This window comes from Dysidea avara, chromosome 9 (genome assembly GCF_963678975.1).
Source record: "Dysidea avara chromosome 9, odDysAvar1.4, whole genome shotgun sequence".
NCBI classification, from domain to species: Eukaryota; Metazoa; Porifera; class Demospongiae; order Dictyoceratida; family Dysideidae; genus Dysidea; species Dysidea avara.
The window spans coordinates 16438708-16564584 of NC_089280.1; the positions used below are offsets into that span (position 1 = coordinate 16438708).

General features: G+C 37.7%; 7 protein-coding genes across 10 annotated transcripts; 5 read left to right on the top strand and 2 right to left on the bottom strand.

Moving 5' to 3' along the window:
* The first annotated feature begins 15364 nt into the window (after positions 1–15364).
* LOC136267523 (RING finger protein 151-like) lies at positions 15365–16608 on the top strand. The gene is made up of 4 exons (XM_066062689.1): positions 15365–15661; positions 15705–15833; positions 16219–16362; positions 16405–16608. The coding sequence occupies exons 1-4, from the start codon at positions 15365–15367 to the stop codon at positions 16606–16608; spliced, it is 774 nt and encodes a 257-aa protein (XP_065918761.1).
* Positions 16609–16948: 340 nt separating this feature from the next.
* On the bottom strand, positions 16949–26579 carry LOC136265703 (bifunctional peptidase and arginyl-hydroxylase JMJD5-like). Its single transcript, XM_066060605.1, has 10 exons — positions 26299–26579; positions 26105–26201; positions 25932–26056; positions 24964–25128; positions 24812–24914; positions 18868–18920; positions 18653–18809; positions 18568–18600; positions 17685–17972; positions 16949–17332 (listed from the first exon to the last, which is right to left on the bottom strand). The coding sequence occupies exons 1-10, from the start codon at positions 26547–26549 to the stop codon at positions 17252–17254; spliced, it is 1353 nt and encodes a 450-aa protein (XP_065916677.1). The 5' UTR covers positions 26550–26579; the 3' UTR covers positions 16949–17251.
* LOC136265710 (uncharacterized) lies at positions 21248–23654 on the top strand. Of its 3 annotated transcripts, none has more exons than XM_066060614.1 (9): positions 21250–21639; positions 21694–21878; positions 21927–22089; positions 22216–22342; positions 22596–22660; positions 22721–22749; positions 22840–22932; positions 23378–23442; positions 23502–23654. In XM_066060614.1, the coding sequence occupies exons 4-9, from the start codon at positions 22299–22301 to the stop codon at positions 23575–23577; spliced, it is 372 nt and encodes a 123-aa protein (XP_065916686.1). In that variant the 5' UTR covers positions 21250–21639; positions 21694–21878; positions 21927–22089; positions 22216–22298; the 3' UTR covers positions 23578–23654. The 3 variants fall into 3 exon arrangements, with proteins under 3 accessions (XP_065916684.1, XP_065916686.1, XP_065916687.1); XM_066060615.1 differs by having other exon boundaries at positions 21252–21639; positions 22800–22932; XM_066060612.1 differs by having other exon boundaries at positions 21248–21639; positions 22596–22749.
* Positions 26572–29121, top strand: LOC136265711 (protein yippee-like 5). Its single transcript, XM_066060616.1, has 6 exons — positions 26572–26727; positions 27958–28001; positions 28505–28544; positions 28596–28664; positions 28823–28855; positions 28909–29121. The coding sequence occupies exons 1-6, from the start codon at positions 26629–26631 to the stop codon at positions 28969–28971; spliced, it is 348 nt and encodes a 115-aa protein (XP_065916688.1). The 5' UTR covers positions 26572–26628; the 3' UTR covers positions 28972–29121.
* A 12-nt stretch (positions 29122–29133) lies between these two features.
* Positions 29134–47954, bottom strand: LOC136265699 (E3 ubiquitin-protein ligase HACE1-like). Of its 2 annotated transcripts, XM_066060597.1 has the most exons (25): positions 47815–47954; positions 46268–46412; positions 45413–45517; positions 45226–45301; positions 45095–45172; positions 44755–44808; positions 44301–44383; positions 44134–44230; positions 42426–42527; positions 41547–41653; positions 40643–41136; positions 39844–40317; positions 39539–39659; positions 39135–39215; positions 38419–38506; positions 37827–37935; positions 37673–37770; positions 37020–37257; positions 36906–36967; positions 36280–36414; positions 35841–35972; positions 35421–35528; positions 29813–29883; positions 29648–29758; positions 29134–29347 (listed from the first exon to the last, which is right to left on the bottom strand). In XM_066060597.1, the coding sequence occupies exons 1-25, from the start codon at positions 47876–47878 to the stop codon at positions 29245–29247; spliced, it is 3336 nt and encodes a 1111-aa protein (XP_065916669.1). In that variant the 5' UTR covers positions 47879–47954; the 3' UTR covers positions 29134–29244. The 2 variants fall into 2 exon arrangements, with proteins under 2 accessions (XP_065916669.1, XP_065916670.1); XM_066060598.1 differs by lacking the exon at positions 45413–45517.
* Positions 47955–47958: 4 nt separating this feature from the next.
* Positions 47959–50453, top strand: LOC136265706 (LHFPL tetraspan subfamily member 1 protein-like). Its single transcript, XM_066060608.1, has 2 exons — positions 47959–48466; positions 50015–50453. The coding sequence occupies exons 1-2, from the start codon at positions 48097–48099 to the stop codon at positions 50230–50232; spliced, it is 588 nt and encodes a 195-aa protein (XP_065916680.1). The 5' UTR covers positions 47959–48096; the 3' UTR covers positions 50233–50453.
* A 374-nt stretch (positions 50454–50827) lies between these two features.
* On the top strand, positions 50828–70919 carry LOC136265701 (uncharacterized). Its single transcript, XM_066060599.1, has 7 exons — positions 50828–50967; positions 56135–56191; positions 58447–58719; positions 59475–59735; positions 60775–61020; positions 64745–64778; positions 69470–70919. The coding sequence occupies exons 1-7, from the start codon at positions 50913–50915 to the stop codon at positions 70773–70775; spliced, it is 2232 nt and encodes a 743-aa protein (XP_065916671.1). The 5' UTR covers positions 50828–50912; the 3' UTR covers positions 70776–70919.
* Positions 70920–125877: the final 54958 nt, after the last annotated feature.

Genomic DNA, 125877 nt, shown 5'->3' on the forward strand with positions numbered 1-125877 from the left:
ATTAACTGCATTACATATGTAGCTACCTGCAATTCTCCGGCCTCAGTTTGTTGCCGTAGATCTAGAGGTATAATTACTATAGGTCTATAAAGGCTATTGGAATTACTCATTTTAATAGCTAACCTCAAAGTATGCATTAAAAACTACCTCGTGTCATTTTTGTAGTCAGTGTTAACTTGGTCCCACCAATCAGTTCAAAAATCTTCATTAGTATGGAAAATACAGATTATGTAGCTATTTACATATATACAAAGTGCACCATAATTTTCAAACCATGCATAAAAACAAAGCCCTTGAATTTCTCGGGAGTATGGAAAACCCGGAACGCCGGAACAACCAGAATCAGCCTGAACAGCATTATTTTTGCGATTGTAGTCACATGTAAGCACTAGCACAAAAGATTATAAATACTACACAGAGGAATGAACAAAATTTGTCTACTAATATGTTCTATAGCATTTATATAAAGCTGCAGGGTATAAAGATAAATCAACAGAAAAGCAAGCGTTAATAGGATTAGTGCACATAACCGTGCATCCTAAACAAACCCAGCTATCTCAGCTACACTCTAATAACCAAATGATTTGAAAGATAATGCAACTTCTAGCTAGTACTGTGCTAAATTGCTACGGTCCATTTTTGTACTGAAGAATGCCTCTAATAAATTTGGTCACTGACCACCAGTAGGCTAGCTAGCTTGTGTTAAGTGTAGCAAAACTATGTCTTGGGATTGTGGCAATTAGGTAGTTAGGAATACTTAGATGAAGTTTTGGCTGAGAAAGATGGTTTTCAGATAAACGATTTAAAGCATATTCCAATTAACGATCACTCTCATGTTAATTCGTGGTGTACCCTGCAGATTTGTTACAAGTAAGAATAATAGCAATGTTGTAGAGCATATTAGCAGACAAACTTTGTTCATTCCACTGTGGAGTCTTTATAATCTGGCATGCTAGTGCTTGCACATGATTCCAATTGCAAAAATAACACTGTTCCAGCTGATCCGGGTTGTTCCGGCATTCCGAGTTTTCCATACTCCCGAATTTCTCTATAGAATAATGGCATCCGAACTTTTGTTGTAATGTTTTTATAGTGGTAGTTAATCGTAGTTGACTCCACCATAATGCGAGCTCCATACAATTTTCTGTTGGAGAAATCAGTTACCTCAGTACACTACCTCAGCAAAAGTACGGTTGCCCTTATCCAGGCTGGTCTTATTCTGAGTTGGAGTATGCTGATTAAGAATCCACCCAAACTAAGGGTTTAACTGACCATTTTATAAAGATATACCACAAATATAATGGAAAACAAGACTTTTTTTTGTACCTGGATGTGTAAATTTGCCACTGTACAAGGGTAAATTCCTCTCTTAGAGTCCTCTCTTCTCCCTTGGTCGCTACTGACCTAAAAATTGTATATCACATGACTCACATTTTATCAAGGATCTGATGAACTAAACTCCAATATCGTAAATTAAAGTATGCAGAAGCTTTGGTGCCATGTTTGAAAGTATTATTTATGAAAAAAAATTTATTTGTGAAAAAATAGTGTACGGTTGATATGTGAAAGTTTTAAATATGATTTGACTGTATAGCTACACCAAGTCCAGCACCATTTTGCAAACTAAACTGAACTGGCTGAAAAAGTATGGACTCGAAGTGTCACATTTGATTTCCTTCTCCCTGGCATCATTTGCTTGCCTGCCATCCAGGGCTGGAGGTGCTGAATTACTGAAACCATCAATAGATGAATGCAGTGCATGTTGGTAAATAGCTAATTTTAACAGCATGTACCTATGGCTTTGTTCTATTGCACCTTTCCATGAGCATTGATAAGCAACAAGCCAATAACTATAAGTCTGCATGCCATGTATCAAATGAATATGTAGCTATCTAAATATCTAAATAGCTGTCAATTGCCATTGTAGCTATATCTAGTATATTGTGTGGCATATATTTGAAGCAAATGTTGCTCAGTAGATGCAATGATTGAATGATGCATTATTTGAGGCTTTAAGATCGCTTTGCTTACATAAAATGTGTTACTTTGAGGTATATAGTTGCATCCAATATTATATATTGTGGTTATTGTGTGTGACTACAGTGGCTATAGTAATCAACACACTGAAGGTACTAACAAAATGTATTCATGTGCAACAATTAGTAGTATCATACACAATAGTCTGTCTACATCTCCTCTCCTAGGATCAAAGGTTTAATAATATGCTATTGACAGGTTTATCACAGTTCCTATATTGGATGGATGGATGAATTTTGATGTGGTTAGAATTTTGATCTGCAGGCTATTACAGTTTCAGAATACAAGCACAATCTAGTGCAAATTTAACTCCAGTTCCTGTGAGCTTTGCCATAAGTGTGCCAGTAATATAGGATGGTGTATTCTTTCAGGAACATTATTATTGGCAGCAACTCATACAGGTATTTCTTCCGGCAGTGGCCTTGCTTTATGACACTTGTTGTAGTTTCTGTTTTTGCTTTGTCCTGAACCTGAGAGGACAAGGTAATTTAGAGTTTTCGGCTGAAGTGCATTGGTACAGATACACCATGGACAGTTTTTCAAGGTAGACTGCGACTGCAAAGTTATTAATTTTGTACCCCCAATGATCATCCTGAGGATTATGGGCTTATCCATTTTGAGAATTGCTGCTGTAGGTTCCACGCTCATTCAATATAGCCAATAAAAGACAGTCATTTCTGTTAAATCTGTTAAATTCACTTTTCAGGGCAATGCACCAAGGTGTCGGAGCCTAAATTCTGTATTTCGTTTCAGTGACTCCGTTCCTGCCATATAGCTCCTTTTATGTAGAGGGAGTGGACAGTTCTTGGGGTGAGTAGGCGAGTTAATGGAAAATCTGCTCGAGGTGTTTGCCCACTGGCTGCAGCAAATGGGAAGTTGTCCAGCGTTGAATGCAGAATAGAATAATATATATGATAGCAGCTGATAGTGGCTGCAATTCCTACTTGGTGAAAGTGAGTTCATACCATGGTCAACAATTAAGCAGTTTAATTATTTAACATAATTTGACAAAGCCATAATATTATTAATCCCACACATGTGTGTGGGATGACAAAAAACTAGGCTTCCATACCACATCCAGTTCTTTGACTTTAACCAACTGTACCACTCAGTATATACTATTGATTACCCAATCCTTCCATAGTATTATGAAATAACAGGTCAAAGTTTTGAATTGGTGTCATAAGTCATAACACTGGATGTGTGTGGAAGCCTGCAAAGCAGGTCTATAACAGTAACAATTCATAGTACAAAGAAAACATCAATTATTATCACTAGACTTGCAAGACTTTATGGTTAGAGTGAAAAGTAGGCTTAATGAATATGGTGAGTTAATACAGCACTTGTTAATATCTGCATTTAAGGCCAGAAATCATTTTAAAACTTCACCTGTGACCACTAAACTCCTCAAGACACAACTTTAGTGATGTCATAATTAACAAATCATCAATATTTTTTTCCCTTCATTTGTGGTTCCAGCGCTATCCAATTATTAGAGTGATCCCAGAAGCTTCTGAAATTCTGTATCACTACTGCTACACCTATACAATACAGCAATGTCACAATGCATTGGAGACAGGCTATGATGGTCAACATGAGGTTCCAGTAAAACCATACTAGAAGCAAATAAGAGTGCACTGCTTTTAATCTTATAGCTATTTGGAAGTTTATAGTCACTTAATTTTTTGCATTTAAATTTTAGTGTTAAGTTTTTGACTTTCTGCTGCACAATAACTTTCTAGGAGAGCACTGCTGTTCTGCTTCCGCTGTACATAGTATGAACTTGCAGTGGCATTCTCAACTATACGTACTTAATAAACAGGTGTCTATATAGTGCAAGTATACTATACGTATATTCAGACCAGGCACTTTGTACATTGATGCTCACATTCTGCAGTTTATACCAGGGTGCAAGTGAGTAACCAGAACCTATTTGACTAAGTTTGACAATCAATAGTACTGTTTAAAGGCTAAAAAATCTAGATACTCTAATAAAGCATTTAAATATTCTGAAAACATCATCAACTAAACAGGTTGGATAAATACAACAGTGAGATCAAAGTGTTAAACGTATTGAGTGAGTATATCATTGTATGCAATACAACACATTTCTTTTTAAGTAAAAATGGTTTTTATATGTATGGGAACATCAAACCCTAACCCTGAATTGTCAACTCTGAATTTGGAAGAGAGGTCGAACTAGCAGATAAGTTGAAACCAGACATGTGTAAGTTGACAAGAATAACTATCAGACTTAAAATACAGTTCTGTTCTGTGCATGGTACTGCTAAAGCATGTCTATACAACAGGCTTGAGGCTCACTATGATGACAGAGCTAAGCTGTAGATATGTAAGTGGAACCTTTGAAATGAGAAAATCAAGGTTGGAAACTGAAAAGATGTTTTGTTGAAGTTGTATATAGCCATTGCTTCATTTGCAAATTGCAGCCAATTCTTTCCTGTTGCTACCAATCATACGGGGTCGTATACTGTGTATTATAGCAGCGATCATGAAGATTTACACTTTCCCATAAAATTTTATAAAAATGTTAATAAATTATTACACAGAAACTAGCTTCACAATACTCTCACAATGCCTTGAGAGTATTGGTTAAGTACAAACCCAAATGCGCCTGAAGTGTGACTCGGATCTGAAACAGCTCTGAAAAGTTCTACAAAATTTTAAAATTTATTTTCTCCTGAATAACATTCAGACCACCGTAACTCAATAATGATAAAGGCTATGGGCTTGATGTTTTCACTGTTAGACATCACTTTAGCGCAACTTGTTCCTTTTGGAATACATCATGAAGTTCAGTACCTTGTGTTCCATTTCTTTTCACTTGCATAAGAAAGTGTCAATTTGTGGATAGCATTGATGCCTATCGAGAATACAATAAAATTTGTAATTTTGCATCATTCCTCCAACAGTTAATTCTATATTTCTCCATGTGTATGACTGTATAGCAGGCTGAAAAGTATGAAAAATGGCTACTCAATGTAACGGTAGTGCTGTTGTCATTTATAATGTGGTGATATAGAATTTCACAGATGATAAGATAACAAAGCATGACACAAAAACATTGATAAACAAACAATTAAGAATTTTACAAGCTTACTTAGTAGGGATCACTACAATAAAAAGTGCTTAAACTAGGAGGAACGTCACTTGAAGTGTGAATTTAATCCCTACTGTAGCAATGCTGGTTTACTGCCATATATGTGAGAAAGTAGGAGCACTTAACAATCCCTACTATGTAGTTGTCTATATTTTCTGATCTATGAAGTTCATTACCTCAATTACGTATAATATTGTTTGACTGTTTATTTAATTTATACCAAAGTTGTTACCAAAATTCTTCTTAATTGTGCCCGAAATCGAAGTGATTGGATTTCGTTTTATACAAGTATAAGGAAAAATTAGGAATTTTAAACTAGAGTAGGGATCAACTAGAATATAGTGCACCAATAAAAAGTACTGAAACAAGCTTGAGTTGGTATATTATGACAGCAAATTACTGTAACACAAAAAGAAGTGAATATCCTTACTGTACTGTGGGGTTTCCGTAATTGAAATGCACAGTAGGGATATTCACTTCTTTTTGTGTTACAATAATTTGCTGTCATAATATACCAACTCAAACTTGTTTCAGTACTTTTTATTGGTGCACTATATTCTAGTTGATCCCTACTCTAGTTGTTTCTGTTCTTTTTATAGAAATGTTGATTAATCTATGTAACTAGTTGTTTAATAAAGATGATTTGATGTAGCTATGGAAAGTCAATCAAAGAATATGCCATCAATTTTTTTGTTGAAATTTTGCACATAGATTGGTATACTGATATTCTACTACAACTGATTTAATTGAATTATATGTCTTATATGGATGGTTTAAGACAAGTGTACAGGAAATAAATAAGCAACCTAGACACAGGGGTACCAAGCTTTAAAGCAGCTGGAGCCCTGGCAAGGCAAACAAACACACACACACACAAAAGAAACAAAACACACACATACATCAATTATTAATATTTATTATTATGTTAAATTAATTAGATCTGACAGATCCCACAGATATGAGGAGCGAGCACTGAAAATTCTGTCAATATGAACAGGATATTGCAATTCTGACAGCTTGATCAAACAATGGCTTAATGGTAACTTGCATGCATGAGATAGGTTGGTCAACGTTGCAGGTGTATGCCCTGAGCAACCAATCTCAATTGTAACTAGCTGGGCATACAGGCCAGTACATCAGTGTTCATAGAATGAAATAGCTTACTACAAAGAACTTACAGTAAAGTAGTGCGAAATGGTGCCAACTAATCAGCATGTCTCTGTTCTACTTTGCTAAGAAAGAGTTTTATCCACCCCGGCGTCATCTGGAACAGTTAGTTGAACTCAGACACATGAGACTAATCAGCACATGCCTGTTCTACTTTGCTAAGAATGAGTTGTTATCCATCCGTCGTCTGGAACAGTCAGTTGAACTCAAACACACGAGAAACAAACAATTACAGGGACATAGCTAGAAATTTTAAATAGATGAGGCAGACCTTGCAATGCTTACGAATGATGCATGCACTCTAGTGTGTAAGTTAGTACACTCGGCATGTGTAGCATGTTCCAGATAGGGGGTCTGGTGCAGGAAATGTTTTAAAATCAAGAGATCTGGAGGTCATAGGGTAATTGTAAAGAATGTATTTTATGTATGTAGCTGTAGTTCAGACCTTGGCTCAGAAGTATAAGCATGGTATAATATAGGATGTGAAACATGTCAATCCAGGGAGTCTGGGGGTATGCTTCCCTTGGAAATTTAGACTATCTGTTGATTGTGAAAGCAATTTAAGTGGTTTATCAAAACTATTATATTAAAGTTTTGCTTGACTGTTGTATTAGGGTGGCTGCTCTATTAGGGTATCTCGATCATCTTGCTTGACCAATTTTTGTAAACCTTAATAACCCACCTGGAGCTGTCTCTTGGATGGACTCTTACTGATGTATACAGTAAGTTAAACTAAATAGCATATAAACTTTCTTAATGCAAGCTTTCAATGCATATGTGACTGGGCCTGTGAAAACAGGGCATGTGGGCACACAAAATTAGCCTTTTTTTTTACACTTTTGCCACTCATAACTTTTTACTCCATCAAGCTATGGCCACAACATTTTAAGCCCTACTCAAACAAATAACTGGCTTCATTGTGCAAGTTACAGAATGCAAAGAGTTTATTCCTGTACCGAGATATGACCTGTTATGTGACGGGATATAGTTTGTGCCCACATACCCTGTTTTCGCAGGCCCAGTCACATATGTAGTTCACCAGTAAATCTGGTGAGGCAACTGCCTCACCTGCCTACATTGTAGCTATGTCTCTGAATTAACAGTGTTCATAGAATGAACACCTTAGTGCAACTTACACAGGCAGCAAAGGAATTCATTAATGAGAAATACAAGTGATCACTGTACCAACTAATCAGCACATGCCTGTTCTACTTTGGTAGAAACGAGTTCTTATCCTCCACCCATTGTCTGTAGCAGTCTTTTGAACACAAACACATGAGAAACAAACAATTAACAGTGTTCATAGAATGAAATACCTTAGTACAAAGAACTTACACAGCAAAGCAGTGCGTTAAGACATAGATTATATATTCCCTAATATATAATCTATGGTTAAGGAATGCAAGCGATGAAACTGTGCCAACAAATCAGCACTTGCCTGTTCTACTTTGCTAAGAACGAGTTCTTATCCTCCACTCGTCGTCTGCAGCTGTCAGTTAAACACAAACACACAAGAAACAAACAATTAACAGTGTTCATAGAATGAAACACCTTAGCACAAAGAACTTACACAGCAAAGCAGTACGTTAAGAAATGCAAGCGATCAAACCATGCCAACTAATCAGCACGTGCCTGTTCTACTTTGTTAAGAGTGAGTTCTTATCCTCCTGTCGTCTGGAACAATCAATTCAACTCAAACACACGAGAAACAAACATACCGGCAGGCACAGAAAGTCCAGCAGTGCGTACTAAATAAATTATTAGCACTAATGCGCTATCACGAATAAATGAACACCTTGCATTGTCAGTGAAAAGAACTGGGTACAAAGGAAAGTCCATTGTACATACTGCGGTTGGTGAAAAGGCACATCCCGGGACAAAGTGATGTCGAACAGTGAAGAAATCAAGCCTGTAGCTATATCCATTGTCAAGTTATGCTTGGCTGAAGACATCAGTTAGTCAGAATAAAATTCTGTTAAATAGAAAAAAATTTAAATTCCATAGAAACTTTTTGGAAGGATTTGGGGTTAATCTGAAAATATTTTTGGGCTTGGCTGTGCCTAACCAATACCACCAAGTTGTCGTGAAGGGAAGTTCAGGCTGGTTTTAGGGTGATATTTTGGGCTGGAAAAGCCCAGTTCTGCACGATCCCTACTGCGTCCCTGTGAAGTGTACAATACACAAATCTGGTAGATATGTATCTCAAACAAACTTACAAATTTAGTCTCATCACTCTCATTGAAGATGTCCAGCCCTCAGGAATATCTATGTAAATCATACTGCCAGAGCATGATTGAGTCGTGGGTATATATGAAAATAGAAGTATTTGGATGCTGTTTATCTGCTGCATACCCAATCCAACTTCCCTTAGCCCACAATGCACCTATATCATGTATGTGTCCCTATTTATAGCTGTAGTTATATTGTGGTGCATTTGTTTAGGTGTAGCCGGTCCATCACATTGTTTTATTCAATGGCAATAGCCAGTAATGGAGGAGGTGGATATGAATATCAGTTTGTGGATACTCCATCAGATACACTGGTGTGTAAAATATGTCAGTATGTCAGTAGAGAGCCTTATCTTAGTCTTTGTTGTGGTCATACATTTTGTAAATCTTGTCTTGAGGGTGCAAAGAGAGCTACTACAATTATTGATGCTTGTCCAATTTGTCGTGATGAAGACTTTGTTACTGTTTTTAACAAACAAGCCAATCGAATTGTGAGAAATCTTAGTGTGTTCTGTACAAACAAGAAGAAAGGGTGTGAGTGGCAGGGTGAAGTGAACAAAATTGCAAATCACCTTAAAAACAGTGATGCTTGTCAATTTGAAAATATGACATGTCCTAATGATTGTGGAATGTGTCTACAACGACAATATCTGTCCAGTCATATTGAGGATGAGTGCATGTGTCGTAAGGTTGACTGTCAGTATTGCCACATTACAGGAGAACATCAATTTGTTGTGAGTGGTCATAAGGAACAGTGTCCCAAATTTCCTGTACCCTGTCCTAACAAATGTGGAGCTGATAACACACCTCGTGAGTATATTGGTGAACACAGGAAGGTGTGTCCACTTGAGGAAGTTACCTGCCCTAACGATTGTGGAACAACTCTCCAACGACAGTACCTAACCACTCACATCAAAGTGGAGTGTCCACATCTGGAGATTGACTGTCAGTATTGCCACATTACAGGAGAGCAACAGTTTATTGAAGGTGAACACAAGGAACAGTGTCCAAAGTTTCCCATAACCTGTCCCAACAAGTGTGAGGCTGGTAGTGTCCCAAGAGATGATGTAGTGGAACACTTAAAGAAGTGCCCACTGGAGCTAATTCAGTGTGAATATCATGTGGTAGGTTGTGAGGAGAGAATGGCTCGTAAAGATCATAAGAAACACAACAAGGAGAAGATGGAGGAACACTTGTCCCTTACAGCACATCAGCTTGCTAACACTCAACATGATTTAGCCAGTAATCAGCTTGAGGTAGTGAATAGTAGAGGGGAACTAACAGCAAAGATTACACGGACAGGAAAAGACCTTGCATCTACTAAACAACAATTGACTAGTACTCAAATAGATACTGTGAAGACAATTGATAGACTCATACAGAGACTACAGCAAACAGAAAAAGATCTAAAAGCTAAAGAAGAATTAACTACATCACAATTAGAGAAATGCAGAGTTGATTTTACTGTAAAAGTTGAGGAGGTGAAAAAAGCAACTAAGGAACAACTAGCACTTAGTAGAGGTGATTTCTCGCTAAAGCTTCAACAAACAGAGGATGATCTCAGAACTAAAGCAAAGAAGACTAAACAACAACTTGAGGAAATGATGAAACTTCTTACTGCTGAAGTAACTGCCATCAAAAACAATTTATCCATCACCAAGCAGGACCAAGCTGAACTTGCTAAAAGACTTACAGCTACACAGTTAGAAGCAAAGACACTCACTCAGAAAATTGAAAACACAGAAAGAGAACTAAACACTACAAAACAACAGCTAGCCACAGCTTGTCAAAGTCTTATTAAAGCTGAAAAAGAACACACCATATTAGCTGCCAATACTAATGTACTGGAGGCCAAATTTCAATCAAAGATCACTGAGATTGAGACTGCTGCTCAGAAGAGGATCACTGAACTGGAAACTAAACTGGAACAGACTAATGAATTGCTAGAATCACTTCATAGTAAATGGACCATTCAGCTTGTCGGTGATGCAGCAACACTATCATCAGCTGTTCCAGTGATTGTGAAGATGTCAGAGTATACTAAGAAGAAGAGTGATGAATTTAGCTGGTACAGTGACTCATTCTACACTCATTACAAGGGATACAAAATGTGCTTATGTGTTGAAGCTGGTGGGATCAGCTATGCTAAAGGGACTCACTTGTCAGTAGGGCTTGTTCTGTTGAAAGGTCCATATGATGATCAGTTAAGGTGGCCACTTAAGGGACGTTGTGAGGTGAAGTTGTTGAACCAGATCAGTAACAATGAACATCATTTAGGGAATGGACAATATTATTATGGTGGTAGTCATAATCAAGTGATCATTGGGAGTCATGACATGTGGTGCAGTTACCACTTCATCAACAATCAAGAGCTCCACAAAATCACCACCACATGTCAGTACCTCAAAGATGATAGTATCTTCTTTCAAGTAGAATATAAACTAAATTAATAAATACATACAATATAACAGATATACACATAAGGATTACTTTTTATATCAATGAAGTGAATGAACTGGACAGAAAGTTAATTTAATGCACAGTATAATTGCAAATATTGTTTGTATACACTGTATCTAGCCATTTTTCTTCCTAGCAATATGTACATAGTATCTGGGTCCTATTGAATGGATAACATACACATAGGCATAGCTGTGGAGGCTAAAGTCCCATCACTTTTGCGATCAAGACACTCTAATAGAGCAATCATATACTCAAAACATTTTCAAAATTCACCTGGGCTAATTTTTCCTGTGTGGGGGATTCCCCCAGACTCCCTACACAAAGTACACTTTGCAGGTTGAGTGTGTATGTAAGCTGAGCTAAGCAAATTGTTACCATACTTCCAGGCCCCTCACTTCATAATTGCTGCTACATCCCTGGTCATGTATATGGTATAGATACAGTAAACCAGGATCATCAAACCATCTGCTACTGTTGATGCATACAAATTTAGTTTTTACCCAAGATCAATTACCCTATGGAATCAGCTACCAATCAATGATATTTTTCCCTAAATGATTTTGATAGTATTCTTCAATCAACACTGACACATTCAATGAAAAATAGTAATTAATAATCTAAAGACATTGTTTTTATACTCACATTTGTGAGTTTTACAATCATATATATATATATATATAGATAATGTTTTGCAGTGATGTAGACAAACAAATACACAAATAGTCCAAAACCATTGATACAAATGTCATACACTTAAGGTTGGTTGTAATATTCTTTGTGCTCTGTAGATGTTGCTTTTCCAGACTATTAGCCATGAAATTTAACAATTATATTGGCTGCAAGGATTTTAATTATGATAATCTTTGAATTTATTGTGTGTCAAGAGAACCAGAGTGCATAATAATATCAGTTTAGTGCATGAACACTGCAGCATAGCATAATAATACGTAGAAGCTGGTTGAGAAACTGTTTAATGGTATGTATAGTTTCCTGTTGAAAATGATCAATGTGATTGCTTTTGTGAAGTGTCTCAATAATAAAACAATCAAGTCAAACAGTTACTTGGCTGCTGTTATATTATAGCAGTTACTCATGTATTGTCTATTAGAGTATGTTGATCTTGCAGTAACATATATATCAGGGGAGGATCTAGGATTGCCCAAGGGGGTACTAAACTACAGTGGTTGATGCAACTATATATAGTTAGTACAGTGTGCAAAAAACACTCAGCATGTAGAGCATACTTTATCTATGTCTGGGGGCATGCCCCCACAGGACATGTACAATTTTGCAAATTTAGCCTACTGAGATTGAAATTTAGTAATAATTTTGACTGAAGAAGTGTAATTATTGTAAGCCAAGTAAAATTAATAATATATATTATATTTCAAACTGGCTGCGATAGATTGGAATTGTTATTTTTAGCATTTTTCATGTTTTAGCATAAATGTTAGGCTGTTTTGAAGCCTTCAAATTGAAAAAATCTGCAGGTTCTGGTGGTTGTGCCCCCAGATCCCCTGAAATTCTACTTTATATTACAGTCATACAACAATAGTCATGCTGTCCCCCACTCCCCCCCCCCCTCCCCGTAGGTGAGGTCTAGAATCACCACTGTATAATACTAGCTGTCATGCTAGCTGTTGTATAAAGGGCCATGCAGCATAAATGCAGCGGCACAGTTTGAGTTCAAAGTTGAATCACTTCAAGGAGACTAGCAGTGCAACCTCCAGAAGCTACAGCCTAAATATAACCAATAATATACTAAAAGATGAAACCACAACCAACAACAATTTTGCAGCCACTTCTCATATTCAAATGTAACATACAGTGGTCACACTTTGTTTGTTCTAAAGCCTAGGAAATATGGAGCCCCAGATATTGCAGTTCTGTTAACTTTATAGATGCTTAAATTTCACAAGAATAGCTACATCTGAAACTACCTACTATACATATTCAACTAAAAGATGTTATTCTCAGAATAGTCCTTCAAGAAGAGTTCTTGTCACGTGATTCATGGTACATAAATGGTATAGAATTTTAACTTTTAAACAATTGGTAATTTGATATGGCAGGATGTTGATGAGAATCATGAGATAGTAGTACACATGCAGGACAAGAAGAAGAGGTTCAATTTCAGTATACGTACTGGCCTTTGTTCCTTATAGCTTAGAAGAGTTTTATAATAATAAATGTTCTATTAGAGTAGAATTGATTGTTCTATTAAAGTATTAAAATTTTTAGCAGGTTTTATGCCTCTGAAATTTAATTTTTACTCCCTCTCGTTGATTCCTAGAAGGTATTATTAGCCTTCCCTTCTTTCATCTTTTCAATGCTTAAGATGCAACTGCACCTTTACTGTAGCTTCCACTAGCTCTCTAGCTATAGCACATAGTAAAAATTTAATTTTAGAGGTGGAGGGGGAGAGAGAAAAATCCACCCTTGCATATATCACAAGCATAGTGCAATTACTAGCCTGCAATGCTAGCATATTATCATTTTGCTTAATGCTTAAAACCACTCCAGCTGACTATTAGTATAGATAGCATGCAATGTCATTTTGGATGCCCCAGAATTTTAGCTAGCTCCTTTGTTACGATCAGTGTTCTTGTACTGGATTTACTGGAAAACATTTGACCAGCAAGACTGAAACTTGGCCTAGCATATGAATCAGGACTGAGGTACAGGTATAAAAGCTCAGTATAGTAGCTATCAGGCAGACTAATAACCAAACGTATACCGTTTATTGTAGTGGACTATGTAATATGCCCCTTTGCAATTGCATATGTACTGATATCATAAATTCTTGGATAAAGTTTATAAAGTGGGATCCTACTCAGCCCCCATCCCTGATGTCACCAATTTGCTTGCATGCCGTGAGTGCCAGCAAAGGTACGTCACACTAAGGGACCGCATGTTTGTTTTAAGCAAGGAATATCATTGATCAATAGGCACTGTACTATGATCTGTGACCACGGTCAAAGTTGGGTTGACTTTTGCCAAAAATTTGTCTTGTCCATTGACCTGTTTCTTATTTTTGTGCACTACTTATTCGCGTAGCATTGGGAAAACAGCTTAACCATTGTCCATCATATAAAATTGACCTTTTGCTTTGACTGCAGTCGCACATTGTAGCACATTGGCTATTGGGGTGACACCCTTTATTTAAACATTATACTGTGACACACATAGCTAGCTATACCACATCACAGTGGGAAAGGAGTAAGCTAATTGATTCAGTGTGGAAGGCTGAAACAAATATATACTGCAACCAAAATTTGAAAGTCATACCTTGACAAAAAACAGTCTGCGTTTACAGCAGAAATTTATTCCCTCAGGATTGGACATCTTCCATGCCAAATCAGAGCTAAATTTGTTTACCATGCACATCTGTGATACCGTATGTATGGCTGGAAATTTAACTTTTATATATAATACGATTTTATGTTTTTTTTAGTCTAAAAATGTTTTACAATAAAGGTAATAGCTATAAACATTTCACAATTATAATATTATTTTCACAAAGCTATTATTACTTGTAAACTTCGCAAAAGCTTGTCCCTCTGGCTGTACGGTATGTCTTCAACTTCTGTGTTAGATAGACATAAGTGACCAAAATCGCAAAAAAAAAAAAAAAGACATACAGCATTGATTACAATGGGTTATAAATTTTAAAATGCTTTGTTCTTAGTGAAGAAAGGGTCTAACAATACAAACTGAATATCATAATTTGCCTAGTTCAAAGTGTGGATTGCAGAGACAAAAGGATGCTTAAGTTATGGAAATTTGTTTACATCAAGTTGAAGCAATAATACACAATCAATCTTTCTTAAAGAAAAACTTACCCAGCAATTGATTTCCCTACTCACGGTGAACACTTTCAACCGTTTTAGTAATTTATTTTCCCTATACTTGCTGTACAAATCGATTTTCTGTTGTTGCTACTTTGTATGGCTGTAACTCTGAAAGTTATTGGCATATATATGAGGCTGAAACTTTGCCAGAGCATACACTTTAATCAAGAATTTGAAAAAAGCATGACTTTGTGAGATTTTCGCAGATCCAGTCACATCTATTGCTTTTGTACACAAGTGTAACTTTATGATCCAATTGCAGTACACTTTACACCCTGTGCTATCTTGTTTAAGTAAATATTAAATTTCAAAGTTGCTCTTCACTTTTATGAAGGACCCAAAGACGAAACTCTTAAACTGTAAATCAAATAAGTTGTAAAAATGCCTATGGGATAGTGGAACAAGAGACATGGTGACATCGACACTCTTACATGTCTTGCTATAGTACTTACCATGTAGTGCTTTTGTTTAATAGTATAGGCCACTACCTATAGTAGAGAATGGCAATAGCCAGTAATGGAGGAGGTGGATATGAATACCAGTTTGTGGATACTCCATCAGATACTCTGGTGTGTAAAATATGTCAGTATGTTAATAGAGAACCTCATCTTAGCGTTTGCTGTGGCCATACATTTTGTAAGTCTTGTCTTGAGGGTGCAAAGAAAACTAGTGATGCTTGTCCAGTTTGTCATGAAGAAGAGTTTGTTACTGTTCCGAACAGACAAGCAAATCGAGTTGTCAGCAGTCTTCATGTGTTCTGTACTAACAAGGAGAAAGGATGTGAGTGGCAGGGTGAAGTGAACAACATTACAAATCATGTTAAATATTGCAACATTACAGAAGAGCAGCAATGAAGGAGAACACAAGCAACAGTGTCCCAAATTCCTCATAGCCTGTCCCAACAAGTGTGAGGTTGGTAGTGTCCCAAGAGACGATGTAGAAGAACACATGAAGATGTGCCCAATGGAGGTAATTTAGTGTGAGTATCACATGGTGGGTTGTGAGGAGAGGATGGCTCGTAAGGATCAGAAGAAACACAATAAGGAGAAGATGGAAGAACACTTTTCCCTCACAACACATCAGCTTACAGAGAAACTTGCTAATACGAAAAGAGAACTAAACAGTACAAAACAACAGTTAGCCACAACATGTCAAAATCTTACAAAAGCTGAAAAGGAGCACACCACATTAGCTACCAATACTGACAAGGCTCTAGCTAAACTGGAGACCAAATTTCAAAAAAAAAATCACTGAGATTGAAACTACTGCTCAGAAGAGCATCACTGAACTGGAATCTAAACTGGATTAAAAGAATAAACTATTTGACTCACTTCATAGTAAATGGACTATTCAGCTTGTCACTGATGCAGCAACGTTATCATCAGGTGATCAAGTTGTTCCAGTGATTGTGAAGATGTCAGAGTATACCAAGATGAAGAGTAACGAAGTCAGCCGGTATAGTGATTCGTTCTACACTCATCACAAGGGATACAAGCATGTGTTTACGTGTTGACCCTCATGGATACATACTTAACGCTAGTGGGACCTACTTGTCAGTATTCATTGCCTATTGAAAGGCCCATATGATGATCAGTTAAGGTGGTCACTTAAGGGACGTTGTGAGGTGAAGTTGTTGAACCAGATCAGTAACAATGAACATCGATCATTAAGGAATGGAGACTATTATGATGATGGAATAGTAGCCATGGTAAAGTCACCAATAGAGAGATTACATGTGGCATAGCTACTATTTGATTACTAATCAAGAGCTCCATAAAATCACCACCACTTGTCAGTACCTCAAAGATGATAGTATCTTCCTTCAAGTAGACTATAAACAACACTAAAAATGAGACTAGTAACATACATGTTATATAACTCTAGGTACATAAAGATTTATTTTGTTGTTATATCAGTCAGCACATTACATTTTTTCTACCACTGCCATAAATAATACTCTAATAGAGCAGTCAAAGGATAGCTAGTGCTGCTGCTTGACTTGCAGCTCAGTGACTATCTATAACTTTAATAAATTCTGTGTAGAGTAAATCATATGAAAATATCCTTACATGAAATATTTTATCATTACATGCAAACTACGGTATACAATTGCCAAGTACAAATATTTTGTAGCATTGTCACATGGCTTGCCATTCTAATTGTTTTCTTTATTCGCATAGCAATGTGTAATGCATACCATTTGGGTCCCTAAATCTATTGGAATGTATAGGTGGTTACAAAAAGTTCTGAAATGTTGTAAAAAGACAAACAGTACAAAACTATGTCTACAAAACAATGTATTACATACAATATAAAAACAACTGCTGCAGATACACATGCTAATACAACTTTGCTGGATATAAAAATGTACATGTCAGGCTAGACCATCACAATTCATTGTGCTCTGTAGATGTTTTCTTTCCAGAATATTGTCTATGAAATTTAACAATGTCTTCCTCTGATGGGACCTGCAAAGATGAACTCTTACAATCATGACTTTCACACACAGACAGACAAACACACAACTTATGTAATTTACAGTATAAAAGTAATCAGTGGATCAACACCAATAACACCAGAAAATTAAACTAACAGTAAAGCTAAATTTCACAACCACAAGCTAGACCACAGTAATGCTTGGCTGAAAGCACCAATTAGTTTGTAATTAGAAAATAAAAAAATTCTAGTAAAACTCATCAGGTCACATTATGGGCTTGAATACAACTACCATGAACTAGGCTAATTTTTTTTGGAAGGAAATTACAAACCTACATTCTATGATACGGAATACTGTATGTTACACCTTCAATCCATTCCTACCTGAATATCATCATCATCTTCACCAATATCAACTTGGTGACCAATACTAAACTTCTCTCTCCCGTTACTCCAGTCAAACTCTCCACCTTTGTCTTCTGGCCACTCTTCCATGGGACCATCGTATAATTCTTCTGGTCCCTCTGGTGCTTCTTCACCATCCTTGTTACTTGATTCAAGACTATCAACGAACTCCTTTAATTTATTATAGTTTTCTTGTGGTATCTCATCTCTGGTCAGTTTGGACACTAACATTTTACCATCACACCCTGGGTCGAGTCTCTCTAGAATCTTTGAAGCAGTACACACATATGTAATTATGTGTCAACTAATTCCACAAATAAGTTTGCATACAATACACTTTACAAACACACACACAGAACTCACACCAGGGTTGAAACTGGGTGGGGTCATGGGTCTCAGATTCTGCACATTTGACAATGTGTGTTCATTATGTATCTTCTCAAGATATACATTATGAAACGGAGTATATTGGCAAGTATATTCTAGAACATGAGAGCAGTATCAAATCTCAATTTGTGTAGTTGCTCTATCAGAGAATGGACCTTTTCAATTTTAGGTGTTTGATCATTCAGTGCTTGGATTGGAGTTGGATAGTATACAACTATGTAGGAAGTATAGACCAGATAACTGCTTAAATATTAATTCTTATCACTCTTCAGTGATCAAATGAAAAGTTTCAGTTGGAGCTATGCCCTGTTTGTTTTGCATTGAGAGTACCTACGAATAAAACTTCTTCCCTGTGTTTATGTTCAGTTAGCCTGTCTCTAATTCATTCACCATTTTGGTCTTTGATACGTACTGCAGTACCAATTAATAGTGGCCATGCACAGTTTCAACCCAGCTGATTCACACACAAACTTACTTGATGCAAGATAGAATAATTATACATTGAAAGCTAAAAGAAAATATATAATTTCATTCTGTCACTTGTAACAAATCAGCCATACCACTGTAGCAAGATCCTCAGCATACACATATCCATCTTCACGTGCAATATCTACAAACACTGAAACAATTTGTTTCTCTGGTCGTAGCTGGAACTGAGCCAGTGGTAGAAAATCAGGTACCTCACTCATGTCCTCAGGACACTTGTCTCTAATAAAACTGCAATGGACGCTTGTGATTTGTTTTAATGGAAAAGTTAAAATGTACATGTACTTACTCAAACCAACTCCACCAAATATTCACTCCCAAGTTACGACCATGTGATGACACCTACAAGGCAAAGGCATGCATATATACACTTGAATTGAATATGTATCTCGGTAATTTAGTTGTTATATTTTGCTTGCTACACATATGTTCTATTAGAGTACATTATTATGTTGGACTGTGATATCTACATGTTACAAATCGTTTCTACTATATATATTTCTAGCATGCCCAAACTTGCCAATCCTACATCCACCACCAAACAGATTTGGTGCTGCGGCTGGACAATTTAATTTGTTGTATAATTTCAATAAGTAACTCTATAATAACATATTAAAGTATCTAATATGGTATTCAACTGTTGGTACATTACTGTCTTTTTTTAACTGGAAGAGAAAATAAATGGGGCACAATGAAGGACAAAGATATGTGCATAATCATGTACTACATTTCCAGCTATGTATATACAACCACCCCAAAAACACCTTCGCTGTAAAAAAGGCGCGCCCAAGAAACTACAAGTACCTGGAACCCAATGTAAAAAAACAAAAAGAAAAATCAGCTTAGCTGAAGTGAAAAGTAACTGGTAACTTAAAGAGCTGATATCTGAAGCGGCCAAGAATACAATTACTAAAGTTTAATCCATGCAAGAACACCTTGGCTATAAAACAGGTGTATACATGAAAGTAACTGGCAACTGAAATGGCTGATATCTGAAGCGGCCAAGAATGAATGGTCATATACAACTAATTCAAAAATTTAACACTGAACCTTTATAATTCAGCTGTGTTCTATATTCACTCTTGCTGCATCGTAAAGTAATTTCTTTTAACTCTAATTGGCTGGTAATTTGGCCGCCTTTTTTAATAGTCAGTATAATAGAGCAAAAAAAGGCGGCCAAATTACCAGCCAATTAGAGTTAAAAGAAATTACTTTACGATGCAGCAAGAGTGAATATAGAACACAGCTGAATTATAAAGGTTCAGTGTTAAATTTTTGAATTAGTTGTATATGACCATTCATTCTTGGCCGCTTCAGATATCAGCCATTTCAGTTGCCAGTTACTTTCATGTATACACCTGTTTTATAGCCAAGGTGTTCTTGCATGGATTAAACTTTAGTAATTGTATTCTTGGCCGCTTCAGATATCAGCTCTTTAAGTTACCAGTTACTTTTCACTTCAGCTAAGCTGATTTTTCTTTTTGTTTTTTACATTGGGTTCCAGGTACTTGTAGTTTCTTGGGCGCGCCTTTTTTACAGCGAAGGTGTTTTTGGGGTGGATATCACTCATTTTTGTCAGTGATAGACTCTATATTTGGTTTAAAAGGTAATTTTTTTGGAAATGAGCAATTAACATTAATGCAGAATATTATCTTGGAGAGTCAGTAAAATCCAAACATAATAATGATTGTTTCATAACACCGTAAATTCGGAAGTATGAATTTACGGTGTAGTATGACTGTTCTATTAGAGTAAATTTATCTTTACTGCCTGCACGTGATGAATATATCTCATATCTGTGCATGTTAAATGCTTCAGACACCTAATTAAACTTGCAAGTGCCTAATTAGTTCACAGTTGCTACACAGCTATAAATACATTTGTAATTGTTATCATCATAATCATTTAACCATTTTTTAATATTTTGGTCGCAACTTCAGGATTAGAGCAGCAAAGAAAGGAATAGAGGACTCAACCATCAAGACTTGTATATGGGAGATGGAACAGTATTGCGATGGACAATGCCGGCACTAACCCCTCAAGGGTGTTGCAGTACAGTATAGATGCAAGACCAGAGCCTCGATCGTCACCTTTTGACTGTGGTCACAACTTCAGGATTGGAGCAGCAGAGAAAGGAATGAAGGACTCAATCATCAAGACTCGGGGAGATGGAATAGTATTGCCATGGACAATGCCAGCACTAACCCCTCAAGGATGTCACAGTGCAGTATCGATACAACCACTCCAACCAGTGCATAAGACCAGAGCTCGATCATCACCTTTTGACTGAAATTTTTATACTTGATGAAGCAATTAAAACAAAAAAGTTGTAGTACTTATACTTTCCTGAGGGAACATGTCCCCAGAGTCCCAGACTCCCTTGCCTGTTCAGCAGAATAATAGGATTGAGCCTTACTACCACTTTCACCTTTATTCTTGGCCTGAATGTACATATCAGCAACATAATACAGTAGCTGTAGACAGCAACATAATACAGTAGCTGTAGATAATGCTAGTTAATGCCCCTAGGCAGAGCTATAGGGGTGGGAATTTTTCCCTACTATCATACTATCATAGTAGTTCTTCTCGCAGTTCTTTGCCTGGCCATCATCAACTGCTGTCCATCAACTGCTGTCAAAACATTAGTCTTGTCCCCCAGACCCTTCCTCAAGCATGCTTATCACACAAAAATAACTTAGTTTAGTAGTGTACAAACAATTATTCATTGACAGCTTATACTACACTTACCGCATTGTTGAACCATGTATACCACCAGAATCCACCAGATTGACAACTAACACGTGATCTATTTAGGGGAAATCTCGTGGAAAGTCCCTAATTACCTTAAGCGGACACTCATGATACGTGGTTTTAAATTGAATGGTTTAAGAATGTAACTGGATGGTGAGGCGTACTTTAATCGGCTCGACTTTACTGAGAAACTCGAGCCCCTCGTGAGAAACTACATCGCTTGAGCAACGCTTGAAAAAGTAAGAGTCAAGAATACTGAGGGACTCTATGATATATGCCGGTCTTGAATGCTAACGAAACGAGGAGTGAAGTTTGTGCAACGTGTCACATCGCCACACACTGATTCACCGTGTTTGTGTGATAGGGTTTTTGGACCTGTCCACCAGATGTTGAAAGGAAATTCATTCCAACTTGTCAGTGAAGTTGTTGGTATACTCATTGTTGGGGTCCATGGGGACATCGATGATCATTTACCAGTCAGCTGTAAGTAATGTCACAACAGAAGGAAAGGAACCATTTCCATACCCCTATGGCATACTGATTTTCCAGGTCAGTTTATGTACACCCAACCACAGAAATGTAGAACTTTGGTTGCAGGTGGAAAATAAACACCTTTTTACTCAGTTACAAGAGATTCACCCAGCTGGGATAAAATGTTGAAGTGAATGTCATTAGTACCTACTTGCGGTTCATCAGGTATTGGACAATTCCAAGTGTCCAGATTATGCGGTTGTCCTCATGTTCAAGTTTACACGTTTAGGCAAGTTCCACAACATCCTATAATCTATTACTATATCAGTGTGGAATAATGCTTATATAATATTTTTCATATTCCAGGCTTTAGGTATGTGTATTGTATTTAACACCTGCTTGTTGGTTTTTGCAGGCCATCTGGTCATACTGGTTTATCCACTAGCAGTTGAATGTGATCATGGTACATATGTAAGTTGAGACCATGCAGGAACAAAGATGAGACCATGCAGGAACAAAGATACAGGTGTCATGAATTTCAGGTCAGTTGACATTCAGAGGAATTGTATTATTGCAATTGTTCTTTTTGTAGTTATCAATTATCAGTGACCAGTTTGTGATAGCGTACTTTTGTTTGACTAATGACCAAATGTTCTGGTTTACATGCTTACCCAACAGTTATGTTACTCACTTAACCTGCATATGGGATATATATTTTTAGTTCATTTTGATTATTCATCCTTTATTGGTACAGCCCGGCATATTGATTTTTTGCACATTCTCTTTTTAATTCAGTGCCTGCTGGATTGTTTTTTCAGATATCGAAACAGATGTCTTTGGTGTTGCGACCGATGTTCCAGGTCAGTTTGCATGTGTGTTTAATTTAAGGTTGACTTCAGTGCCTGCTTATTCTTTTACAGGTCTCGGTATTGAGTGTCATGAATTTCAGGTCAGTTGACGTGCAGAAGAATTGTATTATTGCAATTGTTGTTTTTGCAGTTATCAATTATCACTGTATACTAGTGATGTGAATTTGCAGGTCAATCTACTCAGATGTATCAGGCATAGTGTTGATGGGTTCGAACAAGTATCCAGTGTAGACTGTAGTGGCATCAAGGGTGTTAATTTCCAGGTCAGTTTACATGTTGTGATGTTAGTGATTTTTTCCTAGTACCCAGATATTAAGTGTATTGTATTTAATGCCCACCTGTTATGTTTTTAAATTATGGTATATCAGTGTAGACAGTGCAACAGTAAGCCTTCTGTGTTGTAGTAACTATTTGTTTCATAATATTATGCTGTTGTCCCAGAATGGCACAATTTTTGGGCAACCAGTGTGAAGTCCAGTGGTACAAACATTGTATTATGACCAAGTTGTGATAGCGTACTTTTGTTTGACTAATGTCCTAATGTTCTGGTTTGACTAATGTCCTAATGTTCTGGTTTAACATGCTTACCCAACAGTTATGTTATTCATTCACTTAGCCTGGGATATAATTTTTGTTCATTTTGATTATCCATGCTATTATTGACACAGCCCGGCATATTGATTTTTTGTACATTCTCTTTTAATTCAGTGCCTGCTAGATTGTGTCATCAGATATCGAAACAAGTGTTTTTGGTGTTGCGACCGATGTTCCAGGTCAGTTGCATGAGTGTTTAATTTAAGGTTAACTTCAGTGCCTGCTTATTCTTTTACAGGTCTCAGTATCGTCATGCTGACATACAAGAAATCATCACTATTGTTGGAACTATTTTTAGTCAAGTCTTGATGTGATGTTAATTAACGTTGTTACACATTGTTGTATGTTTACCATATGGCAAGAAATTATCATGGCCATCATGAAATTTGAATATTGTGTAAGTTGTGTGGACCAACCCCAACTCATACATGGTCACTGGCAAACCACGAACCACATTCGAGCCACAACACCAACCACATTCGAGCAATCCATTACAAAATTTTGTTGCACCATTTGTGTGTGCATAATACTTAATAAAAGCCACAACACAAGCTACATGGTACATACTACATAGAGGTGGTAACCCCTAAAAGCTTGTTACCTTTTGTATTCACCTTACCGGCCTTTGTGGTTAATCTATTAAAAATTACATGTAAATAGAGAATTGAAGAGTATGCTTAAAGCACCTTTGCTAGTGATTTTGTTCTTCAAACCATAAGACAACTGGCGATTTATAAACGCTCGCATGGGGTGTGGTACTAAATGGAATTTAAAAGATTTCTGCTTAAAACGCCATCCCTAGGGAACTTACAGTTCAGCACGCTGTCACAACTTGTTTATCAGGCATTAGAGTTTGTGTCCACGTTGTGTCTTTAAAAGTTATTGTAGGGATTAGAGATTGATTGAAGAAAATACGCGTATAGGCAAACCAGGATTGGATAATGTCAGTGCTAGATGGACTATACAAACACGACTATGTTGACTGGTATAACGTGACAGTAGTTGTAACATAAGGTAGAGAAATAAAGTGAAATACGCCTATTTTTTTATTTTGCGATGGTTACTTTTTTATTTTAGCGAGGTCGCAAGAAAACTATAACGACTCCTAAAGATTTTTTAACACGTAACGCAATACAAATCTATTGAGAGATGTTGCATAATTTAGGACTAATATTGCGAAACTGGCCCTACACGTAAATAACTCACAGTAGTGGCCGCGCGTCTTTTAATTGGGCGTGCGCTTTGTAGTTTCTTGGCCGCGCGACTCACTACCGTGAGTCTTGATAGGCAAATCTCACGACCAAACAAGGCCATATACTGTATTGCAACAAATGTACACTAAATGCATTAGCTGACCAAATAACAGAAAGTATGATGATTTCTTTTTTACAAAAAAAAACAACAACATAGAAGTGGAGGCATGTCTGGGCTTGACCCAAACATAATGCTTAGGTGTAATTGTCATGGAGGTATGAAGCTGGTTCCTAATTAGCTGTTTGGTAAACCTTTTAGTTCCTAATTAACAGTAATATTTAACTAAGCTCTTACATGATGTATCCAGTTATAAGGGAGATATAGACAGTCTCCTGGTTCCACTCTCACATAGTACCATGGTACCTCCATCATTCCTGGATGTGATGTCATGTTGACCCTACCAACAACTATCATCACATCATGTAACCATAACAATGACCACATACCTTTCCACATCAATATGGTAGTAACCTAACCCTGCATGTTCTGGTCCAATAATCTCAGAGTACTCTGCAGGGATCAGTACAAACTCTTTTATACCACTAGCAAGGCAATGGAGGTTCTCGTATGAGTCAGTATGAAGAACTGACATTGTTCCACCATTGCTGAACCTAAAAAACACAGCAGCACAATTTTGTTTTAGTGGATTAACATCTCATCCAACTAATATCACTAAATAAGCTCCAAGATATTGTTTGATGTCAAAACACAGTGTGTCGTGTGTCCAGGGAAAGCCAGTGTAGGTGCATGGCAGACAAGTGCCAAAAAAATGTAGTTATGCAATTCTTCCTTTTTACATAAAGCTTTCTATGATTCGCATCAAATATAGTATGATCATTTACATTCTGATTATTATGTAGACTGAATAAAGTATCGGAGAGCTTCGCATATTTTATTTTAAAATCAGAGGTACGATTTGTTGTCTCACTTACCATCCAAACCACCTATGAGAACACGTAGCTGGTTTTCTCAGTAAACTATATCAAGACCCAGCGTAAATCCAACAGTGAGTAACAAGTGCACAACCAAGATACTCTAATAGAGCAGTCACATACTCTAATAGAACATTCAACCAATTATACAAGTATCTTAACAGTGACACACGAAACATCAACTATTTGCAATTTTAATAAAATTAACAAATGAAAGCAAACTGGCTTTGAGGCTTACACATGAAATCACAAGAAAACAACTAATCTAACAGCTGTGCTGATTATTGGCACATGTAACAATACTGCAATCATTGTTTTGCTAATACCAAACAGATTACATCTTCTCATGCACTAGCAATTTTTTGAAGGTCTCAAGCTTGGATTAGAAACTCTATATCACATATTTTATACCACATACTATATTACACGCCAGCAACACACACACTATGCATACACCACACAACATAACACACTCATCTTACCACATAAAGCAAAAGTTAAGATACTCAATATATCCACCACACAATAGACAACGTGGCACCATCCACTCTTGTTGCATACCATCGGGCATGTCATCTACTAAGTAGATGTCTTCTGTTTTGTAACGCTAAGTATAATTTAAGGTAAGTACAAGTGCCACTTGATATTTGATTACCTTTAAAAATTCTCCAAAAGTGCTGGAGCTGCCATTTCCCATCCTGTCTTCTTTCTTACCAATTTCATATCCAATTTTTAAATTGCCGAATGTTTTACTAGAAAATACATACACCAAACAAAGCTACTTTGAAATTCATCAAGTCCTGCACTGGTAGCCGTAGGATACCTTCTTACAGTTCAAATACTTCTTACCTCAAATACTCATCATCATTCCATGAAGTAACTGCTGGGGTCCCAGCTATTGCTCCTTTGAACAACACTGGGGTGTGTTTAGCCATGTATTTGTCATAGAACTCCAGTGGGTCTGGTACACTGGTAAGAACCTCTATACCTTCCTCTGGCGGTCTGTGCGATCCTATAGGTTGCATGTGTCCTGGCAGATTATCTTCATTCCTTACAAAAACTGCCAACGTAGTTAGTAACACGAAAGCGATTCGCAACATTGCACCAAAGTGTTAGAGTCAAACCAAATCTTTATGGTGATCTTTAATTGAAAATACTAACAGAAGTCTAGCGATTTCAATGGGTCGAACGTTTATCGAACACCCCGGCGGAGCCAGAGTGTACACCTGTTCTAATTGTGAAACACCGCTAACCAACCGTGGAGAACTTATTTCTACCGTAAGTGTGTTAACTCGTCTATAGGCAAACCCCATTTAATATGGTCCAGTTATCAGTTGTGAATATTGGTGTACTCATAAACATTATAGTCATTGTGTAATATATACTGAACTGTTAATATCTGGTAGAGAATTATGAACTGAAGCAAAATTCCCAACTTCAGTAGAATTACTGCTATTCCACTTTATACACCAACCTGCTAAACAAAATGAACATGCATGTTATCCACGGTATTTTGTAGTCTGGCATGGCCGCCCCTTCGCAAACGGGAAGGATCTGGGGACTCTAGCATTGTGTACTTGTGCGAACTTACCAAAAACTAGTGCGTCCAATCAAATCACCTGCCTGCTCATTTAGTGGATATTTGTTTTGGCTTACTTGATAGGTGGCAAACAATGGTTTCTGTTTTGCTTGCCTCGAGTCTTGTCCAATTAGAACAACTTATCCTGAAGGAATAAGGATGGCATATTAAAAAGCACAAAGAGTACGTTAAGTAGCCTTGTAAGTTAGAAGCGTAGAGTTTTTTTTTAGCGTTCCACTGGATATGAATATCACAATGACTAACGATAATGGTGCAATTTAATTACGGAAAACCACGCCTCTCCCACTTTTTACATTCCATTTGCACAAGTACACTATGCTAGAGTCTCCAGACCCTTCCTGTTTGCGAAGGGGCGGCCACGCCAGACTAGGTATTTTGATGGAAGATTTATACTCGGTGGAAACTTTGGTTGTAATTTGTTTTTTAGGCAGCAGGCAAGGAAGCAATTTGAGACCACCACATGAGCTCGAGACCCATATCCAAATTGATAATTCAGTGGTAATGTAGCATGTTCGAAATTGCTATAAAAATTTTCACGAATGATGCAGTCTATCAATCTTGTGCTGATATCGTTAATTGTGAATAGGGCCTGTTATAAGTTATTACTTTGTAGATGTTAAAACATCTGTGGTGAATTTCTGAATATTCATTGCTGCTACATATTTTTTTTATTGCCATCTGTTTAGACAGTTTGTTGTTTATCACCAGCTGTCTTCCTACATAAACAATCAGAATTCAATCTCTAAAATCAAATCACCATTCCATGAGTTCTCCCCACACCAGCTGACTGGTACTCAATGACTCAATGTCTGATTAGCAAAAAATATCCATCTTAGACCTGCCATGTTGGTTATAACAACTAGGGTATAGTGGTTGACGTACTGATCGCAATTGTTTTGTTGCTGTAGAGGTTCACTGGAGCTACTGGTAGAGCATTCCTCTTCAACAAAGTGTAAGTGAAATGTATCATAAATATCTCTTAGTATGAGGAAATAAGGACATCTTGATAAATCAGCTCCCAAGATGTCCATTGACGCACATTTGGTCACCCGTAACACTCGGTGTAAGGCCTATTTTGCTAACATCACTTACCATCATCTGGCTAGAACACAGCAACATTTTCAACATAGTGCCACTTGCTGGTGGAACAAGTTACCATTTGAAGTGCCCCGCAAGCATGAAGAATTTGTAAGACTCACTATATGACTAATAATAGCTAATTTGTGTATTATTTATTTGTTTTGCTTTGTATTTGTCATGTCTTGTATGTTTTTCAGTTTTGTACTTGTGTATTTGTATGTGTCTCAGTGTACTCTGACGTGGAAGAACGTCTATGCCAAATGTCATGAGTTTAAACAAAAAATCAATCAGATGTATGTACAAGTTCCACTCGTACATTTTTTTAAACCTAGTAACCAATTACAAACCTTTACAAGTCAATTTCTATTGTTACAGTGTAAACCTAGTTTACAGTGACGTTCAGGACAGAATTATGGTGAGGTGTAGTTGTAGTGTTGAATTGTGGCTATCATGTACTTGTTGTTAGTTGACTGGTAGACATATTGTGAGGGACTGTTCATGTAAAGAGTGCAACACCAGATTGGGATGGATATATGTATGTTATCTGTTACTATTAATAGTACAGTGGTTCTATTTATAGTATCATTTTTGTGTGCTAAAAAGGAATTGTGTATGTTAAATTAGATACAAAGTTTTACACATGCACAAATTTTTTGACTGATTTTTGTTAATGTGCTGCTTTCCTTCCATTAGGAATTTGCTACAGAAGAATCTCAGCGTTACAAGGTTTGCATAATGTGTGGTAGTGTCATGTACCATTTCAGTACAACATCTTGTAGGAAGGCAAAGTGATCCTGGAACGTGCTCTGATTACAGAAACTGAAGGAATTGCTGAAGTCTAATACATCACAACTCAAATATTTAACACATGCAAATTGCATAATACAATCAATTCACAATCGCTAATGAAATCCCATGTAGTATACTATGACATACTGCAAGTATGTGCTTATCATGTAATGTTTACTTCAAATCAAAATTCACCCTTGAAATACAGATTATCCTTATGGTTTAAATCACAATTAAAATTATTAAATAAATATACAATGTTATACATACAAATAATCTCAAAATTAATTTATATAAGATTTCTGTCGTAAAATTGATAAATGAGATCATGCAAATTCAAATCCTTGACTACCACAGTGGATAGCAACACTCAGTCTGTCAGCGATCATCTGTTTGCTCCTGTACTCGGGCAATTTGAGAAGATTAAAACTATAGGATAAAAAATAGAATTTATATCGAGTGAAATACGCATTCATGGGGAGTTAGCCAGTGATTTATTTACTTAAAAGTTGCAAAAGAAAACCCCACATCCCACTTTAAAGGAAGCGAGGGACATTTTCCCTACACCTAGTTGTAAGCTTACCACCTAGATTAAAGAAAAAAACTAAAAGAAAGCTTATACGGGCACAGGAGTCAGGAGAAGATTCCAGATAGTACTGTATAGTATGTAGCTCTATGCGAGCTATGTGTTTTCCACAGTAAAGCTTGGTATGGGTTTCCAGTGCTTACCATGTACTAGCTGTAGGAAGGCGATCAGGGTTTTGCTCTCTGGTGATAGTGAACTTCTGTTGACCACTTGCACCCACCAAATTAGTGAAGCCTCCCATTGGTACTCTAGAGCTGTTTGAAGCAACCAATCAGATTTTAGTATTGCAGAAAGTGGGTGGGGCTCACCTTCCAGTTACAAACTGCAATAGCAGGGCACGGTCTTTTTGACTGTACTCATGTACCAACTCCCAAAACCACTAAAACAAACAAACACTCTAATAGAACATACACATTACACTAACTTGTCACACAATGAAAAACTGATCAACAACACCACTTTAAATGGCCATTTTAAGTAGGCCGATAACTTCATGACAATACTATTTTATTAGTGACATATACCATTGACTCTGATTATTAGGCATGTGCACTTATTATTTTTGGAGAAATTATTTATGATTATACTTATTTAGTACATATGTGACTGAATTTGACAAAACAAGGCTTCGACGCACAAAGCTTTGTTAGGAGATATGGCGATTTTAAGGAATCATTGTGTAATAACTTCCCAGTGCCTACAGCTGTGCAAACAAAATTTGCACCAATTGTTCATCTGTTCACTAGCTATCACTGAGTGGGTGTATACATTTCTGATACCCAAAATTTGCCCTGTTTTGAGCAGCTTTTTTCGAGCGGGTAATAATATCACAGGCGGTACTAATAGGGTGGGAGGGTGGGGGTGGACGGTGGTCTTAATATACGGGTATAAAATGAAGTAAGAAGACGATTGGAATCCAGAGGCCAAGTTTGGGCTCTCCATGGCCCTCCATGGCACTCAGATTACTCCAAATTGACTGAGAACACTATTGGCGAGCTCTCTGTGAAGTCCCAGCTCACTACACACCATTATCACAGAGCCATGGCCATTTAATGGTGCCAATCTCACACTCGTGGCTTTGACAGGGTCGGAAGAAAGCTGCTACAGAAACCAGACTTGTCAGTGCTGAAGGAAATACAGTGTGAAATATGATAGTGTATTAGACCAGCAATCCATTTCTGGTAAAATCGTAAGTTTGATTTTGTGTGTGTGGAAGCCTTGTTATGTGAAATCCGGTCACATTTAATATTATGAGAGGCATCACGTGAGATCACGTGATCTAACAACAGTGCAGATTGCTTGTTAGGCTGCCTCTTGCTATTCCCTGTGTTCCATGGGTTGGTATTAAAGTGTGGCCCTGTTTTCAAGCGTCAATTGGTAAGTTACACTTTATATGGGCTATAATGCATTCATGTGTGACTGAATTTGACAAAACAAGGCTTCGACGCACAAAGCTTTGTTAGGAGATATGGCGATTTTAAGGAATCATTGTGTAATAACTTCCCAGTGCCTACAGCTGTGCAAACAAAATTTGCACCAATTGTTCATCTGTTCACTAGCTATCACTGAGTGGGTGTATACATTTCTGATACCCAAAATTTGCCCTGTTTTGAGCAGCTTTTTTCGAGCGGGTAATAATATCACAGGCGGTACTAATAGGGTGGGAGGGTGGGGGTGGACGGTGGTCTTAATATACGGGTATAAAATGAAGTAAGAAGACGATTGGAATCCAGAGGCCAAGTTTGGGCTCTCCATGGCCCTCCATGGCACTCAGATTACTCCAAATTGACTGAGAACACTATTGGCGAGCTCTCTGTGAAGTCCCAGCTCACTACACACCATTATCACAGAGCCATGGCCATTTAATGGTGCCAATCTCACACTCGTGGCTTTGACAGGGTCGGAAGAAAGCTGCTACAGAAACCAGACTTGTCAGTGCTGAAGGAAATACAGTGTGAAATATGATAGTGTATTAGACCAGCAATCCATTTCTGGTAAAATCGTAAGTTTGATTTTGTGTGTGTGGAAGCCTTGTTATGTGAAATCCGGTCACATATGCTTATATATAAATAACAGCTAGGAACTGAAACTGAGATTGTTACTCATGGCCATTGGCCACCACGCTTTTCGAATGACTTGGATACTACAAAACAGTAAGTAAAACCTTTTGCTTCACACGAGAAAATGTTGAGTTATGTGCAGCTATCATTATTACAGGTGGCAGTATTTGTTACGTGCTGATGAGGCATGGATTGTACTGCAACAGTTCTGGTATGTTTTGGAGCTTGTAATTCCATTCTATGTAGCATGAGTGATCTCAACTAGATGCGCTCAACAAACAGGTGTCTAGCACAAGTGTACAATGTCCATTTATGTACCATGTATGATTAAAGTTTATGGTACAGTGTACAGTTGACTTACTGAATATTATATACGGGTCATTCCATACCAAGTCAACAAAAAAAAAATTTGGACCCCTTTTGATTTTCATGAAATTTGGCACAAACATGAACCCTTTCAAGAAACTTTCTCGCACCAAAATTTGGCTCATTTCATTGGTCTCCCTTTAAGTTAGGACTGCTCAAAGTTTCTGCTGAAATTTTATTTTGCTTACATGTCTTCAATACAATGTCCATAACTTTGCTTGTGATTCACGTAGAAACTTCTGGTGTAGATTTTTGAACTCCTTATTAAATTCTCTTTCAGGTAATATATAATGTTTTATAATTGCTCAAAGGAAAAAGTCAAACCACAAAAATGTAGCTTTTCCCTTTGATCTTAATTTTCAAAAATACATATTCTTTAATTAAATTTAATTTTGGTTTACATGTTGCTCTAATACCTATCATTCATCACTGTGAGTTTATAGTTGGGACCAATAGTAGATCATGAGTTATAAGTGTTAATGTGTAGCCTTGTAATTACTGCTGTTTGTATGGTTCAAGTATGCAAAGATGCGATACCAATTGCAAGTAACTTTATATAATACTATGTCACAATCATTTTATACATTGTTGGTTTGTTAATTTGTTTATGTTGTGTAAGAAAACCCAATAAAAGCTATAGTAGTGAAATATTGAACTTGATGACATTTTCACTAGCTACAGTAACTGCTACTGTTAGTATTTAATGCTGATTGTTGATATGCAAGTACTGTGACATATTTTGATAAACAAATGTATATCTATAGTGGAAACTGTCTAAGCCAGTCAGGGCAAATTTTTTTGGCCTTAATATTCGGGTGGCTATTTATATAGTTTGATGTGTATAAATGTCTTACTAGAACAATTTAAAGTTGGCTCTTAATAGAAAGGTGGCCTGTCATTACAGGTGATCACTAAGAAAGTTCCAAAATTTGAAACACTTACAAACAAAACATAATATTATGTAGCTGCATTCTTTGTTCTTAACACAGGTATGAAAGTCTGTTCAATGTACACCTTCAAAAATTCAATTGTGTACTGATATCAATGTATCAGATTTCATTGCATGTCAAAGTTACATGTGAATGATTGTAGAGACCGTCATGCAATATGCACCACTTTCAGTCTCAACCTTTACTATAATGCTCTGGTTTAATTCTGAAGTTACTTGCCTTGACCCTTTCTTTAATCGATTGTTGATGTATTTCACTTAAAGCTATAGATATGTATCAGTGTGCAATTGCTGTAGTGAACCTTTGTACAATGTAAATTCTATGGAACATTTATATGATTCTATGATTCTCAATTATAGAATCAAATTATGAGCTACATTGCGATTTTTATCATGATACAGTTGATGTATGGAGTTTAAGCCAGTTACCCTAGTGCCAAAATTTCTGGGCCTTAATATGCAGGTAGCTGCTTAATACATTTGCATAACTGTATAACAACAATAATTTAAAATTGGCCCTTATGGAGTGGTGGCCTTTCTATACAGGTGGCTACTTTCCACTCAATTCCATCAAATTTTGACGAGTAAGACAACATATAGTGGTTTTAGAAGTGTACATTTTTCCAGCAAAGGCATTGTTTATAGGTACAAACATATAAAGGTGGCCTTTAAGTGGTCAGTAGTAGACTTTCCCTTTCAAAGTATGATTCAAAAGTGATATACAGTGTAACATACCGTATTTTATTGGTTAATAGCCGTGGGTACTATAACTTTCAGCAAGGAAAATGATGCAGGTACTATGCGAAGGTGGCTACTATGTGCTTGTGTGGCAGTAGCTGTGGAATTTATATGGATTTTCAAATGGCTGGCCTTGTGTAACCATCCTTTAACACTGTTAATCCACTTGGCTCCTCTCGGAAATGCTATTTCCAGGCTTAAAACAACCCTTTGCTTAGTTTCTCATTCAAATGTGTGTCATCAACACTTGTATCGGCATATTCAGATACAAACCATGGTTCTTATCCGAGGGCGGCTCTTATGACAGTAATTCAAGGTTGTGCTGCAGCTACTATCCGGGGGCAACTATTATGTGAGCTGCGGCTGTTAACAGGTCAAATACGGTATCTTAGTAGCTACCTTAAAGGCCACCTTTTTATAACGGCCAACTTAAAATAGAATATTTCTACTATAATGCAACTATATGAAGCAGCTGTCTAGGTATTAAGGCCAAGAAGCTTTGGATATCACTAAGACATGGCATTTCGATTCCACTTTACATGTACATAAGTATGAATAACTGTGTCGTTTGCATCCACTATACACACGTATAAGATTGGAAACTACAGTATTATCATAATCTGTGGACGAATATTATTATTATATAGTAAGTAAAATTGAAAGAATAGATTGGAATATCATTAGTTGTACAGTAAATCCTTTATAAATATAGCTACCTCTATAATAAGACCACCTTGTTATAGTGGCCACCTCTATTTTATAGGGCACTGAACTTACAGCAAAAACATAATCAGTGATTCCTTTATTAGGCAGCCTTATTATTGCTCCGACCTTCTTAGCTTTAAAAGTGGCTCTGTTAGTATGGTTTCAGTGTAGTGAGCCCTTGTCAATACAAACCCTAACTATTTTATTTTAATGCATAAAATGATTTTGACATACTAATATAAGGTTACTTGCAACTGGTATTGGAAATTACACTAAAAATACCATACAAACAGCAGTGATTACAAGGCTACACATTAACACTTATAACTCATGATCTACTGTCCCAACTTTAAACTCACAGTGGTGAATGATAGGTATTAGAGCAACATGTAAACCAAAAATAAATTTAATTAAATAATATATATTTTGGAAATTAAGATCAAAGGAAAAAGCTACATGTTTGTGGTATGACCTTTTCCTTTGAGCAATTATAAAACATTATATATCACCTGAAAGAGAATTTAATAAGGATTTCAAAAATCTAAACCAGAAGTTTCTATGTCAATCACACACAAAGTTATGGCCATTTTATTGAAGACATGTAAGCAAAATAAAATTTTCAGCAGAAACTTTGAGTGGTCATAACTTAAAGGGAGATCAATGAAATGAGCCTAATTTTTGTGTAAGAAAGTTTCTTGATAGGGTCCACATTTGTGCCAAATTTCATGAAAATCAAAAGGGGTCCGGATTTTTTTTGTTGATTTGGTATGGAATGACCCATACTGTATATCAGGGATTTTTCTAGAAAATAAATTCAGGGGGGGGGGGCAATCCGAGTTTTTCAGAAATTGAGGGGGGGCAGAACTTAAATTAGGCTAAATCACCTGTTTACTCAGGCTGGTTGAAGCAGAGTTCGGGGGGGGGGCAAAATCATTTTCAGGAGGGGCAAAATGCCCCTTTGCCCCCCCCCCCCCCCCCCCTAGAAAAATCCCTGCTGTATATAATGGAAGTTGTATGGTATAAGTACATAGTGGTGATGTAGCAACTATATAATCTTCAAACACAATGTATTTTTAATCAGACTAAAAGTCAACATACCTTAATGACAGGATGGTCTTCAGTATAGCCGCCATCACCTCCACTGTACTCAGCGTTAGCTTCCCAATCATCAGGATCAATCTCTGGTAGACCAGACATCAACAGCTCCTGAAGAAAACATACAGATTTCATAATAATATACAAATATGAGGGGAAAGGCACTTAACTGACTGCTCTATTAGAGTAGGGGACTGATCTAGAATTTCTGACTGCTTTATTAGAGTATCTTACTATATATGTACAGGAGCACATCAAATCCTATGGACAAGTGCATAGGATTCGATGTGCTCCTGATACATACATGTATACGTTATGTATTAAACCCTCTTCATTTAAACTCAGTTTCCAAATACAGCTACCTCAATGGTAGGTATGCCACAGCACAACACTTGACACATTCGCAGCACATATAGTACTAACCAGTTCATACTCATTGAACAGTGCAATAAGGGAGTGAGGAATGATGCCATAGAACCCTTCCAAGAAGTGTTGGATCTGTGCCTGAATGGCTGCTGTTAACTTCATCTCTGCCACTAACTGAACATATTGGAACTACAGTGTAGAACAAACATAGCAACTCAGCAAGCTCTTCAACACACATTACACAGTATTTCCCATCCCAGTTGTTTCATATTTTCACACAGACTTAAGAGGTGGCCAATTTGCATAAACTATAAGTACAAACTAATCGGCAACTACAGCAAATGCACATATGTAACACTTCTTTTATCATATAGCGCACTTAGGCACATTACAAATCGTAAATCAAACAATGCCTTTTTGGGTGTAAGTGGTTTGACAGCTTTATATGTGTTGTGGTGTAGTGTGCACTAGTAATATCACATTTACAGTACTTCACCTTATTATTGTCAGACACAGTGATGCTCTTCCCTCCTTCAAGCAATTCCATCTCTGTTGCAGCACCAAATACGTCCGTTTCCACAGCAAATGTCAAGTCCAAATCAAGATCATCAATTTCATGATCCAAAGTCCACTATGAATTAGACCAGTAACAACTCTGCATATGTTACTACACACCGTATTGCCTCAAATTACGGCTGGTCTCGTATAAATGCCTGGTCCCGTTTAGTCGCCAGGGTATACAGCATCATAACAAAAATAAACGCTGGGTCTCAATTAAACGTCTAGTGCAGTCATTATTTTTAATAATTCTGGGTGGTGTTATAAACGATGAAGTGAAGAATGTTTTATAGAGTTCCTTTTAAGCTTGAATCTGTAAAATATGCTGAGGGAACATCAAGGAGAGTCCAGGAGAGTACAACACCAAGGTATGAAGTTGATTTGTGAATGCTGATCAGGTATATAAATGCCGGTCTCGTATAGTCACCGGTCTCGTTTAGTAGCCAGGGTAAAAAGTTGCTTGAAAGAAATAAATGCCCAGGCCGTAATTCGAGACAATACGGTACACATTTACTACACATTTGCAAAATAAAAACTGTATACTGTACACATACCACAATTCACCTGTAGATTCTTGGCAAATTCTGGATCAATACTTTCCACGTCTCTATAACTCACAGGAATACCTACACAAATGTACGTACACACAAAATTCATACATGTACAAAACCTACTGACCCAGAATGTGCTTGTAGAATGACCTAGTGAAGTATACACTCAGAAGGTGTTGGTGGTATATAGCTAATGCCATCATTCGACCACTGAAATTGAAGTAGCTGAGGTGGTCAGGATTGATGTCCGAGTTGCTGTTGGGCTGAAAAGTAGCTCCATCAGCCGACTGGATGAATAGTGCATAGTTGGGGTTGAGCACTTCAGCTGATAACTGGTCAAACCATTCTCTGAGTACACCGGTGCCCTAAAAGAAGCATTAATGTGCAGTGACAAACAAGACAATACACTGGAGTACACAGATACCATACATATACACAGTACAGTATATACACACTGTAAAGCAGGTCGCTGCCTGCATCAGAAACTACTCTAGTCACAGCCGTCTTCAAAATATGTATTGGACATTCAAGCCAACATTGTCAGATTACCAAGGAGTTGCTACTGTAAGTTTCTGTACAAAACATGTTAGAAATGTCACCCACATAACACACACACACACACACACACACACACACACACACACACACACACACACACACACACACACACACACACACACACACACACACACACACACACACACACACACACACACAGCCTGTAGTGTACATGGGCTGTACTGTATGTGCACACAAACAAACGTATATTTATGTACATACCACGCCAGCTTCTCCTAGAAACCGTACAGGTAAATTTTCCTTCAGATTATTGGGATCAGCTTCCATAATTTTGGAACAAGATGACGAAAATATATTTCCTGACAACAAAAACCCACCACAATCACACACAGATTACCTAGCAAAACACACCTACCTCTATCAACCATCATGACCTGTGCATCCTGAAACATGTTAATCTCATTGCTTGGTCTCTTATCCTTGTAAAGGTTATCATAAAACCATTTCTTGCGCAGATCAAAAGGCTACAGAATAAAACCATATACCCGACAGGCAAATATGTGAATTCTTATGTGATTAAGTGACAATAGTAGAGGAAATTGATACCACGAGTATTTCATAATCAACACACCCTACCAGATTGAAAACCAGTTCGTGGAAACCACATATTTAGTCTATATAAGTATCAGTAAAGGACAGTATATGGTAGTGATGTGTGGATGCCTAGTTCATGTTAATTATCTAGACACAACAGTAGTAAGTGTAAAGCAGTCTTCAGTACATGTACGTATGATAAACAATTCTAGCTGTGCATGAGTGCACATGTACGGTTGTGTTCATGTCTGTCTGCTTGGTGTGTGTGTGTGTGTGTGTGCGTGTGCGTGTGTGTGTGTGTGTGTGTGTGTGTACACAATGAAGCAGCAAAGCACATAGCATACACATCAACACATACTGTACGCAGCTATGTATGCAAAAATATACGTACATACCATGATAAAATCTCTTACCTGCTCACGGACAATGTGCATGAACCTTTTTAGTAGTGATGGATACTCAAGAAGGAAGTGAAAGTGCTCAAAAATCAGTAGTGGGTTTCTGTAGTAAAAACAATGAGATATGTATGTACTGTAGGTTTAATATTGAAAAAAACTATTTTAACCGCTAGCAGAGGCACACATGCGACGCATTATTTTGAAATGAGAAGAGCACGCAAGTGCAAACTACATGTATATGTGATACATAAAATAACAAATCTAAAATCGGTACTCTGCATGTCATGCAATCGATCTTTCTGTCACCTTTCAGCCCAAACATAGGTACACATACAGTGTTCTGTACTAAGCAACTACTTGCCACAGTATACAACTACAACATGAGGTGTGCAGTAGTAGCAAGCCAATATGTATACCTTTTAGGGTTACTGGGTAGGACAGGGTTGGGTGGGTGACTAACCATGATGTAAGATAGATGACAAGGAAACTGAAATATATGTAAAACCTCAATTCCCACACATGTAACTACTGTACACACCATAACCAGAACACAGATAACATTTTTAACACACAGAAACTATTCAAGGTCACTGTACAAGCCCAAACCAAAGTTCCCACACAACTTTTTAGGAATTAAAAATTAATCAAACATGCCTGTATGTACTATACACACAACTTATATGGGGGGTTGCTCAGTCACACATGTGTACCTGACACTGTTACACTCTTACCTGGCAAGAAGCACCCTCAACACTTTCTCATACTTGTCAATGAAGTCCTCAAATGGTGGATACACCTCAAGTGTGGTCTCACTATAACATATGTCACATCACATTAAGTTGTAAATGTTTTCAATTTTAATTGCATGGTTATGATTGGTAATAAGGGCTTTCTGTTTTGTTGTGTTCTACATTCCAACTGGAATACTTTCTGGCACTACAGCCATTCAACCACGGGCACACCTACATTGATCAATTAAAACTACCTGGATTGGATTACAATTAGTAATAAGAGAACAGTAGGAAACCTGTTGAACTAAATTGTTGTGTTATGGGATTTTGTCATATCACTTCGCTATGAGCACTACTGTGTACACTGTATGTACTACGTACAGTGCACACACGCACGTACATACCTCTTCCTGTGCAAGGCTTTACAACACAGAGCGTAACCATGAGTGATCGCACACAACCGATCAGCAAAGTCAGACACAAAGTCACCACGAGAAGTCAACAACAGTTCACTACTTTCACTAGCTGAAACAACAATACACACCATTATAGTACACAAGATACAGTAGCTTCATTTAATACATACAAACTACGTATCAGTTGCTATGGTGTTGATTAAAATTTATCTGGACATAACTCTTATGTATAACTTCCTGAAGCTTACAAAACTTTAGTGTTTTTATTGCAACAAAAAAATGGTGAAATATACCATTAGTTGAAGATGCTGCATCCAAAGATGGCAATGCCATGTCTAAAGAGGTTGTAGTCATGTTTATTGAGGCTGTGGCTGCCTCCAAAGTGGGTGTAGACATGTCCACATGATCCATTGGAGGGGTCAATTCATGTCCGTCCTCATTTCCCTCCTCAATCGGACTATTACATGATAACTGTTGATCTCCAACTAGAGTCCTGCCCCCTGTCTGCTGCAAATCAGCCCCTCCTCCTGATGACTGCAAAGAAATCTGCTCAGTTCCAGGGGAAACAGCTATGTTGGCATTTTCTAAATTAAGGCTGTGACGCTTTCTTGAGTCTTTTGGTACAGGGAGCTCCTCAAGGCTGAAAGCCCTCTGTGGCGTTCCACGCAGAAATGCTGTTCTTCTTGACACAGGGGCACCTTGTATTATTGCTGCTGCAATGTCAGAACTTCCCTCACTGGACTCAACACTTAGACTCCTCAGTGGACCTAAACCACACATCGATATTCATCATTAATGATTAAATCCCACAAACTTAATGAATGTATGTGATTACTGGTAAATCAGTTTAAATCGATTTTGCAACTTGACACCATGACATGAATATAGTTTACATCAACAAACGAACACCAACCAAAACACATGAATATCTGTAAGTGCGTCTACATGTGTGTGTGTGTGTGTGTGTGTGTGTGTGTGTGTGTGTGTGTGTGTGTGTGTGTGTGTGTGTGTGTGTGTGTGTGCGTGTGTGTGTACACGTACGTGCATGAGTGTGTGTCACAGGCAATTACACAGGCTAACATTTCAACCCACCTGGAGGTGCAGTCGGCGTAACATCTTGTGGTGGCTCTGTACTCACATCTTTCACAGACAAATCAGGCACTTGATGATTAGTCCCTGCTGTAGCAGCAGTGTTACTACCAGCCTCAGGCAGTCTCTGCACTTCTACTTCTAACAAGTCATACCATGAATACAGTGAGTTCCACACTGCTTCAAGCAAGAAGAAAGGAGAGCTAGAAATGTCACCAGGCTTTGGGGATTCTTTCCCTGCTAATTCAAAGTCTGTTGATAGCTCATCAAAGCTGTGTCGGCGGGGAGGCTGAGATTCAGTTGATGCTGATGGGGCTACAATAGCAGTGTCTCTTGTACCTGAGCTTAGGAATGAGTTCCATCTGCGTCTCCGTGGTGATGTTGGTCTGTGTTGCTCCCGAGGTGACACTGGTGTCACAGGGACTTGATCGAGGGCACACAATATACGCACCATCCTCAGAAACTGTGTACTCCAATTATCGTAATCACTAGAAGAACTGTATAAAAATAAAAGCCCATATATCTACATGACCCCCGTAGGTACATATGCTTGGTATAGCTAAACAGTTACGTACATTATACAATACCATATACATCAGCTGATACATTATATACTCACACCACAAAAGGTATAGTGATTGAGGTTTTAAATTTCACACCAGTGATCAACTTATAAGGAAGTGACACATTATAGCACAATCACTTTAATTCCCAAGTACAAATTGCAATAACATTGTTTCAACAAATAAAATATTATCAGATTTATCAACATCTTAACTGCTAAATAACTGTCTTCAAAACACATCCTAAACAAATTACTATTAACAACTTTATAGGGACTACATGTACCGTAAATAAGTACAAAGCACGCCAGAAATCTAGAAACAAGCCTGTACCCTGTACATACCTTAACAATTCCAATCCGGTGGTGCTGGCCTGCTTGGCCAGTCTACTCAATATAGTACTGTGTAATAGTTGGTCATTAGCACATAAGTGTTGTAGTGTCATGATGATCTGTAGTGGTCAGATGAATAAGTTATTGCTTTAAACTATGTACAGTGAAAGTTAACATAACAGCTACCTCTGCCATTATATTAAAGTGGCTAGGTCCCAACACACAGATAAGTAAAACATACTTCATGACACCAGGCCGTGATATTTTGGTCCTGATAAACATCTGTGGTGGTACACATGTGTACGTACGTATGTACGTATACGCGTAGCTCCTCACAGGTCCAACAAGTCATAAAGCGCAAAGTGTGCATGCTCAAATATGTACCATAGGGCTTACACATGCTTGGACGTGGAAGGAAGCCATCCAATGATGCCTTATCCTGAAGAATTTAACAATCAATCATCGTCATCCATGTTGAAAGCAGGTACGTGGTTACATACTTGTGTCTACCGTAGTACTCTCATAAAAGGCCGTTGGCAAGTTACACCCACACATGCACACCCACACAACATACATATGCAAACTGTACACGCAGAGATATGCATCAAATGATACACATACATATAACTGATAAAGGGGTACAATGTTTGTGATTGCCATCCATTCAATGGGATGCTGAAGTTAACCACACTAAATTGCTCAGTTATAAACACAGGAAAACATTGCCATGGGCTTCTTTTAAAACCAAACAAATCAAGCATGTAAGCTAAGTGCCCATAACTAAGTCACCCAACAGCAGTGATCAATGTAGTCAACAGAGGCTCCCATAATGCATGTAGGTATGTACTGTACATAGCACTTGTAATGGCTGCACTAGTGTGAGATACTTACTATGTCTTCACTAATCTTCTGACCACAAGATAGATTTATCAAACAGTCCAGCTCTGTAGGGAACTGTCTCAGGATTAGCTCAGCACACTCTTGATAACTATTCTGAAATGTAGAATTCTAAATGATGTGTGTAGTGTGTGTAGTATGTATTTACGTGTAGTGTACATCCTATGTAAAACAGTACATAGTGCCATTGCCAAGATTCTGTTACCCTCTATAATGATGCAAGGGCGTAGCCAGGGGGATTCGGATGAACCCTCTTTCAGAAGCAGAATTTTTAAAAATTGAAAATCACACCAAATATTACATCCCTGAGCTCTCACGCAGCTACTTGCACACTGGCGCATACTTTTGAGTGTCACATGGCATTATTTTAAATGGCAATAAATGCTAAAATAATTTAATTATCAATGAGCTCCATCATGTGATCAATTGCACACGTGAGTCACAGTGAAAATGGTGAAGGACTGTTGGTTCAGTTGGTTGAGACATATTACAAGGTAGCAGCTGCGATAAACTTAAGTGGTCGTGTTATATGTGTGTAGGTTAGCACAATATTTGTATGATGAATGTTTCATTTATTTGTCACACGTTGTGGGCACATGATGTGTCGAATATATTGGAGTACAAGCCAAGTCAACAGGAGGACTGATGTACACCCGGAAGAAAGTATTGCCAACTATAAGAAATTCAAATGTGGAGGGCTCCCATCCACTAAGAAGTTCATTGAAGTTGGCTATCAGTAAATTATAGATTTAATAGTTAGTATTACAATAGGTTTATAGTTTCTATAAGCTGCATAAACAGCAGTGTGTAGGTTTTAGCTAGTTAGATGCACAAACAGCACCTTTCCAAGGGCACATTTTCTGTATGCATTATTTTTGTTCAAACGTGGTTCAGGGGAAGTACCCAGGCTCCCCCTAAAGATATTTGTGCACTTTAAATCCGAACCCCCTTCCAGAAAATCCTGGCTATGCCCCTGTGATGGTATGTACATGGGGAATACATGTACTAATGATCATGGGACGTTGCATAGTATGGGAGTAACACACATGCTGCTGTAAGAGACATGTGGGGAATATTGCAGTATATATCTAAGCACATGCATATTGCCCCAAAAATAAACAATAAACTCTGTATATAAAAGTTTGAATATAAAAAAATGATAGTTTAATGTCTTGCAGAATTCCAAACATTACAGCTTAAGTTGCATATTCCCAGAATATACATACAACATGTGAGTATACCTGAAGCAATGTATAAGCCATACAGGATGTATATATTACCCATTTAACAAACAGGAATATCACATGAATCAGGTACTTATTCTATTATGGATGCAACGTTCCTAAAATTTACAGGTATAAAGTCTCTTGTGTGGTACATAGTTTAGAAGCTGAATGTATTCTACAAGTAACTTGAACATGTCTTGCTATCCTACACTACCGGTATGTACGTATGTGAAGCAGTCATTCATGCCTACAGCAAAGAATACCAGGACAATCTACACAACCATACAGTGACAAAAATGGTATTCAATTCAAAGTAGAGCATTTGTAGTCTCACATAGCCAGACTCTATTTCTCTGCACAGAGCTCGAGGCAGGCGTTTAGAATGTCCAATCAATAAGCGCTGTAAATAGGGTCTGGATATATACACAAGAGTGTGTGTGCGTGCTTGCATGCGTGTGTGTGTGTGTGACTCTCACCATTACACACTGTTCAATAGGAGATATGCCACTGTGATCTGCCTCACATTTTGATCCTCTCCTTATCAACATCTTTATACAGTCAACCTGACCATTCCTATGCGTAAGGACGAACAGAAAATTGACACAAGATCAACTTATTTAGAAGAAAGATAACAAAAACTTACTGACAAGCAAAATTCAATGCCCGCCTCCCCTGCCTATCAGGTTTATTGATATCAGCATTGCGTTCCAATAGCTCAACAGCAGTCTATGAATGGATGTACACATGTAATATAAAATGAACCTGTGTACTCCTCAAAAAGGATACAGTACACTGAAATGAAGACAATAAATCAACCATGATCCCACTTGTATTAGAATAGTAAAACTTGTCACTAGGGTCACCTTTCTAAACTAACCATCATTGTAATAATGTGTCATTTGTGTAGACCTGCCTAATACAGCCACCTGCTTAATACAGTTGGAATAAAGGAAAACAAGAATAGACAGGTTTCACTGCATATATAGGTACATTTCAACTCCAGAAATCAGGGCATGTTCACACTTCATCATGATCCCAGGGTGTTGGAAGAGAAATACATGTATATGGGAGTCCATTGTATTGTGCATGTCCCCTACCTGGCCATGTCCATTTCTACATGACACATGTAGTGCTGTTTGTCCATGAACATCCTGTGGAATAAAGACAGCCATAAACTGAAGGTACATGATGTACAACACTGAGAAGACTGATGAAGATGAATTATTGTGATTCATGTAACAAGAGATCAATAGGTTATCAACATTCCTATTAGTAAAATTATCACTCTATGTTGTTTGAGGGTATGATTAAATCTTCAAATTTGTGCGTATGTGTGTGAACACGCGCGTGTGTGTAGTGTGTATGTACGTGTGTGTGTGTACATAATAATAGTCTACTTTGTATACGAAGGTACTGTAAAATGCACATCAAACACACCTCTACATCAACAAATTCTCCTCGGTGTAACAAAGTCACCATCAGTTCTGTACGGCCATTATAAGCCAACCAATGTAGCTACAGGATATGGATGTGGTACACTATGTGATAGAAAGGATAAAATGCTTTACAGCTGTTTGTCCGTCGTAGTCATGAAGTCTGATATCAGCGCCTGCCTCTAACAGCTTCTGTACACATTTCTTGTGTCTGTAGAGTACAGAACAAGTACCTTATTGCATACACATACTACAAACACACACACACACACACACACACACACACACACACACACACACACACACACACACACACACACACCCATTTCTTGCAGCTAAGTGCAGGGCACTCATGCCATTTCTGTCTTGAGAATCAACATTAGCTCCCTTCTTCAGCAGCAACACTACTGTCTCAAATGCCCCCACACTAAGTAAATTACAGTACAATACTTCAACATTGGACACACTTCTACAGTAAGTAAACTACTAATAGGTACCTGTTAATACAGACCAAACCACTATCTAATAAGACCATCACAATGTTTATACTAAAATCATCCACTTTAATTATTGAACTGATTTTCATAATTGGCCACTAACTCACCAAAGTGGAAGGAATCACCGAAACTGGATAGTGATGTAGGTCACTGGAAAGTCGGTCACCCATTACTGTATGACCAACTCTCTCTGATGCATAGAATTCAACAATAAAAAATTGATAATGCATCAATACTATCTAAGGAGCCCATCAGCACTGCACCGTACGTTTGAAATTTTGATAGGAATTAATTTTGTACACAGAGAGTGGCATTATTAGAGCTTGACAAGATGTAGTCATTAAGTTAATAAATTGGACAACTTATCACAAAAGCCTAATTCATTTACATCTTCTGCTTGGAATGTACTAGCCCTATAGTACCCAACCCTACATGTACTGTGTAGATGGGACGATGTGTGAGACTTAAGACAGAGAGCATATTTTACCACACACAACTCAAGTACAGACTGGTGTATGCAGTTCTTTACAACGTCCACCAAATACATGAGGGAATATATCACCTTTGGACACATGCTAGAATGAGGCCACAGAGACAGGTGCCCAGATTATCAAGTGTTCACATTTTCAGGGAACCCTATTAAGGTGCTCTACCAACCCATGGACCACCTGTCAGCTCACCTGGCGCAATGATGGAGAAGTGTCCTCTGGTCCCTACTACCACAATAATTGACATCATAATTAGAGCCATTCAACAGGTCGGCTATAACTCGATGTTGGTTCTGTAAGCAATACGGTAGTAGGACGAATGCTGCCTCCCTGTTATCTGTAAGTAAATATGTGTACATAAGAATTTATTCCCAGTAACAATATGCATGTATACACACGATGCATTGCATGCACAGGTGCATGTTTGCACGTGTATGTACATGTGCGCATGCATATAGTGTATGTACGTATGTACGTGTATAGTGTATGTGTATACTGTATGTACATTATGATTGCACACACACACACACGCACGCACGCACGCACGCACGCACACTACTGTACGTACATAAACATGCGTGAATAATTACTACGATTACATTGAACTTATAATAGCAACTTCACATAAATTCTTTGTGCAAGACAATACTGGACATTAAGGTTCCATAGAAGCCCACACTATACACTATTATATAACACAAATTCTCACAATGTATTTATCACATACACTACACAGCCAATAAAATGGGGGAGTTGTAGGTAAAATTATTGTATTCATTACTACAATTTGATCAGGTTATGTAGTCACACTTAATGGGATGACCACCAATTATTTTAATTGCTAAATTCTATAATTCTGTGGTTTAATATCAGGGGTGACCACGAAATGTATGTTTCATATGGATTCTGTATGTTGATGTAGTCTTCCAAAATAGTAAAGTGTAAGCATTTTTTAAAATTTGTAGTTGCCAAGAATGACGGTATATATAGAGCCCTACATATGGTAGAAATCCAAGCCATTGCTTGCTGCACACCTCCCCAGTATCACTACATGTAACAGTTCTGGCATTGTGATGGGATAACAGTTTGGCTTTATTTATTTGCAAACTAGAACAGTGAGTTTATCACACATTACATAGTCGGTCAAGAATAATAATATATGGGCAACACTTAACAGTATGTATACAGTGGCTCCTCTTAGAGGAAGCACATGTTACATCCATTTGGATAACAAGTCTATATTAAGGGCCAACATAACACTAGTGATTACCATTAAATTCTAAACAGTTGCATATATTTTTTATATCCAAAGAGTCAATTGCCCAGATCCTTCCATGGCATTACTTAGATATACATGACTGTAATAGTAAACTGTTACATGCATGGATACACAAGGATCTGTACTGAGTAATTATAAATTACAACGGAAAATGGTTGTGTTAGTGTCCTGTGCAAAGTGGGTACATATATTGCAGTGACACATATTAAGCCTCAATTTTCAGACAATCATTAGTCACAGTTTTAGTCATGTTGCAGTCACGTTGAAACATGTAGGCCAACAAGATCTTCAAACAAATATTTACAATGCAGATTCTTCCCATAATGTGTGGTATATTAGCAAGCAGATTACATCATGAAATAATACATTATTAGATTGATGAGGTACTTAGCTACGGTGTACATTAATTAGAATATAACAAACATACGTCATGGCTGCTTGCTTGTGTGTACACACTTACCAGGAGGCAACTCGACTGATCTACCCCTTCTCAGGGCCTTTCTCATCCTCTGTACCACGTCCATTGTCCTCTATCACTATGTATCGTATTTTCAGACCATATCGCTCCGCCTCCTACGGGGGCTTCCCTGCATTAATCACGTGATTAAATAACAAGCGCGGATATAAAGTATTCTTCAACCAAATTTAAGAAGATTCCACGGCTTCGTGTTAATATTTGTTGACATCTGGCAAGCGTTCTCTATTGAAACGAAGTGTAAATAGAGTCTACATAGGTTGGAAAATGTGTCGTTTCACTTCATACAATTTGCCGTCGTTCGTGTGGACATTTCTCTCAGTGATCGCGGCGATAACCTGTTCCATTGGCATATACTTTTCAAACTGGATTGAAAGAGATGCAGTGAACGGCAACGTTAATGCTATGTCCTCGTATCGAGTGTGCATTGGACACGGCAAGATATCACTTGGATGCGACAGTTATTTGAGCTTTGGTGACATCTTTTCACCAGAATGGCAAGCGTGTACGATCATGCTGGGATGTGGCGCGTGTTTATTGATTCTAGTGGCACTCACATCGTTGTTTGGACTGTGTGTTAGAAAACTGTTTAATCTTGTTATCTGTATCATCATTGTCAGCTCTCAAGTTTTGGCGGGTAAGCGACGTTTTGTTTTTGTGTTCGTCTTGTGTTGTAGAGATGCAAAACACTGTAATGATTATTAACCCAAACTGCTTGTGTTTTATCTAATTTTCTAAGTAGATTACTTTCTCATGCACGCAGCAAAACACAGCCACTGGGTACAAATTGGCTTCCTTCCATAGGAGTTTCAACTGTCCAGCAGTTCTATGTTTTTGTTAATTGATATAAACTGGTTGAGCTGTGGGTGTACTTCCTTACTTGCCTATAAGGAATTGTGTTGTATGGCATGCGAAACACTGCACCATTTCTATCACACATTGTGTGAAATTAGAATGGTAACTTGGTACCAAATATTTCAATGGACATGTATCACGTTAGTGTAAAAATTAAAATAGTTGGACAATCCCCTAACTCTTCTGCTCAAATGTTAAGTTATAAGTATGTGTGTACATATCGATACCCTGCCCACCTTACAGATTCCAGAACCCTCCCTTTTTCTTGTTTCTCCATTTGATCAAATTCAGGGTGTTGCGGAAGCGCTATCTTTCCTGGCTCTTACCTCTTCCTACATCTCTGTATGCCTTCTGTGCTATGTCCAAACAGATTAAGGATAGAAATCAAGCCTCAAGAATTTGTTTACAGACAAACATACGAAATTCATTGGCTGTTTGTAAAAAAGTTTTGCAAGTGTAATGACAAACATATCTTTGATTCAATGTGAACAATTTCCCATTTAAATGGCTTCTAGAAAGGTTTTTACCACTTGTCACTGTTGTGTATAATTTTTATATTCGAGCTAATATTTTGTGGATTCATGAATGGTGAAAGCATTACAAACTATAATTGGTATAGATCAACCTGACCAGACAGTCTTTTGACTAGACTTGATACACTAGTGCTAGAAATAACTTGTAAAATGGTGGTCTGCTTTGATCACACATGTAGCTTGTGGTACTGAATAGGTGAGAAAACATGTAATGTTAGTTAAAGATTCTACCAGACAGAATTAACCAGATTAGTTCAGACCATTCATGCTGTGTGAAGCCCTACTTGTATTACAAAAATGTCTATTTTAAATTGTGTTCTTTCAGTGACTAAGTCTCACTTTAACACCCACTTGTAGTGTTCTTAAATTATTCCATGTTGAAAACTGTGTCCTCTTGTTCTCTGTCTGTGAGTCTATCTTCTACATTAAATGTTATCTGTGTCTATCGAAACATCTAAAGCTATATGCGCACACTAACATGCAGGTTACACTGTATATGGGAAAAGAAAGTGAACTGGTTATTATTTACTTGTTTAATGTTGTCATGATTGTGGTTATTAATGTCAACCATTGATGCCCTGTTTTGGTAACAGACCAATTAATGGATGGATAGGATATGCTAATCTCACCACACACATGTGGTAACATGACATGTGTCGTATCATACTGTCCTAAATTAGGATGATCATGATAGCATGTGGTCTATTGACTTGATGGTTAACTAGGTAACCTAGTTAGGCTCTGATATGACATGTGCTTGTTTAATTTAAATTAACATGATTTTCTTTTTCTTGTAGTGTTGCTGTTTGTGGTATCGCTTGTAATATTCCCTGCTGGATGGGACGAGCCAGAAGTTCAGGAGTTTTGTGGAACAGATTCAGGCTCTTATAATTTGGGAGACTGTCGTATTGGCTGGGCGTACATTCTTACTATCGGAGGAACAGTCATCGCAGCTGTTGCTGCATCAATATCATGGTGTACTAAGAAACACAAAGACGAGTATGAATTGCCATAGGTCATGTAGTCATCGTGATCAGGAGGGAAAAGAGAAAAAACTTATAAAATTTTTTTAGTGCAGCTAATTGAATGTATGTCAGATTGTATTTGTATACTCACTCAATCATTATAAAACATAATACACAATGAATGACTGATTCTTATAGACACACCTTAAGGTAACAAGTTTTGTATGTACTGTATAAACTTATGTGATTATAGTAATTTCAAGAAGTTGTACATATGATAAGATATATTGATTATGATTAAAAACGGGTAAAGGCACAGCCTGTATACCCGATGACCTATCCTGTAAGGGCAATGACATTTTAGTGTTGAATTTTCACCACCTTTTGTTGATCCAGAACAAAGTGGGGACCCCAAATGGCATTGGTCACATCAAGAGTTCATAATATTTGTACAAATATAATATGAACTCTTGGTCGCATAGTTGGCAGTTGTGTTGAAATTTAAACTAAAGCTTTTAGCATAATTGTGATGGTCAGGTCATATTAGAAAAGATATCTTTCACACATTGACCCTCACCATAGTGTTTATTTAGCACCTATGCCTATAAGCAAATCCGGTTACACGTGGTTTAGCTATACGAATATCCGGTTAATTTGAGTTGCGGAATCGCACAGGTGAAAACCATCGAACTATAATAGAAGATTATAGCTCCTTTCTCACGATCTGTGAATGGCTGATTCGACTGAAGAAGATCCAAATTCCCGTCCGACTTGCTCTGCCCCTGGTTAGTTATGTATTAAATACTGGGGGGTGTTATGCCGTCAGCCCCTGTACTACGATCTGCGACTCAGACTACAATACGAGTAGTGCTAATCTTACAGTACAGTGCCAGTGGCTATTGGAGTGGCACCCGTTGAATTAATAATGCATATATATAGTTAATGACAACGAAGTTACCAAGTTGGGCTCGGGTTTGGGAAGTGTACTGAGTCTGGACGAGAAGAACGCGGTAAAGGCTGCCTGTAACTAGCAGCTAAACTTATATATATATATATATATTTATGATTGTAAAACTCACAAATTTGAGTATAAAAACAATGTCTTTAGATTATTAATTACTGTTTTTCATTGAATGTGTCAGTGTTGATTGAAGAATACTATCAAAATCATTTAGGGAAAAAATATCATTGATTGGTAGTTGATTCCATAGGGTAATTGATCTTGGGTAAAAACTAAATTTGTATGCATCAACAGTAGCAGATGGTTTGATGAATTTATCCTGGTTTCCTCGTAAACATCTTGTAGAATGTACAATATAACTGGGGATAGGAAGCTCTACTAGGTGATTGACAATCTTGTAGAACATCAAGAGACGAAGCCTTGTATGGTGGTACACTATGGATTACGAGGAAACTTAGGGGACACCCTTCGAGATAACTAGCAGCTAAACTTAGGGGACACCCTTCTTGTACTCAAAAGCATTTTAGATCTCAAGCTGCCCACTGGTGGAATGCAGTTCCTAACGACACGTTAACATCTCCAACTTTTCAGGACGATTTATTTTCTTATTTGTGTAAAATTTGTTGATGATTTTTGTGTTTGTAAATTGTTTGCTTAATTGTTTTGTATGTGCTATGTGTGTGTTATAATTTTTTGTTCAGTTATTGTGTGTGTGCTGTTGTAATTTATATGTGTATATGTATGCTATTTTTGTGTTTCCTCCTCAGTCAGGGAAGAACGGCTTTGCCGACTGACTTGAGGCTAATTTAAAAATCAAATCAAATCAAATCACAAATTGACTAACAGTTTGTTGGCCATGCAATTTATGAAAGGTTAAGAGGTCACTATGAAGTACCACACAGCAGATTTGCAAATCTATTCATAGTAACACCTGCAAATCATTGTAAATTCTTCCTGGGCAGCTGATCATGAGCTGCCTGCCTAATAAATAGACTAAATAACCAACCTGTGTTGCATGTACATTGCAGGCCAAGGTGCTTTCCATTTCCAATGCTCACCTCTTAATTTATTATGTCCATTGTATTGTGGGTAAGGCCATCATTATTATATTGCTTGTTCCCCACAATGGAACAAAAATGATGTGGGCAGGAGGTGATTGTTGATTATTAATTATATACTTATTTCCTCTGACTGCTCTATTAGAGTATCTTGATCTTGAAGGCTGCCAGGACTATGTACCCATGCATCCTGCTGGAGGGGCTTCCACCTAACTGCTATGTTTATATATGCATAGCTAATGCATTTACCTTAAAATTTGATCACTCTGTGCCTCCTATCATGAAATAGTGCATTCACATGATCCACAATCAAGTAATTAAAATTTAGTGTAGCTACCTAAAAATTGATGCGGGCAGTGACGGGAAACAAGGAATTTAATAATGATGGCCTGAAGTAGAAATCTAGGAAAAGGGAATGGAAAACTGATGACGAAAGGAAATGAATGAGCAGTTATACAGTGGATAAGGGGCCCTTAGTCCCTGCACTAAACATTTATAAAAGACAGACCTCCAACATTAAATACACTTCTCTGAAAATAAGAAAACGTTCTTATATCAGTGAATTTCATAGTCAGTTGGTCCTAAATTGGGCCATTATAGGTTCTGCTGTACTAAACTATGGAACTGTTCATCATAATTTGTGACCAGATTTTACAGAACCGAACCAAATCGCACATCAGGCAAAATCAAACTAACACCACCAGTGGATAGCTACACTATCGTACTACAAGTTTTGACCCTCAGCACTACTCAAACTACACGAGGCTGGTTTTAATAGACGTCTTTTCTGGGTGGTGTGGAGTGCCCAAATGGCGGTTTCAGGCCTTGTGAAGGACCTGGCTTGGCAAGAATCAGTGGTTTACTGGTGGACAGCCTTATAATGTTGGCCAGACGTGTTCTCTGTAGATTTTGCTACATATTAGACACTAAGGAGCCAGCACAGGCCTGTAATCTTGTGTCTGGACTCCAATCGTGGTCTGCCTCCATTTTGAGGCCTATCTTTTGCCCTCCCCGCCACCCCCCAGCCTCCACCCCTTTGTGAGCACTCGTGATACTACTTCGCTCGTCCAACTGCTCAGATTTTCTATCTTATTTGGCGGGAAACTGTACAAGCAGCTACAAGTACTGGAAGTGGCTTGAAAGGTAACAGATTGATGCATCTTTTGTGTAAATTTCATACGCGTGCTTGCTATCCTTGGAGAGTTATGCTGGCTTCAATTCTTTAAAACCGTTTATCTCGAAACTTCTAATGTGCGATTTAGATCGTTTTTCCAAAATCCAGCCACAATTTATTAATACACAGGTTGGATTTTAGCTATACCAATCTGAATGCTTCTTTGTTATATCCTTATGCTAAAACAATCAAGTATTCTAAATGAGCATACTAATTAAGTAGTCAAGACCTGAATTTTTGGCTGCTGCTGCCGCCACTGCAGCTGAGAAGGTTAATTATCTGTGAACAGTCATGGGCAGGATTTCTATGATTCATTCCTCTATAGTTTGTGAGATATTTGGAGTCAAGTCACGTAGGGGTATAGGGAATCAGGCTATTTTGTCCTACCTATTTTATCTCACTGCCTAGAGTAAGATGTGGACTGATGAGCAGTTTACCACAATATCCATAAGTACAGTGTAGCTTACACAAAGCTAATCTGTGAAATTCACCACTGGTTTTCATTCCAGCCAGCTGCAGCTAGCAAAGAAATCCTTCAATTTTTTTGCACTGATTCTTTTCCTATTGGTACCTTGACTGTGATACCCACCTTGTGTACCACAAATGGAAGAGATGAGATCATGTGATAATAAACTGCAACATCACAATCATAACAGACATAGTATGATGATCATAATAGATACTTCCTTGTCCAGCTGTTGTAAAATAGTATACCACACAGAAGGTTATTATTTTGAGCACACATCATCAAAAAGTCTGTGCATGTGAACTCATGCACTTGAGCGTGTGTGCCTGTTAAGGAGATTTTTCACAACCGGTCATTATAATAGGCCAACATTTTAATTAAATGCTGGTTACAAAAGGATTTAACAATTATTTTGCTGTATAATCAAGGAACTGTGAGTAAGCGTTTAGTAGCTTAGTAGAGTAAGCCACCAATGTTTGGCCACTAGGAATTTTCGGACGTTCACATGCAGAAACTATAAAACATGTTGTCTTTAGTTTTGCATTGTTGTTAGCTTAGATTATCACCATCTAGCACACCAAGTTTTGTAGGATTTTTTCAAGGACTGTATGTTTGGTGAGGCATTAAGCCTATTTCCGAATCACATACATGCCAAAAGTACCAATTTTTGGACCACACCTTGCAAAACACAGGAAATGCAAATATTTAAATGCAATTATGCATGTATCTAGGGTAGTCACTCAACCAAGTATCGGCTTATAAATCAACACTATAGCTCAGTAGTTATTAGAGCAATTTCGGTCATTCATTGGCACACATAACTACAATTGTTGATGGAATTTAATTTATGAGCAGATTTAGATTATTTCAGCTGTTTGACACCATAAATACCAAAGCAAATTTTGAGCACTTAGTATGTCTTATGACAATCTACACACAAAGAGTCAGAACTCCTGTTACAAAACCACAAGCAATCCTTTTTCAGTAAAATCTTCACCTCACATGAAGAATGATACAGTACGGAAGCATATTTCAGTGACTCTTCTATTAGAGTAGTTGAAATGTCCTGACCACTTTTCTTAGAGTATCTCATTTTATTCACTCAAATTATAGTCCTAATAAGCTAAATTGCTGCGAGAAACCAAGATTTAAGTGAATAAATTGAAATACTCTATAATAAAGCAGTCAAGATATATCAACTACTCTAATAGAACAGTCACTTAAAACTGCAGTGGAAATTCCATTCAAAATGTTCCATACTGTATGTGAGAATATTCCAAGTAAAGATTTTACTGAAATGGGGTTTGCTTATGGCTTTGTAGCAGGTGTTCAGACTCTGGGTGTATAGCTAGTTTGGTAGCAGCCCAGCTATAGATTGTCATAACACATACTAAACACTCAAAATGAATTGCTTTGTTGTTTATAGTGTCAAACAGCTGAATTTGCTCATAAATTCCTTCAGTAGTTGTAGTTATATGCATTAATAATGACTGAAATTTTGATTGGCCTACATGTGCTCATACATTTGAGGTGTAGCATTGATTTATAAGCTGACACTTGGTGGACTAGACCTTGAGTGACTACCCTAGCTACATGCATGATTGCATCTAAATCTTTGCATTTCCTGTACTTTGCAAGGTGTGGTCTGAAAATTGGTACTTTTGGCCAAAACGTTATATAGGCTTAACAAGAATGTGCCCTTTGCTAGTATGGCTTGGCAAGCTGAGAATTAATTATAAGTGCTCTGATAATTACTATAAAATTTGCTGCCTTCCTGAAGGTGACTCCGTAAGAAACAACTTACTTTTGACTTATCAATTTGTAATATTCAACACCATAGCAAATTGGAGATTGAGTGCATTAGCTGCTGAATTGCGCTCCAGCTGTCTGTGAAATTGCATCATGTACACTTTTCTTTGACCAGTTACAATGTAGTTATTTTCTAAATCTGTTACATCTTCTTGCAAAGAGCTAGATCACATCTGGGCTATTCACATTCACTAGGAGCACTTGACCTTACACTAGCTGAGAGTTAAGTGGCTCCTGTTCATTGATTTTATAAACTGATTTCAGTATTTGTCTAACACTTTAACACCTCAGTGCAGGGGTGTTGGTAACCCCGGGAACAATTTATTAAAAAGAAATTTCTCATAAAACCAGGCCTGCATCTCACACTTGGTATTCCACTAACTGCTAAACATGTATCTGGCTAGAATTTCTTGATCTACCATGCCAATTAGTTTTATGTATTTGAGGTTACTTCATATTAGTGTTGCTGTCTCATTCTCTGTAGTTTACCCATCGTTTAAACCAGTAAAGTGTGCAGTGGTGATTAATCAAATTGAGAATAGTAAGTGATTTGTATTGTGTATAGTTTTTGTTTGTATGTACTGGGTCTTGGAAACTTCACTGTGAGTTTAAGTGATTGTGTACTTGGACTGTAGATTTTATATTATAGTTTGAACATGCTGAAAAGGTTTTTACACATTGAAGATGATGTGAACAAGTCTACCCACAAGTTAATTACCATAGCCACATGCAGGCAGAGGAAATTAATTATAGGTTGCCAAGGTAACATCATCTGAAGGGCTCTTGGCACATTCTATCTTTGTTTAAAAAATCCAAACAAAATAGAAATGCATCGCTTAAGGGAAACAGACAAACTTTAGCTGCCAGTTTCAAGCTTTGCCTGCTCAAGCTTAGTGACAGCATTGTATGATTGTTCCCATACATCCTACTGACACTGATGACATCTGTCTTGTACCAGAGGGGAATGCTTCGTTTTCAGTTTTGCCAATTTTTGTTTGATCATTAGTAAACAACCACAGGCAAGACCACGGGTTACTAACTAGTTATTGTACTTTGCTGTATAAAAGCTGCTTTGAATAAATTCTGATCTTGATTATAAACTGGATGGCTTGCAGGATACAATGAAAATAAACGCCTTGATCTCAAATGTAGGTCTGGGGTGTTATTAAACTCTTACTCATAGTTGTTTTTATCCTTTCCCTTGCTGCTACTATATTTTCAAACTCATTAAATTTAGAACCACCTGAGTGATGACCTGAAGTGCTATGAGTAACCATGTGAGTATTATAGTCCATGGAAGTCTGTATGCGTGCAGATGTGTATCATCAAACTCTCTTTGTCTAGACCTTATTTGTATAGTAAAAACACATTGTACATTGGTTACCATTACATTACAATGACCACGATTCAAATTCCATTAAATTCTGGGCATCAATCTCAGACTGACTTATTTAAATATATGTGTGTAGTCTCAACTGAACAAGCAATAGAAGCTTTATATTTGAGTAGGGATCATAGAAATAAAAATTAAGCAATGAAACAAGGGAGGTCATCTACATCCGTGATTATACTAGTGGACATTTACGTAATTCTTACTTTGATCACTACAGCACTTATGAGTGAATGTATATACGCCCAAACTAAAATGTGAAATGGGTTAACTGCTTCAGTTTCAGCTATGTCCCACCCTTGACCCATTACACAGCTTTATAAATGAAGAACAGTACAAGAAATGCCTCTGCAAGTACTGAAGCCATCACACATTACTGCCAATCAACACCTGTGCAAAAAAAATTGGATGCAAGAAGTAAGTCCTTATGCATGCATTGTAACTGCTGCAGTACATAGGTTAAAAGGCATGTCTTGGGCCAAAGCAACATCAAGCAGTGAAGAAATTAAGCTCATAGCCTTATCCATAATCAAGTTATGCTTGGGTGAAGGAATTGATTACTTAGTCAGGTAGTCAACTACTGTACATACGTGATAGAAACATGTTGAAAGGGTTTGGGGTTGCTCTGAAGACATTTGTTATGCCTAGCCAATACTGCCAAGCTGTCATTAAGGAAAAGTGAGGCTGGTTTTTGGGTGATATTTTTGGCTGGGAAAGCTCAACCCCCTACTTTACAGTACTACCATACTTTATGATAAAGGCCCTATTCTTTTAAAGGCTGGGACTAAATGCTAGCAAGGAAATAAAAGACCTAGCTGTCATACAAGGGAATACAGTAATAATTAACCCCACCACAGATTTCTGCAGTATAGTGGGCACAGTTACTGGAGTGATTGCAGAGACACTTCTCATACTGTTCTTCATTTGAAACACTGTGTAATGGACTAAACATAACAGAAAACAGAGCATAATGGCTTCTTCGCTTCTCAGTATTTGACATTTGGGACACGCGTTCAGATGCAAAATTAATTTTATGGCATGCCTACCACCATTTTTTCTTTTGATGCAGTATGCATGAGTTCAACAGTCATAATTACGTTACAAAAAAGTAAACAAGCAAGTATGTACATGCATGGAAAATTAGAATTAGGGATAACAATGGACACCTGCAGATATATCAATGGACATTTAATCCCTGCTTCAGTTGCTATAGACTAAAATATAGGGAATAAATGTCCACTAGTATATCTTCAGGTGTAGGCAACCTCCCTTGTTTCACTACTTTTTATTTCTATGATCCCAAATCAAATGTAAAATTCCTATATTTTTCCTTATACTTAAGTACTTGAGCACTTGATCAGATAGTGTTTGTATGTTGCCATCATAGTATCATGTGTAATCTGTAGGGGATGATGCTCCAAGTTTAAGAGACCTCAACAGATATGTGGTTAAAAGATATGCTGTTATTTGGAAGGATGTTGGCATAGAGCTAGGATTGGAACTTCCAGCGCTTGAAAGTATTGAAGAGAACTATCCTAAAAATGTGGCGACTTGCTTTCAAAAGACACTTATTAAGTGGTTGAATTTGGTTCCTGGTGCTACATGGAAAATGCTGGAGGTTGCTATTACTAATGTAAAAAGGCAGGATCTTCTTCTTAATCCAGTTGAGAATTTGTATGGTGAGGATTTGTGAATATAGTATGTTCCAACTCTACATACGTACACATATTTATGGTCCTCTTAACTAAGTACCCTCTACGATAGTTGGAACTACCATAACCATGTTTTTACAGTCAATTATGGCCATATCAAATTAATCTCATGATTCACTCATGCAGTGGGTCACTGTTCCTGCAAACATGAAACAAATCTACACATATTAAAAGAGTGGTAGTGTCAGTGCTGATATGACTGTGAACTCCTGAATGTTGTGCAAGCACTCAAAGGTTTAATGAGAAAATGGGTAGCTTTTTCATTAGGAATTTAGTTATTGCACTTGTAAAGACCAAGATACTCTAATAGAGTAGTCATATATAGTGTAATGTAGCAGTCAGGTGTAGCTGATTTTTCCCAACCTGAGTCATTAATTTGGTATGGCCTAACTGAACTGTAATGCTTTTAACTTATGTATGGAGTTTTCCAACTGTGCACTAATAATAGAGAGGTTTGCTGGTATCAATATTTCAAATTTCATATTGTTTTAGAAAATGAGGTTTAAAATGTTTGTATGACGCACATATTCATTTTGTGTTTCTCCCAAGGTCATAAGACTGCCATCTAAGACTATCGGTCATATTTGACTGGGCATTTGAGGATTGCCAAAGCTAATAGTTGCTAGTATTAGTTGGGTTTAAATGCTTTATGTGCAATTAATGCATTCACCGTTCTATTATAGAGTTTAATATCTGACATTGATATCCTTACTGTTATGTAGGAGAAGATGAGGATGATTCAGGCTTAGTGGTTATGAATGAATCAACTACAGTACCACCATCTGTGTCTGGCATGCAAATGACTGGCCCACAGCAACCAAGCGATGATTGCTATGATTTTAATGAACCCATGCAACCACTGCCAACAGCAACGACAAATGTTTTACCTGTAAATGTAGCACCCACTACTGAGGCATCAACACAAACCAGTGCTATAACTGCTGCTGTTCCTGCTGCTGTTTCTGCTGCTGTTCCTGCTGCTGGTAAGGTGATGCACGCAGAAGTATTTGGACAAAAAACAGATGGCATTTCAACTAAATAAGTTAACTATAGCAACAATTTGTAAGCAAATTGATTAGCACAAGCAAAGTACATAACCAATTAAACTTTGTGTAGTGAAAGTAATCATACCACAATATTTGTTTTGTCCATATGTAAGAATATTTGTCTTTTGGTATCTATGATTCAGAGATGATTACAAAGGTTAGCCATTAGCCATTTACCAATTAACTAATTAACAAGATTGCTGCCATTTTCCTTGTTTGGTATGACATTTGTCTAATTGAAGGGGTCAGTGGAAAAGGGGGAAATGTGCCATTTTAGATTTTCCCTTACCTTAAATTAGAATGGCTTGTTTTAGCCATGTGAATAATGTTGTCACTAAGTAAACAACAGAATTTACAAGTTCATGGCAGTCTCAAATTATTTTTGAGCAAATATTACAATAATTCAATTATATTACAAAATTCTGTTTTATGCCTGCTATGTGGTCACCTAAATTTTCAAATGGCACTTGTCCCCTTTTGCCGCTGGTCCCTTCAATTGGAGAAGTTTTGATGAAGGTGATGGCTCTCACCTGCATTGTGACAATGTCTGTTGCTAGGAGATTAAGGTTAATTGTTAGTTTGTTAATGGCAAAGAACAGGACTGTATTCAAAAGCTGTATATAGCAGTATTGCTTCTTTTGTGATTAATTTCTCTCAATTCTAATCTGTCAAGAACGATGATGCATAGATTTTGAGTATAGGAACAAAAAGTTTTAGCACAGACTCTATCGTCGTAGAATGTTTATTATTCATTTACTTGCAACATGTACAGGTATGATTGTATTTCAGCCTTGGCTTGATACATACATACATACATACTAATTGGTAATGTTTAGTAAACAATTGATGCATTGCAGTAGGTCATGCCAATAGTTCATAATATATAGAGGGATGAACTCTTGGTCATGCTCAATGCACTTTAAGCTTATAATTCCACTGCTATTGTTAACTATGGTATGCCATACTTTTAATGCAGAACATAAAATCAAAGTCAAATTTAAAAATGACCATGAGGGAACTACAGAAGTGGATCTATTATCTAAAGAGATAAAAACAATACACCAAGTAAAAAATGAAGTTGCTGAAAAAGAGCGTGTGTCAAAGGACCATTTAATATTTACTGTACATGATGAAGAGTTTGGTTCTTCAGTGATATTAGAAGATGAAGATCTTTTAGAAAAGTGGAAACTTGACAAAGGAGGATTCATTACATGTAGTAAAGGTACTACGATTTTTTAACATAGTTAATTACAGAGGCTATTGCTCTGAGTACGTATGTATGTATGTGTGTGTGATAGTACTGTGTGTGATAGTACTGTGTGTGTGATAGTACTGTGTGTGATAGTACTGTGTGTGATAGTACTGTGTGTGATAGTACTGTGTGTGTGATAGTACTGTGTGTGATAGTACTGTGTGTGATAGTACTGTGTGTGATAGTACTGTGTGTGTGATAGTACTGTGTGTGATAGTACTGTGTGTGTGATAGTACTGTGTGTGATAGTACTGTGTGTGATAGTACTGTGTGTGATAGTACTGTGTGTGATAGTACTGTGTGTGTGATAGTACTGTGTGTGTGATAGTACTGTGTGTGATAGTACTGTGTGTGATAGTACTGTGTGTGTGATAGTACTGTGTGTGTGATAGTACTGTGTGTGATAGTACTGTGTGTGTGATAGTACTGTGTGTGATAGTACTGTGTGTGTGATAGTACTGTGTGTGATAGTACTGTGTGTGATAGTACTGTGTGTGTGATAGTACTGTGTGTGTGATAGTACTGTGTGTGATAGTACTGTGTGTGTGATAGTACTGTGTGTGATAGTACTGTGTGTGATAGTACTGTGTGTGTGATAGTACTGTGTGTGTGATAGTACTGTGTGTGTGATAGTACTGTGTGTGTGATAGTACTGTGTGTGATAGTACTGTGTGTGTGATAGTACTGTGTGTGATAGTACTGTGTGTGATAGTACTGTGTGTGATAGTACTGTGTGTGTGATAGTACTGTGTGTGATAGTACTGTGTGTGATAGTACTGTGTGTGATAGTACTGTGTGTGTGATAGTACTGTGTGTGATAGTACTGTGTGTGATAGTACTGTGTGTGATAGTACTGTGTGTGATAGTACTGTGTGTGTGATAGTACTGTGTGTGATAGTACTGTGTGTGTGATAGTACTGTGTGTGATAGTACTGTGTGTGATAGTACTGTGTGTGATAGTACTGTGTGTGATAGTACTGTGTGTGATAGTACTGTGTGTGATAGTACTGTGTGTGTGATAGTACTGTGTGTGATAGTACTGTGTGTGATAGTACTGTGTGTGTGATAGTACTGTGTGTGATAGTACTGTGTGTGATAGTACTGTGTGTGATAGTACTGTGTGTGATAGTACTGTGTGTGTGATAGTACTGTGTGTGATAGTACTGTGTGTGATAGTACTGTGTGTGATAGTACTGTGTGTGTGATAGTACTGTGTGTGTGATAGTACTGTGTGTGTGATAGTACTGTGTGTGATAGTACTGTGTGTGATAGTACTGTGTGTGTGATAGTACTGTGTGTGATAGTACTGTGTGTGTGATAGTACTGTGTGTGTGATAGTACTGTGTGTGATAGTACTGTGTGTGATAGTACTGTGTGTGATAGTACTGTGTGTGTGATAGTACTGTGTGTGATAGTACTGTGTGTGTGATAGTACTGTGTGTGATAGTACTGTGTGTGTGATAGTACTGTGTGTGATAGTACTGTGTGTGATAGTACTGTGTGTGATAGTACTGTGTGTGATAGTACTGTGTGTGATAGTACTGTGTGTGATAGTACTGTGTGTGTGATAGTACTGTGTGTGATAGTACTGTGTGTGATAGTACTGTGTGTGTGATAGTACTGTGTGTGATAGTACTGTGTGTGATAGTACTGTGTGTGATAGTACTGTGTGTGATAGTACTGTGTGTGTGATAGTACTGTGTGTGATAGTACTGTGTGTGATAGTACTGTGTGTGATAGTACTGTGTGTGTGATAGTACTGTGTGTGTGATAGTACTGTGTGTGTGATAGTACTGTGTGTGATAGTACTGTGTGTGTGATAGTACTGTGTGTGTGATAGTACTGTGTGTGTGATAGTACTGTGTGTGATAGTACTGTGTGTGTGATAGTACTGTGTGTGATAGTACTGTGTGTGTGATAGTACTGTGTGTGTGATAGTACTGTGTGTGTGATAGTACTGTGTGTGATAGTACTGTGTGTGTGATAGTACTGTGTGTGTGATAGTACTGTGTGTGTGATAGTACTGTGTGTGATAGTACTGTGTGTGTGATAGTACTGTGTGTGATAGTACTGTGTGTGATAGTACTGTGTGTGATAGTACTGTGTATGATAGTACTGTGTGTGTGATAGTACTGTGTGTGATAGTACTGTGTGTGTGATAGTACTGTGTGTGTGATAGTACTGTGTGTGTGATAGTACTGTGTGTGTGATAGTACTGTGTGTGTGATAGTACTGTGTGTGATAGTACTGTGTGTGATAGTACTGTGTGTGATAGTACTGTGTGTGTGATAGTACTGTGTGTGATAGTACTGTGTGTGATAGTACTGTGTGTGATAGTACTGTGTGTGATAGTACTGTGTGTGTGATAGTACTGTGTGTGATAGTACTGTGTGTGTGATAGTACTGTGTGTGATAGTACTGTGTGTGATAGTACTGTGTGTGATAGTACTGTGTGTGATAGTACTGTGTGTGTGATAGTACTGTGTGTGATAGTACTGTGTGTGATAGTACTGTGTGTGTGATAGTACTGTGTGTGATAGTACTGTGTGTGTGATAGTACTGTGTGTGATAGTACTGTGTGTGTGATAGTACTGTGTGTGATAGTACTGTGTGTGATAGTACTGTGTGTGATAGTACTGTGTGTGATAGTACTGTGTGTGTGATAGTACTGTGTGTGATAGTACTGTGTGTGTGATAGTACTGTGTGTGTGATAGTACTGTGTGTGTGATAGTACTGTGTGTGATAGTACTGTGTGTGATAGTACTGTGTGTGTGATAGTACTGTGTGTGTGATAGTACTGTGTGTGATAGTACTGTGTGTGATAGTACTGTGTGTGTGTGATAGTACTGTGTGTGTGATAGTACTGTGTGTGATAGTACTGTGTGTGATAGTACTGTGTGTGTGATAGTACTGTGTGTGATAGTACTGTGTGTGTGATAGTACTGTGTGTGATAGTACTGTGTGTGTGATAGTACTGTGTGTGTGATAGTACTGTGTGTGTGATAGTACTGTGTGTGTGATAGTACTGTGTGTGTGATAGTACTGTGTGTGTGATAGTACTGTGTGTGTGATAGTACTGTGTGTGATAGTACTGTGTGTGATAGTACTGTGTGTGATAGTACTGTGTGTGATAGTACTGTGTGTGATAGTACTGTGTGTGATAGTACTGTGTGTGATAGTACTGTGTGTGATAGTACTGTGTGTGATAGTACTGTGTACATGCATAAGAGTGCAAACACATGGCAAGAACATTGATGTAATACTTCTACAAGTAGAAGGAAAATTAGGAATTTTAAACTGGATTAGGGATCAAAGAACAAAAAGCAGGGAAACAAGGGAACAGCTGAAAGTTGTGAAACAAGGGAGGTTGCCTATACCTGCAGATATACTATTGGACATCTAATCCCTACTCTTCAGTCTATAACCATGACTGAATTAGGGATTACATGTCCACTAGTATATCTGCAGGTATAGGCAACCTCCCTTGTTTCACAACTTTTCAGCTGTTCCCTTGTTTCCCTGCTTTTTTGTTCTTTGATCCCTAATCCAGCTTAGAATTCCTAATTTTAGTGATTATTCTAATGCAATTTTAATAGCATAATGTCTTTCTAAAATGTTTTATTTGGGCTGTTATAAAGTAAATAAACTACATTTTTGTTTACATAAATAGTTACATGTGGTACGTTTTTGCAGTCATAGAATTAAAGGAAGCTACAAGAGAAAAACAGTACGTGAGTTATGGATTTTTGTGTTAAATGCTGGTGTTTAAACTGACTACCTTCATCAAAGTTTAATACATAGCAGTAGCTTCCATATGGCAGCATGGCATTACAGTGCATGCAATAAAGTATATAATACAGTACGGTGGTACTGTATAGTAGGGTTCTCCTCCAAAATATAAAGGGCGCCTGCTGCCACTAAAAGTCATCATAGAAACTTTCTCCATGGACATCAAATATAACATAAGAAAACAAGAAAACATCAAACTGTAAACTACCAAAACCCGAGTTTGGTCTGTGTATTGCCAAACTACAGTCAAAACACTAGAAACTAAATAGAGCATGTAGTACAACCTCTGTTGTAGACCAGAATGGCAACACATGTGTGGCATGTGCCTTTAGGGTTCGACGAGTGTTTGCCCTCTGCACCTTGCCTTTACCTTTCATCTCCAATCTTTATGGTTGTCATCTTCTTCATGCAATTTTGAAGCATTAATTTTTTGTATCAATGTGTTTCTTATAAGCGTGTACAATTCATAGTCGACACAAATTATTTGGAGTACTTACATTAACTGTAAAAGGGAATAGATATCTTCACTTATAAGATTGTATTTGCTATAGAAAACAAAGCACCGTAAATATGTAACCATGCCCCTAATTGATCACATAGGATATTTCTCACCTGAGACTAGCATTAGAGTGAATACCTGGTTAAACATCAATTACCTTAGTTCCAAAAATTGATGAGACAACTATTCAAACTCGACCACCACTCAATGTTTGAAAATGATGTGTAAGCCCTTATATTTGAAATCGATTGTGGCACCACTCAATTACAGCTACTACTGAAGGTGTGGTGTTTAACCAAGGAAATACGGTACTGTAGTAGTAAAGCTGTCACCCTAATACAACAACCATGTATGATATTATAATAGAACAGTCACGCATGCTGCTATACGTCCGGATATTTGCTGTGATGCATCAACGTATAGAGCAAATTTATGCGGGAAAGAATTGGTTAAACTTGTGTAGTCAAAATTGTTAATTTTAAAATGAAGTAGGGATCCAAATGATAAAAAGCAGCAGCAGCAGCAGCAAAAAAAAAAGGGTTTTTGGTGATATATTTGGGCAGGAAATATCAAAGCTTCATGATCCCTCAAGGAGCAGAGCCCAGTAATTTTGAGGCCATCCATGGACTACAATGGAGGACATAGTCATACATACTTTTTATTAATCTGATGTGATATATAAATCAGAGCTGTTTTCATGCAATACATTAGTACTATATCATATATTAAGGATCATGAAGGTATAGGCTTTTCTGGCCAAAATATCATCCCAACCAACCTCACAATACCTGTAGTATATATTGGTGAGGTACGAGCAAGTTCAAAAGTGTCTACAGAGCAGCCAAAAATGCTTCCAATATGTTGTTACAGAATTTAGTATTTTATATTTAGCAGAATTTTCTTCTGACTGACTAGCTAACTGCAGCATGCATAATCATGCAAAACTAGGGGGTCTGAGCTAGTTTGAAATAGCTAAAATGGCTTAGACCAAGCAATGTATTTAGAACAGTGGCTGTATTCTACTATGGTTTCATTAGAGTGTAATGGCGAGTGCTCTATTAAAGTATCTCAACCTTTAGCAAACTTCATGGAGCTAGCTTAAGAATGGTCCAGCCAATACTGGACTATACTGGACTAGCTAGACTGCAGGCTCTGGTCCTGTTATATCCCTACTATACAGTATATGATTCATGGCTGTTAAAGTAGCGTACTTAAAACATTGTTACAAGCTTGCACTTTGGTTTTCTGTGCATCATTAAGCACCCACAATTAAAGCTTTCTGCATGCTGGTGTGTTACACTTATGTTTGGCCTCAATTTACACCTTGTCATTATTCTTATGTACGTATAGGTTATCCATGATTGAAATTCACATGGCCCTATATAAATTTCAGCCAGTATTGACCTGCTCATCTTTATGAACCAGTTTTGATTAGGGCAATGGCGGATCCAGGATCCCCCTCCTCACCTTTTGGAGGAACCTTACTTCTGATTAAAGTACTAAACTTTATGTCAGGGCTAGATCCATTAACTCATGAAAATGATATGCAAATTTTAGTAGCATTTATTACAAATTCATCTGAAATCAAAGCAAGTCAAAGTCAAATTAGCTGTGAAATTTCCCCCAGCACATTCATGCGTACTAAGCGCCTCTAAAAATAATTATCGTATTGCTGTTGTTTAAGCGATTCATAGCCATCTGCAAAAGCCAAAATGTCAAACATCAACAGTGAGACACTACTAAGTGGTGATTATTTGCTGCTTCAAAAATGCAGCAACTAACAAGAGAATCTGGCTTTCCCCAACGACCTACAACTTAGCCTGTTTGTGCCCCTCCCCTTGCCAGCTCCTGGATCTGCCCCTGTAGGGTATATGCATGCACGCACAAATACACAAAAGATGCGTGATAATGATAAATTTAGCATATACTACTGGTATCACTCCAGCAGAGAATTTTGCCTTACAATCTGCATGGAGATTAAACCACAACACAAGGATTAACTTGATTATTATACCATCAACAGTACTGATTAAAGCATTAAATCGTGTAACCAAAATTCTCCATGGATTTCTCTGTTCATCATACGTAGCCAAAAAGTATCAGCTGCTGACCCATAATTGAATCTTTCAGGCATGTACAGGGCATACATAATACGTTTATCCAGTGGTTGCACTCGTATTGGCTTGGATGATTGATCAAACAGCACGGATTTGAAGTGTTACATAATAGCTGTAACACAGGGCACTTGGGCTTTTTCCTGATATGTATGCCCTAGCCCTTGGGATGTCGGGTACACATATCAAGCAAAGCCCTCATGCCCACATTGCAACTATTGATTTTAGACTACAACAAGTTTGGTACTGAAATTTGATTGTTGGCTGAAAATGTGGTCTCTAAATCCTGTAGTGCCACGCTCATGTCCAATAGAGACCACGCTCTGAGGTGATACGAAACACGATAATTATGCATCTGTAACATTAGCAACCCACAGGTGTTTGTAGTAGTACAATACTGAATTAGAGGGAGGTGTAATGGATTTGTTTGTACTAATCAACACTACATTTCTTGTTTACAAGCAGCTGTCAAGGCACAACAACAGCTACAATGAGTTGTAGCCCAGTACTTCTCGAAACATTGGCAACACACGAGCATTTAAATGGCCACACTGAGGTCCAGCAGTGTAGAGGGCTTGTTTCTAGTAATTAACGATACATTTCTTGTTTACAAGCAGCTGTCAACTCAAGGAACAATAACAAGTTGTAGTCTAAATAAGTTAGACGTCAAGAACCACTGGGTTCTACGAGATGTAGAAATCCCTCAGGCCCAGGGCCTTCAAGTTTTCTAAATCCTGTAGAAACCTGGTTCTTGACATCTAACTATTATATATTGATATCATGATTAAGATTAACGATTAACCAACAGGCCTAATATCACAGTGCATGTGGTCATAACCATGCGGATTTATAGCGTAAGTGACCGATTATCAAACAAGGTTTATACTTTACTTCATAAATATTTCCAGGAAAGCAGTATCAACCTTGAATTTTCATCAGGAGGTAGCACCTTTCTCGTAGAATACCTCACGTAAGTTTGAGCAATAGTATCCGATTAGTGTCCGTGTTATGAGTGAATTTCTGCATTCTGAATAATATGAATTATCGAACACTGGTACCTATTATTGAATGCCCACTAATTTCCGTTGATCAATTATTGAATGTTTTGCACTTTTTCTACTCTGGTGACCTTAGTACAACCTACGTACACACTCTTACTTATTATATCAATATATCATCTTATTGCTAATGATGGTTCTCTCTCTCATGTGTTAACTGAAGTACCATGATACTGTAACTGAAGTATAGTTTTGATACAAGCATGCACTTGTGAGTTACAACGGCGAATCATTTAGTGATAAATGCGTATATAATAAAAAATCAGCACATTATGAACAATAACACAGCAGTATCATCCTTGTTTACAACAACCCTTTCTGTACAGTCTTCGTGGATACATTTTTCACGCTGGAAAACAATAAACAGTTGGCAAATTCTGCTGCAAAAGTTATGCTCGAGTTGTAGTTCTTTCACGGCAATTCCTGTGTTCTTTTTCTTCATTTCTTTGCCGGTGGTGATGAGTATCAAGACTGCTGTGATGTCCACACATAAACTCTAAAGGATGGAAAACTCATTAAGAATAGGCTACACTATTGGAATTCTCCATTTAAACACCTTAAAAGTATGTGGAATAATATTGTAAACTTCCGAATATGTTACATGATTTTAATGTTCGATAATAGGTACCATTTGATAATAGGTCACTTACGCTAAACTATAAACAAAAGAAGAAAAAATGACCTTGAACTAATTATTCTGTTCCTTTCTGGAAAGAGTAAGTGTGGCAATATTTTGATTTTAGAAGTGATAGAGGAAGTGTAATGTTTAACAGCTAGGTCTGAGGGAAATAGTGTGCGTAATTATCATACTCAGTACATAATGCTGTACATGTAAATTGACTATGAGGTCATAAACTTAGGCATGCAATTATCACAATATGCACTATACATTAAAAGCTATATTCCACATCACTAGTGTTAATCTGCAATTCTTGTACTTTATTTTTTCTGGTTATAGGCTCTGTGATGTGCTGCAAAAGTCATATGAGGAGTGGTTTCTACAAAAACATGGTGCATTTAATGCAGACGATAATGGAGACCAACGTATCAAAGTTATTTCAGCCATGATAAGAGAGAAAATAACAGCCGAAAAAGAAGAAAGATTTAAGGTTATACTAATGGGTGCTGGTACAAAATATAATGTCAAGTGCTCAAGTAAGGATTTCAATGGTACCTGTGACGGCCATGCAGAAGCTCTCTGTTATGAAACAATAGTTCACTACTTCTTAAAGCTTATACGAAAAAGAAACTTCAATGTTTTGTTGCTGTCTAGAGAAGGGTTTCAGCTTAATCCAGAATACAAGTTTCACCTATTTATTTCACACCCTCCTTGTGGTTTCATGACAAATGAAAGTGAGCCATTGATATCATGGAAAACACCTTTTGTGGAGGAACCTCATGTCCTCACATGTAGCTCAAAGATTATAGTCAACTCATACTTAGGAATTCAAGGCCCACTTATTTGTTTGTTTGCTAAACCTTTATACATTAGTGAAGTTATCGTGCTAAATACTGATGATACAATCACTGAAAAAGCACACAAAAAATTTGAAGAAGCTGCAAGCAAGTTGGCACAACAGTCTTTATTTTCATTTCATCCACCAGACGTTAAGGTACTAAAAGCTCCACAACTTTTTGGTATCGAATACATAGGTGCTAAAAATCATAAAGCTCAAGAGGGATCATTGACATGTATTGCTGTGTTACGAAATCCAGATGATGATTGCAATCCTGTATTTTCTGTACGTGTTTTAAAAAAGAACAATGAAAAGACGCAAGGGAGTAAAGGAACTGAGAAAGTGCATGATAATGAAAAGTTATTTGACATTAATGACCTGGTTTGGTCTAAACATCCAATAAAACTGCATTTTAAAGAATTTGATGAAATACACAAAGCAATAATCAAGAATCTCATGATATTTCAAGAACTTACCAACCTAAGCAAAAAACTAGAAGAAGATTGTGGACATACCGCATCAAATCTAAAGGAGAAAATAGGCAAAACTTCAGCAGAAGTCACCAGACTTGTTGAAGAAATGGATTATAAATGCTACAAAAAAGTCAATTTAGCAGCAACAAATTTTATTCATGATGTAATCAACCTTAAGGATAAAAAAGAAGATGAATTAAGAATGATAGAAGATATTCAGGTATTGATAAAACAGCTTAGCAAAAACGGGACAGGCTACATTCCAATGTGTTGCTGCTGGAAGAGGTATCACACCTTTTTACAGCGAATAGAAAAAAAGCAAAGCAGTTATTAAAGCAATGAAACTTCCATATGATGCTATAGCTATAAGTTTTTTGGTGATTAATTTTGGTAGCTTATACTAGTTTAGTGAGACAGATGTTTAGTGTTTTTCTTTAAATAGTTTATGCTTTTGATAATAATTATGTTTTGAAAAATATGTACTATGCTCATGGGTAGAAGTATCAGTGACTGAGCTAGTTTCTAACTTCCCAGTATTTGGAGGGTACATAACATTACATAACATGTATACACATTATTCTATATGGAATTACCCAGAGCATAACTGTAAAATCAGAAAGTATGCAAAAGTACTGTTGACGCCACATTTGTAAAGTAGAGAGGAAGTGCTATATAAATTATTGTAGTGAGTTCCTTGAACAACATGAAATAGCAGCTAGGAGTCTGAGGGATGAAGATTAAGTTATTGAATTTTGTGATTTTCACATTAAATTTTAATATCAACACTATCAAATGCTGCTTTACAGTCCAACTAATAGTCAGTGGCTAGCCAGTTATACATAAGTGTTAGTGTCACACCAACACTTGCCTAGTAGGTGTTGCACAAGCATTGTTTTGAGTGGTGTCAGTGTCACACTGACACGCAGCTTTGACCTGACCCCACCCCCTGTATCTTGGTTTAACTTTACCCAAGACACAGATGGGAGACTGGAAACAGCTGAAATTGAAAACTGAAACTGAAAAGCTAAAATTGGTCAAAACTTCAGGTACCTCTTGACAAAGACCACCTCATTATAGTAGCAATGTCAAGTAGAATCTCAGGCTGGGGTGGCTGCTGCTGCCGGTGAGGAAGCTAGGACAATCACTATTTAGATTCTGTTACCAATGATGGAGGTGACTCATTTATCCCTCTAGTGTGTGAATCATTCAGTGTTTGGTCTCCTTTAATTTGCTTTGTCCACCTTTTTTACACTGATTGCTGACCGCACTACGGTTAAAAATGGTTTGTCTCGGAAGTTGGCTATTAGGAAATTGTTGCAAAGGTTAACAGTGACTTTATGGAAATACAATGTCAAAATGGTCCTCAGACACTATATGCTCTTTGCTCGGAGAACACTATAGATTTTGTTTAGGTTTTATAATGTAGTTAAGTAGGTGTAGCTTATAAGTAGTTTAGTTTATTGTAATTAGCTAGTGTGTTATTTATTTATTGTTACTGGGCAGACGGCAATTGCCGATGCGCCCAGGGGGCGATCAACACCCCAAAGAAATCACACATACACATAAGATATACAGCAAACAATTAGATAGACAATAAGTAATTAGTAAATGTATCTATGTTTTCTGATTCTATAAGTTTGTAATTAGCTAGTCTTTGCACACCTGAAGCAATCAGCCAAACTTTCATACATTCTGGCTATTGAACGGTCAGTTGATCCACTGATTATAGAGCTGCGACATTCTATTTTAGCTAACAGATCCGATATCTCTTCCACTGTCCTTGACTGTTTATCTGCTGCTAAGGCTTCAGTTGCCAACATTCACTCTGCAACTTTCAAGAACCATGCTCGCCACAACTTACGCTCTGCTCACATTGAATATTGGAAGTCAAAACTGGAACCATTAACTGTTCAAAATAAATTTTTAGATATTGTAACTCTGGAGCAAGCTTGCCCTCTGTGGAAGAGACTGATGTATGGCCTCCCTGAAAAACAGCTGTCCTTCCTGCTACGTGCTGGTTGTGACACTCTACCAACCCCTATGAACCTGGCCAGATGGAACATCATTACTGACCCTAGATGTGCTCTTTGTCAAGCTCCTCAACCCACAACAAACCATATTTTGACTGGCTGTCCTGCTGCTCTAGATCAAGGCAGGTATACCTGGAGACATGATTCAGTTTTACAGGTCCTTGTTCATGGGCTCCAACAGCATTTACCTGAAACATTCAAACTTTACGCTGACCTTCCTGGTTATCTAGCTAGTTCCAGCCCCCCTAGTACCATCCCAACCAATCTTTCCTCCACCCTCAGCAGGCCTGACTTGGTATTGGTTTCTAATGATTCCATTTGTTTGTTCGAATTGACAGTACCAACTAATACCCAGCAACATCTTCTTGCTGCTAGAGCTAGAAAGGAAGATCGATATAGCTCCTTGCAATATGACCTCCAGCTTTCTGGGTTAACTGTCAATCTTGTTCCAATTGAAATTGGTTGTTTAGGCCACTTTTTGCCAGAAACAATTGCTCAAATGGCTACTGCTTGTGAAGTGCCAAAGAAAACCATAAGATCCTTGTTTGAGCAGGCAGCTCGCATTGCTGTGTCCTGTTCTTACAGAATTTTTAATTCTAGAGCCTCCCCGGGCTGGGATCTTTTAGACCACCTTAGGTAAACTTTAAGTATTACATATATGTAGATATAGTTTTTTGTTTTTTTTTGTGTATTGTAATTTAATTTACCTTTAGTTAATGTAAGTCTTGCCAGGGCTCCTGTACTGATCCATCAGCACATGGTACCCCTGTGTCTAGGCCCCTGTATGCTTGTAATGTATATTTTGTCTTAATCATTAAGACGTTTATTCTCTCTCTGGTATGGAAGCCGTCCTACTCGAAGCGATAGGCTATTCCTGGTAGTGTACGAGGCCTGCGCCGTTGTTTTTCAGTTGTTAAACGCCTGAAAACTTCAAAGGGAAGGTTACAAAGTCTGAAGAAAGTAGCTACACCTACGCCCGTATTTCAGTCCACCGAAAAAAAAACTACCTCAGAGCAAAGTTCACCTGTGCAGAAGTTTAATACAGACTTCATTTCGCTTTTACTTCTTACGTAAAAGCTGCTTTTACCATTGTTAATTAAACCAGGCGCACTCCCACAGCCAGTGGGCGCGCGCCTGGTTAAATAAATGCTTACAAATATAAATCCGGTTACGTGTGGTTTAAGAATATCCGGTTAATTCAAGTCGGAATTTGAGGCGGAGTCACATCCTCGAGTTAGAATACCCTAGAAGATTTAGCTCCTTTATCACGATCTGTAAATGGCTGAAGAAGAAAATCCGAATTCCCGTCAGACTTCTTCCCCTGGTTAGTTTAACAAGGGGGTGTTACACCGCCTATCAATGTCATGCCCCACCCCACCCACTAGGAATTTTACAAAGTCTAGTGTCAAATTCCCCAGTACTGGGCTAAGAAGCTTGTCAAAATTCCACTATGTCCCCACCTGGGGTTTCTATAGGGGGTTTGATTTACCTATATATTGAAATAATTTTTCTTTCCAAACTGCCGTCGTCAAAAGCCCCAGGGGTGGGGCAAGTGTAGACGTCAAATCCCCAGTAGGTGTATGGGACCCCCGGGGGTTGACATCGATAGGTGCATGTTGTCAGCCACTGTACTGGAGGAGAATGAGTGTGGCGCTCGACTAGACATTGGGTGGCCTGCAGTTCGAATCCTGGGGTAGGAGGGATTTATTTTCCTTTCTTTGGCCCTTTTCTGTTTCACCTTATTGTTAGCTAGTTCAAGTAATCACTTAAAATCTCCAGTTCTTGTTAGGTTAGGTAATCCAAAGGCTGCAGTACATGTTGCTGTCAGACCTTCAGTGCTGGTCATTATAAAGTACTACTAATAATAATAATAGTCGCAGATCATAGTACAGTGATGAGTATATATATAGCCTACTAGTATATTAAAAATTATGAATTTAAAAATGAAGTAGGGTTTCAAGCTATAAAAAGTAGTGAAACAAGAGATGAACAATGGTAGCTAGCTATTACAGCATAGCTCAGTGTCGAATCCCTACTTTTTGGCATGGTATAACAATTATTTTGTGTTCAATGCCAAAGTAGGGATTTCCCACTGAGCTATGCTGTAATAGCTACCATTGTTCTAGTCTCGTGTGGCCAAACCGCTTTTTCTATGTCACGGCGCTTATCGATTAGAGATTATAAGCGCCTACTCCGAAAAAGGGTCTGGTCCAGAATCAATACGTAAACTTGTTTTCACACCCCAAGCAAGAGCTCGGGGTGTTTAATCAGCTTTCGTCATAAAACGTATACTTCCTTTTAAATTTCAAGCCACGTACGAACTGGAAATACCATGAACGATAGCCGGTAGCTAGAGTTGATGAGAGACACTGAGGCTGTTTTTCTACAGTTAAAAAGGTCACGGATCGATTCCTTGTGAAAACGAAAAGGCTAAAGGCGAACTGAGCAAGGAATCAACCCGTGTCCTTTTTAGCTTTAGAAAACCAGCCTCAGTGTTTCTCATCAACTCTACCAGCTATCGTTCATAGCATTTCCAGTGCGTACGTGGCTTGAAATTTAAAAGGAAGTTACGTTTTATGACGAAAGCTGATTAAACATCCCGAGCTCTTGCTTGGGGTGTGAAAACGAGTTTACGTATTGATTCATGAGCCTTATCCGAAATTACGTCACAGACATAAAAATGGCCGCTGTAGTGTGGGGACGTTCGTAAAATTTGTATGGACGACTATTGGGAGAAATTTTTTGAACGGCAATATCTCAGCCAAGGCGGAAGATATCGAGTTCTAACCAACAGGTATGGTGATAAATTTGCTGAAAGAATAGGAATCTAGCGTTGTTTTGAAAATCAACCGAAAATCGCTTTTACGTACTTATTGTAATGTCTTATAGCCATACCTGCTAGTTACAGTTCGATATTTTCCTTCTTGGCTGAGATATTGCCGTTTAAAATTTTTCGTCCCATAGTCGCCCATACAAATTTTACGAATGTCCCCACACTACAGCGGCCATTTTTATGTCTGTGACGTAATTTCGGATAAGGCTCATTGATTCTGGACCAGACCCTTTTTCGGAGTAGGCGCTTATAATCTCTAATCGATAAGCGCTGTGACGGAGAAAAAGCGGTCTGGCCACGCGAGACTACCATTGTTCATCTCTTGTTTCACTACTTTTTATAGTTTGAAACCCTACTTCATTTTTAAATTCATAATTTTTAATATACTAGTTTGTTTAGTTTTTTTGTTAAAGCATACAGCTAGCTATAAACATGTTACTGTTTTATTAGGGTGACTGCTGTATTAGAGTATCTCTAGTTGTAGAGTAATTTGTATTTTATAGCAAAATCAATTCAAATTGTTTAAGGAACGCTCAAGACTATTATGTAGATCTAATTACTTTATCAATAGAATCACCAACAATTGGAATAGTTTGCCTAATTATGTTGTAAATAGTTCTTCGATTAACACTTTTAAATCATTATTAGATAGTCATTTAATTGATTCAAGATTTATTTTTGTATAAGTTATTTAATTGATTCAAGAGTTATTTTTGTATAATTACTGCATTGATCGGGTATGCAGGCTGTGCCTTTACCCGTATTTAATCATAATCATAATCATAATAATAATAATAAAAAAAAGAGTATCTCTAGTCAGCTTGCGAAGTTGTGCTTGCCCCAAAAAGGGGTGTGGTCATCGTGGTTTCGATCGATTATTAGACTAGAGTATCTCAAATCAGCCAACTTGAGGGTGTGTGGTCACAAACTCATCACCACTCACTCACGACTACACACTTCACAGTCACATACTAGATATATCTGATCAACATATGTACCTAGGAATCTTAATTCATAAATCACTGTCTTGGTCACCTCACATATCAAATGTTGTCAATAAAGCATCTAGAACACTCAATTTCTTAAAACGCAATCTAAACAAATGTTCAAAACAAGTTAAAGAATCAACTTACCTAACAATGGTGAGACCACAACTAGAGTATGCATCTACTGTCTGGGATCCCTACCACGTTGTAGATATTTCAGAGTTAGAGAAAGTACAACGAAGAGCAGCGCGCTGGGTGTTGAATGACTATGGTAGATTCAGTTCAGTTTCTCTAATGTTGGATCAGCTGAAATGGCCTACATTACAAATTCATCGGAAATTATCTAGGTTACAAATATTGCATAAGATACACTACCAACAGTTATCACTCCAAATTCCTCATTATTACTTACCAAAAACACGACCAACAAGACAATACCACCATCTTCACTATATTTTACCTACCTCATCCACCACGGCATACCAAAACAGCTATTTCTCAAGAACAATAAACGACTGGAACATACTACCAACTGATACAATTGAAATTGCAGATACTGATCTATTTACAGCTAGACTCCAATCATATTATTGTACCTAATGTATTTTTTTATGTGATTCCTGAGCACACCAGCAGGGCTGACTGCTCAGTAAACAATAATAATAATAATAATAATAATAAACAACACGTAAAAGGGGCGTGGTCATCGTGGTCTCGATCGATAGATCGATAATACGTAGAATAAACAACTCAAGGTGACCCGTTTGCAATGCCATTTTATGCTCTAGCCACTGTACCTTTAATTCAGAAACTCACTGCACCTGTCACTCAGGTGTGGTATGCAGATGATGCTGCTGCCTGTGGTAAAATTTCTGCTCTTCGTATGTGGTGGGACCAAGTTTCCTCACTGGGTCCTAGCTTTGGTTACTTCCCCAATGCAAAGAAGACATGGCTTGTTACTAAGACTCAGTTTTGCTCTATTGGTAAGGAACTGTTTCATGACTCAGCTGTAAATGTTACATCTGATGGCAGACCTCACCTTGGTGCTCCAGTTGGCACCTCTGAGTATGTGGAAAGATTTACTTTTGATAAGATTAGCCAGTGGGTTTCTGAAGTTAATACACTGTCCTCCATCGCTATCTCCCAACCTCATGCTGCTTATACATGTTTTACTCATAGACTATTTAGCCGTTGGCTGTATGTAACACGTACAGTCCCTGATACATCTTCTAGTTTCCAGTCACTCGAGAAAGCCATATTGACAAAGTTTATTCCAGCCTTGACTGCCCTTGACCCTCCTGGTGCTCTTCAACGTTCACTCTTTGCCCTTCCAACTAGATTTGGTGGTCTAGGCATTGTTGCACCTGATTCTTTATCATCTATTGAGTTTTCTGCTTCTTTATTTTTTTTCTTTATTATTAATTACTAGGCAGGCAGCACAGCTGGTTTGCCTAGGATGTAAATCACAAAACGCGTTACAATCAATAAGTTAAAGTATGTATGCTACAATGTGTATGTTACAATTACTAATAATAAACAGTGCATGTGTTGATTACAACTTCAATGTATGTCACAGCACCCTTACGATCACTCGTTTTATCACAGAATTTTGGCTATACTGCCGATACTCGTTGTAGCCTGTACTCCCGTAAGCTTGAAATTAAACAATCCAAGACTATCAATTTGTCCACTCTTTCTAAGGAACTGTTCTCTAAGCTTATACTCCCACTCTTCAAGGGCTGTTACTTTAGCACAGGAAAAGGGTGCTTCTAGCTGGCTTACTGCCCTACCTGTGCAGGAACATGGTTTCTCCCTACACAAGACTGCCTTTCAAGATGCCCTTGCTTTGAGGTATGGCTGGATGCCCTCTCGTGCACCTTCCCACTGTGCGTGTGGTACCAACTTTTCTGTTGATCATGCCCTATCTTGTCCAAAGGGTGGATTCCCTTCAATACGCCACAACGAAGTGAGGGATATCACAGCTGAATTATTATCTGAAGTGTGCCATGATGTGGAGGTTGAGCCTCATCTGCAGCCTCTAAGTGATGAAAGGTTTCAACAGAAGACTGCCAACACTCAGGATGGCGCACGCTTGGACATTGCCATGAATGGATTTTGGGGTGGTCATTATGAAAAATGTTATACGGACGTCAGAGTTTTTAACCCACTTGCACCATCCAACAGTGGAACCACCCTTCAGTCATGTTACAGGAAACACGAAATAACAAAGAAGAGAGCTTATGAGTTACGAATCCGTGAAGTGGAACACAGTTCTTTTACTCCTCTAGTGTTCTCTGCTTCCAGAGGAATGGGCCATGAAGCCAGTGTATTTTACAAGAGATTGGCGAGTTTATTGTCTGACAAATGGAATGACCCTTATGCCACAGTACTAGGATGGATTAGATGTAAATTGTCATTTTGTTTGCTGCGTTCAGCAATCCAGTGCATTAGAGGAGCGCGATCTTCACAAGGTCATTACATCAATACCACCATCTTCACTATATTTTACCTACCTCATCCACCACGGCATACCAAAACAGCTATTTCTCAAGAACAATAAATGAGTGGAACATACTACCAACTGATACAATTGAAATTGCAGATACTGATCTATTTACAGCTAGACTCCAATCATATTATTGTACCTAATGTATTTGTTTATGTGATTCCTGAGCACACCAGCAGGGCTGACTGCTCAGTAAACAATAATAATAATAATAACATCAAAAGTGCTCCTGTGGCCTTGGTGCAATCAGAGACTCAGTTTTTTGATTTAATTTTTAACTGTTTATTTGTATGTTCTAATCTTATATCTTCTTTATATTATATGGACTAGCACTATTCCGTAAAAAAAAAAGAAAAAAAAAAAAGAATAAAGAATGGGCGTGACCTTGTTACCGATCGTGGAGTAGCTACTGGTACCTCCGTACAGTCGGAGGCCGTACAGTAGCGTAGTCTAAGCGTCTTAAATAATTTCGTGGCGTCTATTATGCTGCTTAAAGAAAGTGTTGATATGGAAAATTAACGCCTCGGTATGGTTTCGTTGGATGAAGAAGACAAGCAGCCTGATTGAAAATAAAAGAAAAGACAAGGCGCACACTTGTCGGAACCCCAAAAGGCACACCCCACTGGTGAGTTTGTTGTTGTGGCGTAAAATGGTGACCGTGCGCTGCTTCGTTTGGGCTCTAGGATTGCGACTGTGGTCAGTGAGTGAGTGAGTGAGTGAGTGAGTGAGTGAGTGAGTGAGTGAGTGAGTGAGTGAGACGAAATTTCGACTGAGTTTTGACGGCTTTTTAAAAATTCTATATCCGGCCGCCAGTAAGTGTTTTCTTGTTTTTAACGCTACATTTGATGTTAGATAGACTAATATTATTCCGTAAAGGTGATTTTCGTCACGTAAGAAGTTTCTAAGCTGGTTTTTAAGGACGGTATTTTGGGCGGCGCGCGTCAGATTTGATGTAAACCCTACTTAAACAGTACTACCGTATTGTTTGATATTATATTATTATCAATTTAGGGTTGGGTGATATTGAAAATTTCCTCCCACGGTTATTGTGGAGCATATATTATCACGATTATTGCAAATATCACGGTACTGAAATGAACTATAGCAAGTAGCTACACTCAAAACTGTATACACAGTACAATGCATGGGTGAACTTTGTTTATCAGCTAGCTAGGAGTCTGGAAAAACTTAGAGTATGGAGTGCATATAAATTTTGAAGGAGAGATAGCTAGTTTCTATCTATGTATATAACTAGTAGATAATTTGCTAAGGCTTACTAATGTGAAGCCAGAATTTTTATCCCACAATCACAGAAGTGCTGTATCCAGTACACGTGCCTCGCCTTGCCTGTATTCTAATAATTAGTGCGTCGTTTCGTGTAGTAGTGCATGGGTTAGGCTTGTTTGCTAGTCAGTACAAGGAGGCTGTAATACTGATTGACAAGTACAATATGGTGTTGTTAACACGTGTAAGTGTGTAGTTGCAGCTGTATTCCCGCTAACCGCTTAAACCGGTATGGCGGTTTTTCAAAAACAAGGCGGTATTGGTTATTGCCAGCTGTAATATCGCCTTGTTACCGTCATGCCGGTATATCGCCCAACCCTAGTGATGAGAGGCGTCTTATTTTGACTATGGCTAGGCAAACTTGCCGGATTACTTGTTTCTCATTCACAAAAATTTGAATAGGCGGGAGGTCAGTCATTTTTCATTATTCATTATTGAACCTGAGAAAATGCTCCAAATCAGGCAGTCTGTTACTATGAAGGTTAACTAAAGCCTTTTAAAGCTACTATAATACTCACCTTTTCTGAGGTGCAAGAGACATTTGCTGTGCTATAAAATGATAGCAGCCTTCTTAGCATCAAAATACGTGTTCATGATCATGTAATTGATACTGGAAATAATGAAATTTGAGGCGGTGGGGTGAAAGGGGATGCGGGCGGGGATGAGAAACAATTAATCAAGTTTGCCTGGCCTATATATACTCAGGGGTGCCATGTGTCCCGAAGATATGAATATTAACCACATAGTAACTCTTATTGTTTTGTGTATGCTCACGTGTATGCATATATGTTGGGCATTATTAAGAACTGTAGTGAACACGTGTTATACGCTCCTTCTCGCTCCGGCTCTCTGATGCGAATTCGATGCTGTAACCAGGATTGTACACCTTACAGGTAACCGCTATATCCGTCACCATGCACTGATACCCAAAAGGTGGACATGCAGTACAGGAGCCCTGGCAAGACTTCAGTTCACTCTCGTTTACACCATTAAATTACAATACGAAAATAATTATAATAAATTATAGCATGCAGAAGACTAGAGTTCAGTTTAGCCAAACCGATAAATCCAGATCCCAGTCTGTGGAGGCTCTAGAATTAAAAATCCTGTATGAGCAATGTGAGCAGGCTGCTCAAACAGGGATCTTAAAGTCTTCTTTGCCACTTCACAAGCATTGGTCACTTGTGCGGCATATAAATAATAGCCTAAACAACCAACCTCGATGGAAATGAGATTATCAGATAAGCCAGAAAGCTGAAGGTCATATTGTAAACAGCTATATTGATCTTCCTTCCAAGCTCTAACAGTCAAAAGATGTTATTGAGTATCAGTGGGGATGGTTAGTTTGAACAAACAGATAGAATTAATAGAAACCAACACCAAGTCAGACCTGCTAAGGGTGGAGGAAAGAATGGTTGGAATGGTGCTAGGAGGGCAGACACTAGCAAGATATTCTGGAAGGTCAGTGTAGAGTTTAAAAATGTCAGGTAAATGCTGTTGGAGTCCATGAACGGGAACCTGTAAGACTGAATCATGTCCCCATGTATACCTTCCTTGATCAGGAGCAGTAGGACATCCAGACAAGATATGGTTTGTTGTGGGTTGGGGAGCTTGACAAAGGGCACATTTAGTAATGATGTTCCACCTAGCTAGGTTAATAGGAGTTGGTAGAGTATCACAACCAGCACGTAGCAAAAAGGACAACTGTTTCTCAGGGAGGCCGTACATTAATCTCTTTTACAAAGGACAAGATTGCTCAAGATTGCTCAAAAGTTTGAGTCATTAACTGTTTAAAATTTTATTTTGAACAGTTAATGACTCGAATTTTGATTCCTAATAATCAACGCGAGTACAATGTAAATTATGATCTTGAATGTAGCAGAGTGAACGTTAGAAACTGAAGCCTTAGCAGCAGATAAGGAGTTAAGGACAGTGGGAGAGACGTTGGCTAGTACAGAATATCACAGCTCTACAATCAGTGGGTCAACTGACCGCTCCACAGCCAGAAAGTGACAGTTTAGCTGACTGCTTCAGGTGAGGTAAAAAGATTTGGTGTACCACGACACCCCCTTGAAGTAATGCACAAGGTCTAATGAAATTGCACTCTGGTTTATGGAGCTAAATAGCTACATTAATTAGTTTGATTAGTTGGTGCTGTTATAAACTGTGGACACAGGCTGTGGAAGAACGGCAAAGGTTGCCTGTAAATAGCAGCTCACAGTTGAAGGGGCACTCTTGAGATTGACAAATTGACTAGTGGTAGTGCACTTGGTCGGCCATGCAATTATGAAAGTGGCCACCATCTACTGCTGATGAAGTAGCTTAGAAGCCGAGACACCTGGCCCTAAGTAGAGTCAACATTTAGCTACATGGCTTGATCACGCTAGGAGACTAAGGTGCTTTCCACTTCCAATACTACCATACATGGGTGCCAGTATAGGCTGCATTCACAGAACATTGAAATCATTTTCGTGTATTGTTTTGACAATCATGTCATTCAGTGGGCAGTGGCGGAGGAAGTAGTTGATATGAGGGGGGGCTCTGCTGGGCTGACCCAGACTTATTTCTGTAGTTTGGTAAGGTGAGACCAAAAAAAAAAAAAAAAAAAGGTCACAACCAACTGGCAAGAGTTTTCCGCCTCACCAGCTACCATTTCTAGCTGATAAACTAGGTGGGGTCTATTCTACGGAACGGAATCATGGACTAAACTACGGAACGGAACGCTTTCTCAAAATGAAGCCTGCAGCTTACCATTGCTGAAACTTCCTTTACAAGTTATCGATGGACCTCCAGCCGGTGATTAAACAAAGCCCCAAGAAAGATAGAAACAATTAAAGAACTGATTGTGGGTTTTAGTCGGTTGTCATTAGTAACGAAGTACTTATTGTGGGATTAGCTGTCTCAGTGATGTTTATCTAAGAATTTATCAAGAAGAAGAGTTAATGGATCAATTATTTTCATTGAAGCTTGCACTTGTTTATGCTTAGTGTGACTATAGACTACAGTCTGGGGCCAGCATTTCAATCATAAATCAGTACACTGAATGTTGTATGCTACAAAGGAAACAAGCAGGAAGGCAATGGTGATAAGAAAGAGCCAGCTGAAGGAACTCAGTCAAAATATAAGGAATTTTGTGCAGTGTGTGAGGTGCAAACATTCTGGCGGACTGAGTGCCACAACAAGGCAGCTATTTTTTGTGAAAATCAATAAAGTTCATGGATTCATTAACACTGCAGTGGACTAAAACCAGTAGCGAGTTGAAATTTTTCTGTTGTATGATAAAGAGCTTGCCAAGTCTTCGACTGTTAGCCTTGAATCAATACTTGAGACCACCGACAAAATCAACCAGATCTCCTAAACCTTTCATGCATCCATGCTCATAGCCACCAGACCTTGATTTGGACCAAGATCCTAGGGATTTCTAGAGTGTAACATTTCATATGCTTCTTTCCATACAATGAAACTAGCATGTACTGTAATTTGCTGCAACAGTGTGGCTTGTGTGGGCTCCCTCGGAGTCTACCTTGAAATATCAACTACAGCAGATCTAATGCAGAACGTGCTTCGTAGCAAGAACCTGTGATCCCACTGGACCAGCTGCATGAACTAAGAATCCTCACTCGAAAATAGTGGTGAAAAAATGTTAAGATTATCCCAACATGTGAAGTTATTTGATGTGCATACATACACTTAGCAACATATTCAAGACAAGAAATTACCACCTTTTAATCTCCAACCTTCACCGTCATCCAAGACCCAGCTCATACCAGTCCACCTTTATTCCATCAGTGATTTTGTGAAATTATATATCTAATCTAGCCAAAGACTTTGCCACTCTAATTCACATCATTTCTTTATAATCACCATATTGTATAATTGCCACTATGTGTATATCTTCATTTGTAAAGTACAAAATAGCTAGGTATGTAAATTGTAAGGCAGGATTCTATTGACTGAACAAACTTAAAATTTAGAAGACAATAATTTACTTTAAATTGGATATTTAATGTCTTGCAACCCAAATCTAGGCTCACTCGTCTTTGACTGCCATCTAAAAGATTACAGATTATAGTAAAGAAGTTTTTAGTCAGTAAGAAACACCAACAAGAATATCATCCAACTCACATGTACTTGTAAATAGTACATATAGAACATAATTATTTATGTATATAAGACAAGATTTTTTACAGTTAAAAACAAGGTACGATTTTCTTTTTACTGAGAGAAAAATTCTTATCAATGTCCAAAAATTTGATGAATCCATGCATCTCATCAACCTTCACATTGGTGGTCTAAACTTTCTGAAAGTGATACTGTGTTTAAATAAAATCGAGTTATGATCAACTAGCCTTTTCCTGTCACACCAGTGTCTTTCTGGTTTCTGAAGACAGCGTCAGGAAATTCTACTGTGATTATGCTGAAATCAATGAAATTGATTAACCTTCTAAATATTGTACTATCTCATCAATATCAGCAGAAACAATTAACTGCATGACATCATCCAATCAGCTATATTGTATATATCCAGTAACAGCCTCACGATCATGTAATAAATGAATTGAAGAGCACTACTAGGGAAACAATCATTGAGAAGGCTAATCTTGTTGCTAATGAAAACTAACAATCAATCCTTTAATAGGGGTATGTTTGATCACACACTGCCGCTGGAGGTCTGCTGATAACTTGTAATGAGGATAGATTCAGCAATGACTTGCCGCGATTTGAGAAAGTACTCCATTCCATAGTTTAGTCCATCATTCCATTCTGTTCTGTACCATAGATCCCACCTGTTTAGTTAATGGATCCATGCACTTATAGTGATGTTCACAGAATATAGCCTCCTTGTGGAACACAGCCCAGTCCGCCAGAATGTTTGCGCTTCACACACTGCACAAAATTCCTTACATTTTTACTGAGTTCCTTCAGCTGGCTCTTTCTTGTCATCACTGCCTTCCTGCTTGTTTCCTTTGTAGCATACAACATTCAGTGTACTGATTTATAATTGAAATGCTGGCCCCAGACTGTAGTCTATAGTCACACTAAGCGTAAACAAGGTACATACTGTAAGCTTTAGAGAAAATAAGCGATCCATTAACTGTCCTTCTTAGATAAACATCACTGAGACAGCTAATCCCACTATGCTAATGACAACCGACTAAAACCCACAATCAGTCCTTTAATTGTTTCTATCTTTCTTGGGGCTTTGTTTAATCACCGGCTGGAGGTCCATCGATAACTTGTAAGGGAAGTTCCAGCAATGGTAAGCTGCAGGCTTCATTTTGAGAAAGCGTTCCGTTCTGTAGTTTAGTCCATGATTCCGTTCCGTTCCGTAGAATAGACCCCACCGATAAACTACATAAAAATCCTTACATAGCTCACTACACCAGAATGGAATAGATTAGATGATGAGATTATTGAGACTGACTGTGTTGAAAAATTTAAGCAAAAATTAGCCCCTTCTATGTATATAGTTAAGTAACTTATCGTAATTGTATATATTTTTATAGTTTATTATTGTAATTGTACATATGTATATAATTAAGTAACTTGTCGTAATTGTACATACTTATATAGTTAAGTAACTAATGGAAATTGTACACATGTAATTGCACATCAGCATTATACCCCTGGAGGGTCCTGCTGATTAACAATAAAATAATACACACTGACTACTTTATTAGAGTGACTGCTCTATTAGAGTATCTCGATCTTTATCACGGTTTTCAGCCCCACTCCAAGAAAGATAATTTCGGTGTGATATCATTCTGAGGGGGGCTTCCTCAGCAGACCGAGGGGGGGCTTCAGCCCCCTAGCTCCCCCCCCCCCTTTCCACCACCTATGTCAGTGGGTAAAGTAGAATTCTAGGAAAGTGGAAGTGGAATAAACAAAAGGAAAATGGCTGAGAAGTTATACAGTGGATTCTGTACTAAATATTTACACAGCCGGGCAGTTTCTGAGTACCAATTCGCATTATGATCTTGTGGCTACACGGAACTGCACTTGAAAGCAGAATTCCAGCGAATAAGAGAACTTGGCCATTTGGATTTCTCCTGCAGAAGGATATTCTCTCATTGCCATCGAGCTCTTGCAGCAGCAATTTTTATCAATGCTTTTCAAAGACCATAGTAATTTAACATGATAAAATTTTGTACTTAAATGTTTTTGTATATTTCCTTGCCATGTCTGCACTGTCACAAGTTTCAGTTGTATTTATTTTAATCGCTTAATCAAAGTTGATGGTTTTGAAAAAAAAATAGTAGTATTTTTCATGAATATGAATAATCAATAATAAATCTGTGACTGTTTATTGTATTCACACCAAAATTGGTAGGAAGATTTTCCTTTATACCCTACTTATGTGTGCCAAATGTCAAGGCAGTCGAATAAAATGTTTGTATTTTATGGCAATTTTGTAAGTGTGCAAAAAGGAAGACTCTTATCTTGGAAATTCTTGAGTGACTTCACTCTTGGTATGTGGACTACTGAAAGTGGAGGGCATTTCCATAAAAAAATTGTCCCATTTTGAATTCTTGCCTAAAAGCTGTTGTAGCGTGGCCAGGAAATTCTACTAACGGTACCCCAAAAGGTTTGAACTGTGTCCTGTTGCTGTCGTTCGTTTCGTCGCTGTTTTTGTTTCCTGAAAGGTGGTCTTATTTGGAATACACGATGGGTAGAGGGAAGAAGAAAAGGAAGCGTATTCCATCTACCAGTTCAGCTACCAGTTCAGCGGAAAGAGAAATTTGTGTGTCTTGCAAAGAAATTGTTGAAGATGACGCGGTAGAATGTCATTGGTGTGCAAAGTGGCAACATATAAAATGTGCAAACGTGAGTAAGTCTCAATATGATATGTTAAACACTTGCCCTGATCAAATTGTGTTCTTTTGCTGTGTATGCATTGTCAAACTACCTACAGTCTTGGAAAAGTTTAATGGAAGCAAAGACACCCAGTCCACTGTAGACGAGCAAATCAAAGTATTACAAACTCAATTAACTGACCTGGCAGCCAAAATGAATGATCAAATTGATTCTCGCTTCCAGCAGCTTGAAAAAAAGATTATAACAAACTTACCTAGCAGTAATTCTGTGACGCAGTCCTTGCCTTCTGCTCATGAGCCTGTTAGAACTGTTACTGCTATCTCAGCTTCACAAGTAATTAATGAATACAGAGATAGAGAAAGCCGTAAATTAAATATAATCTTACACAATGTTCCTGAATCTGAATCAACTGAGTCCACTACTCACATTACTCATGACACCCATGCTGTTGCCGACATTGCTGATAAAATTGGTATTGGATCAGTTGATGTTTCTAGCACCGTGCGTCTAGGCAAAATAATAGAAGGAAGATCCCTACTCCTAAAGGTCCATCTTTGTAACCTTCAACATAAACGTCTACTATTATCAAATGCTAAAAAGTTGAAGGGCCTTTCAGGAGCTCATCAAAAGATCTATATCACACCTGATCTCTCTCTAAAAGAGAGACAGGATAACAAATTATTGCGTGAAGAATTGCTCAGACGCAAAAGAAATGGCGAAAGTGAACTGATAATACGTAGAGGACAGATTGTTAGTAAAACCCCACCTGTAAACAGTTCTATGGATACTACTCAAGCAGTAGCAGACCAGCAGCATGTGTAGCCTAGGCTATTCAGTCCCGGCTGCCTCTAACGGATTTTCTGACCCTGACCAATTCTTTTCTGACCCTCCACATGACAAATCTAATCCAGTAGTTTCAACTTTTAAATCTTTAAAATGTTGGTATACAAATGCAGATTCTTTGTCCAATAAATTAGATGAGCTTAAAACCAGAATCTCAGTTGACAAACCTGATATTGTGGCTCTTGCAGAGATCAACCCGAAATTTGGTGAATCCAATGTAGAACTTAGTATTCAAGGATATAACACTTTTTGTAATAATTTTCAACCTCACAAACGAGGAGTTTGTATTTTTGTTAACTCAAGTCTTCGTGCTTACAAGGATGATGCTTTGTGCTCTGTGGTATATTCCGAGTCAATTTGGTGTCGTATCCCCTTATCCGGTAATGACTGCTTACTCTTGGGTGTAATTTATCATTCCCCTAACAGTGACTCACTAAACTTTGACCACTTGTGCTCCTTGTTAACACAAGCTGTTGATACTGGTGTGTCTCATCTACTTGTTGTCGGTGATTTTAACATTCCCTACATAAACTGGACATCTCTAACTGTCACACCTGCTAATACTTACAATGAGGCCTTTCTAAGCCTATTGGATGACCTATATCTTATCCAACATGTCACATTTCGCACTAGATTTAGAAGCAACCAAGTTCCTTCCTTGCTGGACCTTATATTAACCAACGATGAAAATACAGTGTCTAGTATGACCTCTTTATCGCCACTTGGAAAAAGTGATCATATTGTTATAGAGTTTGTCTTTTTGTGTTATTGCACAGTGGAATGCCATAGTGTATCTAAATACCTATATAACCGTGGAGATTATGTATCAATGACTAGAGATTTATTGAACACCAACTGGGAAGTACTCTTTGAAGGACTCAATACTGAGAAAATGTGGCTACTTTTCCACTCTAAACTGTTATTTCTTATTGACAAATATGTTCCTACTCAAACATTTGAATCTAATTCTAAACCTAAGTGGCTAAATTCTTCTACTCTTAAAGCAATTAAACAGAAACATAAAGCATGGAACACCTATAAAGCCACTCACCATCATGTCGATTATCTTTCCTACACCACAACGAGAAACATTGCCACTGCTACTGTTAAAAGGGCCAAATCCAATTTTGAACTTAAGCTTGTTGATAGTGTCAAAGAAAATCCATCTGTGTTCTGGAAATATGTTAGAGAGAATGCAAAAGTGCGCTGTGATATCATGTCCTTAAGGAAAGGGGATGGATCATTCACCTGTTCTGATCGTGAAACAGCTCAATGTTTAAATGATTTTTTCTCTAGTGTATTTACTATTGAGCCAGAAGCAGACCTGCCATCTTTACCAGATAAATCTATGGGCCACCACTTAGGCAATATTACCATCACACACTGTGATATATTAACTGAACTCAACCGGCTTAAGCCAAATAAATCTTGTGGCCCAGACAACTGTCACCCACGTGTGTTGAAAGAAATCAAAGATGGACTTATTTTACCCCTCTATCTCCTATTTAATAAATCGTTACAGGAGTCCTCTTTGCCTTCATGTTGGAAACTAGCAACAGTCACTGCCATTCATAAGAAAGGTGATACAAATCTTCCTAGCAATTATCGCCCAATCAGCCTTACTTCAATATTTTGCAGAATGCTTGAGTCAATTATTAAAAATAGGATAATGTCTTACTTCCAAGCAAATGACTTTTTTTGCAATGAGCAACATGGGTTTCGTAGCAGGAGATCTTGTGAGACGCAGCTATTGACTGTTATGGAACACTGGACTAGGTGTATCGATGATGGAACTAGTGTTGATGTTGTGTACCTAGATTTCCAAAAAGCTTTTGATAAGGTTCCCCACAGACGTTTGCTGACTAAGTTAGAAGCATATGGTGTTAATGGCTCGGTACTTCATTGGATTAAAGCTTTTTTATCAAACAGGAAGCAACGAGTAGTTGTTCGTGGTGCACTCTCTGAGTGGTCTACTGTCACTAGTGGTGTCCCGCAGGGTAGTGTGCTCGGTCCCATCTTATTTATTATATATGTCAACGACCTACCTGAATGTATACAGAGCTACACCTGTATTTGGGTATCTTTGCTGACGACACAAAACTTTATCGCCCCATCTGCTCATCTGAAGATTCCTCCATTCTGCAAGAAGACATTGATTCCGCTTTGCAATGGTGTGACACATGGCTATCCTTCCTTAACCTTCCTAAATGTCACTACAGCACAATTGGACATTCCTCATCAAACACAGAGTATTATTTCTCATCCGAAAATGAAGCAAATATGATCTCCATGGTTGTGGAGGAAAAAGATCTGGGTGTAGTATTTGATAAAGATTTGAAGTTTACATCTCATGTTAATCAAATTGTAATGAAAGCTAACAGGGTATTGGGAATTATTAAATGTACCTTTGCCTCCAGGGATGCCAACACAATAAGATTATTATACGTTACTCTTGTTCGCCCAATTTTGGACTATGCGTCAACTGTCTGGAACCCTCATCTTATGAAAAAATCCGTAAATTAGAAGCAGTTCAAAGAAGAGCCACAAAACTTATACCCTCCTTCTATAATTTGACATACTCTGAAAGACTCCAAGAACTTAATCTACCCAGCTTACTTTACCGTCGAACCAGATTGGATCTGATTATGACTTACAAAATCCTGAACAATTTAGTATCTGTAGACAAAGACTATTTTTTTACTGTTAATACCAACCCCACCCGATCTAATGGACTCAAACTTTACAAAAATCGCTTCAGCACTACTATTAGAGGTCATAGTTTTTCACAGAGAATCGTCAATGATTGGAACACCTTACCCCATGAAATTGTATCTGCACCTAATGTACTGATCTTTAAGACTAAATTAGATGTATTTTTATATGACCGCCGGTTTGATTTTATTTAGATGTACTTGAGATTGGTTTTTATAAGACTTTGTCTTCCTTATACCAATTAATAAATAATAATAATAATTTTGTAAATAGTATGGCTTGGTTAACTGGGTATTAGAACCTTTTAATTTGCTGCCTTTCTGAAGGTGACTCTTCCTTAGTGAAATCAATTCTTAAGCAACAACTTACTTTTGACTTATCAATTTGTGATATTCAGCACCATAACAAATTGGAGATTAAGTGTATTGGCTACCGAATTGTATTCCCACACGTCTGTTAATTTGCAACGCACTCTTTCTTTGGCCAGTGAAAAGGGAGCACCATCGTGTTTATCTTTCCTACCTGTGGAAGAGCATAGTTTTATTCTACACAAGGCTGCAGCTTTGTGCTTACGTTACAGTTGGCTTCCCGCTCGTTTGTGTACCTAGAGTGCTTGTGCAACAGTTGTACTGTTGATCTGCTCCACAAGGGATTCCCCACATTCTGACATAATGAGTTGAGAGAATTTACAGCTGCTGTCCTAATCAAAGTGTATACTGATGTGAAGGTCAAGCCTCAATTACAGTCCCTTAGACCTTTAGATTTGCAACAACTAATAATGAGAAGAATATCTTTCCTGCTCATGTAGATGTTTCTGCTGCTGGATTCTGGGATTAAACAGCAGAAGACATTTTTAACATCAAAGTGTTTGATACTAATGAATGCTACATGTTATGGTATACAGTTTGAATGTGATAAACAGTAAACAGAAGGATGAGCAACCTATTAGGGGGCTTTTTTATCCCTCTTGATGTATTTTCAACTTTTGGTGGTATGGTTCATACTGCTGTGTTCTACAAAAGACTTCCCTACACCTTGTCTATGGTTGTCATATACTTCTTTGATGTCATAATTATGGTGTAGGATTAGTTATTCTCTGTTATGTCCTCTATTATGTGCTCGCAAAGAGCTATATCACACCAGGGATGTCCATTTTCACTAAGAGCACTTAACCTCGCACTAAGTCAACTGCTCATTGATTTGTAAGTTGATTTCAGTATTCATTTAGTACTTTTAACATCTCAGTGTGGGGATGGTGGTGGTAATTAAAAAGTCTCAAAACTATTTTTTTAAACCAGGCCTACATCCTATATTTTGTGTTCCAAAAACTGCTAAGTGTTGCCAAGCATGTGCCTGGTTAGCACTTAATCTTCTTATGATGTACCATGCCATTTAAAGTATTGCCAGCATAGAATATTTGGGATTACTTCTAATAAACAATTAATATGAGTGTTGTTTGTCTCATTCTCTGTAGTTTACCCATCATTAAAACCAGTAAAAGGTGCAGTGGTGATTAGTCAAATTAATAGTAAGTGACTTGGATTGTGTATGGGTTTTTGTTTGTACGTATTGGGTCTAGCAACTTTAAGTGATTGTGTACTTGGACTATAGATTTTATATTATAGTTTGAATATGTTGATAAGGTATATGCACAGTTGAGAGACCCAAAGATGATGTGAACAAGGATACCCACTAGTTAAGTACCACAGCAGCATGCAGGCAGAGGAAATTAACTTTAGGTAGCCAAGGCAACATCATCTGAAGGGCTCTGAATTGCATACAAACTGTCAGTTGACATGTTCTCGTTTGAGCAAAATAGAAAAGAACGGTTAAGGGAAACAGACAAACTGAAGCCACCAGCTTCAAGCTTTACCTGCTTGACTCTAGCTTAGTGGCAGCATTGCATGATTGTTCCCATCCATCCTATTAATACTGATGATATCTGTCTTGTACCGGAGAGTAGTACTTCTTGATTTCACAACTTTTTTACCCAGGCTTTTTAAGGCCACACCTTTTTCACAGCTTGGCTGTTTTTTTTGTGTGGATATCACTTCTTTTTGTAATTGCAAGCTCCAAAGCCAGCCTATGGTTGGCCCTTTCAACCTTTCTCTCTACTACAGAAATTGTCAAAGACTGCGTGGATCCCATTCAAGCACTACGCAGCTAAAGAAATGGCTGCAGTGATGCTGTTACCAATCATTGTTATTAGTAACTCACTCTGGCTTTTTTGGAAGGCTGCACCCTTTTCTCACAGCTTGGCTGTTTTGGTATAGATATCACTTCATTTTACAATTGCATGCTCCAATGGAGCTTCTTGTCTTTATCTTTGCTAAATAGCTACATGATAATCATTTTATTCAGTTTCAAATTTACAATAAATACACAGATTCATAACAGCCTTCAATAATTCCTGTGATGAACTTTCAATGTACAAAGATGATAGCAATAAATTCTTTACAACCATAGTAGTGTTTCAGATGAGTGACTGACAAACTCAAAAAATCAGCTACAAGATTTAGCCAAAATCTTTAAGTTTTTAAGATTTCACTAAGATTTTAATTTGTCCTTGTTGCGGATCCCTCAGATTTAGACCAGTCTGTCTCTCTTTACTCATGTAACATGGCTGGTTTCAATGTTTGCTCCCATACATTAATTGACAATTCACTCACTGGGGCAAAAAACCACAAGTTGGCTATCACCCAGTGATAACTATGTTACTTATCACCATGCACAGCACTTTATAATCTTCACATGGGATATAAACATGCACTGCATGGGATATAAATTCTCAATAATTCTTGGAAACATTTATCATACAGTACGGTAGTATTAGGGATCATGGAGGTTTTGGTTTTTCTGGCCAAAAATATCACCTTGGAAGTATTAGTTATACAGGCTCAAAGTGCTTTCAGTATGACCCTAAATACTTCCAATAGGCAACTACAATTTTTTAGAAATATTTATTCAGTGGAATTTGACTAACTGCCTGCCTGCCTTTCTGCCTGATTCCTTCAGACAAGTATGACTCAATAATGGCTAAGGCTACGAGCTCGATTTTTTCACTGTTCAACATTGCTTTGTGTCTTTTTGCATACCGCAGTACGTAAAATGTATGCATCATGGACTTACCTTTGTCCCCTTTTGTGTCCATTTCTTTTTGCTGACAGTCCAAGGTGTCAGTTCGTGGTAGTGCAATGCATGGCTTCCCATTTGTAAACAGGAATTGTCCATATTTGCCGTGGTGACTAGATTGATTGCAGAGGCGTCTTCATTTGTAATGCTGTGTAATGTGTGAAGGCAAAGTGTAAAGGCCACTTCGAGTCAGTAATTGATAGTTGGTGTGCACAAATTGTCTGTATTTTTAGTGGTGGCTGGATTGATTGTAGAGGCACTTCTCCTGCTGTTCTTCATTTGTAGCACTGTGTAACGGGCTGAACATAGCTGAAAGCAAAGCATAATGGCTACTTCACTTTTGAGTCAATAATTGATATATAGCTGGGGTGAACATTCAGATGAAAACATTAACTCTGGTACCATCTTTTCTTTTGATGCGGTATGCACGGATTCACCAGTCATAATAATGTTATAAAAAAGTAAACAAACAAGTATAAGGGAAAGTTTCAAGTTCAATTAGGGATCATAGAAAAAAGTAGGGAAACAAGAGAGGTTGCTTATATACTAGTGAACATTTAATCCCTACTTCAGTCATAAGTAGGGATTAAATGTTCACTAGTATATAATATTATATATCCGCTGGTGTAGGCAACCTCCCTTGTTTTCCTACTTTTTTCTATGATCCCTAATTTCCATTTTTCCCTTATACATGTTGATATTATATATGTAGCACTATTTTCGTTAGTCTTTCAGTGATACTTCTCAACACAATTCAATAATCTTTCTGTATGTTGCTCCAATACATTACTCAGGCCAATGAAATTCAATTAGCAGATTTGCAGCATTGCCTACAGTCTTTTGGTACATGGAAGTTTCATTATTTAGGTGATTTAGATCAAGATACTCTAATAGAGCAGTCAATTTTACTCTAATAGAGCAATCACTTATATACATTAAATATTCATCAGAAGGGCAACAGGTATACTAGTGTTTTTCATATTTGCTATAGCTATAGCAAGTTATGCATGCAATTTATGCATTTAGATTTCATTGTAAAAATAGCGGATATAAGTTTACTTAACATGTCCCTTAATAATTAGTGAGCATATTATATAACAACAGCTTTTACATTGTCCTGCAGTGTGTATGCATATGACGTGTGTGTTTGTGTGTGCATGTTTGTGTGTGCATGTGTGTGTGTATGTATGTGTGTGTGTGTGTGTGTGTGTGTGTATGTGTGTGTGTGTGTGTGTGTGTGTGTGTGTGTGTGTGTGTGTGTGTGTGCACATGTGTGTGTGTGTGTGTGTGCACATGTGTGTGTGTGTGTGCACATGTGTGTGTGTGTGTGTGTGTGTGTGTGTGTGTGTGTGTGTGTGTGTGTGTGTGTGTGTGCATGTGTGTGTGTGCATGTGTTGGTGACTGAGAACAATGAAACTAGATCACCACATAATTATACTGCATGACTGGAAAGAGGAACAAACAGTCCTTGTGACTAACATGTGAGTCAGAGGTTATGCTGTTGAATCATCAAGTGCAGAATGATTTAACTAATAGTTGTGTCGATTTACAGAAGATTATGGTATTGTACATGCAGTGATAAAGGGTTTCATCTTGAATTTCTTTTGTGAAGCATGTGCACAAATGTAAGGCTTCTGTGATGTCTCATTGTACACATATAGTGCATATGTGGTCAAGGATTTTATATCTTAGTGGATACCATCCCACTATAGACATAATAATTATACTTGCTAATGTTTTAAATCTGTTCTGATGTGTGTATGTGCATGTGCACATGTGTGTGTGTTTGCATACATATATATGTGTGTATTGAGACCTTTTTACATTATCTTCTGAGGTATACATGTATGCTGGAACTTTTATTGCTCATGACATTTTTAGTTAGCCAATGAACATTTATCATTATGCTGGGGTATAGGGGTGGATCCAGGGTTCAGAAAGGGGGTGCACCAAGGTAGTAGGCATATAGAGCAGGGGGTCTACAGCCCCCCAGAAGCTAAAGCTATTTCATATGTTTCAGGGCTAAAAAAATTGATGTAGAGTGGTTTATACACAAATTAAATATCTAAATCATACTGCTTTCTAAGTGGACTACATTGATCAAGAGTTATATAGGGATAAGTGACTGACATGTGTAGTTGAGCTAGCTATATAGCTAATAGTTATGGACCTAAGGAATGGCATATACAAGACCAAGTGCATTTCATTTGCAAAATATCCTTAGCTGGCTAAGTGTGTTCATGCATGGGATAGTGCTGCAGATACTAGTTTTTTTTCATATTATACTGAGCAACTATGAAGGTAGTGTGGTGACTGTTCTATTAGAGTATTTGACTGACTGCTCTATTAGAGTATCTCGATCTTGTATTTTGGCTTCCCTTTTGGGGAGGCATGTCCCCCTCTCTGGATCCACCACTTGGGTATGTGATTGAAAAATAATGACCTCTTGCCCACATCAAATTTTCAAAAATCTGAGCAAGAAACTGGTAACCAATCAAGTTTCGTTGGCCTCACCTATAATCAAGTTTCTTTAAACATTGTGCATATGCTCATAACAGTTGGTAGCATGCATATATTTAGCAACTGCTCTGAGGGTTTTGCACAATATATAGTGCTTCATTATAAAGTAGAAATTAAGTCAGGTGAGCAACTGAGAGCAGTGGTGGAGTGATAAAGGGTTGGGCATATAGGTGTTGAGGTCCCTGGTTTGAACCCTGGAGAATCTTGTCTGACTTTTTCTTCTTGGTGGCTGTTCTATTAGAGTATCTCAATTGCACTTGTTTCACATGTTTGGTTTTTGCTTTATATCTCCTCTCAATACTTTCAAACATTTGCACTACAATAGTTATTTCATGTACAAATCAATTTTCAAGTTATCATACAGTACAGTAGTACTGTAGCAGAGATTTGGGTGTTTTTGGCCTCCAAAAACCAACTTCACAACACCATCCTGGTGTCATGGCAATATTGGTTAGGTATAACCAAGCCCAAAAGTGCCTTTAGTAAGACCCTAAATGCTCCTAATAGATTGCTACAACATTCAATTCAATGGAATTTTCTATTGACTAACCTCCTACCTGCCCAGTTCCTTCAGGCAAGCATAACTTGATAATGACTAAGGCTACGGGCTTGACTTTTTCACTGTTAGACGATGCTTCATCCTGAGATGTGCATATTGGCATACCGCAGTACATACAACGCATGCATCATGGACTTACCTTTGTCCTCCTTTGTGTCCCATTTCTTTTTGCTGACTGCCCAAGGTGTCAATTTGTGGTAGCACAATGCATGGCTTACGTTTGTAAATGGAAATCATCTGTGGTGACTGGACTGATTGCAGAGGTGCTTCTGATACTGCTTTTTGTTTGTAATGCTGTGTAACGGGCTGAAAATAGGGTAAAGCAAAGCATAATGGTTATTTCACTGTCGAGTCAGTAATTGATTGTTGGGGTGTACGAATCATTCATATTTTTCATGGTGACTGGATTGATTGCAGAGGTACTTCTCCTATTGTTCTTTGTTTGTAGCACTGTATAATGGGCTGAATATAGCTGAAAATGAAGCGTGATGATAGGGTACGCAAACTCAAAAATCAACTTTTACAAATTGACCCCCCTACCATTGTGGGATGCTCATCATAGTATACCATTGCTACATCTACCATGAAACTGGAACTGTGATTATTGTCTTCACAAAAATATCAAATTTTATATCTTGTGATATGCAAATTTTATTTTTAAAATTTCATGCCCCACACAAATGACTGGATAAAACTCACTACTTAGCGAATCTTATCTAGAGTTGTTGTAGTTAAAAAGTACACACAGCAATAAGCAAATGATTTGTTGGATTCCCAGCACAAGGCTGCTTTCTTTAAAAAATCACAAAACGAAGCATGAATTTTCGAATTCAAACTTCCTTACTAGCCAAGATAAGAAAAGCTATACTTCACAGTGTTGTAATAAGGTTGGGTGCATAGTCTGTCTATGCTGTTGGTCTGGAAAGGATCTGAGACTTCTCACCATCTGGGTGACAAGCGTCAAAATTTTCATGCTTCATTTCACGGGATGACACTTAAGTCCTTTTCAGCACTTCTGATGCCACACTGAAAATGTTTAGAATGATGATAAAAGATGGACCAAATGTTTGGCAGTGGTAGCAGTTGGTTTTTCTGTCATTTCATATGATGAGGTATAGCAGCAGCTCACCAGGAGCCTCACCTAGCTCGATTTGAAAATGAAAAATTTTGTGCTTTTTTAGTGTAGTTTTGAATATTTTGCAACATGATGATGGTGTAGGATGATCTAGTAAAGATTTGAAGCCACTGTGGAGCATGATAAGTGAAGTCATTTTTGGATGATTTAGCTGCCTTCAGTGGTGTAGAGCTTTGAACACACGTGGTGGGTATGGGTGAAATAATAATTGACAACCACTGGCACCAACCATCCAGGGACATTTTTGCTATCTTTCTAGTCAACCATTGATGGCTATTGTGGTTGAAAAAGTATTGGAAATGGCTAGAAGGCACAATATAATTCCGTAATGTTGCAGAAAATTTTGACGCTCGTCACCCAGATGGTGCGAAGTTTTAGATCCTTTCCAGACTAACAGCATAGACAGACCATGCATTCAATCATATCGAAACACTGTGAAGAATATTTGGCTTTACTTGTCTTGGCTGGTAGGGCAGCTTGAATTTGAAAGTTTGTGTTTCGTTTTGTGATTTTAAAAGAAAGTAGCCCTATTCTGGGAATCCAGCAAATTATTTGCTTACTGCTGTGTGTACTTTTAACTACAACAACTTTAGATAAGATCTTGCTAAATAGTGAATTTCATCTGGTCCTTTGTGTGGAGCACGAAATTTAAAAATAAATTTTGCATCTCGTGAGACACAAAAAGTGATATATATTTCTGTGAAGACAACAATCATGCCTCTGGTTTCATGGTGGATCTAGCAATGGTATACTGTGATCAACATCCCACAATGTTAGGGAAATCGATTGTAAAAGTTGATTTTCAGAATGCAGACCCTAGTAATGACCACTTTTGAGTCAATAATTGATAGCTGGGGCATACATTCAAACAAAACGTTAACTCTGCAGGGGCGGATCCAGGACCTGGCAAGGGGAGAGGCACAGACAGGCAAGTTGTAGATGATTAGGGAGAGCCAGACCCTGTTGATAGTTGCTGCATTTTTTGAAGCAGCAAATAATACACCTCTTAGTAGTATCTCACTGTTGATTTTTACTATTATGGCCTTTGCAGCTGGTTGTGAAGTCTTGAAAAGCTGTTTAAAAACAGCAACACTATAATTATTTTTAGAGGCACTTAGTACACACAAATGTGCTGGATGACAATTTCATAGTTAGTTTGACTTTGGTTTGCTTTAGTTTCAGGTGAATTCGTAATAATGCTAGTAAAATGTGCATATTTCCATGAGTTTTGTAGAGTGATCTTGCCTGACATAAAGTTTGTATTTTAATCTGAAGTATGGCTCCTCCACAAGGTGAGGGGGGAGGGCATTTGCCCCAAATGCCCCATCCTGGATCCGCCATTGCTCTGGCACCATACTTTTCTATGATGCACAGGTTCACCAGTCATAATAATGTTACAAAAAGAAAGTAAACAATAAGTATAAGGAAAACTTAGGAATTTTAAGTTCAATTAGGGATCATGGAAAAAAAAGTAAGGGAACAAGGGAGGTCACCTGCACCTGCAGATGTACTAGTGGACATTTAATCCCTAATTTGGTCTATAGTTACCCATGGCTGAGTTAGGGTTTAAATGTTCACTAGTATATCTGCAGGTATAGGTGATCTCTCTACATTTTTTTCTATGATCCCTAATTGAACTTAAAATTTTCTTTATACTTGTTCAATTAAGCAGATTACCTTGTAGGCTCATATGACAACAAATCACTTTTGCAATTGTAAAAATCGTGCATAACTCCCTTGTTCTTAATTTGATCTGTATGAAAATTGAACTGTAAATGTGCTACATTATGCTCTTACTGCCGTCTAAATTTGACTAAAGGTTATTGTGATTTTTCTAAAGCGTGCAAAAAGAAAAAGATTATGTAAGAAAATAGATACTAAGTAGAAAAATACAAAGAAAATAAGATGAAATTTGGAGGTGCATATCTCAGTGATAGCTGGACAGATTTGGCCCAAATTTGAAATAGGAGATGCCTTACCCTGAGGGAGTTTTTACAGCAAACTAGCTAATTTCTGTTCAGACACTGTCAAGCTACGGATGCATGATACCGGAATTTTCTTGGTTCCCGTAAAATACACACTTGTCTGTTGTATGTCTGCACTAGCTGTACTTGGCCACATAACACACTATCGTGTGTCCCGATTTAGAACCACCTGAGTAACAAAAGTGCTATGAGTAACCACGTGAGTACTATAGTCCATGCAAGTTGGTATGCATGCAGATGTGTACCATTCAATTTTTTGCCTTTATTTTTAGACTTTATTTATATAGTAGCAACACACTGCATAATGGTTACCATTCTGTTACAATGACCATGATTCAAATTGCTGGGCGTCAATCTGATCTGTTTAAAATAAATGCGTAGTCTCAACTGAACAAGTATAAGAAATTTTAGGGATCATAGAAATAAAAAAAATATGCAATGAAGCAAGGGAGATCATCTACACTTGCAGCGATGCTAGTGGTAGCTGCTAGTGGACATTTAATCGTTACTTTAATTAGTCACTACGAGACTTATGAGTGAACGTACCCCCAACTATCAATTACTGAAATGCAGAATGGCCATTCAATTCTGCTTCAGTTTCAGCTTTGTTTCACCTGCTATGCAGCATTTACAAATGAAGAACATTGCAAAAAGTGCCACTGCAATCAATCCAAGTACTGAAGCCATGACACAATACTGCCAATCAACACATATGTGGAAAAAGAAATGATAATTATGCAAAAGAGAACAAAGGTAAGTCCATGACAATGGACAGTGAAGAAATCAAGCCCATAGCCTTATCCACAATTAAGTTATGCTTGGGTGGAGACATCATTTACTTAGTCAGGCAGTCAATTAGTAGAAAGCTCAGTTAAATTAAGATTAAAAACTTGTAGAAAACTTATTGGAAGGGTTTGGGGTTGCTCTGAAGACATTTATAGGCTGGGTTATGCCTCGTATTTTTTAAGTTGGCAGGAAGAAGCCACCTAAGGGCAAAGTTTGCCTCAGTTGCCTTAATACAGTCTTCATCTAGCCTTTTTTGCTATTTTCACTATTAAACGGTTTTGCTTACAAGTGTGTGTATGGACAAACATAGGCACGTACATGATCGCAAACAATATTATGAAAACAGTTTCAGGAACTAGGTGCACACCCACAGCCAGCCATGGGCACAGACCTGGTTTAAAATTTTCAATTGTAACCATCCTTGCCTCTCCTTCACAATGATGACAATGCGTTGCTATGATTTACCTGCAGATATAATGATCTCTGTACTTCAGTCATGTTTATAGACTGAAGTACAGGGATTAAACGTTCACTGGTATATTCTGATCCCTACTAATTTTCCTTCTATTTGTCTATTAGCCAGTTGTTCAGTCAGTCAGTCAGTCAGTCAATAGAAAAAATTCCTTTAAAATTACAATATAAACCCTGGTGATATATAATATAGAGTTTATTATTATGGTAGCAATACATGCAATCCACTATGCACAGGTTCGTTACAGTCATACCAACTAAACAAGGTGAAGGAATTTTAAGTTGGATTAGGGATCAAAGAAAAAAAGTAGTGTAATAAGGGAGTAGCTAAAAAGTAGTGAAACAAGATATATTGCCTAGGTACGTACCTGTAGTGATTTCTTACAGGCTTTGTGAATGAGCTTTCCGTTGAGCTCTACGACCAAAACAACACTGTAACTAACCTCCTAAAATTCCAGGAATAGTGATTTGTTTCCTATGTATGCAAATGTAAAATGAAGAGCATTACAGCTATTAGTAGTAACAGTCAAGGAAGTTATATCCACACAAAAACAGCCAAGCTGTGAAAAAATGGTGTGGTCATAAAAAGCCTAGGTGAAAAAAGTTGTAATGGCAGCCAAGAAATGGCTGCAATAATGATAATGGCAATAAATTTTAACAATGCACACAGCCATTATTAAAATTTATAAGCATTAACATCATTGCAGCCATTTCTTGGCCACCACCTTTGATTTCACAACTTTTTTCACCCAGGCTTTTTATGGCAGCACCATTTTTTCACAGCTTGGAATGCAAAAACCTCCACCATTTTAACTATACAGTATACAGTACAGTAATGATTTAAAGAAAGTGTATGTTGCATCTATCTATTGTACTGTATAGTAGGGACCACAGAGGTTTGGGCATGGCCCATGAAAAAACATCACCCAAAAATCAGCCTCACTTTTCCCTGATGATGATGAGGCAGTGTTGATTAGATAAAACTACGCCCCAAACACCCAAACAAGCTTTCAGATCCACCTGAAATGCTTTCAACAAGTTGCTAAGGATTTTTTTAGTTATCAAATGGAATTTTCTAGTGACTGACTGACTGACTGACTGACTGACTGACTGACTGACTGACTGACTGACTGACTGACTGACTGACTGACTGACTGACTGACTGACTGACTGACTGACTGACTGACTGACTGACTGACTGACTGACTGACTGACTGACTGACTGACTGACTGACTGACTGACTGACTGACTGACTGACTGACTGACTGACTGACTGACTGACTGACTGACTGACTGACTGACTGACTGACTGACTGACTGAGTAACTGACTGACTGATTCCTTCAGCCAATTGCTTGATTTTTTCACTGTTTTACATCGCTCCAGCCGGACACATACCTTAGTGTGATGTACAATGCATCTTCATGGACTTACCAGTGTCCTTTCATCTTTGCTGACAGCAAAAGGTGTCGATTTGGTGGTAGCGCATGATGTCTTCCCTTTGTAATGGAAATCGTCAATACTTTTCATAGTGGCTACTTTGATTAAAGAGGTGCTTTTTGAACAGTTCTTGATTTGTAATGTTATGTAACAGGTTGAACATATCTGACAACGAATCTTCACTTTTCAGATAGCTGGGATGTGCAGCACCATTTTTTTCTTTTGATGCCGTATCACCAGTCATAATAATTTTATTTTTCAAAAAATTTAGCAAACAAGTACAGAAAAAAAATTGGAATTTCTAGAGTAGGGACCATAGCACATTAATAAAAGTACTGAAACAAGCTGGAGTAGTGCACAATATTAAATCACAGTAAAACAATAAGAAGTGTTATATCCCTACTGTGCTCATAACCATAATGGAAATGCACAGCAGATATATATATATATATATATAACACATTGTTTTACTGTGATTTAATATTGTGCACTACTCCAGCTTGTTTCAGTACATTTTATCAATGTGCTATGGTCCCTACTCTAACTGAAATTCCAAATCTTTTGTGTACTTAAAAAGTTAGCTAAATGGCAATTCTATGGGGTCTATGTAACTCCTAAATCTGGATAGCATTTCTGTGTTTACCCTGAATGCTTCTAAATAGGCACTGTAGGGAATGCCTAATCCTAAACCATATATATTAGCAGAAACAAATGAAAATCCCTAGATGGTTTCACCATGCTAACCACATAATTAGGGTAAAAAAAGAAGGATAATCAAAATTTTGCAATATGTAGGTTTTAGAAAAAAACTCATTGGCAATACTTCTTGTAATGATGATCACTTATTTTTACATGACAATATTAACAAACCATTTAAAGACATTTCAGGCTTGCTTCATTGTGTATTCTTTAACCTAGTCACTGCCATAACCACTCACTGCCATAACCACTATAAATGTCTGTAGCATCACTTTTGTAACTCTGTCATACACAGGGTTTTAGCCAGACATTTGATAATGCCAGAGCTTAGCTTCATATCATTATATCTATATAAGAGATTTTTGTTTAGAGGGAAGGCAAGCCTTAGTGTACAAAGTTGCTAACTTGAAGAATGTCCTCCCAGGAAATTTTTTTAAATTGAGAGAGTGATTTCAGCAGCTTATCATGTAGGATTTAATCTTGTATTTATTTCACACTGCTGTAGTAGGGTGACTGCTCTATTAGGGTATTTCAATCCAGTAGCCTTTTACTAAATACATGCCACTAGGAAAATTTTAAACATTAGACTATCTAAAATTTAATATGAGAGCAAGTGATTTCAGCAGTAGTTTATTAGAATAATTGGCAACTGTATTCGAGTTTTTGGCCAGAAAAGCCCAATTATGATCCGTAATGTATTGTACTGTAATTTTAGTGGCTTTGAAGCAGCAGATTAGAGCCTCTACAAATTCAGTGGCGAGGGGGTCCTTTAAAAGTTACCATTCTGGTCATTTGTGATCTTTACTATGTAATGATATGTATACTGAGCAGCTAGTGTTTGTTTACTTCCATCACAGTATCACTATCATATATAATCTGTAGGGAATGTTGCTCCAAATTTAAAAGACCTCAACAGACATGTCATTAAAAAATATGCTGATATATGGAGGGATGTTGGCATAGAGCTAGGATTGGAACTTTCATTGATTAAAAGTATTGAACAGAACTATCCTAAAAATGTCACAACTTGTTTTCAAGAGACACTGGATAGATGGTTGAAGTTGGTTCCTGGTGCTACGTGGAAAATGTTGGAGATTGCTATTACTAATGTAAATAGGCAGAACCTTCATCTTAATCCTGTTAAGAATGTGTATGGTGAGGATATGTGTATATGTATGCAATAGTATGCTCCAGCTCTACATATTGTAGACATATTTTATAGTTCTCTTAACTGAGTGCCCTGTAGTACAACAATATATCTAGTTGGAATTAACTACTCCCATATAACCAGTTTTGAATAGTTTATTGTGGTCATATTGAAGTAATCTTATGTTTCACAGATGCGACAGGTCAGTGTTTCTGCAAAGTAAGAAATAAACGTGCGATCATTTGATATCTTTAAAGAGTGCTGATATACATAGCTAGCTGAATATTGTGCAAGTAGTTATATAAAGGTATAGTAGAAAAGTGAGAAAAATGTAGCTCTTTCACTAGGGATTTAACCCCTGAAGATCATATAATATAATTATACTGTAATATAGCAGTCAGGTGTAGTTGATTTTCCCAACTTGCCGAGTCATTATATAATTTGGTATGGTTCAACTGTAATGCTTTATGAATTTTTCCAACTGTGCACTGAAAATAGAGAGGTTTGCTGGTATCAATATTTAAAATTTCATATTGTTTAAAATGAAGTTAAGCAGTTTGTACAATGCTCAAATATAATTATTATGTTTCTCCCAAGGTCATAAAACTCTACTGTGCATATAAGAATTGATAAAGCTAAAATACACCTAATTTTAATATTAACTACTAAATGGTAGTATTAATGGGTTTAGTGTCTTATGTGCATTCATCAGTGCTATTGTGTATGTATAAGGGGTGTAATATCTGACATTGATATCCTTTACTGTCATGTAGAAGAAGATGAAAATGACAATGATTCAGGCTTGGTAGTTATGAATCAATCAACTACAGCACCATCAATTGTTTCTGACATGGAAATAACTGGCTCACAGCAACCAAGCCTTGATTGTTATGAGTTTAATGAAACCATGGAACCATTGCCAACAGCAACAAATGCTTTACTTGAAAATGCAACATCTACTACTGAGGCATCAACACAAACCAGTGCGGTAACTGCTGCTGTTCCTGCTGCTGGTAAGGTGATGCAAAAGTATTTGGACAAAGTGCTATTTCAGAAATGGCATTTTAATTTGATGAATTAACTAACAACAATTTGTAAGCAAATTAATTAGCACAAGCAAAAGGCCCCTAATCCCTTAGAAGACACACAAATTGTATACTTTAATTGTGTAGTGGAAGTAATCATATTACAATGTCTATTTTGCTGAATGGCATACGTAAGAATATTTCTGTCTTATGGTGTCTATGATTTAAGAGTAATTAAAAGGTTAGCTATTAGCCATTTACAAACCATGCAATTAACAAGATTGCCCTTGTTTGGTCTGACATTTGTATAATCAGAGAAGGTGGTATCACCTAATTGTTTTTGTAGTTAAAAAGTTAACAATGTTCTGTTGTTAGGAGATTAACCAGCCAGGTGGAGTCACTGTGCAACATTTCCTTCTTTGAAATGACTATCTCATGAACTTAGTTCATGAGATTGATTGTCTGGCAGGCATGTCAGATCAACTATTAATTATTGGTCTGACATTTGTCTGGTCATTACTGAAAAACTGAATAATAATTATGATCACCGATGACTATCCCCTTAAAATTTTTTCCTTAAAAGAGTTTGTACTTTAGGAGACTGTCAAGGTGTGTAAGTAGAAATTTGATAGTTGTTTGCTCAGTAGGCATAATAATAAATTTTACTCATATTGTATTTTTTTACGAGTATATATCCCTCATAACTAGCCACTGTTTCATCCATTCTATGCTAAACTTTGCATGTGCACATACTACTAGTGTGTGTTTAAAATATGGAATTTTCCCACAAAGTGATGTTGTAATACCATCATTCATAGGTTATGTTGCTTCACTACTTATTATTACTTGAATCCTTAAGATTAAATTTAAAATACTAGTTTGTTAATGTCACAGAACAGGAGTATTATCAAAGGCTGTACATAGCTTTATTGCTTCATGTCTCTCAATTCTCTGAATAGTAATCTGTTAAGAACAACAGTGCATACAGATTTTGGGAACGATCTTGCAGAGGTGTGTACAATTAAAGAAACAAAAAAATTGACTCCATAATCATCAGTAGAATATTTAATATTCACATTTTTTTGGCAACATGTACAGCTATGATTTTATTTAGGCTTGATACAGGACAGTGGCGTAGCCAGGAAAAATTTTTTACCGAGGCAACAAAGTTTATACATTGACCTAACTGAGAGAGTCTGACTCAACTGATCATAAACACTTTCAAGCATGGGTGGTACAGCATTTACTGGGATGGATGGAAGAAACTGTTTTAGAATACTCTGAGCGTTTTCTACATGTCATAAGAATACTCCAGCTTAGTTAATGATACATATGTATACCATGCTAGTTTAATTGTACTCAACGCAAAAAATTGACTTACTCCGGAGATATTTTGAGTGGTCAAGCCATCCATGGACTGCAACAGAGGTTATAGTCATGCACACTATAACTTTTATTGATCTGGTGTGATATGTAAGTCAGAGATTACCTCTTTCATATGATGCTCAACTGCACATGCTAAGCATGTCAAACTAGAGAGTCTGGGAGCATGCTCCTTCAAGGAAAATTTGAAAATATATGCTTTGAAATGGCTATTCTTTGATTGTAACTGCTAATGCATGATATGCATGATCAATTAGCTCAATGAAATGCCATGCGGTTGACTCACTGGAACTTTTGAAAAGTAAACGTAAATGATTTAGACCAAGCATGCAGTGTAATGAGAACAGTGACTATAGTCTATACTGAATGCTCTATTAGAGTATATTATGATGACTGCTCTATTAGAGTATCTCGATCTTTTTCATACAAATTCAAGTAGCTGAAAAGTAGTCCAGGTAATGCCAGACCGTGTCACTGTGGGTCCCTGCCCTACTTAGTAGCCATAGATTTTATCTGTGTGGTCAGTACTGGCCGTATTAAATACTCTCTATAGTAACATTTGAGTAGAAAAATCGGGGGGTCAAAACTCAAGCCTGCTCAGCCTGAATTGTTGAGCATATTTTACCGAGGCAGCTGCCTCGGTTGCCTCAATGGTAGCTACGCCACTGCAGGGTACATATTAATTAAACTATCGACCGAATATTGCAGTGTATCATGCTCAATGCACATTAAGTGTAAAGTTCAAGACCTTTATACGTGTTTGTCACTGTGTTAACAGCTATGTACCTCCAAATAAAAATATTTGCAGTTTGTTCACAATGTGAAAAGTCAGTTGTACAAAACTTAGGTTCATACTCTTGTTAATTTATAAAATAACCACCTAATGCAATGGCGGATCCAGGATGGGGCATTTGGGGCAAATGCCCCCCCCCCCCCCCCCCCCCTCCCGGCTCACCTTGTGGAGGCGCCAGCCATACTTCTGAGTCTGATTAAAATACTAAATTTTATAGATCAGTTTATAAAACTCATGAAAATATGCACATTTTACTAGCATTTATTACAAATTTACTTGAAACCAAAGTAAAACAAAGTCGAACTAACTGTAAAATTGTCATCCAGCACCTTCGTGCGTACTAAGCGCCTCTAAAATTAATTATCGTGTTGATGTTGGTTAAGACATTCAGAGCCTTTAAAACTGCTTTTAAGACTTCACAACCATCTGCAAAGGCCAAAATGACAAAAATCAACAGTGAGACACTGCTAAGAGGTGAATATTTGCTGTTTCAAAAATGCAGCAACTAACAAGAGAATATGGCTCTCCCTAGCTAACCACCAACTACTTAGCCTGTTTGTGTCCCTCCCCTTGCCAGCTCCTGGATCCGCCCCTGTAATGTACAAACTGTTTCAGGGCAGTAGTTAGTTAGTTATATGATAAAAATTACGTAGTATTTAGCTTGTACAAGTTTATTATTACTGACAACTGATATTCATAGTGCATGTATGCATAGTTTTGTGCATGCAGCACCTTAACCTGGGTGATTGCCACCATAGGCTGTGGAGACGGGGGAGCCATAGCCCCCCCACTTTTTTGGGACACTATTTGCAAGAAAAGATCGAGATACTCTAATAGAACAGTCAGGATCTGGATACTCTAATAGAGCAGTCACAGTATTCAGAGAAGCAGTGTAGCAAACTACTTAGCTGCGTATGTGTAGTTATAAATAAGGAGATATAATTGGTAGAGAGCTAGCAGCTATTGTCAGCAGGCTGTGACCTCTTTTTTTTCTTTTCTTTTTTGGTCTTCAACTTACAGCTGGCCTGGCCCCCTCACTCTTTGGCCTGCTCCACTGCCCCTGATTGCTACCACTATACATGTAAATAATTTCCACTACTATTGTTAACTATGGTATGCCACACTGTTTCATGTAGAGCATAAAATCAAGGTCAAATTTAAAAATGACCATGAGAGAACTACAGAAGTGGATCATTTATCTGAAGAGATAAAAACAATACACCAAGTAAAGAGTGAAATTGCTGAAAAAGAGCATGTGTCAAAGGACCGTTTAATATTTACTGTACATGATGAAGAGTTTGATTCTTCAGTAATATTAGAAGATGACGATCTTATAGAAAAATGGAAACTTGACAAAGGAGGATTCCGAGTCATTACATGTAGTAAAGGTACCACAATTTTTTAACATAGTTAATTAGAGAGACTATTGCTCTGGGTACATATCTATGTATGTGCGTGTGATAGTACTGTGTGTGATAGTACTGTGTGTGTGATAGTACTGTGTGTGATAGTACTGTGTGTGATAGTACTGTGTGTGTGATAGTACTGTGTGTGATAGTACTGTGTGTGATAGTACTGTGTGTGATAGTACTGTGTGTGATAGTACTGTGTGTGATAGTACTGTGTGTGTGATAGTACTGTGTGTGATAGTACTGTGTGTGATAGTACTGTGTGTGTGATAGTACTGTGTGTGTGATAGTACTGTGTGTGTGATAGTACTGTGTGTGATAGTACTGTGTGTGTGATAGTACTGTGTGTGTGATAGTACTGTGTGTGATAGTACTGTGTGTGATAGTACTGTGTGTGATAGTACTGTGTGTGTGATAGTACTGTGTGTGTGATAGTACTGTGTGTGATAGTACTGTGTGTGTGATAGTACTGTGTGTGATGGTACTGTGTGTGTGATGGTACTGTGTGTGATAGTACTGTGTGTGTGATAGTACTGTGTGTGATGGTACTGTGTGTGATGGTACTGTGTGTGATAGTACTGTGTGTGTGATAGTACTGTGTGTGATGGTACTGTGTGTGATAGTACTGTGTGTGATAGTACTGTGTGTGTGATAGTACTGTGTGTGATGGTACTGTGTGTGTGATAGTACTGTGTGTGATAGTACTGTGTGTGTGATAGTACTGTGTGTGTGATAGTACTGTGTGTGATGGTACTGTGTGTGATAGTACTGTGTGTGTGATAGTACTGTGTGTGATAGTACTGTGTGTGTGATAGTACTGTGTGTGATAGTACTGTGTGTGTGATAGTACTGTGTGTGATAGTACTGTGTGTGTGATAGTACTGTGTGTGATGGTACTGTGTGTGATGGTACTGTGTGTGATGGTACTGTGTGTGATGGTACTGTGTGTGATGGTACTGTGTGTGATAGTACTGTGTGTGTGATAGTACTGTGTGTGTGATAGTACTGTGTGTGTGATAGTACTGTGTGTGTGATAGTACTGTGTGTGATAGTACTGTGTGTGTGATAGTACTGTGTGTGTGATAGTACTGTGTGTGTGATAGTACTGTGTGTGATAGTACTGTGTGTGTGATAGTACTGTGTGTGTGATAGTACTGTGTGTGATAGTACTGTGTGTGATAGTACTGTGTGTGATAGTACTGTGTGTGTGATAGTACTGTGTGTGTGATAGTACTGTGTGTGATAGTACTGTGTGTGTGATAGTACTGTGTGTGATGGTACTGTGTGTGTGATGGTACTGTGTGTGATAGTACTGTGTGTGTGATAGTACTGTGTGTGATGGTACTGTGTGTGATGGTACTGTGTGTGATAGTACTGTGTGTGTGATAGTACTGTGTGTGATGGTACTGTGTGTGATAGTACTGTGTGTGATAGTACTGTGTGTGTGATAGTACTGTGTGTGATGGTACTGTGTGTGTGATAGTACTGTGTGTGATAGTACTGTGTGTGTGATAGTACTGTGTGTGTGATAGTACTGTGTGTGATGGTACTGTGTGTGATAGTACTGTGTGTGTGATAGTACTGTGTGTGATAGTACTGTGTGTGTGATAGTACTGTGTGTGATAGTACTGTGTGTGTGATAGTACTGTGTGTGATAGTACTGTGTGTGTGATAGTACTGTGTGTGATGGTACTGTGTGTGATGGTACTGTGTGTGATGGTACTGTGTGTGATGGTACTGTGTGTGATGGTACTGTGTGTGATAGTACTGTGTGTGTGATAGTACTGTGTGTGTGATAGTACTGTGTGTGTGATAGTACTGTGTGTGTGATAGTACTGTGTGTGATAGTACTGTGTGTGATAGTACTGTGTGTGTGATAGTACTGTGTGTGTGATAGTACTGTGTGTGTGATAGTACTGTGTGTGATAGTACTGTGTGTGTGATAGTACTGTGTGTGTGATAGTACTGTGTGTGATGGTACTGTGTGTGATGGTACTGTGTGTGATGGTACTGTGTGTGATGGTACTGTGTGTGATGGTACTGTGTGTGATGGTACTGTGTGTGATAGTACTGTGTGTGTGATAGTACTGTGTGTGATGGTACTGTGTGTGATAGTACTGTGTGTGATAGTACTGTGTGTGTGATAGTACTGTGTGTGATAGTACTGTGTGCATACATAAGAATGCAAATACATGACAGGAACATTGATGTATATAATACAGTAACTAAAAAGTATCAGTCAAAGCCCATGCAATATTGCTTAGCGATCATTCTAATGTGATATGTATTTGAATAACATAATGTCTTTCTAAAATGTTTTATTTGGGCTGTTATAAAGTAAATAAACTACATTTTTGTTTACATAAATAGTTATATGTGGTACGTTTTTGCAGTGATAGAATTAAAGGAAGCTACGAGAGAAAAACAGTACGTGAGTTATGGATTTTTGTTTTAAATATTAGTGTTTAAACTGACTACCTTCATCAAAGTTTAATACATAGCAGTATAGCTGCCTATCGTAGGCCATCTGTTTCAAAATGATTATTTGATATGTTCAATGAATTATTTGGCGGTATATTCAATAAATCATTTGGCATATTCAATGATTTTAGTGTTTTATTCTGTGAACTATATTTTTACAACTTATATATTTTGTGTTGGTATATAGCTCGATATATAGTTTGTGTTAGACATTGTTATCATAATCGGGTTGTTGTTAGTATCGCCATAGAGCTTATGCAGGAGGTGTGGTAATTATTTCTAAGCGCCTAGCTCTCACAAATGTAAGACACACATTGCCATTTGCAGGGGGAGAGAGAGAACCATCATTAGTAATAAAATGATACATTCAATACATTATTAGTCCTTGGTCTCATGCGACCACTGTCAGATCAAGTAAAATGAGATCTTGTGGGCATGAAAAAGAGTCTGTACATGTAAAAAAAAAAGACTAACAACAACAGCAACAAACAAGACACACGGTAGTGTGTCGTGCGGCCCAAGAAGCCGGCGCGTAACACCCGTGAGTATATTGACAGGAAGAAAATGCAATTTTCGCACCTCCGTAGCTCTGTGCTGCCTTGATGAAACAAGACGAGTTTTGCTGTGGATACTCCCTCCAACATCAGCACTCCACATTCCAAATTTGAGCGCAATCGCTTCTCGCATTCCCGAGATATGCGACTTCAAAAAGTGGATTAGTTTCTTCGTTTTGTTTTTCTTCTTATTTTTCTTCCTCTTGTCGCACACTTACAAAAACTGCTATAAAACGCGAACACCATATCCGATTGCCTTGAAATTTTGCACAAAGAAGGGGGTATAAAGGCGCATCTCGGTACCAACTTTGGCTGGAATACGATAAACAGGCAAAGAGTTATGAGTGATTATTCACGAAAAATAACACCAATATGTTGTCACACCTACAGCGTAAACCGCGTATGGGAAGAAGCTGAAAATCGGTGGGTGAATAGGTTAACTATTGAACCTCAAACCTTTTGTGGTTTGAAAGAAATCGAGCTTAAAACCAGAAAGATACAACGAAAAAACCAACAGTGTGTAACAATTACACAATCGAGATTAGCTATTAAAAAACGACTGCTTGCCACGCCTACCAGATAGACTGCTTGGGGTAATGCTTTGAAAATCACTGTTCAGATGGAGTAATCATCTTAGAATGGTGTAGAAGAATCAGACTTAAAGCCACGGAGTTATAACATGAAATCCAACTTGGTGCAGCAAGTGCGACATCGAGATACTCTAATAGAGCAGTCATCCTAATAGAGCAGTCACCCTGAAGAGAATTCAAGAGATCAGCTAGAAACAAGTAACCTGTATAGAGATCAGCTACAAACAAGTCACCCTGTAGAGAGATCAGCTAGAAAAGTTACCTTGTGGGGAGTTCATGCAACTATGGAAAGAGATAGTTCAGCTAGAAGAAATCACCTTGTAGAGTTCAGCTACAAAGAAACCACCATGTAGAGAGTTCAGCTACAAACAAATCGCCCTGTAGAGAGATCAATAGCAGAAGTTACCTTGCAGAGAGTTCAGCTACAAAGAAACCATGCATCATGTAGAGAGTTCAGCTACAAACAAATCACCTGTAGAGAGATCAGCTAGAAGAAGTTACCTTGTAGAGAGTTGAGCTACAAAGAAATCATCATGTAGAGAGTTCAGCTACAAACAAATCTCCCTGTAGAGAGATCAACAACAAGAAGTTCCTTGTAGAGAGTTCAGCTTCAAACAAATCACCCTGTAGAAAGATCAGCTAGAAGAAGTCACCTTGTATAGAGAGTTCAGTTACAAAGATACCACCATGTAGAGAGCTCAGCTACAAACTAGTGACCTTGTAGAGACATCAGCTAGAAGAAGTTACCTTGTAGAGAGTTCAGCTACAAAGAAACCACCATGTAGAGAGTTCAGCTGCAAAGAAATCACCCTGTAGAAAATTCAGCCACAAATAAATTGCCTTGTAGAAAGATCAGTTAGAAGAAGTTACCTTGTAGAGAGTTCAGCTACAAAGAAACCATTCTGTAAAGAGCTCAGCAGCAAACAAATCACCTGTACAGAATTCAGCTACAAACAATCACCCTGTAGAGAGATCAGCTAGAAGAAGTTACCATGTAGGGAGTTCATGCAACTATGGAAAGAGATAGTTCAGCTATAAGAAATCACCTTGTAGAGTTCAGCTACAAAGAAACCATGATGTAGAGAGTTCAGTTACAAACAAATCACCCTGTAGAGAGATCAATAGAAGAAGTTACCTTGCAGAAAGTTCAGCTACAAAGAAACCATCATGTAGAGTGTTCAGCTGCAAAAAAATCACCTGTAGAGAGTTCAGCTACAAACAAATCTCCCTGTAGAGAGATCAGCTAGAAGAAGTTTCCTTGTAGAGAGTTCAGCTACAAACAAATCAATTTGTAGAAAGATCAGCTAGAATAATTTCACTTTGTAGAGAGTTCGGTTGCAAAAAAACCACCATGTAGAGAGTTCAGCTACAAACTAGTGACCTAGTAGAGACATCAGCTAGAAGAAGTTACCTTGTAGAGAGTTCAGCTACAAAGAAACCATTCTATAAAGAGTTCAGCTGCAAACAAACCACCTGTACAGAATTCAGCTACAAACAAATCAGAAATCAGCTAGAAGAAATTACCTTGTAGATAGTTCAGCTACAAACAAATCAGAGATCAGCTAGAAGAAATTACCTTGTAGATTGTTCAGCTACAAACAAATCACCCTGTAGAAAGATCAGTTAGAAGAAGTTACCTTGTAGAGAGTTCAGCTACGAAGAAACCATTTTGTAAAGAGCTCAGCTGCAAACAAATCACCTGTACAGAATTCAGCTACAAACAAATCACCCTGTAGAGCAATCAGCTAGAAGAAGTTATCTTGTAGATAGTTCAGCTACAAATAAATCTCCCTGTAGAGAGATCAGCTATAGAAGAAATTACCTTGTAAAGAGTTCAGCTACAAAGAAACCACCATGTAGAGAGTTCAGCTGCAAAGAAATCACCCTGTAGAAAATTCAGCCACAAACAAATTGCCCTGTAGAAAGATTAGTTAGAAGAAGTTACCTTGTAGAGAGTTCAGCTACAAAGAAACCATTCTGTAAAGAGCTCAGCTGCAAACAAATCACCTGTACAGAATTCAGCTACAAACAAATCACCCTGTATAGAGATCAGCTAGAAGAAGTTACCTTGTAGAGAGTTCAGCTACAAAGAAACCACCATGTAGAGAGTTCAGATGCAAAGAAATCACCCTGTAGGAAATTCAGCCACAAACAAATTGCCCTGTAGAAAGGTCAGTTAGAAGAAGTTACCTTGTAGAGAGTTCAGCTACAAAGAAACCATTCTGTAAAGAGCTCAGCTGCAAACAAATCACCTGTACAGAATTCAGCTACAAACAATTCACCCTGTAGAGAGAGCATCTAGAAGAAATCACCTTGTAGAGTATTCAGTTACAAAGAAACCACCATGGAGATTTCTGTAATCAGTACCACTATGGAGATTTCTGTAATCAATATAATGTATTATATATATAATTTGTACATTTACTGATAAAATATTTAAAGTACATCTACTTCATCTTTTCTTCTTCCTGTGGAAAAGAAAAAAAGATAGGTTAGAAAAGTCCCAAAGCCGGCCATTGGCTGGCTTTGGGGTATACAAATACAAAAAGAAATGAAATCTAATCCAAAACAGCCAAGCTATAAAAAAACAGTGCGGCCCTCAAAAAGGCTATGGTGAAAAAAGATGTGAAATCCAAGGTGGCGGCCAAGAAATGGCTGTGATGGTAGGTTAATGGTAAAAATTTTAATAATGACAATTCAGGTGAATCTTGTGCCAATTGACCAAGCGGCACCAAAATTCACCTGAATTGTCGTTATTAAAATTTTTACCATTAACCTACCATCACAGCCATTTCTTGGCCGCCACCTTGGATTTCACATCTTTTAACCATAGCCTTTTTGAGGGCCGCACTGTTTTTTTTACAGCTTGGCTGTTTTGGATTAGATAATAATTACAAGACAAAATTAAGTCAAGTGCTCGGTTGATCAGTCACTATAATTCCTGGCCAAGAAAATCTTTTACTGTATCAGTTTAACAGCAACAAGGGGTAGTAACTTCCATACCATCAACTGATGCGCTTGCTACTTGATACCTCGATAAATTGAAGCTGATTTGTTGCGAGGAAGATCTTACTGAAACGCCAGCTATTGAGTGGGCATGGATGTCCAGATGTACTGTATGGAGATGTATATAACTACACCCGGTCTTTATACACATGAGCAACAAAAATCTTATAAAAAGTCAAGAGGATTCAATCAAGTTGTAAATGGATAGGTGAGTGATAGTGTTTGCACTGTCAGTTGATCCATAGTTCTTGTTTACAGCACTTGTAAAACATTCTCAAAGCCTTTCCTTACCCTGAAGGTATGGGGTTTCAGTTAAGGCCATCATTATTAAATTCCTTGTTTCCCATCACCACCCACCTCAATTTTTAGGTAATCACACCAAATTTTAATTATTTGATTATAGATCACGTGAATGCACTATTTCATGATAGAAGGAGGCACAGAATGACCAAGCTTTAAGGTAAATGCATTAGCCATGCCTATAAACATAGCAGAAGGGTGGAAGACCCTCCACTCTTGTTCAGCTAGGTGCATGGGTGTACAGTCCTGCATGCAGCATGGCAGCCTTCAAGACTGAGATACTCTAATAGAGCAGTCAGAGACTGAAATAACAAGGGTCAAATGTATAATTAATAATCACCTCCCACTCACATCAGTTTTTGTTCAGTTGGGTGATGGGAAACAGGGAATATAATTTTGATGGCCTAAACAGGGTGGCACTTTTCGAAGTGTCCCCTTTTCTGAAATCAGCAAAATAGATTTCACCACACCAAAACATAAGTGCAAGCAAGCTGTCACTGAAGGTTGTGGAGAGCCCACTACAAAAAGTAAGAAGTTTTCTATTCCTAAGTCTACTGATTCTGATTTAGCCACTTTTCATAACAAAATGTCTCAAGGGCTGGGAAAAGCAGTTGTCCTGTGATTGATGGCAGAGTATAATGACACGTATGTATATCCCACAAACAGAATTTGGGGTTTTATCTAAACCTTTAACAGGCCTGCATGATCCCGCAAGAGCAATGGAACTGACATACAATGACCTTTTGACACATTAACCAAACAACCATGGTGGAGGAGCATACAAGAGATCGGAGTGAATGCCACACTTGGTTTGACTAAGTGCGGGCAGGATAACAGTATCCAAGTTGCATGAAGCCTTGCACACTAGCAGCCATCTGTTTCTCTGATCAAAGTTATATGCTATCCTGAGTTTACATCCTCTGCATGCCAGTATGAGTGCAAGCATGAAGATATTGCCAGGGTAGCAAATACAGAAAAAATGCAAGCTTGTCATGAAAAATTTATGGTGATACAATGTGGCCTTATTTTGGATCCAGAATTTCCATTCATGTGCCTCACCAGATGCATGGTCTAGTCTATTGTGTTAGAAATCAAGTGGCCTTTTTCTTGCAAAAATAAGGCAGTCTCTGAGGCCATTCTTGATAATCACTCCTTTTCCTTAGAACATGACAGTAGCACTTTAAGAAGATTACATGCATGTACTATTATCAAGTTCAACTGCAAATGAAACTATGCCATGTACAATACTGCAATTGTGTAGGAAGATGAAATAATTTTACCAGAAAGTAGAGCTGGATTCTGATTTTGTTGACTCTGCTATAAGGAACCAATAATGCCACTACATTCAGGCAGTACAGTTATTAGTGATGCAGATGGTACAAGCTCAATTGTTGATGCAAACAATCTACTGACTCTCAGGTTGGTGAGGTGGATGCCACTGCTAGCTTTAGGAACAATGATGTCCATGCTTCTTCAAGATCTTCTAATGACCAGCAAGGGTACTACTATTGCGGTAAAGGGGAAGACTGTGATGACATAATTTGCTGTGATAGCAGGGACTGTGTGATAAAATGGTTTCATTTTTGTGCTTGCAAATAACTGGAAAAGATGGCCAAGAGGAAAATATTATTGTCCAGACTGCCACAAGCTAAGGAACTCAAGGAAATCAAAGAAGACAAAAATTCACTGATTATTTTACATGTACATTTCAATAACATAAATATCAACAATGTACATTATTTCAGAATCACATAACTAAGGGTACATTATATAAAAAGATAGTTACAATGGTACTACTGAGTCACAACAATATATTACATAGTGCAGCTATTTTATCAATAGGAGATATGCTCTCCTTCATCACCTTTGAGCATATTAGTAGAAAGAATTGATTGCAATATCGAAAACTTTTGCCTCACCAGCCTGATAACTCTTTCAACATGTATCCTAACTTGAGACAGCTGGCAAGCAGTGTCAATTTCTACTTGTAAAAGGACGTATCTTGACTTCTGCACAGTGCAGCCTCCAGGCAACAGTGTTGAAAGCAGAGCACAATTTTCAGTCAAATGTACATCGGATACCCTTCCACCCCAGCTTTTTGAGTGATGCCTATTAAAAGTTTGCATGTGTTATGCTTCTTATAGTTCAACCAAGTTTTGAGTCCTTGTCATGCCAAATCTTGATGTGGAATATTTAAGCATAATTTCATCAAAGTAATTAAGAGCTGATCAAACATGGCACAGCCAGAAAAATGGCATTCAGGTATATAGCTAGCAAAACTGCAAAAGACGGCAGCCCGGTATAAAATTTTACCTGCTTATTGTTGTCTTCTAAACTCTGTCTGTTGGCTGACTGTAACCAATTGACCTTCATGTTCAGTTTGGCTTCTCTTGTTCTCAGGAGTTCAAGGCCTTATACTTCTGGAGTAGTTCTTCATTATTTCTTGTGTATAGTTCATCATAGTCTAATTTAAATATTTCTTCAGCTCGTTGTAATCTGTTCAGTTCATCCAACCTCAACATTTTTCTTACTCTAGCTCATACACCTTCTCTTGTTCGTCTTCTCTTAACAATCTCTCCCTCTCATCTTCACATCTCTAGAGGTCCTCTCCACCTCTAACCTTTGCCGGCTGTTCTTCTCCTTCCAGCTTTCTTGCTTCTTCTGCTAGACTCTGCACTCCTTTGCTTTTTCCTTTTGCTATTCAGCTATTAGAGAGTTCTCGGTCTGTTCCAGTATCCTGGAGGCTGTTCTTCTTTGAAAATCTGTGACTAACCGAGCTTCCATTTTTGTCTCATTGGACTATCAACATGTTTGAAGATAGAAGGGACCTAGTTCGATACAAAATGGTTGTTAGCTACTCTTTTTCTCTATCAATGACTGCATGTTTACTGGCTACATATGACCATATGCTTCACTGGGTAGCTAGCTAGCTAGCAATCCTTTCTGTTGACATGCAGCACTGTTATTTCTTAGATCTGGATCTTTTGGGAAGTATAAAAACTTAACCCATTTCCATTCGCACATAGATTAGAACAATTCACAGCTCTTTACTATTACTCCTGTCTGGCCTCTTTCATCCCCTACGGCAAATGGCGGTGCAACCCTAATGTGTGTCAGCTTAAACTTGTGAGAGCTAGACACTTAGAAATAATTATCACGCCCTCTGATAAGCTCTACAGCGATACTAACAACAACCCAATTATGATAATGATACCTAACACCAATATTGATACCTAACATCATTATTGATAATGATACCTAACACCAATGCAAAATATATAATTCACAAAGATATAGTCCACTAAATAAGACACTAAATCATTGAATATACCAAATCATTTATTGAATATACATTGAACATATCAAATAATTAATTGCACATACCAAATAATTCATTGAAAATATCAAATAATCATACAATTGGCCTATCATAGCTGCCATATGGCAGTATGGTATTGCCTGGAGCTTATTAGCACCGAAGCCTTACGGTGTATACAAGCTCCTGGAATTACAGTGCATGCAATAAAGTATATATTGTATCATATACTGTATAGTAGGGTTCTCCTCCAAAATATAAAGGGCACCTGCTGCCACTAAAAGCCATTATAGAAACTTCCTCCATGACATTAAATATAGTATTTAAAAGTAACAAAAACAAGAAAATATCAAACTGTTAAACTACCAAAACCTGGATTTAGTCTGTCTATTGCCAGACTACAGTCAAAAGGCTAGAAACTAAATAGAACATAGTACAACCTCTATTGTAGACCAGAATGACAACACATGTGTGGCATGTGCCTTTAGGGTTCTGATGAGTGTTTGCCCTCTTCACCTTGTCTTTACCTTTCATCTCCAATCTTACTGGTTGTCATCTTCATGTAATTTTGAAGCAGTAATTTTTGGTATCAAACCTTTTCTTAAAGGTGTGTACATAGTCACCACAAATTATTTGGAGTACTTATGTTAACTGTAAAAGGGAATAGACATCTTCATTTATAACGATTGTATTTGCTGCAGAAAACAAAGCACAGCAAATATGTAACCATGCCCCTAATTGATCACATAGGACATTTCTCACCTGAGGCTGAGACCAGCATTAGAGTGAGATACCAGTTAAACACCGATTACCTTAGTTTCAAAATAATTGATGAAGCAACTATTCAAACTTGACCACCACTCAATGTTTGAAAATGACGTGTAAGCCCTCATATTTGAAATGGATTGTGGCATCACTCAATTGAGGCTACTACTAAAGGTGTGGTGTTTAACCAAGTAAATACAGTACTGTAGTAGTAAAGCTGTCATCCTAATACAACAACCATGTATGATATTATAATAGAACAGTCATGCATATTGCTATATGTCTGATATTTGCTGTGGTGCACAAAATATAGAACAAATCTATGCGGGAAAGAATTGGCTAAACTTGCGTAGTCAAAAACTATTAATTTTAAAATGAAGTAGGGATCCAAGTGATAAAAAAGCAGCAAAACAAGATAATGGTTTTTGGTGATATATTCGGACAGGAAATCTCAAAGCTTCATGATCCCTCAAGGAGCAGAGCCCAGTAATTTTGAGGCCATCCATGGACTACAATGGAGGACATAGTCATACACACTTTTTATTGATCTGATGTGATATATAAATCAGAGCTGCTTTCATGCAATAATGCAATACAATAGTATGTATCATATATTAGGGATCATGGCTTTTCTGGCCAAAATATCATCCCAACCAACCTCACAATACCTTCATGGCATCTTGGCAGTATATATTGGTGAGGTATGAGCAAGTTCAAAAGTGTCTAACAGAGCAGCCAAAAATACTTCCAATAATTGTTACAGAATTTAGTTTTTTATATTTGAATTTTCTTCTGACTGACTAGCTAATTGCAGCGTGCATAAGCATGCAAAACTAGGAGGTCTGAACTAGTTTGAAATAGCTAAAATGGCTTAGACCAAGCAATGTATTTAGAATAGTGGCTGTATTCTACTATGGTTTCATTAGAGTGTAATGGCGAGTGCTCTATTAAAAAAAAAAAAGTATCTCAACCTTTTGCAAACTTCTTGGAGCTAGCTTAACAATGGTCCAACCAATACTGGACTATACTGGACTGGCTGGACTGTGGGCTCTGGCCCTGTTATATCCCTACTATACAGTATATGATTCGTGGCTGTTAAAGTAGTGCACTTAAAGCATTGTTACAAGCTTGCACTTTGGTTTTCTGTGCATCATTAAACCCACAATTGAAGCTTTCTGCATACTGGTATTGTTACACATATGTTTGGCCTCGATTTACACCTTGTCATTCTTCTTATGTACATAGGTTATCCATTGTTGAAATTCACAAGGCCCAATATAAATACACTTATGAAGCATGCTTGCAGTTTCCTACACTTACAGGTGAATCACTGAAGTGGTTGTAGCCCTGCTGCTCTTGTTCTTGTGTGTATATGTCAGGCAAATTACTTGCGCCCATGTTACTGTACAACTATTACATGTATCAGTTTCACACCTCAGATCAAAAAGGAGCTGCCTGGGCTACATTTGCAATGTAGCCAGGGATAAAACTGGACAGCAATTATTATAGACAGTAAGGCCAAAATTGATTGTGGGGGATTGATTATAAGGCTCACATGATTAGTATGCGTGACCTGGATTTGGCCATGTAAAACACTAATGTTTTGTATGCTAAGGTAAGAACATAATGCTACAGCAAACATTTCCCCCAGTATTGACCTGCTCATCTTTATGAACCAGTTTTGATTAGGGTATATGCATGCATGCACAAACACACATAAAAGATGCATGGTAATGATAAATTTAGCATGTACTACTGGTATCACTCCAGCAGAGAATTTCGCCTTACAATCTGTAGATTAAAACCAAACACAAAGATATGTACGTACCTCGGGGATTAATTTGATAATTATACCATCAACAGTACTGATTAAAACATTAAATTGCATAACCAAAATTCTCCATCGATTTCTCCGTTCATCATACATAGCCAAACATAGCCAAAAAGTACCAGCTGCTGACCCATAATTGAATCTTTCAGGCATGTATATATATATATATATACGTTTATCTAGTGGTTGCACTCATATTGGGTGATTGATCACCCAGCATGGATCTGAAGAGTTACATAATAGCTGTAACACAGGGCATTTGGGCTTTTACCTGATATGCATTCCCTAGCCCTCGGGCTTTTGGGTACACATATCAAGCAAAGCCCTCATTCCCATGTTGCAACTATTGATTTTAGACTACAACAAGTTTGGTACTGAAATTTGATTGGCTGAAAACGTGGTCTCTAAATCCTGTAGTGCCATGCTCATGTCCAATAGGGACCATGCTCTGAGGCAATACGAAACATGATAATTACGCACCAGTAACATTGGCAATGCACAGACATTTGTAACAATACTGAATTAGAGGGAGGTGTAATTGACTTGTTTGTACCAAGCAGCTGTCAAGGCACAACAACAGCAACAATGAGTTGTAGTCCAGTACTTCTCGAAACATATGCCTGTAACATTGGCAGTGCATGAGCGTTTAAATGGGTAGCAACAGCCACCCTGAAGTTCCGCAGTGTAGAGGGGTTGTTTCTAGTAATTAATGATACATTTCTCATTTACAAGCAGCTGTCAACTCAAGGTACAATAACGAGTTGTAGTCTAAATAGGTTAGAAGTCAAGAACCACTGGACTCTACGAGATTTAGAAGTCCCTCAGGCCCTTAGCGAGTTTTCTATATCCTGTAGAACCCTGGTTCTTGACATCTAACTATTATATATTGATATTAGTGCTGGGCGATATAGATTTTTCTTATGTCATATGTCATGGCAAAATTTATTCATGATATGAATATATGTCACGATATATACCAATATTTTAACTTGAATATTTATTTTCTTTGTTTCAGATGGTTTTCAAGTTTGTAGCTACTACTATACTGTACACAAAACACAGGAATAAGATCATTTATTAGCTAATACATCATATGCACTTATACAGCTAGTTAAAATGAAAATGTTGATTTGCATACTGGAAATTTACAATACTTAGTCTTCCGGTTCACCTACAACTTAATCTCCAATAGCTTCATCATCTTGATCTATTATAATATTTAGAGATTATCAGTTTACAATAACTACATGTTCAAAGCACATGCAAGCTGCTAGGAGGGGCATGCTCCCCAGGTAATTTTTTAAAACAGATGCATTGAAATGGCATTGGAGGCTTTTTTACATACACAGTCTCTTTCTCCTTTCTTTTTTAATATGAAGATAACTTAGACCAAGCAGTATAATTAGAGCAATGGTTATACATTCTACTGACTGTTGTATTAGAGTATCGCACTGACTGCTCTATTAGAGTATTTCGATCTTTCTACAAAAACCATTGCATACAGATCTACGTAGATAGCGCCTACAAAACACCCAACAGTATGCCACACCATTGACGTAGGTGAGACGTGGGTGCAGCAGGAGTAATGGCGAAACTGGAGATGCTATCTTATGAGCTCACGTTGTACTGCTTAGATCACGTGCGCTATATCGCGATATAATTTCAAGCTATTGTATCACGATATAAAAACAATATGTCGTATGTCAGCTATATTGCCCAGCACTAATCGATATCATGATTAAGATTAACCAACAGCCCTAATATCACAGTGCATGGGTCATAACCATGATTTATGGCGTAAGTGATCAATTATCGAACAAGTTTATACTTTACTTCATAAATATCTCCAGGAAAGTAGTACCAACCTCGAATTTTCATCAGGAGGTAGCACCTTTCTCGTAGAATACCTCACATAAGTTTGAACAATAGTATCCGATTAGTGTCCGTGTTATGAGTGGATTTCTGCTTTCGTATAATACGAATAATCAAACACCGGTACCTATTATTGAATGCTCATTAATTTCCATTGATCAATTATCAAACGTTTTGCACCTTTTCTACTATGGTGACCTTAGTACAACCTACGTACTCACTCTTAATTATTATATCAATGTGTTAACTGAAGTACCATGATACTGTAACTGAAGTATAGTTTTGATACAAGCATGCACTTGTGAGTTACAAGGGCAAATCGTGTAGTGATAAATGCATATACAGTAAAAAATCAGCACATTACGAACAATAACACAGTCTTATCATTCTTGTTTACAACAACCCCTTCTGTACAGTTTTCATGGATACATCTTTCACACGGGAAAACCGCGATAAACAGTCGGCAAATTCTGTTGCTAAGTTATGCTCGAGTTGTAGTTCTTTCACGGAAATCCCTGTGTTCTTTTTCTTCATTTCTTCTCCAGTGGTGATGAGTATCAAGACTGCTGTGATATCCACACATAAACTCTAAAGGGTGGAAAACTCATTAAGAATAGGCTACACTATTGAAATTCTCCATTTAAACACCTTACGAGTATGTGGAATAACATTGTAAACTTCCGAATATGTTACATGATTTTAATGTTCGATAATAGGTACCATTTGATAATAGGTCACTTACGCTAAACTATAAACAAAAGAATAAAATGACCTTGAACTAATTCTGTTCCCTTCGGGAAAGAGTAAGTGTGGCAATATTTTGATTTTAGAAGTGATAGAGGAAGTGTAATGTTTAACAGCTAGGTCTGAGGGAAATAGTGTGCGTAATTATCATACTCAGTACATAATGCTGTACATGTATATTGACTATGAGGTCATAAACTTTTTGAAGGTTAATTATTGTAATAAAATTATTTTGCATGCAATTATCACAATATGCACTATACATTAAAAGCTATATTCCACATCACTAGTGTTAATCTGCAATTCTTGTACTTTATTTTTATCTGGTTACAGGCTCTGTGATGTGCTGCAAAAGTCATATGAGGAGTGGTTTCTACAAAAACATGGAGCTTTTAATTCAGATGATAGTGGAGACCAACGTATCAAAGTTATTTCAGCCATGATAAGAGAGAAAATAACAGCCGAAAAAGAAGAAAGATTTAAGGTTATACTAATGAGTGCTGGTACAAAATATCACGATAACGTCAAGTGCTCAAGTAAGGATTTCAATGGTATCTGTGACGGCCATGCAGAAGCTCTCTGTTATGAAACAATAGTTCACTACTTCTTAAAGCTTATACGAAAAAGAAACTTCAATGTTTTGTTGCTGTCTAGAGAAGGGTTTCAGCTTAATCCAGAATACAGGTTTCACCTATTCATTTCACATCCTCCTTGTGGTTTCATGACAAATGAAAGTGAGCCATTGATATCATGGAAAACACCTTTTGTGGAGGAACCCCATGTCCTCACATGTAGCTCAAAGATTATACTCAACTCATACTTAGGAATTCAAGGCCCACTTATTTGTTTGTTTGCTGAACCTGTATACATTAGTGAAGTTATCGTACTAAATACTGATGATACAATCATTGAAAAAGCACACAAAAAATTTGAAGAAGCTGCAAACAAGTTGGCACAACAGTCTTTATTTTCATTTCATCCACCGGAAGTTAAGGTACTAAAAGCTCCACAACTTTTTGGTATCGAATACATAGGTGCTAAAAATCATAAAGCTCAAGAGGGATCATTGACATGTATTGCTGTGTTGCGAAATCCAGGTGATGATTGCAATCCTGTATTTTCTGTACGCGTTTTAAAAAAGAACAATGAAAAGATACAAGGGAGTAAAGGAACTGAGAAAGTGCATGATAATGAAAAGTTATTTGACATTAATGACCTGGTTTGGTCTAAACATCCAATAAAACTGCATTTTAAAGAATTTGATGAAATACACAAAGCAATAATCAATAATCTCATGATATTTCAAGAACTTATCAACCTAAGGAAAAAACTAGAAGAAGATTGTGGACATACCACATCAAATCTAAAGGAGAAAATAGATAAAACTTCAGCAGAAGTCACAGAACTTGTTAAAGAAATGAACTATAAGCACTACAAAGAAGCCAATTTAGCAGCAACAGATTTTCTTCATGATGTAATCAAC

Bases quoted from the DNA above. Each gene is read 5' to 3' on its own strand.
- LOC136267523 (XM_066062689.1), top strand. From the start codon at position 15,365: ATGGCAATAGCCAGTAATGGAGGAGGTGGATATGAATACCAGTTTGTG. The intron at 15,662-15,704 runs GTGAACAACATT...GCAACATTACAG, and splicing joins GATGTGAGTGGCAGGGTGAA to AAGAGCAGCAATGAAGGAGA. The intron at 16,363-16,404 runs GTGTTTACGTGT...ACTTAACGCTAG, and splicing joins ATCACAAGGGATACAAGCAT to TGGGACCTACTTGTCAGTAT.
- LOC136265710 (XM_066060612.1), top strand. From the start codon at position 22,299: ATGAGACCATGCAGGAACAAAGATACAGGTGTCATGAATTTCAG. The intron at 22,750-22,839 runs GTCAGTTGACGT...GTGAATTTGCAG, and splicing joins TTGAGTGTCATGAATTTCAG to GTCAATCTACTCAGATGTAT. The intron at 22,933-23,377 runs GTCAGTTTACAT...CTTTTAATTCAG, and splicing joins TCAAGGGTGTTAATTTCCAG to TGCCTGCTAGATTGTGTCAT.
- LOC136265703 (XM_066060605.1), bottom strand. From the start codon at position 26,549: ATGTTGCGAATCGCTTTCGTGTTACTAACTACGTTGGCAGTTTTTGTA. The intron at 18,810-18,867 runs GTAAGTACATGT...CGTCCATTGCAG, and splicing joins ATTTGGTGGAGTTGGTTTGA to TTTTATTAGAGACAAGTGTC. The intron at 17,333-17,684 runs GTAGGAATGGAT...TCATCTTTGCAG, and splicing joins AAGATGATGATGATATTCAG to GTCCCATCAGAGGAAGACAT.
- LOC136265711 (XM_066060616.1), top strand. From the start codon at position 26,629: ATGGGTCGAACGTTTATCGAACACCCCGGCGGAGCCAGAGTGTACACC. The intron at 28,545-28,595 runs GTGAGGTGTAGT...ACTTGTTGTTAG, and splicing joins ACGTTCAGGACAGAATTATG to TTGACTGGTAGACATATTGT. The intron at 28,665-28,822 runs GTATGTTATCTG...TCCTTCCATTAG, and splicing joins CCAGATTGGGATGGATATAT to GAATTTGCTACAGAAGAATC.
- LOC136265699 (XM_066060597.1), bottom strand. From the start codon at position 47,878: ATGGACGTGGTACAGAGGATGAGAAAGGCCCTGAGAAGGGGTAGATCA. The intron at 40,318-40,642 runs GTGGGTTGAAAT...TGTGTGGTTTAG, and splicing joins TACGCCGACTGCACCTCCAG to GTCCACTGAGGAGTCTAAGT. The intron at 36,968-37,019 runs GTCAGTAGGTTT...ACATTTGTGTAG, and splicing joins ATTCTACAAGCACATTCTGG to GTATTCCTGTGAGTTATAGA.
- LOC136265706 (XM_066060608.1), top strand. From the start codon at position 48,097: ATGTGTCGTTTCACTTCATACAATTTGCCGTCGTTCGTGTGGACATTT. The intron at 48,467-50,014 runs GTAAGCGACGTT...TTTTTCTTGTAG, and splicing joins CAGCTCTCAAGTTTTGGCGG to TGTTGCTGTTTGTGGTATCG.
- LOC136265701 (XM_066060599.1), top strand. From the start codon at position 50,913: ATGGCTGATTCGACTGAAGAAGATCCAAATTCCCGTCCGACTTGCTCT. The intron at 58,720-59,474 runs GTGAGGATTTGT...ACTGTTATGTAG, and splicing joins TCCAGTTGAGAATTTGTATG to GAGAAGATGAGGATGATTCA. The intron at 64,779-69,469 runs GTACGTGAGTTA...TTCTGGTTATAG, and splicing joins GAAGCTACAAGAGAAAAACA to GCTCTGTGATGTGCTGCAAA.